The sequence below is a fragment of the Hypanus sabinus genome, chromosome 11 (assembly GCF_030144855.1).
Source record: "Hypanus sabinus isolate sHypSab1 chromosome 11, sHypSab1.hap1, whole genome shotgun sequence".
Classification (NCBI taxonomy): Eukaryota; Metazoa; Chordata; class Chondrichthyes; order Myliobatiformes; family Dasyatidae; genus Hypanus; species Hypanus sabinus.
Genome location: NC_082716.1, coordinates 22,186,712 through 22,290,406, shown reverse-complemented (window position 1 = coordinate 22,290,406; position 103,695 = coordinate 22,186,712). Strand labels below are relative to the sequence as shown.

General features: G+C 39.5%; 1 protein-coding gene across 3 annotated transcripts; it reads left to right on the top strand.

The window, feature by feature from the left end:
* The first annotated feature begins 23,630 nt into the window (after positions 1 to 23,630).
* On the top strand, positions 23,631 to 91,000 carry LOC132401762 (rho GTPase-activating protein 29-like). 3 transcript variants are annotated; one of them, XM_059983938.1, is made up of 24 exons: positions 23,631 to 23,826; positions 25,969 to 26,058; positions 26,282 to 26,630; positions 54,961 to 55,101; positions 58,716 to 58,809; positions 60,340 to 60,412; positions 61,406 to 61,466; positions 65,486 to 65,623; positions 68,457 to 68,521; positions 68,896 to 69,006; positions 69,698 to 69,778; positions 69,868 to 70,056; positions 70,749 to 70,886; positions 71,307 to 71,497; positions 72,194 to 72,366; positions 77,268 to 77,396; positions 80,208 to 80,306; positions 81,015 to 81,178; positions 83,371 to 83,559; positions 84,215 to 84,352; positions 84,450 to 84,679; positions 86,697 to 87,003; positions 88,469 to 88,577; positions 88,808 to 91,000. In XM_059983938.1, exons 3-24 carry the CDS (start codon positions 26,369 to 26,371, stop codon positions 89,683 to 89,685), a joined length of 3,960 nt encoding a protein of 1,319 aa, XP_059839921.1. In that variant the 5' UTR covers positions 23,631 to 23,826; positions 25,969 to 26,058; positions 26,282 to 26,368; the 3' UTR covers positions 89,686 to 91,000. The 3 variants fall into 3 exon arrangements, with proteins under 3 accessions (XP_059839921.1, XP_059839920.1, XP_059839919.1); XM_059983937.1 differs by lacking the exon at positions 25,969 to 26,058 and having other exon boundaries at positions 23,631 to 23,817; XM_059983936.1 differs by lacking the exon at positions 25,969 to 26,058.
* Positions 91,001 to 103,695: the final 12,695 nt, after the last annotated feature.

Sequence of the window (103,695 nt, the reverse complement as noted above, 5' to 3'; positions counted from 1 at the left end):
CCTGGAGAGCGGCCATGGGGGGGTGGGAGGGCAAAACACGCTTGAGGCCTTCAAACATCGACGGAGAGTAGGGAATTTGAATGTAACGATAATTGGATTTATATTTACTTTTGTATTAAAAATCACTTGATACAAAGTTCATGGGAAGAGGAAAGGTAAGAGAATTGGGGGCGGTGGTAGGCCATCTGGCGTTTTGTGGCTGCTCTGCTCTTCAGCGGGATCATATTTAATATTTTACCTCAGCTGTTTTCCTGCACTATTGCTTGATTCTCTTAATATCTAGAAATAACGGTTTTGAGTGAACTCGGTCGCTGAGTCTCCACAGTCCTTTGATCATTTGCAAAGATTCATCACTCACTGAGTGAAGAAATTTCTCCCGATTTCAGTTCCAAATGGTCTAAGCCTCAATCAGTTTCATGTCTTTTTTCCCAAATCAATTATTATCTTTGTGTCTCGACAGGTTTCTTCTGATTTTTTTTCCCCCTGAAGACACACAGAGATTTTTGGTCATTTCCTGATCCGCATTATAAATCACGGTGCCCTCTATCTGTAAATATCCTCACTAATGTTTTACTTTTTACATAGTTATGGACATTTTTCCAGTCCATTTTTATGTTTCTGGACAATATTATCATACACTAACTTGCCATTGTTTGATTATCAGTTTCAGAATCAATATCACTGGCATATGTCACGAAATTTGTTATTTTGAGGATGCCGCACGGTGCAATACATAAGCCTATAAATTACAATAAGGAATATATGTATATGTAAAAAGTAACAAGTAGAGCAAAAACAGAGGGCTAGTGTTCATGGGTTGGTTCATTGTTCACTCAGAAATCTGATGGCAGAACAGAAGAAGCTGTTCCTAAAGTGTGTGGCTTCAAGCTCCTGGACTTCACCTCTCATTGCAGCGATGGGAAGAGGGCATGTTCAGCGTGACGGGCTCCTTAATAATTGGTGCCGCCTTTTTGAGGCATCACCTTTTGAAAATATTCTTGATGGTGGGGAAGCAAGTGCCCGTGATGGAGCTGGCTGAGTTTGCAACCCTCTGCAGCTTTTTCCAATCCCATTGCAGTGGCCCCTCCACGCCAGAAGGTGATGCAAGCAGTTAGAATGCTCTCCACAGTACTGCATCTATAGATATCTGCTCAAGTCTTCGGTGACAGGGTTTCAGATTTCTGGATCATTGGAATCTCTTCTGGGGAAGGTATGAACTGCACAAAAAGGAGAGGTTACACCTGAACCCAAAAGGGACCAAATCCTTGCGAGCAGATTTACTAGAGCTGTTCAGGAGAGATTTAAACTAATTCGGCAGGCTGATAGGAACCAGCTTGATAGGGCCGAAGATTTGGAGCTTAACATCCAAGGATACACATTGTAACAAAAGAACAGGCAGGTAGGCAGATGGGGTGGAGTGGCTCTGCTGGTAAAAAAAAATTACATCAAGCCTTTAGAAAGAGGTGTCTTAAGATTCAAAGATATAGAATCCTGCAAGTCAGAAAAGACCATGATGGGAGTTTAAATATAGATGTTCAAATAGTAGCCAGGATGTAGGAAAAAAGTTACACAGGCGATAGGAAAGGCATGTAAAAAGATCAATGTTACAATAGTCATGGGGAATTTCAATATGCAGGTAGATTGGGAAAATCAGGTTGGTGCAGGATCCCAAGAGAGGTAATTTCTAAAATATACAAGATGGTTTTTCTTTTGGAGCATCTTGTGGTTGAGCCTACTAGGGGAGTGGCAATTGTGGATTAGGAATTGTGTAATTACCCAGGTTTGTTTGAAGAGCTTAAGGTAAAGAAACCCTTAGGAGACAGAGATCGTAATATAGTAGATTTCACCCTGAAGTTTGAGAGGGAGAAGATAAAGCCAGATGTATCAGTCTCACAGTGGAGTAATGGGAATTACTGAGGCACAAGAGAGGAGCTGGCCAAAGTTGATTGCAACGACGATGACAGAACAGCAATGGCTGGAGATTCTGGGGCAATGCGCAAGACATAGGATAGAGACGTCCCAAAGATGAAGAAGCATTTTAACAGGAGGAGGAGGCAATCATAGTTGACAAGGGAAGGTAAAGAATGCATTAAAGGAAAAGAGAGGGCAAAATTTGGTGAAAGTTATGGATTGGGAAGCTTTTAAAAACTAATGCAACTAAAAAACCATGGGGGGGGGAGATGAAATATGAAGGTAAGCTACCCAACAATATCAAAGAGGATACCAAAAGTTTTTTCAGGTATGTAAAGAGTAAAAGAGAAGCAAAAGTAGATATTGGACCACTGGAAAATTACACTGGTGAGGTAGTAATGGGGACAAAGAAATGGATGGACTGAATAAGTATTTTGCACTGTGTAACACACTAACAGTATGCTAGATGTTCGAAAGTGTCAGGGGCAGAAGTGAGTGCAGTTGCTATTACTAGGGAGAAAGTGCTTGGGAAGCTGAAAGGTCTGAAGGTAGATGTGTCACCTAGACCAGATAGATTACACCCCAAGGTTCTGAAAGAGGTTGCTGAAGAAACTGTGGAGGTATTAGTAATGATCTTTCAAGAATCACTAGGTTCTGGGATAGTTCTAGAGTACTGGAAAATTGCAAATGTTATTCCACTCTTTAAGAAGGGAGGGAAGCATAAGAATGGAAATTATAAATCAGTTAGCCTGACCTCAGTGTTCAGGAAGATGTTGGAATCAAGTATTAAGGATGAATGTTAGAGGCACATAATAAAGTAGGCCAAAATCAGCATGGTTTCCTTAAGGAAAAACTTTGCCTGACAAACCTTTTGGAATTATTTGAGGAAATAACAAGCAGGATAGACAAAGGAGAATCAGAGAATGTTGCGCTCTTGAATTTTCAGGTGCTGTACATGAGGCTGCTTAATAAGATAAAAGCCCATGGTACTAAAAGAAAGATACTTGCATGGATAGAAGATTGGCTGACTGGCAAGAGGGAAAGAGTGGGAATAAAGGGGGCCCTTTCTGGTTGGCTGCTGATGATTAGTGGTGTGGCGGAAGGCTTGGTTTTGGGATTGCTTCTTTTCACATTATATGTCAATGATTTGAGTGAAGAATTGATGGCTTTGTGGTTAGGACTGCGGATGATATAAAAATAGGTGGCGGGGAAGATGTTGAGGAAGAATGGAGTCTGCAGAAGTACTTAAATAGATTGGGAGAATAGGCAAAGAAGTGGCAGATAGAGTATAGTGTAGGAAAGTGTAAGGTCATGCACTTTGGTAGAAGGAATTAAGGTGAAGACTGCTTTCCAAATGGGGTGAACGTTCAAGATCTCAGTGGTGTTAATGGGCTTGGGAATCCTTCTGCAGGATTCCCTGAAGGTTAACTTGCAGGTTGAGTTGGTGGTGAAGAAGGGAAATGCAATTTTAGCATTCATTTCAAGAGGACTAGAATATAAGAGTAAGGATGTAATGCTGAGGATTAATAAAGAATTGTTCAGATTGCACTGGGAGTATTGTGAGCAGTTTTGAGCATCTTATCTAAGAAGAGATGTGCTGACATACAAGAGAGTCCAGAGGAGGTTCTCGAGCATTATTCTGCGAATGAAAGGGTTAATATATGTGTAGTGCTTGATGGCTCTCAGCCTGTAGTTGCTGGAGTTTAGAAAAATGATTGGGGATATCCTTGAATCCTGAATATTGAAAAGCCTAGGTAGAGTAGCTGTGGAAAAGATGTATTCTATATTGGGCGAGTTTAAGACCATTGGGCACAGCTTCAGAAGAGAGAGATTCCCAATTAGGACAAAGATAAGGAGAAATTTCTTTAGCCAGAGGGTGGCGAATCTGGGGAATTCATTTATTCATTACCACGGACGGCCATGGATACTAAGTTATTGAGTATATTTAAAGTGGAGGTTGACAAGTTCTTGATTAGTCAGGGTGTTAAAGGTTACGGGGAGAAGACACAAGAATGGAGTTGAGAGGGATAATAAACCAGCCATGATGGAATGGTGGAGCAGGCTCGATGGGCTGAATGGCCTAATTCTGCACCTGTGTCTTGTGTTCTTATGGTCATATCAAGTCTTCTCAAACTCCAAATGAAATGTAGCTGCTGTCATGCCTGTTTTGCAATTGCTATAAACGGTGGACCCAGTTGGCAATTTGGGCTGAGAGCCTTCATCAGGACCTGAGGCTGCCTAACCTGCTGAGTTCCTCCAGCATTTTGTGTGTGCTACTCTTATTATCACATCTCTGCCTCACTTTCTTTACCTTTATGCCTCTCCTTCCAAAATATCATATGTATCTTTGAACATTCATTTCTCTCTTTTGGTCACCCTGCAGCCTCATTTCCATATTGTTAAGTAGATTTTAATCATTTATTTCTGTTCATGCTTGTTATGATTCCTTTCATCTTTCTCTTCGAAATTCTTTATGCATTTTAGCTCTGCTGCTTTTCATTGATTCCTCTGCCTTTTTATTTCACTCAACACTTTTCTAGCTTCAATTTCCTGCTTTGTTCCTCTTTATCATGAAGGTTCCATTCCTCTCGAGGTCTGACCAATGTTTTATAAAGTTGGAGCATAATCTCCCTGCGCTTGTATTTAATGTCCTAGCTAACAGATGCCAGGAAGGCAAGTGCCTTCTTAAACATGGCATCTGCCTGTGTACCTCAGAGTCACGCTGTTCTGAGTACTCTCCGTGACTTTGCCATTCATGCTGTATGTCATCAAATCAAATGAAGTTTAATTATCATTCAAACCGTACATGGATACAGTCGAACGAGACAGTGTTCCTCTCAGGCCAAGGTGCATAATATACATTCAAAATAGTGAGGGAGGAACTCAGGGAAACATATGTATAGTCCAAGTCCCTGTTGGTCCAGCTCCTGGCAATCCAACCTGTCATTCCATTGGTCGAACACGGGAGAGCAGCTCCCAATGGAGTGCGGACGCCACACTACACCGCCTCCAGCGTCTTCGCACCTGGGCTGCAGCAGCTGACAAGCTTGAGGCTTGAGACCTAGTCCTCACTACAGCCGAGGCCACGCTGCTGCCTCATCGCCTGTCCCTCCACCGAACAAGGCAAACAGGTCTGCGGAACCTTACGCTCTCAATGTCCAACTTCCAAGACCGTCACTCATGGCTACACAGCACGCAGCTTTCACGCACCATCTCCAATGCCTCCAAGTAGTGGGCAGCAGCAAGGTCTGCACCCAGAACGTGCCTCGTTAGTCCCCCAAAGATACATCTCCTCATGCTTATCTGAATTAAACTCCATCTGCCATTTCCCAACCCATTTCACTTTTGATATAACCCAACAGTCTGAGACTACCCTCCAAATGCCAACAACTCCACCAACCTTGGTGTCATCGGCAAATTTACTGATAATGCCTCCAATATAATATTCAAAACCATTCACGTACATTGCAAAGAGGAAGGGTCCACGAACCGATCCTTGGGAAGTACCACCAGTTTGTGTCATCCAACCACCAAAAGAGCTCCTGTTCTATAGCATGGAGTTCAACCTGATGCTGCTGGAAACACTCATCTGATTATCACATATGGCAAACCTGAGACATTCCACTCAGCTGAAGTACCTTCCATCCAGGATATCGAGATTCCTTTCTCACTCTCCAGATGAGTAAACTTGGCTCTGTGCAAAGATCGCCTCAGGGAAAAATATGGTACTAGATGGCAGTACCAAGAAAACATGCTCATGCTCTCAAAATGCTGCAGGAACAGCAGTCTTCTTGTTACTACCATCGGAAAGGAGATATAGGAGCCTGAAGACTCTCACTCAATAGTTAAGGAACAGTTTCTTCCCTCCCGTCATCCGATTTCTGAACAGTCCATGAACCCATGAACACTACCTCGTTCATCATTTTCTCTGCAATTTTTATTCTTACAATTTACAGTAGTTTTGTCTTTTAAACATTGATACAACGCTCTCAAACCACTGCCAATTTTAAGTCCAGCTTTTGCTGCAGATCTGCTATCTCTGCTTTCACCTACCTCTTGTAATTTGTACACATTTCTCTCATTGTGGCTGCCTAGGTCTGCTCTGTAGCACCATTTCAGAAAGGGAACAATCTTTTTAAAAAGCTTGATGATGAATATGGCAATGAGTTTATCTGCAAACATTTGAAACACATAGACCTGTAATTTACTGTGAAAGTTAGGTCAATAGTCCTCTCCCATGTATGCAAAGTCCAGGAACTTTTTCATCAAATGCAAGCTTTGCACAGAGGGTTAAAGCTTGTCTAAGTGATATATGGACACATTGGTCTCATCTGATTTGTTCACAAGGCAGGTAACGCATGCTTCTCTCCTCTGAGTTGCCCTGCCTGTCCTTACCAGTTTACAATTTATGAAGGACAAATTAGACAATAAAAAATATTCAGTGTGAAGCTTGTAAAACATTTATAATTTGTTATGTTAAATTAGTTGTCAGAGGTCTTTTCTAGAGACTCAACCAATGTTTTAAATTTATTCCAAGTTTACTTGTCATTGAATGTATTAAAAACTTAGTAAGTCATTTTATTTTATTTATCTTTCTTCTTTCTCTCTTTTTCTGCTGAGCTAATCTTTCATGCTATTTAGTTCTCTTTCCACAATTGATGTGACATTTACTGTTTGTTTATTACGTGCCATGTTGTGGACGATCATGGTCTTTCCATGACCACGGCTGTTCTTGGCAAATTTGTCTACGGATATGATATGCCATTACCATTTCCTGGGCAGCATCTTTACAAGACAGGTGACCCCAGTCATTATCAGTACTCTTCGGAGATTGTCTGCCTGGTGTCAGTGGTCGGATTACCAGGGTTTGTGATATGCACCAGTTGCTCATATGACCATTCACCACCTGTGCCCATACTATCGTGTGACCCTGATTGGGGGGGAGCTAAGTAGGTGCAACACCTTGCCCAAGGGAGTCCTGCAAGTTAGCAGAGGAAAGGAACACCTTACACCTCCTTTGGTAGAGACATATCTCCAACCCGCCATCCGTTAAATATGCATTAAGTATACTCAGTCTAATTACCATAAGACCATTAGACATAGGATCAAATTAGGCCATTTGAGTCTGCTCTGCCATTCAATCATGACTGATTTTTTTTCCTCTCCTCAGCCCCAGTCCCCGTAACCTTTGATAGCATGTCCAATCAAGAACCTATGAAGCTCTGCCTTAAATACACCCAACGACCTGGCCTCCACAGCTGCCTCTGGAAATAAATTCCACAAGTTCTCCACCCTCTGGCTAAAGAAATGTTTCTGCATCTCTGTTTTAAATAGATGACCCCCTGTCTTGCGGCTGTGCCCTCTTGTCCTAGACTCCCCCACCATGGGAGACATCCTTTTCATATCTACTCTGTCTAGGCCTTTCAACATTCAAAAGGTTTCAATGAGATTCCCCCCACCCCCCCATCCTTCAAAATTCCAGTGATTTATAGACCCAGAGCTATCAAACGTTCCTCATATAATAACCCTTTCATTCACAGAATCATCCTTGTGAACCTCCTCTGAATGCTCTCTTAGATGAGAAGCCAAAACTGTTCACAGTACACAAGGTGAGGCCTCACCAGTGCCTTATAAATCCTCAGCATCATTTCCCTGTTCTTGTATTCTAGACCTCTTGAAATGAATGCTAACATTGCATTTGCCTTCCTCACCACCGACTCTACCTGCAAGTTAACCTTTAGTCCCTTTGCATCTCAGAATTTTGGATTTTCTCCCCATTTAGAAAATAGTCTACACATTTATTCCTACTACCAAAGTGCATGACCATGCATTTTCCAACATTGTATTTCATTTTCACTTTTTTGCCCATTCTCCTAATCTAAGTCTTTCTGCAGCCTCCCTGTTTCCTCAACACTACCAGCCCCTCCACCAATCTTCGTATCATGTGCAAAGTTGGCAACAAAGCCATCTATTCCATCATCTAGTCATTGATATACTCCATAAAAAGAAGTGGTTCCAACACCGGCCCCCGCAGAACACCACAAGTCATTGGCAGCCAACCAGAAAAGGATCCTTTTATTCCCACTTGCTGCCTCCTACCAATCAACCAATGCTTTAACCATGTTAGTAACTTCCCTGTAATATTATGGGCTCTTAACTTGGTAAGCAGCCTCACATGTGGCACCTTGTCAAAGGCCTTCTGAAAGTCCAAACTACAACATCCACTGCATCCCTTTTATCTATCCTACGTGCAATCTCCTCAAAGGATTACAACAGGTTTGTCAGGCAAGATTTTCCCTTAAGGAAATCATGTTGACTTTGTTCTATCTTGTCTTGGGTCACCAAGTACTCCATAACCCAGGGGTGGGCAAACTTTTTGACTTGTGGGCCACAAAGGGTTCTAAAATTTGACAGGGGGGCCGGACCAGGAGCAGATGAACGGAGTGTTTTGGTAATACACCTCATAAGAGAAAATAAAATATCATGGGATATGTAGAAAACATGTGCTTTAATTTCAATTGAAAATGAACAAATGCATTACAACAAAATATCTGTCTTTGAAGTCCCATGGTATTTAGCTATTTATTGAAATGACTTTTAAAACACTGAAAATTAAATGAATAAAATACAGCTTTTTTTAATAGTAACAGTTATTATTTTAAAGCACTGAAGATATTATCATCATCACTCTCCTCCTGACTGTCTTTATTTCAAAAACGGTAGGAGATGCAGGTCTACTTGTCCTGCTCCTTCTTATTCAATTGTCCCCTGTGCCAAAACTCAACAACGACCAGCACAAAGACAGAACAATGACAGCGTGCCAGTATGCGGAGCGCATTATTTGATCTGGAGCGCATTTTTTTATTTTGAGAACGTACGTGCACCTGCGCACTACTCATGTCCATCACTTAACAGAAATGACATGTAACATGTAAGGCTTATTGAAAAAATATTTTCAAATGCATTTTTTACATAACACAACGAAGAAACTTATTTTTAATTTCAGTGGGAACAGTGTTGTTGGTCTCCCTTTTTAGCCAGCGCATCAAAGTCTGGATTTAGTTTTATTGTGGCGATTCTCAGGATGGATCTGAGGTGTTGGTCAGTTAACTTGGATCTGTGGCTGGCTTTTTTGATGTTCATAACGCTGAACGCCCGTTCACACAAATAGGTCGAGCCGAACAAAGAGTAAAGCGCAAATGTGGAGTAATACGCTGCATCTCAACAAAGGTGAATGTGTATAGAGTGCGTCATCTATTGGGAAAACGCCAGAATTGCAGGGAAAAAACGTTAAGGTTTATTAATATAATTTCATCAAGTTCTGCGGGCTGGATTAAAAAGCTTAACGGGCCGCATGTGGCCCGCAGGCCGTAGTTTGCCCATGCCTGCCATAACCTCATCCTTACTAATTGACTCCAACATCTTCCCAACCACTGAGGTCAGGCTAACAGGTCTATAATTACCTCTCTGCTGCCTTCTTCCTTTATTTAAAGAGTGGAGTGCATTTACAATTTTCTAGTCCTCTGGAACCATGCCAGAGTCCAATGATTTTTAAAAGATTGCTATTAATGCTTCCACAACCTCTATCGCTACTTCTTTCAGAATGCTAGGGTGCACTTCATCTGGTGCGGGTGACTTATGTGCCCTTAGGTCTTTCAGCTTTTTGAGCACCTTCTCCCTTGTAATAGTAACTGCACTCACTTCTCTTCCCTCAAACCTTTCAACATCTGGCACACTGCTGCCGTCTTCCACAGTGAAGACTGATGCAATATACTCATTTAATTCATCCGCCATCTCCTTGTGCTCCATTATTATTCCACCAGCTTCATTTTCTAGCAGTTCTATATCCACTCTCATCTCTTGTTTATTTTTTACATACCTGAAAAAGCTTTTACTATCCACTTTGATGTTTTTTGCTAGTTTGCTTTCATATTTCATCTTTTCCCTCCTAATGGTTCTTTTAATACTCTCTGTAGGTTTTTAATATTGTAAGCTGAACAATCTCGGTTCTTTCACATAATTGATTAAGGAGAACCCTAATGCTGTGCTTTGTACTCCCATATCTCACTTTTAGTCCTCTTGCAGATGCTTAAACAAGTATCTTGGCTAATTCTCTAGAGCAGCGGTTCCCAACGCTTTTTTTTGCCAGTGAACCCTACCATTTACCGAGGCTTCTGTGGACCCCATATAGGGAATCCCTGCTCTAGTACAAAACTAAGGGATGTTGCAGTGTTTTAGGTGCTATTGATGAGCCGGTAAATTAAGGATGTTTCTCTTCTGTTGTTTTGAAAGACTCCATGGCACCACTTCAGTGAAGAACAGTGCAAACTACTGATTAGATTTATTTATAAGGTTAAGATTAGCTTCATTTGTCTCCTGTACAATGAAACATCAAAACACACAGTGAAATGTGTTGTTTTACATCAGCAGCCAATGCAGGTCGAGGATTGTGCTGGGGGCAGCCTGCAAATGTTGCTACACTTCCGGCGCCAGCATAGCTTGCCCACAGTTCACTAACCCTAACAGCATCGCTCGCGCAAATGTCCAAATGCCAGCTCACTTGAGCATCTGAAGTGTTATCACCATTTTCTTCTCCACGGAGGTTGCCTGACACATTTAGAATTTCTGCATTTTCTGTGAACAATTTCAGATAAACAACATCTGCAGCATTTTGGTTCTGTATAATCAAAGTATTTCTTTACATTGGAATATTTACTAAACATTGCTTCATGTGCCTAAGAAATGCAAATGCTTTTGTATCAATCTAAATGGATTAAGTCAACATTTTATGGCGTTGTGTATTTGCTGATTAATTAAAGGTAGCCTTATCAATATCAGGTATTTGTCACTCAAAAACACAAAGTGACCCAATTAACTATAGTTATAATTATTTTATCAACAACTTCCCTGGGCTTTGTAGATATACAACTTGTAGATTTGCAAAACAATATTGTAGATATCCATTTTATATCTAGGATTTTGTAGATAAACAGATGACTACATTGATGTTATGACTTTCCTTTTTGAACATGTGCATAGTTCATAGTTTTGTTGTGATTTTTTAAATAAGAATAAACTTGGAGGTTGGAATGAATGTTTTCCATTGTTTCACATGGAATAATCTTCCTTTGTTTACGATGTACATACAGGACTGCATTTGTAATTTTCGCATATGAGATGTGGAAAAGTGTTAAAGTGCCTGTTAAAAGCAGCATCTTTGTAAGATTTATCTTGCTAACATCAACTTGCAATGCTGCAGTTTGCAAAATGGCACTATATTTACAGTATATAGTCTGTGAAATTAATTTTTAGATATTCCTTTGAAAGGTTGGTCTTTGGAATGTTGGGTGAGTTGTGTGAAATTCCTGTTTATTCCACAGTGTCAACTAATACAATGGAAAGAGAAAAAAATGACAGTTCAAGTTCATTGACTATGACCCCAGCTTGGAGTCGTGCCAGACTCGCCACACTGCAGCTGTGCATTCCCATTCCCCCTGTAGCCTGAGCCCACACTTCCGTAGCTGGTAGGTGCTGCAAAGATCCAATCAACTACCATTTCTCATAAACTTAACTGTATACAATCTAAAGGACAGTAATTGTGGTTAAACTACAGTAAATAGCAAAACTAAGAATTATTTTTTACAATTATATTGAAGTATAATCTGCCAAATTCAGTTTGCTTCTGAATACTGTAAGATAGCCCTAATTATTCAAAACACAATGCTATATCTGCTTAATAGACCTAAATATTTATTGAGACCTGTACAGTACCTCTATATAACCACTATGCTTTAGCACTTGTTTAGCACTGACAGCTTTTCATCTGTAGTTTCTACGAAGATTGATAAAGCATTCAGAATCTTACAGTAATTGATCTTCCATGAAACTATATATTTTTTATTTATTGGGATACAGTGATCTTTCACAAATTGGTACTTAAGTTATTTGGCCTTATTTAAGAAAACTGTTCATGATGCAGTGATTGGGGAAATAAAGACTGAATATTTGGTGAAGGAAGTACATTGAGGTAGCCTGAATCAAATAATTATCCAAAGGACAAATGAATTAGAGCCAAATGATAAGCTGGCACTGTACACCTCATTAGTTAGTGCTTTCATGGAGAGTAGGAGAATAAGGAGAGAGATTTTTTAAAACTATATCAATGAAACGTCGACATTGCTGCTCCTTATAGATGCTGCCTGGCCTGCTGTGTTCCACCAGCATTTTGTATGTGTAGTTCAATGAGTGTTGATGTTGGTTTAATTGGATTATTAACTACAGCATTAAAATGAATGCTCACTGAGCCTAGACCTGAATCCAGATGGAAATGCTGTGCCCATCTGCCTGGCCTATATTTTAACCAAGCACAAGAGTTTAAGCTTTTTGGACAAAATAAATCCAGCTGAGTGAATAACACATGAAAGTCCAACTCTGAATGATAAATACATCTGTTGTTTAAAAAAGTCTGATGGTTCATCAACTCTCTTGAATGCAAAGATCCCAACGTGGAACACAGTATCTAAAACATTAAATTACATGCCTAAATATCAAATGCCTAATACTGACTCTTAATTCCCAGGAGCATTACTGCAAATTTTACAAACTCCTATGTTTTATGTAAAACATCTTTGGAAACACAACTTTATTACAGTTTATAGAACATAATCTCCACGCACACACACACATTCAATATTACAACGAGAACTCCCAATAAATAGCTCACATTTTTATGAGGTGAATTGATAAGAATGTGAAACAATTTTGTAATTATGAGTAATTCTTTTGAAAGCACAAGGACAAAATAATGTTTCAGAATGTTAACTTCATTAACAGAAACAAGCAATAAAGCATATAAGGCAGATGAGTTGAAAGCACAGATGTACATATATGGAAGTATTTCATTTTAACTTTAAAGAGCAACAAAAATGACAGCTTAACATTCCTGGTTACAAGGCTATCAGACAAAATAGATACGGAGATATTATTGAAAGTGACAATACTGGTTTAAGAAACAATCAGAGCTGTGAGAAAGGAAATGTTAGAAGGATTATTGAAATAGACTGTAAGGGGTTGGCTTAAAGAACAAAATTACTGCAAAGTAAAATCAAAGAAAATCCAAAGGTGTGTATGTAAAGAGCATGAGGATAACAAAGATAACCTTGTGAGTCTAAAATCAGCAGTAGGGAACTGGATGGGAAAGATTCTGAGGGGACGGATTAATCTGCACTTGGGGAGCCAAGCATTTATCAAGAATAGGGGAGAACCTATCAGTGTATTTTAACTGAAACCTTTTCAGAGGTAACTAATTGTTCCATTGAAGCTACTGCACTTATATAAAGCTTTTGATGAAGTCTCACACAGAAAAATAGTCCACAGGGGATCTAGGGTAATTTCACGTATTGGATTCAAGATTGTCCAGGTTAATTCCTGGGCTGTCCAGACTGTCTTATGCAGAGAGGTTAGGGAGACTGGGCTTGTACACGCTGGAATTAAGGAGATTGAAAGGGAATGTGATTGCAACATATAAGATTATTAATGGATTGGACAAGATAGAGGCAGGAAATATGTTCCAGATGCTGGGAGAGTCCAGTACCAGAGGGCATGGTTTGAGAATAAGGGGTAGGTCATTTAGGACAGAGTTAAGGAAAAACTTCTTCTCCCAGAGAGTTGTGGGAGTGTGGAATGCACTGCCTCAGAAGGCAATGGAGGCCAATTCTCTGAATGCTTTCAAGAAGGAGCTAGATAGGTATCTTATGGATAGGGGAATCAAGGGATATCGGGACAAGGCAGGAACCGGGTATTGATAGTAGATGATCAGCCATGATTTTGGAATGGCGGTGCAGGCTCGAAGGGCCGAATGGTCTACTTCTGCACCTATTGTCTATTATCTATTGATAGCCCGAAGGTAATGGTGGAGTTTTAGTGAGTGGAAGCTCATGACCAGTGGTGTACCACATGAAATAGTGCTGTGATCCTTACTGTTTGCAATATACCTTACTAATTTGGAAGTGAATATAGGAGGTATCATTAAGTTTGCATCAGACTCTAAAATTAGTGATCTTTTTGATAGTGAGAGAGGGTAGACTTTAGCTATACAATGATATTAATGTTAACAAATTTGCAGAGCAATAACATGGAATTTAACCCTAAAAACAAAATGTGACAGAGGACAAATTAGGCTCAGATAGACACACTAAATAGTAGAACTCCAGGAAGTACTGAAGATCAAAGAGACATTTGTGTACATGTTCAAGATTTCCTGAAGATGGCAATGCAGATATATAGAAAGGCAAGCAGAATAGTTGGCTTAATTAGCTGGGGCATAGAATACAAGAGCAGGGAGATTATGGTACAACTATGTAAAACATTAAGTCACATCTAGAGTATTGTGTGTAGTTCTGGTTGTCACATTACATGGAGGATGTGATTGCATAATAGGGTGTGCTGAGGAGATGTACTGGGATGAAAAGAGACTGGATAAACTGGGTTTATTTTCCTTGGAGCGAAGAACACTGAGGGAGATCTGATTGAGGTATGCACAACTATGAGGAGCATGGATGGACCTGATAGCAAAGAACTTTTCCCTTTCGCTAAAGTGAGCATAACCAGAAGCTTAGGATTAAGGTCAACAACAGAAGATTTCAAAAGGATTTGAGGGAAACAATGTGGAAAGTAGTTGAAATCTGACACATTCGAACTATGGGCTGCGTGCTGAAAAATGGGATGTCTAGACTTTTGACATCCACCAGGGACCCAGTTACCTGAAGAGTTGTATGACTCTATGTCATGCTGCAGCCCTTAAGTTCAAAATGGAATTTCAATTTCTTTAACCAGCCTTTTTGATTATCTCACAAATGGCTAGTTGTGAAAATCAAGGAACTGCAGAAATCCGAAATAAAAACAGAAATGACTGGTACACTCTGCCAGTCAGGAAAGAAAAACAGCCAACATTTTCAGGTCCAAGTGCTTTTGTCAGAACTGGAAAAGAGTTAGAAACAGATCAGTAGAATAAAGAAGCTGGTCACTTCTGTTGCGATGCCATTTATCTGCAATGTTTCCTCTCCACGGATGCTGCTTGCTCTAGGGTGGCTTTTCAGCACTTCCTTTAATTCCAGATTTCCAGCAACTCTTGTTCCAGCATTTTGTTTTGTTTTCTCTCTCTCTCTCTCTCTCTCTCTCTCTCTCCCTCCCTCCCTCCCTCCCTCCCTCAAGGCGTACTCCCTTTAAGTAGATCAGCTGCCATTATTAAGACCATCACCCTTTTTCAGCTGACATTAATTGGCATTGTCCATTTTTCCTTCCACCCAACAGAGAGACACCATTTTCTCTCTGCAATCCTGCACTCTGTCTGCAACTTAAAAAGGTTATTGATCTGAAGCAGCCACTCTTTTTCTTTCCCCAGCTGCAGTGTGGTATGCTGGGCATTTGCAGCACTTTCCCATTTTATTTTGGGCATCGATTGAGTTTGGCATGAGGATTAAAGTCACAGTTGCAAGCTATGTGTACTTTGGCCCACATGAAATATGGAACCAAAGTTCAAGGATCAAAGTAAATCAAAATGAGATTCCATGTAACAAAGAGAGCAAGGCATACACAAATGTTGCAATCACAAATTGTCGTATAAATTATTATTTTTTTTGTAGAACCATGCTGTATGCTTCCCAATTTATTGCACACTTAAGATAAGATATGACAAGACCATAAGGTATAGGAGCAGAATTAAGCCATTTGGACCATCGAGTCTGCTCCACAAATTCATCATGGCTGATACAATTTTCCTCTCAGCCCCAATCACCTGCCTTCTCCCCGTATCCTTCCACGTCCTGACCAATCAAGAATCTATCGACCTCTACCTTAAGTACACATAAAGACTTGGCCTCCACAGCTGCCTGTGGCAAAGAATTTCACAGATTTATGACTCTGGCTAAAGAAATACCTCCTCGTCCCCTTTCTAAACTGACACCTCTCTATTCTGAGGCTGCGCCCTCTGGTCTTAGACTCCCCACCATAGGAAACATCTTCTCCATGTACACTCTCTCAAGTCATTTCACCATTTGATAGGTTTCAATGAGGTCACCCTACATTCCTCTGAATTCTAGTGAATACAGGCTCAGAGCCATCAAATGCTTTTCATATGACAAGCCATTCAATCCTGGAACCATTTTCGTGAATCTTCTTTGAACCCTGTCCAGTTTCAGCACATCCTAAGATAAGGGACCCAATATTCCTAGTGAGCAAATTTTATAATTTGCTTTATAAAATTTCAACATTACATCCTTGCTTTTATATTCTGGTCCTCTTGAAATGAATGTCAACATTGCATTTGCCTTCCTCACCACAGACTCAACCTGCAAATTAATCTTTAGGGAATCCTGTACAAGGACTCCCAAATCCAATTGTACCTCAGTTGTATTTTCTCTGCATTTAGAAAATAGTCAAGAAGTGCATGACAATACATTTCTTCAGACTCTATTCCATCTGCCATTTTTTGCCCATTGTCCTAATCTGTCTATGTCCTTCTGTAGCCTCTCTATATCCTCAAAATTACCTGCCCCTCTACCTATCTTCATATCATCTGCAAACCTTTCAATAAAGCCATCAATCACATCATCCAAATCATTGACATATAACATAAGAAGAATCGGTCCCAACACAGACCCCTGTGGAACACCACTAGTCACCTGCCACCAGCCAAAAAAGGCTCCCTTTACTCCCACACTTTGCCTCCAGCCAATCATCCACTGCTTTATCTATGCTAGGATCTTTCCTGTAATACCGTGGGCTTGTAGCTTGTTAACCAGCCTCATGTTTGGCACCTTGTCAAAGTCCTTCTGTAAATCCAAGTGTACAATATCAACCAATTCTCCTTTGTCTAACCTGCTTGTTATTTCTTCAAAGAATTCCAACCGATTTGTCAGACAGGATTTTCCCTTGAGGAAACCATGGCCTATTTTATCATGTACCTTCAAGTATCCGAAACCTCATCCTTAATAATTGACTCCAACTTCTTCCCAGTCATTGAGATAAGACTAACTGGTCTACAGTTTTGTTTCTTCTGCCTCTCTCCCTTCTTGAAGTGGAGTGACATTTGCAATTTTCCAGTCTTCCAGAACCATTCCAGATCTAGTGATTCCTGAAAGACATTACTAATGCCTCCACAATATCTTCAGCCACCTCTTTCAGAACTCCTGGATGTATTCCATCTGGCCCATGTGACTTATCTAACTTTAGATCTTTATGTTTCCCAATAACTTGTTCTCTAGTTATGATAACTTCACACACTTCATGCCCCTGACACCTGGAACTTCCATCGTACTGCTAGTACTTTCCACAGCGAAGACTGATACAAAATACTTATTCAGTTTGTCCGCCATTTTGCTGTTCTCCCCCTCCCCCCGCCAATACTACATCTCCAGCATCATGTTCCAGTGCTCCAATATCCACTATCACCTCTCTTTTACACTTCAGGTAACTAAAGAAACTTCTAGTATCCTCTTTAATATTATAGGCTAGCTTACTTTGGTGCTCCATCTTTACCTTTTTTTTAGTTGCCTTCTGCTGCTGTTCGAAAGCTTCCCAATCCTCTAACTTCCCACCAATTTTTGCTCTATTATATGCCCAGTCATTGGCTTTGACTTCTCTTGTTAGTCATGGTTGTTTCATCTTGCCTTTAGAATACTTCTTCCTCTTTGGGGTATATATATCCTAAGTTACACTACTGCCAACTCTTGTAGGGGTTCCCATACTGGGGACCACGGACCTCTTGCTGCACGGTATTGGTCCATGGCATAAAAAACATCAGGAGCCCCTATGTCACAGAGGATAGCTGTTCATTCTACTTGATCCTCAACAATATAAATTTGCTTATTTGTTTTATGGACAACACACACAAAAATGTTGTTTGAACTCAGCAGGTCAGGCAGCATGTATGCTTGAACATGTATGTTCAAAGGAAATGAAATGGCATCTGCAGTCTCTCTTATGTCTACTATTTACTTCATACTTTGGTTTGAGGGAAAAAGGAGCATGATATATAAAACTAAAATGAATACAAGCAGCCATTTACTGACATAGTTGGACATTTAAAATTTTATATTTCACTGGCAAGTATGAAATATTATAAAGTAATTCACCCAAGTCACAGGTATATAGATATTTTCTGTAAATTCAGAACATGTAATTTGGATCTTTGGAGGAAACTATTTTCAGATGATTTAAAAGTTTAGACAGAAAAACAGTGCAGATTAGGGGAGGTCTATAGAAAAATAAAATTTTTATATTTCCTGCATTAATATTTTAATGTCTTTTAAATATATTAGAATTGGCATAGGACATATAATCTACCATTCTCTGTGTAAAAAATGTCACCCCCCCCCCACATAGCTAAACTTGAAATATATCCTTTAGGTATTTGTCATTTCTACCCCAGGGAAAATAGAATATTAAACAAAGTACTGTAGATATATTGTTCCTTTAATAAAGCCAATACTTAAGAGAGAAAAAAAATAGAGTTGTCATTTCTTCATCTAGAAACACTGTTTGCTACATGGAAAACACCTTTTCTCCAAAATCAGACAGCTATACTTTGGCCAACAAATATGGTCCAATAAAAATCTGTTATACTAATTACGGTATTGATTGATTTGTCCTTGAATAAATTATACAGTAACATATGAAACAAATGAAACACATCAAAAATATGGAATGAATTCATGACAAATGCTTGTTTCTAGTGAATATTGTAGAACAGTTATACAGTGTGCAGACTTACAGTGCATTTGCACATAATTTTCACAATTTTTGTCCATGTGCATTGGTACCCTTCTTGCACATGGATATGTGACCTCACATTAATCACAGTCCTCAAGTTTGACTTACTAAGTTATAGATTAATACTTTCTTAGGTTGTTAGTTCTTTGTGATCAGTGTTGACTGGTTTTTAGTCCAGTTCTGTGGGCTCTAATGAAGGCTGTTGGAACCTGCAGACTTTGCTGTTGATGGGACAAAGGGGAACTTGATGGGAAGGGCTGGAAGGTGATTTGGGAGGTGAGATGCACTCCTGCCGTTTGCACTGGGCTTGCAATTGTCAAGGGAGCCCTGAATTTTCCTTCTCCATTTTGAATGGTGATAGGCTCAGGATTCTTGTTTGGCATCAAAGGTTACAGGGTGAAGTCACAATAATTGAGGGGGATAAGAAATCATTCATAATAGAGTGGCAGAGCAAGCTCGATGGGCTGACTGGCCTGATTCTGCTCCTGTGTCTTATAGTCTTATGGATTCTCTGTTGCAGAGAACGGGTGAACCTAAATGCAGGACACTGGCACGGAGATAGAGTTAGGATGCAAACAAGGGCGTGAGCGTGGCTGGAGCTGAACGGCAAGCAGGAGGATGAACGAAAAGGCAGGCAGCAGGAAAAACTTATCTTGACACGGAGCATTGCTGGAGCAAAACAGCAAACTGGATGATGAACGAAAAAGCATGCAGCAGGCAATACTTATCTTGACATGGAGAGACAGAGTTACATGGGCAAACCTCGGTACTGGAATAAAACTTAGAATACACAATCCTAAGTGGCCAGGAATGTGAATTACCACACAGGCTGAAACAACAATCTGGCAATGAGTGGATGCAAAGTCGGGGTATTCATGCTACAGATTTAGATGAGAATCAGGTGTGCGGAAATCAAGGAGCCCAGGAGAACACGAGGAAATGGGAATTAGGAGAATATGAGGAATTGGGACCATAACATTCTCAACAGTCAGTGAAGATGTCACAACTTTTTAAGGAACTTATGGGTCATCCTTGAACATTTTCCTCTGTCTACCTGGTAATGTCATGGCAGAGCTTGGAATAATGTGTGTCCTTTCTGGGAATCTGATGTTTGACATGTGAATGGTGCAATCTGCACATCTGAGCTGATTGACTTTTATTAGGGCATCAGGATTGATTACCAGTGAATCTGGATGATTTTGCAGATGCAGTAAATTATAATCAATAGTATATACTATTCTATTTAAGATTTGTATAGGCAGAATTGTGTTTGTTTACTATTACAGAAGCAGTGAATATCTTATGGTAACGGAGTTAAATTTAAGCACAATCTTATTGCAGAGTAATGGCCTATTTTCAATCAATCTGAAGTTCACATATTATGTTTTATTTTTACATTTCCTTTCTATTCCTCTAGGATTATGGCCACGTGTATGAAAACAATTACACCCTCTGACGAGGGATGGCGCTGCAGCACATCAACACCACGGAGAAGTTTCTATTACAAGTCCAGGCACAGAGACTTGAAATGGAAAAAAAATGTCACCTACGATGTTTCATGGAGTACAGTTATGTAGAAAACCTTAATGGCATCTTAGGAAGCACAGCTGTTTTCAACATGGAGATTTTGATACATTTAGAAACTACAAATGGGAAATAGTGTACTTAGCTGAAAGAATCAAATGTTCATGCACAGCAGGAATAGCACTTACAATCCATTATCATTTGTTTCCTATTACAATATCTATACATCCCATTCTAAAACATTCTTATAGGCTCAAGCATCATTCATCATTCACTAACTATGCCTCGGTTCTCTTCACAACAATGATTCTCCTGCTCTCTGTCCTCAATGCCTTGAAATTAATTTTGCACTCACTTCCCAGCTTTTCTAACCAATTCCTCATCTTTACTCTTCTTTGTAGCATTCTAGCAATTCTAGGCAATCTTCTCCATTGTCCTAAAACCTTCCATATTATGTACCATTTTCTGTCAGCTTTTTTTAATTCATGGCCTTGCCTCAATGGCATGTGTAAAGGGCTTTTGATGTATTGCTTTAAATTCTTATAACTATGAGTTAAATATTTTCTCATATATAGATTATCCAACTTTTCCCCATTCAAGTCTTATGTATTAAAATCTACTATGTCTATTTACCATCACTGACTCTTTTTACCAGGTTTGGAAGACTGGATATTCATATGATTTTTCATTATAAAAAGATAAAAATATTTAGAACAAAACACATTAATCAAATATTTTAATAAGTGATCACATATCAAGTTAAATTGCTGTTTCCCGAACTTATTTGGCTGAGTTTTTACATCACTTTGTCCAGTTAAGTCCATGGCACAGACCAATAGAATACTAGATTTCAATGTAAAGTATAAAATGAGTAATAATGGTAACTTTATATAAAAATATAAATAAGCTTGTATAGTTTTGAGTTCCATGTCCTATGAAGGCAATAGGGAGTTTAGCACAGAATTAATTGGATGCTAAATTTCAGTAGCAAGAGGGTGGTGAATGTGGAATTCGTTGCTACAGATGGCTGTGGAGGTCAAGTCATTGGGTATATATAAAGTGGAGTTTGATAGGTTTTTCATTAGTAAGGACATCAAAGGTTACATGGAGAAGGTAGGAGAATAGGATTGAGAGGGCTAATAGATCAGCTATGATTGAACAGTGGAGCAGAAAGGCCAAGTGGCCTAATTCTGCTTCTATGTCTTATGTTCTGTCTGACAGGGAAAAGAGCAAACACACTGACAATTTGGAACATGTCTAAAAAAATACTCGAAACTCAGTAAAGTATATTGTGTACATTGTACATTCAGTTATTTTTTGCTCATCAGGGTGAGCAAGGTTACTGCATGCAGTGGAAGTTTTCTAATTGAGCGTGTCAAATTCGGCATCATTCACTCTCAGTTCTGTGCAGTAGTGTTCACTGAAAGCCATGTCTCAGCCTCCAAGCACCACAGAGTGAGTAAGTATGTTGCCAGTTTCCATTTTCTACACCTACAGTCTGTGACTGTTATTGCAAAGTTGGTGGCATGAATGATTTCCTCTGCAGGGACTTGACGGACAGGACTGAGACACGAGAAACTTCAGATGCTGGAACTGAGATGGGATTGAAATGCAGTTTCCATAGTTTCTCTTCATCCCATCATTCTAGGTTGGATTCCAACCCTGTTCAAATATCTTGAACACCAGCTTTTAATTATCTATCCAGTTTTCCAGAATTGTTTCCTCTTTCTTGCTGAACAACATTCACATTTCAAGGCATATTGTCTGGTTCTGTGAATCTGCAGAGAACTGTAGGGAAAAGAAATATTTAAAATAGTTAGAAGACAACAACATCTGGTCAGTGGGAAAAAATGAATATTTCAATATTTATTGAAGGAACAAAAACATATTCCTAACTTTAATCATTTTTGAAATTTGCTCCCACAATTTATAACCTGCTCTTTGGATCTATTACAGATTACACCATATTCTCAATTATTGCAAATTTTTATCATGACTTTGACTGAGCCAAATTGTAGTTTTTGCTTTTTTTTCTAAATCGCACATTCACACATATTTGTTGTTTGAATATGGGAATATTGCCTCCAGAGTGAGTCCCCAATTACTTTATGTCGATGAATATATTTTAAAGTAACATGTAAATAAGCTCTTAATAAATGCTGTTAAAAGACTGAAAAAATCTTTAAGGACGTCGACTTTTTTCTTACTACTGGAACCAGAGACGTATCAAAAGGCCTTTAGTTTCATGTCGTCTTGCAGAACAGTATATTAGTGTTCTATAAACTCGGATACTTACCTCAGGTATGTGAATTGCAAACATGTTTATCTCAATTTGCGTTTCAGGATATTTGGAAGACTCGACTAAACCAATAAAAAAACTTAAGTTAATCTTTCATTTCAGAGACGTAGGTGAAAGGGAAAACAACTGTTGGTGATCTTGTTACAAGAAAAATTTTGGAATATTTTAATCACCAAGTATCAAAGGAAAAGCCCTTAATAATCCTTCCACACAAAAAATCTTCCTTTTATACTAAGATGTTCCACCTATTATAATTATTCTTCTCTTTCTGACCTCTAGGGGCAAATGCTTTCCTCAATGTCTGTGTTGGATATAATAAGAAATGTCTTGTGATTACTTCCAGCTTGGTTCTTACTATTGACCTCCTCTCCCCAATAGCGTGAGCTTGTGAGGCACAAGTCCATGCATAACCCAGTAAAAAAATATTACTGGGTTATTCTCACGGACGAGCAAATGTACAAATCAGTACATTTGAAGAGAAACTATGGAAACTACATTTGGGTCATTTCAATCCCATCTCGGTTCCAGCATCTGACGTTTCTTGTGTCTAAATTACTCTCAATACCAAGCCTTGGGAGTAAATGTGACAGAGGCGTATTTATCATTCGTGTTACTGCAAGCCCTGGATCACCGCAGTACTTCCGTGGAGCAACATGCTGGAGGAACTCGGGCAGCTTCTACGGAGAGAAATGAACAGCCGAATGCTTTCCCAAAGCTTTCATCAAGTCCCTCCAGTATTTTTGTGTGCGTTGCTCCAAATTTCCAGCATCTGCAAGTCTCTTGTGTCTCCAATACTTCCGTGAATGTTAGGATGTGTAAGTGTTAAATATCCATGCATGCAAGCAAGAAGGGCTGGCAGAAGATAAAACAGCACATTTATTTCCACTGAACTTCTTGGCCAGTGCAGTTTTCCTCTAAAGCTCGCATTTTGATTGGATTTCATCACTCGGACGTTGACGTACTCGAAAATTTTCCACTGGATTTAAAAAAAAATCTCGGCAGCCCACCCCTCAAATGCCAATGCAACCCGATCCCTCTGCCTTCACCTGTTAGGGCTGCACCAGATTTCAGCCCGGGGGGAGGAGGGAGCGGCGCTCGGCCAATCGGCTGCCGGAGTCGTGGTCACGCGGGGGCGAGGCGGGCGCTGGGCGAGCGGCGAAGGTAAGCGGCGGTGGCGGTGGCGGCGGCGGCTCCTCTCTCCCCTCCCCCGAGCAGCGACCAAGTGGCGAGACGTCAAGCGCTGCCGTGAGAGGATTCCGTCAAACAAAAGGGCGATGACAACCAAAACACTGGCGGGATCGAACCCCAGCTCGGTGAGGCGGGTGAGTGCTGGCGGGACGGGGGACGGCTCGGCTCGGCTCGGTTGTCCCGACCCCGGGAGGGGGTCGTCCTGTCCGCGCCGCGAACCGGGAGACTGGGATCCCGCCTGGAAGTGGCAGGAGCCCGGCGAGCGCTTCGGTCGCGGCGCGTTCGCCCGCCCCGCCGGTGTGAGGCAGAGAAAGTGACCGTTATTCGAGGCTCGTGGTGCGCGGAGCGGAGCGGAGCCCGGCGGGCGGCGTGTTCTCCTTCCGGTGGGCTCCGACCCTGCGACCCAGCAGCGGACCAACGCCTCCTTCCCCCGCCACCCCCAACTTCCCTTCCACAGCTCTCTACATCGGCGTCTACAACATTTCCGCCCCCACCACCACCACCTTCCTTCCACTCTACACCAGCGCTTTAACAGCCCGCTTCCCTAACTCTGTGCATCGGAGCGACTCTAACACCCCCCACCTCCCTTGCAAACTCTATATCGGCGCTTCCAACAATTACATCCCCCCCCCCCTTCGCAACTCTGCACCGGCGCCTTCAACAGCCCTCTTCCCCCACAACCCCATCTCCCTTGCAAACTATACACCTCCCCTCCCCACTTTCCTTCTACAGCTGCCGGTGTCTTCGACAACCCTCTTCCCCCACAACCCCATCTCCCTTGCAAACTATACACCTCCCCTCCCCACTTTCCTTCTACAGCTGCCGGTGTCTTCGACAACCCTCTTCCCCCACAACCCCATCTCCCTTGCAAACTATACACCTCCCCTCCCCACTTTTCTTCTACAGCTGCCGGTGTCTTCGACAACCCTCTTCCCCAACACTATGCATCTCTCTTGCAAACTATACACCTCCCCTCCCCACTTTCCTTCTACAGCTGCCGGTGTCTTCGACAACCCTCTTCCCCAACACTATGCATCTCTCTTGCAAATTCTGTACATCGACGCCTCCACAGTCGTCTTCCCCTGTCCTGTGCACCAATGCCTCCCAATACCCCCCCCCCCCCCCCCCCGTCTTCCTCAGTTCTGTGACTGTCACCAGCAGCCTCCCCAACTCTGCACCTGCGCCTCCAACACCGCACCCACACCTGTCTTCCCCAACTCGGTGCATGTGCAGCTCCAACACCAAATTCCCCACCTCCCTAAATCCGTGCTGGTGTTCCTCCCATTGCAGCAACTTTTCTCGGACCCCCCCCCCCCCAACCAAGGATCTGCACCATGATACTGAACTCTTAGACCTTTCTAGAGTGAGGTAGATCCCTTGCACACTTTATCTTTTAGGACAATTGTCCACTTCATCACTGTCAGCCCCTCTTATTTCTCTTGTCTCCACGTTTGATCTGAGAATCCAATGGAATTTTTGCTGCTTGAGCCACTGGTTATGTTTTTTCGTCAAATTATCCAGAAACTGTGTCAGCAACAATAGTCAGATGAACTGGGTGTAGATTATCTAATTAAGGAATGCAAGTATTCACTGCACAGCGTGTACTACCAGTAGAGTTTTTAACTAGGTGCTTTTTTTTTCAAAAAACCTGGTTGGTCTACACTTGCTCCTGCCATTTTGACCCAGTTTATTTTCTGTTGCATACTAGCAAAGAAAATTATTTGTATGGTTGTCACAAACATTTGATTTCTAAAGCAGCTTTTTCAGAAATTTCACTAGTATAATTGATCAGACTATTTTTATGAATAATAAATAATACAGGTTTAAACTTGTGATGCAGTACTGGTAAAATGTGCTCTGTAAAAGCTGAAGTTTACTCATCTATGTTCTCAGCACAAAACAGGAAAGTCTCTTGCAACAGATTATTATGTTGATGTGGGTTACCACTTCAGAAAGAAAGATTTGAGGGTTCTGCTGTTTCTATGAGATATTTTTTGCATCAGTTTAAATGAGTTTCACATGTTCTCTTTACATTGTTTTTATAATCTGATTTGATTTCTCCATTCCATGTTACAGAATTGTAGATAAGCCAATGGACCCTCATATTTGTATGTAAATATTTCAGTTAATAGTTTAATCTTAATTCTGGTGACTAGCAGTATTTTGTCTTTGGGGACAAAATGGGTAATAGGTGGGAATTTGGATCAATTGGGACTTTCAGCTTTGCTCCCTTTTGCAAAATGATCTAAAAGATTGTGCTGTTGAATATCTTTCAGGGCATCCTGAGAATGGCAGATAGTGTACTTGACAGGTGACTTGAATCATTAATTTGAGCAACAAGACTGTTGTACTGAAAGTCACTCAAGGTTTGTGAATAACATTGTAATGAAGCAAATTCATTATGTGTGAGAGAAAATAATTTCAACTCCTATTTAATAATTTTTAATTGTGTTTTTGCCATGTTTTGCAACTATATAACTACAAGGTATTGTTTGGATCATGTTGGGATTTAGTGAAACTAACTTCCCAATAAAATCCTTTGAGGTTATCTTCAGAACGTTACTAAATGTTTTTCTATTCTCTTCATAGGGTCTGTCATCCTAAACTTTTGCAAATGATCTTTTAGCCTGGACTTCAGATCATCCTGAGAAATTTGCAAGCATCGCAACAGCTGGGATGTTGCGACAGACTGTTGGAAGTAATAAACGTGGTTTAGGTCTCTCCCGTTTATCCAGTTCAAATCTCTTTGTGTTGCCCAGCTCAGGAAACTGGAGTATGGGCCGAAGTGTCAAGAGTGGTTCTGTCAGCAGCATCAGCTCTAACTCAGACTGTTATGACAATCCAGTTGTGGATCCAGAATACATAATGCAGTTGGTGAATGATGTCAGGAAGTTTGCAGATGTACTGGAGCATTTGAAAGAAGCCTTTCTTTCAGGAGGTAGGTTATTTATTTAATGTTCATCTGTGAATTTCCTGTGAATAAGCTTGCTTTAATGATTTGAAGCAAGCAGCATAGAAATAGTGACAACTTTGGAGGTAGCAACCCAGCTAAAGCCAAAATACTACTTAAGTTGTTACTTGTGTTCTTGTACAGTGAAAGCTTTCCCTAAAGCAAAATGTTCCTTTAGTCTTGTAGGTGCTTTGATCGTTCAACTTGTCACCATTCATAAAATTAACTCCTATTGTTGTTTGTTCAATCCCTGGATATGGGCTTTACTGAAAGAGTCACATTCCTAGATGCCTTGAGAAGGAGGGGCTTTGAACCACAGAAGACTTTTAAGTGGTGAAGGTGGCTCCCACTATGTTGTTGCCAAGAAATTTTGAGGTATTTTGTTCAGCAGTAGTTGAAGAATGCTGAATAAATGTTCAGATCTGAATGGTATGGGCTTTGGGAGCCAGAGCACCATTTGTGTATGTTTTAAAATGTAATGGATGTTTTGAATTTTGACTGTTTTGCCTGAATAATGCAATAGAATTTCCTGCAGTATATTTAAATTCCGTAATATGAGTGAAAAGAGCGGAAAAGAAAACAGGTGAACTGAATAACTTTTGTTTTTGGTGATTTTAAAGTTGAGATCCCATTCAGTTGGGTAATGGAAATCATTTCATAGTTGTGTGCGGAGGTTGTGCAATGGTTGAAATAGATCATCTTTCACATTTTGGGCAACCACTATCAATTCCTTCCTGTCCACCATGTTTGTTGTATAAAATTGATGTAGGCCTCCTCTCTTACCTAGTTCCAGGCCTCTGATCCTTGACAATGTCCTGTCCAATTCTCCTGTGGTCCCATATCCCACTGTACCCCTATCACCACTCCTGACTTTTCTCTTTCCCCTCTCTTCCTCACTTCTGATTTCAAGCTTCACTCCAGCTCCAACCCCTGCTTTCTCTTTACTATCCCTGCCCGCCTCTAATGCTGAACAGCCAATCCTCAGCAAATACTTCTCTTTTAGATCTTTGCGACCGTACCTCCTGCAAATTGGTGAAACCAAGAGTGAACTCAGCAACTGTTTTGGAGAGCACCTGTACCCTATCCATAATGGCCATCTTGACTTTCCAGTTGTTGATTTGTTGAAAGTTGTTCTAACATTTTCTCACACCCATACCAACCTGTTTGTCTTCTGCCAGAGTTCGAGGATAGATGTGAAGAACAACATCTTGTATTCATCTCAGGTAGCTTGCAGTTACCTGAAATTAGAGAATTTGCATCCCTCTTGTCTCCTTCCCCACACGCTCAATTATCCACCAAATTTTCTTCTCCCTTTGTGCACTTTTCCCAACCCTTCTGCTCATCTCATGCTATCGGCCCATCTTCCCTTCTCCATCTAATTCCACTGATTACCTACCATTCTGTACTCCACCCCACCTATATACTGGCCATCTTTCCTGGTGCAGTGCCTTGACCCTCTCAGTCCTGGTGCAGAGCCTTGACCTGAAATGTCAATTACACCCTTTGCTTCCTTAGATGTTGCTTGACCTGGGTTTTGTTCCAAGTATATGGGTTTGTTTGGTGTCGTGATTTTTAAAAGTAAAATTCCTATACTCATTAAAATAAGCAGGTAATAGTAATACCAAGCATCATAATTTTCCAATAAGGAATTGCAAAACATCAACTTTAAAGAAATATAAAATAATTTAGCACTCACATTTTCCCGTCTCCCCACCCCTTACTTTTACTGTTATTGCTTTCCTCTTTCTCATTTCTGGTGATCATTAACATGTTTAACAGTTTCTTTCCATAACTGCTGCTTGCAAGATTGTTTCCAACATACTCTGTTTTTATTTCTAATTGCCAGGATCTGCAGTTTTTTTGATTTCCAGAAATCCCCTAGTTTCCCAGTAAATATAACATAATAACTGAGATTGGATAGCCCTGGGGAGAGTTGATCTTGGTGTTCATTTATCGTGTCTACAAGAAAAGAATCTTTCTTTTTTGCTATTATATCACTCTTTCCAGCAAGCTTTCCAACCATGAACTAAACTACCTCTTCTGAATCATACAGAATGCCTTACGCATTTGTAGGTTCTTCCACTCTTCCCCAATACTGTTTCTTGACTGAATTTAAATATCTATATTTTTGCTTCTGCTCAACACTGGTTTAGTGTACAAAAGCAGGTATATATGTAATCTCAGCAGTGGGTGGTGAATTTATCTATATTTCAGCAGAGTAGGAATGCAAAATTTGCCCCTGGTTGTGTATTTAATGAATTTGTTCACCTAGTTCTCTTGGGAAATTAATGATACTATAAAATATTCAAAAGCCTGTGTGACTTAACATAGAATTGTTCTGCCGCAATGGTACCATTTGGCCCATCAGATGTATGTCACTTGTTTCAAAGCAATCTGTTCAGATATGTTCCTTGTTATTTTCCTATAACCCTTCAAACTGATTTCCCCCACTGCTTGCTTAACCAGTTCCCATTTGAATGTATTGAAGTTTGTAAGATTGGCAGTATTGGCACTACACTTAATCAGTAAGTTTTAGATCAGTATTGCTTCTTTGCATTCTTAAAGGTTTTTGCTTGCATTCTCCCTGCATTTTTCACTACTTTCCAAATCCTTGGATTACCAGTTAATGACAACTGCATTTTCCTTATCTAAACTTCACATGATCTTGTATAGCACCATCAAATGACCTTTCAGTTTATTTGCTTAAGTTAAACAATGATATTCAGTCTCTTGCGAGGGGGGACATAGAATCTGGGGATGTAGGGTCAGTATGGATAGAACTGAGAAATTCTGAGGCAGGTATTTCTGGGAATAATGCAGAAGGTGCAGGATTGGTTCATTCCAAAGAGGAAGAAAGATCCTAAGGGGAGTAAGGGGCGGTCATGGCTGACGATGGAAGTAAAGGGCAGTATAAAAATAACAGAGAAGAAGTATAACATAGCAAAGATGAGTGGGAAACCAGAGCACTGGGAAGCTTTTAAAGAGCAACAGAAGATAACAAGAAAGGCAATACACCAAGAAAAAATGAGGTACAAAGGTAAACCAGCCAAGAATATAAAGGAGGATATTAAAAGCTGCTTTAGGTATGTGATTGGCAAAAAAAAAAATAAGTTAAGGCCAAAATTGGGCCATTGAAGACCGAAACGGGTGAATTTATTATGGGGAACAAGGAAATGGCAGATGAGTTGAACAAGTACTTTGGATCTGTCTTCACTAGGGAAGACACAAACAATCTCCCAGATGTAATAGTAGCCAAAGGAACTAGGGTAAAGGATGAACTGAAGGAAATTTATATTAGGCAAGAAATGGTGTTGGATAGACTGTTGAGTCTGAAGGCTGATAAGTCCCCGGGACCTGATGGTCTGCATCCCAGGGTACTTAAAGAGGTGGCTCTAGAAATCGTGGACGCATTGGTAATCATTTTCCAATGTTCTATAGATTCAGGAACAGTTCCTGCTGATTGGAAGGTGGTTAATGTTGTCCCACTTTTCAAGAAAGGATGGAGAGAGAAAACAGGGAATTACAGACCAGTTAGCCTGACGTCAGTGGTGGGAAAGATGCTGGAGTCAATTATAAAAGAGGAAATTACGACACATTTGGACAGCAGTAGAAGGATCAGTCCGAGTCAGCATGGATTTATGAAGGAAAAATCATGCTTGACTAATCTTCTGGAGTTTTTTGAGGATGTAACTATGAAAATGGACAAGGGAGAGCCAGTGGATGTAGTGTACCTGGACTTCCAGAAAGCTTTTGATAAAGTCCCACATAGGAGATTAGTGGGCAAAATTAGGGCACATGATACTGGGGGCAGAGTACTGACATGGATTGAAAATTGGCTGGCTGACAGGAAACAAAGAGTAGTGATTAACGGGTCCCTTTCGGAATGGCAGGCTGTGACCAGTGGTTTGCAAGGTTCGGTGCTGGGACCGCAGCTGTTTACAATATACATTAATGATTTAGATGAAGGGATTAAAAGTAACATTAGCAAATTTGCTGATGACACAAAGCTGGGTGGCAATGTGAAATGTCAGAAGGATGTTATGAGAATGCAGGGTGACTTGGACAGGTTGGGTGAGTGGGCCAGTGTATGGCAGATGCAGTTTAATGTGGATAAATGTGAGGTTATCCACTTTGGTGGCAAGAACAGAAAGGCAGATTACTATCGAAATGGAGTCAAGTTAGGAAAAGGGGAAGTACAACGAGATCTAGGTGTTCTTGTACATCAGTCAATGAAAGCAAGCATGCAGGTACAGCAGGCAGTGAAGAAAGCTAATGGCATGCTGGCTTTTGTAACAAGAGGAATTGAGTACAGGAGTAAAGAGGTCCTTCTGCAGCTGTACAGGGCCCTGGTGAGACCCCACCTGGAGTATTGTGTGCAGTTTTGGTCTCCAAATTTGAGGAAGGACATTCTTGCTATTGAAGGAGTGCAGCGTCGGTTCACAAGGTTAATTCCCAGAATGGCAAGACTGTCATATGTTGAAAGATTGGAGCGACTGGGCTTGTATACATTGGAATTTAGAAGGATGAGAGGGGATCTGATTGAAACCTATAAGATTATTAAGGGATTGGACACACTGGAGGCAGGAAGCATGTTCCCGCTGATGGGTGACTCCAGAACTAGAGGCCACAGTTTAAGAATAAGGGGTAGGCCATTTAGAACAGAGATGTGGAAAAAAATTTTCACCCAGAGAGTGGTGGATATGTGGAATGCTCTGCCCCAGAAGGCAGTGGAGGCCAAGTCTCTGGATGCATTCAAAGAGAGCTAGATAGAGCTCTTATAGATAACGAGTCAAGGGATATGGGGAGAGGGCAGGAACGGGGTACTGATTGTGTATGATCAGCCATGATCACACTGAATGGCGGTGCTGGCTAGAAGGGCCGAATGGCCTACCCCCTCACCTACTGTCTATTGAAACAATTCTGGTTTCTTCAGCTTCAGTTTTTATCTAGAATATCTCAAATCTGGTACTAAATCTCGTAAATCTATTTTTATTACCCTCTATAAGGCATTCATGTAATTCTGAAAGTCAAAGCAGGACACATAAAATACTGATGGAACTCAGCAAATCAGGCAGCATTCATGGAAATGAATAAGCAGTCAACATTTCGGGCCAAAACCTTCCATCAGGACTGGAAAGGAAGTTGGGGAAGAAGCCAGAATAAGAGGGTGGGGGGGGGGGGGGGGGTAGGACAAGTTAGAAGATGATGGGTGAAGCTGGGGGGAGGGGCAGTGGTGAAGTAATTAAGTGAGGAAATAATTCTGGAGCCTTATGAATGCTGAAAAAGAAAGGAGTGTAGATTCTTGACAGATTATAAGAAAACGACAGATCAAAAATGAGTGGATTGTAGATAAAATTAAGGATTATGGATTTTATTATAACATTTGCTGAACTAATTCTAAGCAAAGTATGAAATATAAACCTCTCCCTAGGTAACTGTTGCATTCATTCAAAACATAATCTATTTATTTTCCTTTTGATCTCTGATCCTGTGCATTTCCTGGTTTAAAAATATATTCTGCTTTCTTAAGTTACTGGCGCAGAACACAAAGATGATTACACCTCTTCCCATGTAGGATTCATAATAAATGTGTGTTACAAATGTCACAATGCAACAGTAGTGCAGTTAAGAATTATTGCCTTGCTGCTGCAGCCCTGAAGTTTTGGGGGGGGGGGGGGACTCGGGTGTGTGTGCTCTTTTTGTTTCTGCTTGAGTTTTCTGTAGTTGTTCTGGTTATCTTCTACATTCCAAAGATATGCCTGTGTAAGTAATCCCTACTGTGTAGCATGTGGTAGAATATATTGAGATTGGTATAGTATTAGTGTATATGTTTGCTTGATGTGAACTTCAATAGGCTACAGTTGTGTAATTCTTATGAACACTCTTATTAGGAGTCCTTCATTATGGTCTCTGTCATTTCAGAATTGTTTCAACAATGGTGTTATCTGTAAAATTGCATCCCTCTGTAGAGCAGATCAGCTAAATCTTTGTATTCCTGTTTACTCTCCATGGTACACAATTGGAATTCCAAAGAAGTGTTTTAATTGCTTCGTTACTGATTCACTTCCTGCCTGCTGTGTTGTTGCTTCACTGTCATCTGGGTGTTTTCAGCATATCTTTGGTAATATTAATTACTTTTTATATTCAATGTTGAAATGTCTTAAATATGCGGAGGTAAAGCTTTAATTGCCTTAGTTTTCTGGTGTTCTCATTTGTAAACTCCTTTCAGAGAATTAACCACGTTGGCAGGTTCTCCACAGCAACACAGAAGTTCAGATAATACAATATATATCATTTATATTGCTGTATACCATTCAGCCCATTGAATCTTTGCTGCATCCTAGAGCAATCACATTTAGCCGTTTTCCCCTTGCTTCCCTATGACCTTCCTGATTCTGACCATCTGTGTACACTGTATAACAGTGATTAATTAATCTACCATTGCATCTTTGGAACTTGGGGGAAGCTATAGCGTCCTGGGAAAACCTATGTGGTCACAGTGAGAATGTGTGCAAATTTAAATCTTTTGGCAGATGATTATTCCTCAAGTAGTATCACTATTATGAGCCTATGACAGCTCGGGGTGTTTGAGTGTTAAATTTTGGTGCTGTCTACAAGGAGTTTGCACATTCTCTCTGTGAACCTTGTGAGTTTCCTCCAGGTGCTCTGGTCTCCTCCCAGAATCCAAAGATAGGTTAATTGATCATTGTAAATTGTTTTGTGATTAAGCCAGAGTTAAATAGGTTGGCAACAAGGCGGTGCTGTACTGTATCTCAAAATAAATAAAGCAGCATTTTGACATTTTGTATCACTTTGTAAGATCTTATTGTGCTACTGGCTTTACCTATGCTGATGTAATTGTACTGTGGAGAGCATTCTAACTGGTTACATCACCATCTGGTATGGGGGAGAGGGGAGAGACGCTGCACAGGATCGAAATAAGGTGCCTAAAGTTGTAAACTCAGTCAGCTTCATCATGTGCGCTAATCTCCCCAGCATCTTCAAGGAGTGATACTGCAAAAAGACAGAGTCTGTCATTAAGGAATCCCATCACCCAGGACATACCCTTTTCTCATTGATACCATCAGGGAGGAGGTACAGGAGCATGAAGGCACACATTCAATGATTCAGAAGTAGCTTCTCCTCTGCCATCAGATTTTTGAATAGACATTGTACCCATGAATACCACCCCACTGCTTTTTTTTCCCTCTTTTTGAACTACATGTTTAACACATATATACATATTCTGTAATTTATCGTATTATTTATGCAGTGTACTGCTGTAATATAACAACAAATTTCATGACATATGCCAGGGGTAATAATTCTGATTCACAGTATTTAGTTTTGTGGTGTTTTGGAATACCTAGATCTGTCATTTGTATAGTTTAATTTATAACTTCATTTAATAAGCATTTGTTACTAATTTGTAGATTGTAGTTGGGAACTTTTAACAATATTATTGCATTGTTCTTCCACTATGCCTTTCCAGGATTTTGATGTGGAGAAAATGAGGTATCTGCATTATAATACTAATCCAACAATATCAGTCAGGCCTCCACAGCAGTTTGCTGGATCATCCAAGCAGTTTGTGTCTTAATGCTTTGTTTCCCTCTTGGCTATTCCTACATCTCAGATAAATTGTTTGAGAAAGGGCCCTAGCTATGATCTATTAATTTACATATTGCACAGAAGTATTTTTGTTTAACAGTTTAAGGTTAATTTTGCTTTATGTGGAAGAACTTTGAAATTTATAGTATTTGTCACATTTTTCATGTTCATCACCAGTAATGTTGCACTTGATAGTGCCAAAATGTTTTTAAAACATTTTTAATATTTTAGATAATTTTACTATATTCAATATTATAGGAGCATAAACATAATTTGGCCAATTTGTTTTTGAACTATTTAACTCTAAATGGGCAATCAGGTGACATTGCTCACGTAATTTGGTTTGAACTGTCATTTTTTTGGCTAAATGAAAGATATACCTGCGAAATGGATATTGCTACCAAAAAAATCTTTTAAATAATGCAATTTATTCCAATTTGGTGTTAAACAAATCCCTTAAAAATTAAGCTTTATGGCCTGATCAAGTGCAGAAAGTTGAAATATGAAGTCTAACTTCAGTGATGTTTTTTGAATGTTTACACTCCATTCTCTTTTCCCAAATGTGGACCCAAAACCTGTATTTTGCTTTGTCTTGCTGTAATCCCACCTCATTTTTTCTAGTTTCTCACAAAATAGACAGGGCTTTGCATTGTGGCAGGACTATATCACCTCAACCAACCACAATCCAATTTTTAGTCACTTGTCCATGCCTGGCTTTCAGCTCCTCCTCTCTCCCTTCATAAACCTCAGGTCTTATATCTTCATAAATTATAGGAAGAAGAATAGACCAGTGCATTATCTGGCAGAGCTATGAAGAATGACTCAGACAGCAAAACAAACATAGACTCAGTGAACTGAATGGCTTCTTTTGTAAACAATTAAATATTCTATACATCTTGCTTTCATGATTTTTATGATTGTACAGTCTGAAAAATATAGGCCCTTCTTAAGTTTTCATGGGGAACTGAACTTTGAAGAGTGTCCAACAATTGAATTATCTCCCTGTTTTAATTTTTTTGATATGTTAGTTCTCAATGAACAATTTTGTGTCTTGAATGTGTAGGCATTGGGGCACATCTTTTACCTAATCTACTCCCACTGAAGCAGTTTGGCTGCTTCAACCCAGAGAAGTAATGGTGATTATACATAATTTTTTTCAAATCAGAGTCTGAAGCCATGGATGAGAACTTAGAGATGGGGCATTCCAATGGACTTACTTTTCTTGAACTGGATAGTAAATATCACATGTTTTGGAAGGTGCTTCTGAAGCTGTGATGAGTTGCTGCTGAATACTTTACAGATGGCTCATGCCACAGACGCGGTGCACCAGAAGAAAATGAATGCTTAAAACAAAGAAGGGATGTCATCTATCAATTCTGGAACTGCACTCATCAGGCAGATGGAATTTTCTATCAAAATTTTAGTTTTTTTATTTTTACAACTTTAGAATTAATTTGGCCAATCAGTTTCTGGCTGGTTTTATCCAATAGTATTCTGCAGAGGTGTGCTGCTGAATTTTACAGGCATTGTTTGTACACCTATGCCTCTTGGAGATATTCACACTACAGATATATCAAACAAAATCTGTTATCAGCTATCAGCTATAAAAAAGCTATCAGCCATAGCTTGAAAGCTGCTTGTAGGCTTAGACTGTCGTTTTCTGAGGAATTACAGGTAGAACGATTATCCAGGTTATGATGGTAATTGAAGCAGCTGAAGATGGTTTGAACTAGAACATTTTTCTGTAACAATATTACAGATTTTTTCATTAAGCTGTGATCGACATCCAAGAAGTAAGAACCGCAACTGTCTTTTCGTGCTGCACTTGGTGGATGATTTTCCCTTTGATTCGATTGGCTTCAATTTTGCCAAAGCTCCTTGGTGCAAAATTTGGTTAAATGGTGTCTTAACTTTTTCATTCTTCACCCTGGTATATAAATTTTTTTGATTATTTTTACCTCATAAGGCATATCAACAGATTTAGGCCATTCTCCCCATTGTTTCTGCTCTGCCATTCGATCAGGCTGATTTATTTCTCTTCCCCACCTCATTTTCCAGTCTTCTCCCTGTAACCTTATTATCAGCCTCTGCTTTAAATATGCGCAATGACTTGGCCTCCACAACTGCCTGTAGGAATTAGTTAATCAACCACTAGCTAAAGAAATTCCTTATCTCTGCTCTAGAGGAAATTCCTTTTTATTCTGGGGCTCTTATCTCTAATCTTTACAATATTTGGTAGGTTTCATTCAGATCCCTCCATTTTCTGACACCAGTAAGTACAGGGCCAGAGCCATCAAACATTTCTCACATGTTAACATTCTCAACTCAGAATCAATCTTGTAAACATCTGGATCCTCCAGCACATCGATACTTAAGTATGGGACGTCCTTGTTGCAAAAGGTTTAAGTGGGGCAGAATTTGTTGGGTGTGTCTAGAAAGGATTCTTGATGCAGTATATGGACAAGCTAACTAAAAGAAAGGCCATTCTAGATCTAGTACAAGACAGTGAACGTAGTCAGGTGATGGACCTCTCTGGATGAGCATTTCTGAGCTCCCTAACCTTTAGCACAGCCATGGACAAAGATAGGAGCAGACAATATGGAGAAGTATCTAATTGGGGGAGGGCTAATTTCAAAGTTATTAGTCAGGAAATTGGGAGAGTAAATTTTGTGTAAATATTTTCAGGGAAATGCATAGCAGAAATGTGGTGGGTGGTTAGGGACCACTTGCTTGAGGTTCTGTGTAGATTTATCCCTTGATACAAGAAAAGGATAATACAATAAAGGAGCCACAGTTGATGATAAAGGTGGAACATTTAGTTAAGAGGAAGAAGGGAGTGTACTTAAGTTTTACAAAGCAAAAATCAAGCAAGCCTCTTGAGAATTGTAAGGTATCCATGAAAGAGTCACAAAAGAGACTGCATTGTCTATCCTCATTATTTCCTTAAGGTATTCCAGCAGATTTGTCGGGCATGATTTCGCCTAAAAGCTGATTTAGGCCTATTTTAACATGTGCTTCCAAATATCCTGAAACCTCATCCATAATAATGGACTTTAAAATCTTACCAACTACTGAAGACATGCTAATTATAATTAGCCCATGATCTCTTGTTTTTTTTTTTGCCTCCCTCCCTTATAAGGAGGGAAAGAGATATTGTTTATTTTCCCAGTTCTCTGGAACCATTATGACTCCAGTGATTAAATAATCATGATTCTTAAATGATCATTACTGATGCTTCCACAGTCTCTGCAGCTACCAATTTCAGAACACAAGTCCATTTGCTCAGGTAAATTTCAGTTTCCCCAGCACCCTCTTAGTAATAAGAACTCCCTCCTTCCCTCCCACCCCACTCCCCCACTGCTCTTAAATTTCTGGCATGTTGATCTCAACCACGGAGAAAACTGATGTAAAGTAGTCATTTCAGTTCATCTGTCATTCTCCATTACTACCTGACCAGCATCATTTTACAGCACTGCCATGTCCAGTCTTTCACTTTATATACAGTGGATTCTGGTTAGCTGTGCCATTGGTTAATCAGGGTAGCCGCTTATCTGAAAGAACAGAAACTATTTGAGAAAATAGCCAGGTTTCACTTCATTTATTTGGGATACTGCCACTTAATTGGGGCAGGAGACTTGCTGAACAGTTTCTAACTTCCGTCAGTCACCTGCACTTGTGTGGCTGTTAGACAGTACATGTTCGGAATGTGCAGTTTTTAAATGGCATCAGTTGCACAGGTTTGTATTCAAAAAGCAGTGATTTTTGTCACTGACAAAAAATAGACAGCAGACAATTCAGAACTGTTTTGCTCACTACGTATTCAAACATTCTAGGTTGCAGATACCAGAAATCACCGGGAGTGAAAATGAAACTATTTCACTACTTCATCTGGTTAGGAACTATGAAGAATTTGAAAGTGACAGTCATCTTCAATGTCACAATGAAAATGAAGATTTGGAGGATACAGTTTTCAAAAGCATTACATGAAGGCAGTCCATTATCTGCACTAGGCACCTGCACTGACTTTGTTCACTTAAAGTCTGTGGAAAAAAAACACTGCAGCATACACTGGATGAATTCCTCCGATAACTATTAAGAACTAATTCAGTTTTATGGTACTGTAATAGTGTTGGTAGTAGAAACATACAAAGCCTACAGCACAATTCAGGCCCCTCAGCCCACAAAGCTGAACATTGTACCGTCTATTTTTCTAAGTTCCATGTACCTATCCAGGAGTCTCTTAAAAGACCCTGTCATTTCCGCCTCCACCAACCCCGCCGGTAGCCCATTCCACGCACTCACCACTCTTTTAAAAAGTTTTTTTAAAAACTTACCCCTGACATCTCTATACCTGCAAGCACCTTAGGAATATGCCCTCTCGTGCTAGCCATTTCAGCCCTGGGGAAAAGCCTCTGACAATCCACACAATCAGTGCCTCTCATTGTCTTGCACACCTCTATCAGGTCACTTCTCATCCTCCGTCGCTCCATGGAATAAAGACTGAGTTCACTCATTCTGTTCTCATAAGGCATGCTCCTCAATGCAGGCAACATCCTTGTAAATCTCCTCTGCACCCTTTCTATGTTTTCCACGTCCTTCCTATAGTGAGCGATCAGAATTGAGCACAGTACTCCAAGTGGGGTCTGACCAGGGTCCTAAATAGCTGCAACATTACCTCTCGGCTCTTAAACTCAATCCTACTATTGATAAAGGCCAATGCACCATACACCTTCTTAACCACAGAGTCAAACTGCGTAGCAGTTTGAGTGTCCTATGGACTTGGACCCCAAGATCCCTCTGATCCTCTGCATTGCCAAGAGTCTTAACATTAATGCTATATTCTGCCATCATATTTGACCTACCAAAATGAACCACTTCACATTTATTTGGGTTGAACTCCATCTGTCATTTCTCAGCCCAGTTTTGTACCCTATCAGTGTTCCACTGTAACCTCTGACAGCCCTCCAAACTCTCCACAACAACCCCAACCTTTGTGTCATCAGCAAATTTACTAACCTATCCCTTCATTTCCTCATCCAGGTCATTTATAAAAATCACGAAGAGTAAGGGTCTCAGAACAGATCCCTGAGGCACACCACTGGTCACCAACCTCCATGCAGAATATGACCCATCTGCAACCACCCTTTGCCTTCTGTGGGCAAATCAGTTCTGGATCCACAAAGCAATGTCTCCTTGGATCCCATGCCCCCTTCCTTTCTCAATAAGCCTTGCATGGGGTACCTTATCAAATACCTTGCTGAAATCCATATACACTACATCTATGGCTCTACCTTCATCAATGTGTTTAGTCACATCCTCAAAAAATCCAATCAGGCTCATAAGGCGTGACCTGCCTTTGACAAAGCCATGCTGACTATTCCTAATCATATTATGCCTCTCCAAATATTCATAAATCCTGCCTCTCAGGATCTTCTCCATCAATTTCAACCACTGAAGTAAGATACCCTGTCTATAATTTCCTGGGCTATCTCTACTCCCTTTCTTGAATAAAGGAACAACATCCACAACCCTCCAATCCTCCAGAACCTCTCCTCATTGATGATGCAAAGATCATTGCCAGAGGCTCAGCAATCTCCTCCCTCACTTCCCGCAGTAGCCTGGGATACATCCTGTCTGATCCCGGTGACTTATCCAACTTGATGCTTCCCAAAAGCTCCAGCACATCTTCTTAATGTCTATATGCTCAAGCTTTTCAGTCCACTACAAGTCATCTGTATAATTGCCAAGATCCTTTTCCATAGGGATCTAATTTATTCTCTATTTCATTTAAATACATAATTTATTACTCTGTTACATCGTAGTTCACCTTTTTAATACCTTTTTAACTATTTCTATGGAAATTCGGCTGATTGGGACAGCTGCTTAATTAGGCTGAAATGTACTGGTCCTGATGTGTCCCAATTAACCGGTCGGTATCCATTATTTTGGAAAGGAATTATGGTATCTTCTTGTATCATTCCCCAGTGCACCTTGACATTTCACCTTTTCTCCCCTTGTTGCTTTTTTAATTGTCTTCTGTTGGTTTTTTTAAACTTTCCCAATTCTCTTAATTTCCTACTACCTTTTGCAACATTGTATGCCTTTTCCTTTGCTTTTATGCTGTCTTTAAGTTCCCTTGTCATCCACCTTACCTCATCCTCATGCTCCCTTTAGAATGTGTTGTTGCCTTTGATGAAATAATCCTGCATTTTCTGAATTACTTCCTGAAGCTCCTGTTGTTAGTACTCTACCATCATCCCTGCTAGAGTCACTTTCCAACCAATTTGGTCATCTCCTTTTCTCATGCCTCTGTAGTTTCCTTCACTCAACTGTAAAACCAATGCAATGGATTTTTTCTTCCTTCCAAATTGCTGGGTAAATTCTATCATATTGCAATCACTGCCTCCTAAGGGTTCCTTTACCACTCTAATCAAATCCGTTTAATTGTATGAAACCGAATGTAGAATTGCCATTTCCTGAATCTACTGTTCAGAGGCTGCATATAACTCCCATCAGGGTCTTTTTACCCATGCTGTTTCTTAACTCTATTCACAAGGATTCTGCAACTTTCTAAGGATTTGATTTTGTATTTTTAACTAACAGAACCACCCCACCACCTCTGCCATGTACTTTTTGATAGGATGTTTAGCTGTGGTCATTTAGCCATGCCTAATGCCCACATCGTACTTGCTAATTTCACTGTTTGCATTCAAATATAACAGCTTTCATCCTGTAGTCATCACCCCTCTTCTCAAGTTTGTTTCCATGTTGTCTGAAGTTAATTATTTTTTTCTAAACTTTGTCTTTTTTTTTAAATTCTGGATACTTCAGTAACCTCTCTTGCACTACTACTTCATTTTACTCTATCCATATGTTTACTGTCTGTTGAGCCAATAGCCTCCACTGTATCCGGTGCTCCCGATGTGGCCATTTATACATTGGGGAGACCCACCGCAGACTGGGAGACCGTTTCGCTGAACACCGGCACTCGGTCCTCCAGCAGTGGCAGGATCTCCCTGTGGCCACACACTTCAATTCCATAGACCATATGTCTGTCCATGGCCTCCTCTACTGTCAAGATGAGGCCGCACGCAGGTCGATGGAGCAATACCTTATCTCCCGCCTAGGTAGCCTCCTTCCTGCTGGCATGAACATCCAACTCGCTGACCTCTGTTGATACCCCTGCCCCCCACCCTTACCCGCATCCCTATCTATTATTTTAGTCTAGTTCTCTTTCTCTCTCTTTTCCCCCTCACTATAATCTCTCCCCCCAGCCCTACCTTTCTTTCTCTTTTATTTCCCATAATTCTCCACCTTCCCCCTAGCCCATTTCCCTCCAGCCTATCACTTCCCAGCTCTCTACTTTATCCCTCCCCCCACTTCTTATCCCCCCTCGACCATCCCATTTTACTTCACTCCTGATGAAGGGTTTCGGCCCAAAACGTCATCCCTACCTCCTCCCACAGATGCTGTCTGGCCTGCTGAGTTCTGCCAGCATTTCGTGTTTTTTTAGCCTCCACAATTTAGTTTACTAAAGCCGTATCAGGAGCTGATACATTTATAAATGTAAAGCTGTATATTTAGTCTCTTCACCACTGGCAGATTATGGATTCTGTTTCTACCAGTCATAGAATACATGACCAATAGACTGTTCAGTTGCAGCTCTTAGATCTGCAACCTCTGCCCCTGAATTCAGCCGCTGCATTGGAATCTTTGATTCCTTCCCCCGCTGCACTGTGATTGCCTTCACTAGAAGGACAGCAGCATTTCAAGCATTTCACCTGAATTTTTTCAGAGGGGTGGGAAATAAATGCAGATCTTGCATTTATGTCCAGATCCTAAATCGAAGTTGACTTTTTTTCTCCTGAACAGAAAATATAGGTAATTTTCCAAATTGTTACGGTTAAAACTATAGAAATCCAGCTTATTCTGGAACTTTTCAGCATGAGAGTCAGAATGTGATTGGGTTTCAGTTTGTATCAGATGTTCTCAGCCTTTTGTTGCTATCATGTGGTTAAGAAAATAGGCTAAAGAATGGTTTCTGTGATTAAAAGGACCCACTAGTGGAAGAGACAGTTTTGAATGCCTTTGCCTTGAAGATCACATAGGTTTCACCATTAGAGTTGGGGATATTCTTTAAGTGTGCAGTGTGCCTCCTATCCTGTCCTTGACAAACTCTCATATGCTTGAACAAACAAGTAAGCAAAATAACTATGCTGCAAAAGTACTTTATTGGCTGTAATCTTCTTTGTTAGATACTGTTGTTGTGAAAGGCACTAAATCAGTGCAGATCTTTTTCTTCTTTCTCTAACTGCCAGGTGCAGGGAAGAGTGTCACTAATGTCATTTGTTGTGCTATAGATGTTTCCAATCTTATAATTGACCTACAAAATATCAGTGAAATTGGTTACATATAATATACATCTCACTGTCAGTCAACACAAGTGCTTCTCAAAGATGCATCTCAAAGAGTAGAGCTCACTGCTCTACTCTCTGCATCCATGACTGTGGCTAGGACAGCTCCAATGCTATCTATAAATTTGCTGACAACAGAATTGGCAGAATTTCAGATGATGACTAGAGGAGCGAGATATAAGCAAGTTTAAGAACTATTTAAGAACTTTTTAAAAGCTATTAATACTTTTTGGGAGGGTGATTTTAGATGCATATCATATTTATACTGAGTTAAATACTGTATGTAATTAGTTTTGCTACAATAAGTGTATGGGACACTGGAAAAATGTTGAATTTCCCCTTGGGGATGAATAAAGTATCTATCTATCTAAGTTGATTGGTGTCAGAGCAGCAACCTTGCACTCATAAGACCAAAGAACTGATTGTGGACTTCATTCAGAAAGGTTAAGATGAAGGAACACACACCAGTCCTCGTAGAGGGATCAGTAGTGGAAAGAGTGAGCTGTTTCAAGTTTCTCAATGTCAGTACATCTGAGGATCCATCCTGGGCCCAGCATATCAATGCAGCTATAAAGAAGGCATGACAGTAGCTACATTTCATTTGGGTATGAGGAGATTTGTTATGTTACTAGAGACACTGTAAAGATGTACAGTGGAGAGCACTTTAACTGACTGCGTCACTGTCTGGTATGAAGGAAGGGGCACCACAGCACAGAATCAAAATAAGTTGCAGAGACTTGTAAATCTGTCTCCATCAGGGGCACCGACCTCCATAGTGTCCAGGACATTTCAATGAGCGATGTCTCAAAAAGGCAGCATCCATCATTAAGGATCCCCATCACCCAGGATGTGCCCTCTTCTCATTGCTACCATCAGGGAAGAGGTACAGGATCCTGGACAAACATTCAAAAGATTCAGGAACAGCTTCTTCTGCTCTGCCATCAGATTTCTGAATGGACAGTGAACCCATGAACACTATCTCACTACTTTTTTTTTGCACTATTGAACTATTTTGTATTTACTGTAATTCACTTTATTTTCTCCTATGTATTGCATTGTTCTGCTGCCACAAAGACAAATTTCACAACATGTGCTGCTGTTATTAAAACTGATTCTGATGTATTGCGTACTACAGATATATTGCATATTGGATGGATGGCATCCATTAGTCTCGCGAGACCATGGATCAGCGCCTGGAAAGTCTTGCTTCAGCCTTTCCAGGGCACAGGCCTGGGCAAGGTTGTATGGGAGACTGGCAGTTGCTCAAGCAGCAAGTTTCCCCTCTCCATGCCACCGATGTTGTCCAAGGGAAAGGCAAGGGCTGATGCAGCTTGGTACCAGTGACGTCGCAGGAGTTACCAGGGCAAGGTTGAAGACAACGTCGGACTACCTTAGGGATTCCAGCTCCGGATTTGTCCTCGGTTTACTCCCGAAGCCTTTCCTGTAAGTGGGTATGACTGCAAGGCAGCGGAGGTTTGAAATCAGAGTTTTCCCTCTCTTAGATGGACTGCCTTCCCAGGCTGACGAGCTCCATCTACCCGAAGCAGTGGTTTAAGGTGCCAGGACCCGCCTTCGCCCATTCTTCTATCAGTAGAGACATTTCCACCGGGCTTAGAGGCTAAGCCACAGCAGAAGGCCAGGAGGTGGACTTGGTTGTCAGAGGCTATTTGAGGTGCACGCCATGAGGAGCACTTTTAGGTTGTGGGAACTTGTCCCCACTACTGTGTTTTCACTCCTTGGAACTATTGCGTATTACAGATCAGTTTATTATAACAGTGTATTGATGTAAAACAATGATAAATTGTGAAATCATAAGCCCTCTTATCATGCTAGGGAACCATTCAGTAGTCTTATAGATCAAAGCTGTCCTTGAGCCTGATGCAATGTGCTTTCAGGCTTTTACATCTTCTGCCTGATGAGAAGTGGGGAAGATGAGAAAATATTTTGGATGGATTAGCTCTTTGATACTGGTTGCTTTTCAAGGCAATAAGAAGTATAAACTGATTCTGTGGAGGGGAGGCTGGGTTTCCTGATATGCTAAGCTGTGTCTGCAACCCTCTGCAGTTTCTTGTGGTCATGAGTAAAGTAGGTGCCTTACCAACCTTTGATGCATCCAAATAAGGTACTTTCTATGGTGATTTAATAAAGATTGGTGAGGGTTGAAGGGGAACATACAAAATGTCTTTAGCCTCCTGAGGAGGTAGAGTTCTGCTGAGACTTTATTGGTTGTAGTGTGAATGCGGTTAGACCAAGGAAGGCTATTGTGATGTTGTCCTAGGAACTTGAAACTCTAAACTCTTTTGGTATCAGCACCTTTGTAAACAGGAGCCTGTTCACTGCCTCCCTCTGTGAAGTCATTGACTAGCTCTTTTGATTTGCTGATGTTGAGGGAAAGGTTCTGTCATGATACTATATACTCTATCTACTTCCTATATTCTAACTCCTTGTTATTTGAGTTATGGTATCATCTGCAAATGTGTGGGTCGAGGTTCCCAACCTTAGGGTCCGTGGTATTGGTCCATGGGATAAAAAAGGTTGATCTGGCCACACGGTTGTGAGTGGAAAGGGAATAGAGTAGGGGGCTGAGGATACAGCCTTGTAGTGCACCAGTAATGGGGATAATTGTGGTGGAAGTTTTGCTGCTATCCTTAGTGATTGCAGTCTGTTGTTTAGAAAGTCAGAGATCCATTTGCTTGGGGAAGTGTTGAGTCCCATTTTAAGAGTTTGAAATGAGATTGCTTAGATTTATAGTATTGAAAGTGGAGCAGTGGTCAATAAGATAGTCAATAAGTGAAGGCAAATGGGCAAGTATCATAAGAAATAGGAGCAGAATTAGGCTATTCCACCCATCGCGTCTGCTCTGCTATTCCATCAAGGCTGATCCAGGATCCCATTCAACTCCATACACATGCTGTCTCGCCATAACCTTTGATGCCCTGACCAATCAGGAAATTATCAACTTCCGCCTCAGATATACTCATGGACTTGGCCTCCATCGCAGTTTGTGGCGGAGCATTCCACAGATGCACTACGCTGTAGCTAAAAAGAAATTCTCCTTGCATCCATTCTAAAAGGTTGCCCCTCATTTTTGAGGCTGTGCCCTCTAATTCTGGATACCCCCACCATAGTAAACATCCTCTCCACATTCACCCTATCTAGACCTTTCAACATTTGATAGGTTTCAATGAGATCCCCTTGCATTCTTCTAAATTCCAGTGAGTACTGGCCCAAAGCTGCCAAACACTCCTCGTATATTAATCCCTTCATTCCCAGAATCATCTGAATGCTTTCCAGTGCCAACACATCCTTTCTGAGATATGGGGCCCAAAACTGTTGACAGTACTCCCAAGTGCAGCCTGACCAGTGCCCTATAAAGGTTCAGCAGTATCTTAATTTTATATTCTATTCCCGTTGAACTATAATGCCAACACTGCATTTGCCTCCTTTACAACAGGCTCGACCTGTACATTAACCTTTTGGGAGTCTAGCACAAGGACTCCCAAGTCCTTCTGCACTTCTGACATTTAAACCTTCTCCCATTTAGATAAAAGTCTGTACTATTGTTCCTTTTACCAAAATGCATTATCATACATTTCTGAACAGTGTATTTCCATCTGCCACTTTTTTGCCCATTCTTCCAATTTGTCTAAGTCCTGCTGCAAATGCATTGCTTCCTCAGCACTACCTACCCTTACACCTATCTTGGTATCATCTGCAAGCTTTGCCACAAAGCCATCAATTCCATTACCCAAATTATTGACAAACAATGTGAAAAGTAGTGGTCATAATACTGACCCCTGCAGAACACCACTAGTCACTGGCAGCTAGCCCGAAAAGGCCCCTTTTATTCCCACTCATTGCCTCTGAGAATCCAAATGAATGTTATCTACTGCCTCTCCTTTGTCCACCCTGCTAGTTAATTCCTTGAAGAACTCTAACAAATTTGTCAGGCAAGACTTTCCTTTACAGAAACCATGCTGACTTTGACTTATCATTAATCTCCAAGTACCCTAAAACCTAATTCCAATACTTTCCTAACCACTGAGGTTGGGCTAACGGCTATAATTTCTTTTATCTTTGTCCCTTTTTAAATTGTGGAGTGACACTTTCAATTTTCCAGTCCTCCGGGACCATGCCAAAATCAAGTGATTCTTGAAAGATCATGACCAATATATCCATCATCTCTTCAGCAACCTCTTTCAGGACTCTGAGATGTAGTCTGTCTGGTCCAGGTGTCTTATCCATCTTAAGACCTTTGAGTTTTTTTCCTTTAAGACTTTTTCCTTTGCAATAGCAATGGCATTCACTCCTCCCTGACACTCATGGACCTTTGGCACACTGCTAGTGTTTTCCACACTGAAGACAGCTGCGAAGTACCCATTAAGTTCATCTGCCATTTCTTTGTCTCCCCCCCCCCCCCCATTACTTCCTCACCAGCATCATTTTCCAGTGGTCCAATATCAGCTCTCATCTCCCTTGTACTCTTTTTATATAACTGAAAAAACTTTTGGTATCCTGCTTTATATTATTGGCTTTTGTTGGATTTTAAAAGCTTCCCAATCATCCAACTTCCCACTCACTTTTGCTATGTTATGTGCCCTTTCCTTGGCTTTTATGCAGTCCATAATGTCCCTTGTTAGCCATGGTTGCCTACTGTTACCATTTGATAACGACTTCTTCTGTGGGGAGTATCTATCCTGCACCTTGTGAACTATTTCCAGAAACTTCAGCCATCTCTGCTCTGCCATCATCCCCCGCCAGTATCCTTCAATCTACCTGGGCAAGCTCCTCTCTTATGCCTCTATAATTCCCTTTATTCTATCGCGATATTGATGCATGTGACTCATGCTTGTCCCCCTCAGGTTGCATTCAGTCATACTATATTATGATCACTGTCTCCTAAGGGTTCCTTTACATTAAGCTCTGTAATTAGATCTGGATTATTACGCAACACCCAATCTAAAATGGCCTTTCTCCGAGTAGGCTCATGCACGATGCTCTAAAAAGCCATCTCATAGGCATTCAACAAATTCCCTCTTTTGCGACCCAACACCAACCTGATTTTCTCAATCCCTTTGCATGTTGAAATCCCATTACAATTGTGTCATTACCCTATAACATGCCTTTTCCAGTTTCCTTTGCAAACTCAACCCCACATCTTCGCTACCATTTGGAGGCTTATATTTGATTCCCATAATGTTTTTTTTTTCACTCTTGCAATTTCTTAACTCCACCCACGAAGATTCAGCATTCTCTGACACTATTTCACCTCTTTCTAAAGATGTAATTCCATCTCTTACCAACAGAACCACACCACCACCTACGCCTTCCTGCTTGTCTTTTCAATACAAGATATATTCTTTGATGTTAAGCTCCCAACTTATGGCCTTCTTTCAGCCAAGACTCAGTGATGCCCACAACATCAAACTGACCAGTCTCTAATTGCGCCACATATTCGTCCACCCTATTCTGAATGCTATGCATATTTAAATACAGCACCTTCAGCCCTACATTCTTTGCCCTTTTGAATTTTGCCTTTGTGGCACAATTTATCTCTTTACTCTGTCTGCATTTGTACCCAATCATTGGCTTGTCCTTGCCTGTATTCATGTTACATCTATCATCTACTTGAAAACCTGCTGGCTCATCCTCAGTTCTATTATGTTGGTTCCCATTCCCCTACCATATTAGTTTAAACTATTCCCAACAGCTTGACTAAACCTGCCCACAAGATTATTGATCCTCCTCATATTCAAGTGCAACCATTCTTCTTTTTATAGGACCTGCCTGGCCCAGAAGAGGTCCCAACTATGCAGAAATCTAAATCCCTGCCCCCTGCTCCAATTCTTAAGCCATACATTTATCTGCCACCTCACTCTATTCCATCTTCACTGTCATGTAGCACAGGCAGCAACAACAGGCATGTATCAGTCAAGAGGCATGTAAAAGATGAGGATAATTCAAAGTATTATATGAGTTGTGTCGCATACCAAACAAATCCATCTTAGAAACTACCTTTGTGCCCGTCTACTAATTGAAAAATCTCAATGAACGGAAATAGTTGCAGGATTGGGGGTTGCAATTTAAAATGCGGGTACTATGCAGAGGTGAATTTCTGGAGTTCTGATGAATGGTCAGGAGGTTGGGTCATTAATAATTTATAGAGAGGGCGGAGATAAAATTTTGAACGAGCATGGAATTGAGCACTATGTGCAATTGTTGCAGAAGAGATGTGAATTGGGACAAATGAGCCATGATCATATTGAATGGCAGGGCAGACTTGAGAGGCTAAGTGCCTATTATTTTCTTGTGTCCTTTCTATTACTTATTAAAACAAACCATATAATGACTTCTATCCCATCCATTTGCCCTGTCAGATCACTTTCATGTATTGTAAGGAATGTGTACACAATCATTGTTTTTTGGTTGTTGTAGTTTAGTTATACATTATTATGTAGTCTGAAAACCGTTTAACACCACTAACATGACTGTCTTTAAATTGGCGTATCATCTAGTTAAACATCTAGTTAAATGTAGAAAAGCAATTAAGTTCTTCAATCAGTGGTGTTGAAGTTTTTAAAGTTAAATAGTCTGTGTCTAATTCTGGCAAATTTATAATCTGAATAATTCCGTGAGAGCTCTGTTTATGTATTCTCTCATGAGCAAAACTAAGATTTCTAAAATTTCTAATATTTCTAAAATTCCAAATTTAGATTTTTAATTATACTTGCCAATACTACTGCTGATTCTTGTGTATTCCTTTTGGAAAGAAGCTGCTTGTTAACTGGTAAGCCACAGATGATTGACTTTTATCTGTTTGCCTTCCACTGGAGATTGATTTGGATGCTACTGTGGTATGGCATATGACTCAATATGCTGCTATTTCACTATTGTAGGGATTACTACAGAATATCACAAATTGAATTATTATGATAAGGTAACATGAGTTTGAAGAAACAACTATCTGTGGATCGCTTTCATTCTGGAACTCAGAATACATTGACTGTTGAGGAATGGTGCTTTGAGCCCCGAGCAATAGGATAGAATAACATCTTGGCACACATCAAAATGATTGTTGTAATAAAATTGACTGCACCTTAAACCACACACTTGTCTATTCAGTGAACTTTTGTTTCCCATAGCAAGCTCAAATATAATCCAGATTTTTGCTGTTGCTTCTGTGCAGCAGTTGCTCTTTTTTTTCCCTCCACCTCATTTGTTCTTGCATTAAATTAAAATTAATTGTATAGGAAATCTTCATTACATGGCACAGCAACCAGGCATAACCTACATTTATGAGAAGTATTCCAAGAAGCCTCAAATCATAATATAAAATGAATACCCCGGGAGATGTCAGGGGTAAGTGTTTTACTCAGAGTGTTGAGTGAGTGGAATGGGCTGCAGGCAACAGTGGTGGAGGCGATTACGATAGGGTCTTTTAAGAGACTTTTAGATAGGTACATGGAGCTTAGTAAAATAGAGGGCTATAGGTAAGCATAGTAATTTCTACGGTAGGGACATGTTCAGCACAGCTTTGTGGGCCGAAGAGCCTGTATTGTGTTGTAGGTTTTCTATGTTTCTATATATGTACCAAGCAAAAATTGATATGTAAAGAGATAACTCAGCACTTGGTCAGAGTAGGACTTAATAACCCTAAAAAGAGCAGTGATGAGGTGGAAGAGATTTAATTGAGGATGATGGCTCAGCTTTCAGTAGTGAGGCAAAAGGAGCAGATTGAGCTTGTGTTGAAGAAAGCTAATTTGAAGGGATGTGGAAAATATTTCTAGGATTGATGGGTGTTAAAGAAGAGGAGTAATAGGTCATGAGTTAATTTAACCAAATGTAGACTACATTTTCAAAGGGAATAGAAGAATGAGTGAGCATAATTGATGCAAGAAATAATTTAGCCATCTGAGATTTTGATGTGATTAAGATTACAGATAAAGTTCGAAGACACATGAGTAATGTATTAGAATCACTGAGTCTAGAGATGGTGTTGGAGTCCAGCAGAAATCTGTGCTTCAAGATGGCACCAGAGAGCAGCACAACTGATGGTGTCGTCCTGCAGACAGTTCAAGAAACTACCTCTTGTACTTGTACTTCTACTTTCAAATATGATTCTACTACTAAGATGCGTGTGATTGGAACCTGTGATTTATATTTTGGAGGTGTGTTTTAGGGCCAGTTGAGTGATCTAACACTTCACTGTCTCCAAGGGAGTTCAGTGAAGTTGGGAGTGGAGGGTTCAGCCTGCAGGCCTGAACAAAGGGTGCAGTCCCTCGATCAACTCCTTTGCTTCTCTTAGATTGAGATGTTGAGCAAAGACAAGAATGGAATGCAGGCGGTTGTTCAACGCTGTCTGCCTGCTTTTGACCGACCTTCCTTGCCCTCTCACTAGCTGCTGTTGGAGGCTTGGGTTCCATGTTGCAAGGATTGATCGGCAAGTTTCATGGCTGTGGACTTGTTTTGGGGTGGGGGGGAGGAGAGGGAGGTGCTTTCAGGTTTATGTTGCTTGAGATTCTGGATTCAGGTTCCTTTTTTTTTGGCTATTCATGAGTGGTTTGATTTCGAGCAGGTGGGGCTCACCTAGGAGAAGAAAAACGCTGATTTTTAAACCTTCACCCATGAAAAAGGCTTCTGGAATAAATACCAAGGAAGAAATCTGGAGCCAGGGTCCCTAAGGCAGTTTAATGTTGTTTACATCTTCACACTGGCAACCTCTGCAATGACACTAGTGCCAAGCTGTATCGGCACTTGCTTTTCCCTTGGACTACATCAGTGATGTAGAGAGGGGGAACCTGCTGCATGGGCAACAGCCGGTTCTTCAAATCTTCCCACTCAGGCTTACACCCTGGAAAGGACACCGTACACCCTTTGCGCAAACCAGTGATCCCCGGGACCGTTGGCTGCCTACTGCTGATCAGGATGATTGACTCAGACAGGATCACTTCATTGAAGACTTTTTCTGCAGCCTGTAGTCAGCTAGGGGCTCAGAACTGGACTAAACTGAATACCACTGGATTCCTGGTTTGATATATTGTGTGTTGTACACTCACTTTTTGCCATTCGTGCAATTAGTTCTTTTTTGACCACTTTGGGGGTTTGATTTTTCTTTGAACAGGTTCCAGGGTGTTTCTTTGTTTCATGGCTGCCTGCAGGAGGGCACATCTCAGAACTATATTTTGAATATATATTTTGATCACAAATGTACTTTAAATTTTTGAATCTTTGAAATTTCGATAGAGTCTATGTTAGGTAAGGACCACAAACATTGATTTTATGTAGATGAAACTTTTGAATTTTGAGATGGAGGACATGCAGGTTTCAAACTTAAATTAGTTAAATGGATCACAGATTGTAACTAACTTCGAAGTAGAACTTGTCTAGAAATTAAAATGGATATTATAAGATAACGCAGATGCAAGAAATCTTGAGTGACACATACAATGATAGAGGAACTCAGCAAGTCAGTTAGCAGGTAGGGAGGAGAATAAACAGTTAATATTTTTGGTCAAGGCCCTTCATCAGGATTGGAAATGAATGGGAGGGGAGAGTGAATGGAGTGCAGGATGGCAGGTGATAGGTGAGATGAGGTGGGAGGGAAGATGGGTTGGTAGTGATGTGGGGATGAAGTAAGAAGCTGGGAGAAGATGTGTAGAAGAGAAATGGACTGAAGAAAAGGGCATTTAATAGGAGAGGACAAGGTACCAAGGGAGAATGGGAAAGAGGGGAACTGGAAGGAGCTAATGGGCAGGTGTGGAGAAGAGAAGTGAGAGAGTAAACAGTATGAGGAATAGAAGAAAGGAGGAGGGAGGGGGAAATTATCAGAAGTTAGGGAAATCAGTGTTCATGCCATCAGGTTGGAATTTGCTGTGATGTGTTTCTCCTGCAACCTGTGTTTGGCCTCCTCTGTCCCTGGCCTCCTCTACTGCCATATGTCAAAATGGGAGGTCAAATTTAAATGTGTATCTACTGGTAGATCCTGCCTTAGGGGTGGGCAGAGCAAAGATGCTCAACAAAGTGGTCCCTTAATCAGCTTTGGGTCTCACTAATATAGAGGAGGCTATACTGGGAGCACTGGATACACCTTCACACAAGCTTTATTTCCATGATGTTCCTGCATGTTTAATCATCTTAATTAAAGATAAAATTTGGATCAGAAGATTGGTTTATAATGAGTTACTTACAAAGTCATAACTGCTAGAAGTGGTGTACGATGTGTAAATTAATTTATCATTCCTTTGTCCCTTCCCACCCTGTCTCCACTTACTAGACATCATTACAAAAAATGAGTTTTTACATCATAAAATGTTTTATTTAAAAACAATTGGCACCAGCAGCCTCTGGTAAGGACTTTAAGTTTAGCACCAAGAGATCTCCTAATGTGCTAACTGCAGTTCTCAAACTGCTTGACCTCTGAACTTGATGCACCCAAGGTCAAAGCACATAAGATCTGAACCAGCTACTACGAGGTCCAATTACACTATTACCTACCAACTACTCCCATTTTTTCCTATTTTCCATAGTTTTCCCATGTTTATTCCCTTCCCACAGGCTTGCAGAAATGGTATGCAGCTGCAAACCTAACAGGCAGCTGCGATTTGTGAAATTTAGAGTTTTTCATTATTGTCCTTAAATGGATTAAACCACAGAACAGCAATCTTTTCTTTCAGTAGACATTTGCCAAATTTTTAACTTCTGGTTGGAACTAATGCAGTATGCAGTACAATTTAATGCACATCTTTGCCTTTGCTGAAGTTCATTTTTTTTTTAGTTAAACCGGTGACATGAGACAGTGCTGAAGGGTGCATATGTATATGGGGTGGTATGTCATTAATCATTTGAAAGTGACAGAGTATATTGAGAACATTGTTACTTGTGCATTTGAGATTCCCTTTTTTGTAAACAAAAAAAAAGTTGCATCTTCATTCAATATGCTGGAGGAACTCAACAGGTCTGACAGCATCTATGGAAAAGAGTACAGTTGATGTTTTGGGGCTAAGATCCTTCATCAGGACTGGGAAAAAATGATGAGTTAGAGTAAGAAAGTGGGGTGAGGGGAGAAGAACCAGAAGGTGATAGGTGAAACTTGGATGGGGAGGAGTGAAGTAAAGAGCTGGGATGTTGACTGGTGAAGGAGATACAGGGCTGGAAAATGAGGAATGTGATAGAGGACAGAAGGCCATGGAAGAAAGAAAAAGTGGGTGGGGGAGCACCAGAGGGAGGTGATAGAGAGGTAAAGAGATAAGGTCAGAGAGAGAAATGGGACTGGTGAAGGGGCAGAGGCAGGGCAATATCAGAAGTTTGAGAAGTGTATGTTCATGCCATCTGGTTGGAGGCTACCCAGACAGAATCTGGGTAGAGGAGGCCGTTGATTGCCATACGGGAATGGGAAGTGGAATTAAATGGGTTGCCACTGGGAGATGCTGCTTTTTCTGGCAGATACTCGGTGAAATGGTCTCCCAATCTATCTCTGGTCTCACCAATATACAGGAGGCCACACCGGGAGCATTGGATACAGTAGATGACCCCAACACTCACAGGTGAAGTGTCACCTTACCTGGAAGGGCTGTTTGGAGTCCTGAATGGTAGTGAGGAAGGAGGTGTAGGGGTAGGTGTAGCACTTGTTCCACTGCAAGGATAAGTGCCAGGAGGGAGATTTAGTGGGGAGGGACAAATGGACAAGGGAATTGCGTAGGGAGCAATACTTGTGGAAAGCAGCAAGTGAGCCACCCATTTTAATTCCACTTCCCATTCCGGTACGTCAGTCCGTGGTCTCCTCTACAGTCGAGATGAGCCTTGTATCTCTTTCACCAATCAACTTTCTAGCTCTACTTTATACCCACCCAGTTGCACCTGTCATTTTGTTTCTTCATCTTCTTTCCCCTCCCCCCCTCCCACCAACCTCTAACTTTGACTCCTCATCTTTTTTTCTCCAGTCCTGATGAAGGGTCTCAGCCCGAAACATTGACTTACTCTTTTCCATGGATGCTGCCTGGCCCACTGAGTTCCTGTAGCATTTTGTGTGTGTTGCTTAGATTTCCAGCATCTGCAGATTTTCTGTAGTTTGTATCTTCATTCTTTGCCCAAGGGATCCCTCACTTCTAATCTAGGTGTATGTCCATAAATGTAGTTATTTTATCCAGTTATTATTTTACATATGTTTGATTTTTGTTTGTTAACTTCAGTGCATTTCAGTTTTGAGTTAATTTGTAAAATCATTGGTAATGAACTTTGAGTGCTGCCAGTAAATGATTAAACATTATTTGGGTATATCTTTGCTTTTTTTCCAGAAAATAAAAGTTTACGTCAGATGGCTCATGAACGTCTAGGAGAGCTGTTACGGGTTTTAAAGTCGGTGATCAGCAAACATCAGTCATTAAATTCAGTGGATATTCTAAGTGCGACAGGGACAGTGATTTCTAAAGTAAAAGGTAAGAGCAAACAATTCAATTGCATAACGATATGTAAATTTATTTAGAGAACTATTTAATGTGACTGAGCTGTATTAAAATAGAAATATTTAAGTATATTGTATGCAAACTTTATTTCAAAATTTGTAGATTTCATATTGCTTGATTTCTTGTGTGCTGGTTTATCTTCTCCCACTTCTCTAAGTAGAAAAAGGTGCTGCAATAATTAGGCACATGAATTTGATACCTATTATTAAACTAAAAATTGTGCTCTTGCATTTTCATTATGAATCTTAGTGTTCATATTTGTTAATTTTGCACTAGATTGAAGGAAAGCTGAAATTTTAACTTCAAATTCAAAAAACAGTTGATGGAAAGAAAAAGTTTTTGCAAGTAAGGAAAGTATTCCTCAAACTAGCACCACCTGGTGGATTTGAATCTACATCATGACATGTGGAATGATACAGTGGATTCCAGTTAATTGGACTATTGGTTATTTGGGGCAACTCTTAAAGAACCAAAACAAATCGAGAAAATAGCCAGGATTCCTTTCGTTTATTTGGGACACTATGCCATTCAAACGGGGCAAGAGACTTGCCAGACAGGTTTAAATAGCTTCAGTCGCACCCACTTGTGTGGCTGTTAAACGCTATGCTGTGCGTAGAGTGAACAGTTTTTTTACTATTGTCAGCTGTATGTATGTGTTCAAAAAGCAGTGACCTTTGTCACTGATAATTGGCAGGAAAATTCAGAACCATTTTGCTCACTGGTGTCAATCAAGCATTGAGGTTTGGAGAAGCTAGAAACAGCTGGGAGTGAAAATGAAAGGATTTTACTACTTCCAAGTTAGGAACTACAAGGAATTTAAAGTTTTCAACAATTGAATTGAGTGTTACCTTTGATCCCCACCAGACACTCAGCTGTGTCTCTGTTTGTATATGACAGTGGCCACACCCATACACCACTTCAACAGGTGGGCTAAACCAGGTGAGAGTAGCTGACAGGTCCCTTACTGCGATAAGTTAAGAATGTGCCTGTCCTAGCATGTGAAGACAAGTGGACTTGGAGGATGAGACCTACAGTGAGGTGCAGTGGCCAGGAAAGTGGTTTAGCAATAGTATGTGGAGAGCAAAGAGCATGATGAGGCACAGAAGAAATTGTGGTCACGCCCTGTAACCAGGGAAGACCCTAGTTTTGACATCTACTTGGACCTTTGGACCTGGACTTCCAAACTTGAGAGAGTGGAACACCCCCAGTAAAGTGGCTCTTTACTTTTTAAAAAAGAATCTACTGCACAGGTTTCCTGTCTTTGACACATTCAATGGACAACAACCAATATTGATCATTTTAAGTTGTTCCGTAACTTTATTATGCCTTAACCACTTTTGATCTTTGACCCCCCCCCATCTTACACAATTTAATCCTGAATCATCTTACTACATTTTGCAAGTATATCACTACTCTTAGAACTGATAATAGCAATCAAGTTGTCATCAACAGGTAGAGCCACAGGAGATGGGCAGGGTCTTAAATAAATATTTTATCATCTATTTACTGTGGCAATGTTCATGAAAGCTAAGAAATTTAAGGAAGAGAACAGTGTCTTGGAACATTATAAAAGAGATGCTGGCATAACCATATCAATGTGGTGAAACTTGGACTCATTGGTATCTATTTTGAGTCAGGCAGCACAGAAAGAAGCCTCTCAGCCCATTATATCCATTCTACCCATTATAGCCTTGTCTATAGTAATCTCATTAACCAGAACTTATCCACAATCTTCTATTTCTTGGCAATTAAATGTCTTAAATGTTGTGAAAGTACCTGCCTCCATCATCCACTCAGGCAGTATGTTCCAGATTCCAGTTGCCCTCTAGGATAGACTCAAAACTTCTATCTTGAATGCCAGTGTGCTACAATATTTTGCTATGGTGGAAATGTCATTCTATACTCTTGTTTGGTTTAAAACTTGCTCATTATCTTCCTCCTGATTAAAGAGCCATTTTATTGATCTGAAGTAAAGTTTAAGGGATTTGATCAGTTTTTTGCATCCTGTTCATTTCTCTATATTCTTACTATATATTTTGAGTTAAACATACTTAATGAATTTTATATAGATAATAGCAGACAAGCCTGTTAGTCAATTCGATCAATTACTCTGCTTTTCTGACAAAGCTTTCCAGATAAAGTATCTTTATTGTAACAAAGTTGAAAAATCTCTGAAATTGCATTTTCATGTTTAGCACATTCAAATCTTTTGCAGTTAAGGAGCACTTGGTAGAAGACGTTATGCATTGTATGTCATCAGAAATCACATTTTATTTTAAAAGCCTTTCTCATTTATTTTATTTAGTCTTATATTACTGTGATCCTTTGGTATGCTTTTCACACCAGAAAACAGTAAAACAGGACACAAGCTGAGAAGGGGGTATACTTGGGGAAAGGTGTTCTTGCAATTAACTTTAATGTTCTATAAATATATTTTGTAACCACACCCACTTTTTATTATAAAGTTTGCTATAGATAGTCCACTACTCGGGAAGTTACAGAAAGATTTGGAAAGAGTTGCTGGAACTTTTTAAATCTTAGCTTTGTAAGTTATCTAGTTGTAATGATGTGGTAAAATATCTACCTCAAATTGTCATTGTCTTTAAAATTCTTGATGGAGTTATTGTTCAAACTTACTACTTGTTTATGTCTTGAATGTGAACAAAATCTGCAGGAAGTTTATTTCCTTAAAACTTGATGAGATCAAAAGACTAAAAGCAAAATCTTTTAACAGGAGCTTTCCTGCAACAGGAAAAAATGTCTTCCATTTACATATTTTACACAGAAAAGCTAGTGGTAGCATTAGTGAAGTGCTAAATTAGGATATTGATAAAGACTTGTGTAATTCTTCAGGGCAACTTAATTGTATAAATTTACTGCAAAGTTTGAATATATAAGCTGCATTTTGGAGTGTGAATTGGCAATGAAGACGAGTACTCAAATAATTTGTGCGGTATACTTAGGGTTTTATTCCAAACCAGAGCTTACACTTTGTGGGGGGAAGCAGAGAGGGGAAGGAACTGAAATGTTGGATTATAGTTGCCAACTCCTGGGGGAGTGCGGAGGTCCTTGCAGAGAAATTTTATGCAGATTTATTGAACCAGAAGAAACTTTTTTTTATTATTCACACAGTATTGCTTTTTCAAAATGATTTGTTGCAAGAAGATTGTACTACAGCTTCAAAAGAAGTTAATTAAAGAGTACTTTGTTATGGCTTACTCACAATATGTTCACCCTGTTAGTGTGCTTAACGGCACAGGAAACTGATGTCTTGCAAGATTTCAGTCTTACGAGATTTGGAACAGAAGTTCCAAAAGGGTCTAAGAATTTTGTTTATTCTTGAATGATTCGGTGCATTTTGCTTGTGAACTTTGTAATAGCTGTGTCGGTAGGTTCCATTCAGCAGTTACATCTGTTGTTGTATGCTATTTAAGGTATTTATTATAATTATATTAAATCAGCTTGGCATATACATACTACTGAAAATCCTTGTGCTTGTTGAATTGGTTTACATTAATTGAGATGCATATGATTTACTTCATAATGTGGAGTTGAATACCTTGTACTGAAGTGTTATTTCCTCTTAGGTGCAAATTACAATGAAGTAGATGAAGAGAAAAGAGAGCATTTCAGTGAAATATTTGTTTCTATTGACGCATTGGCATTCACTTTTGGTAATGTGTAAGTAATAACAACTTCTAATCTTCTATTGCTATTATGGGGATTTTACCGGAATATTAATAAAAATGAATTTGTAGTTTAAGAATGCCTTAAAAGATGATTCAATTAAAATAATTTGTTTATTCATTTAACTATTAAATTTTAGCTGTTTTTTTTCCCTACTCCTTCCTATCCCTCAGATCCACCCACACCACTTTTCCAGTTTCCGATTTTTTTTCTGGAACATGGCTATACTGCATTAATGTCCTTCCCGTAGTTTTTGCTTGTGAGTTTACACACTGAAAGTCAGCAGTGTTTTCAGCAATAGTAGTCAAGCTCAAACCTGTTGTTGACTACATCTGATATTTGATTACTTTAATGCTAGTAATTGTTTAGCAGCCAGGGAAATGAACCTTGACTTTCTTTCCCACCCCCCCCCCCCCCCCAGTTTTGTGTCTCACTATTTGTAGTGATCAGTTGCTTTTAAAGTTGAAATCTAAAACTAAAGGACTAAAGATTGAAAAGCGAACCACAGCCTTAATGGACTGAGGCTGAATACTTCTATCTGTAATACCATTATGGCAATTGCACCCAAATTTAATGTGCATCTTCAAGTTTGTTTGGGTTTAGAAACTGAAACTTAATACCTGATGAAATCTTTGCTTCAGTTTGAAGGTTGTGTGTGTTTTAGACTAATACCATTTTGTTTTCAAAAATGCACAAGTTGAACAAATACAATTACCACAGATTGCTTGTGTGATAGTAAAGCAAACTTAAAGTAAAGCATAATAGCTCTTTAATTGTAAAGAAACTTTTTCTGAGAGAATGTTCTCTTCCATTTTGATTCCATGTGCCTTGTGTAACTAGGTAATCAAACTATTTCTTAATAATGACCTGTTTATATCCACGAATGTAAAAATCATTGGGCATTCTGTAACTTCTACTATGGTTAAACCAGGCAGGCCCTTGGCAGTAAACTTTTTAAAATAAGTTTCTATTTATTAAAACAACTGTACATTTATGAATATATTTACTTTCTAATGTAGTGTTTAGATTGCTATTACTGTCTCTTAGTTTCTTCCATGTTGGAGCTTTGTTTATTACTTAATATCCTAACTTCATTTTAAAGCATGAAATGGAATCTGATGATGTATCTTCCAGTGAAATAATTGTTATGATTATTGCATCACAGTATTACATTGTTCAGAATGTTCTTGTGACAATCACTAGAGTGACATTCTAGAATTAGATTCATGCTGAATCTTCAATATAAGTAGATGTGATAGAAAATTTGCTTCATTTTTCCCACAACACCTGCATTGAACCTTTTTATCTTTAATTTATACCTGTGAATATGGGGTACCTCAAATTGGTGAGGAGTAATGTGGCTGAAATTATAAAACAGGAAGTTACTGCATGAACTTGAAATTTAGAATCTCAACTATATTTCTCATGTCAAGAATTTTCAAGGTGGAAAGTAAGTAAAGGGAAATGCAAGTCAACCTGATGAAAATGTAACTAATTTTAAATCACCAAACATTTGGCTTACAGCATTTCAGACTTTCTTATGGGAGACGTGGACTGTAGTTCATCTGTGGGACTCCCAATCAGTGGAAGAAGCCGCGTAAGTCCATAGAAAAGTTTGTTAGTAATGCAGATAAATATATTTATAATATTACAGGCTCCTTCAGAACATAAGGAGTCTTCTGGATAACAGTACAGCTTTTTAAAAGTAATCAACCTAATTTTGTCATCCTTTCCATGCAGCACAGTCATTGATAGCCTCTGCATATACACAAATTTTTTCCCCAAACGTACCTTCTACCTTAAATATATGTATTTCCATTTCCACCCTATCACAGATCTTCCTGTTTTCTCCACCTCTTCCTATCCTCTGTAACGAGACTTTTTTCATTTCCAGCTTTTCTCAGTTCTGTTCCAAATCATCACCTTAAAATATCATTCCAGTTTACCTTGTCACTAAAGATGCCTAACATGCTGAGTATATTTTATTTCACACTATATTTTTAGAATTCTCATCTTGCTCTTTTACCTCCGTAAACCAGTTACATATCATTAGAAAGAGTTTGGCTTTTTTCTACTCTATCAAAGCCCTTTGTTTATTATGCCGTTTCTTAAAACTCCTTTTAATCTTCTAAGGAAAATAGCTCCAGCTTCTATATGCAGCACACCAGTATTGATTGGAACATGCTTAGTGTGGTGATCAGGAACCATTTGCAAATGTTTGTTGCACTGTTCATTCACATACTGATTTGCTTGCTATGAATGCTTTTAGGAGTCTATATATCATGCATATTAGATTTGTTGAATGTAGAATTGATACGTGGGCATTTAAAAAGGTGGGTGCATGCTCTTGTTTATATAACACTAGTTTATAAATCAAAATTAGATTTGATGTTGTTGGTTTAGTTTTCTTGAAAAATGCTTCAAGTATATGTTCCACCCTTTTGCTGAACAGAAATGACTTAAAAGAAAGCAAGTTCCAGCAACCTCTTGCTGATTGTTGCTTTCAGTGATGTGGAATTTTGTGATTCAGTAAATATTATTATTTTACTGGCTCTGTGCAATTAATGATTTTTAATTTCTTTTCATTAAGTCCTATGAAAACCTGTCAATGGGATCAGGAGGATCTATTCACGAAAAGAATGACCTGCAAGGTATACTTAAGTTTTTGATATTTTAATGACCTGAGAAATGTCATTGACTGCCAAATTTCTCACTGTACATCAGTTAATACATGTAGCAAAGTGCTTATTCCAAACAGATTTTACACAACTATCTAAGGAGTGTCTTTTTATTTTATTTCCTGCTTTTTTCCAGATATATCAGAAATGTTGACATTTTAGTGATTCTTGGATAAACTTATCAATGCTGTTCTTAGTGCCTTAGCTAGATTCCATAACATTTTCCCTCTTTTTTTCCTTCCTGCAACCTGTACAGGATCTGGTTTAATGAAGATGAGCTTTGTACTGCAGTATCTGTGGTTAGGGAATTGCTGCGTTCATTTCTTGCAACTGTTCTGTGTTCTAAATTACTTACGATGCAAGACTCCACTGCCTGCTTGAGCATTGTCAGAATCAGAACCGGGTTTAATATCACTGGCATATGTTTTGAAATTTGGTACTTTGCAGCAGTAGTACATTGCAATACATAATAAAACTAAATTACAATAAGTGTGTGTATGTAAAATAGATATTTTAACTTTTTCTTTTTAAAATTCAATTAAGTAGTACAGCAAAGAGGGGAAAATACTCAGGTAGTGTTCATGGATCTAATGCTGTTTATCTTATTCTGAGCAAAGGATGTGATTAACCCTTATCAAAGGTATATGTGATCTGCTAATATTTTTTTAAGTTCCACAAGTTCAATCTTCTAATGAGATTTCCCACTGCATTGTTGCTGGGTTTCCTTTTATAGTAGCAGGAGACACAGAAAGGACGAGTACAGGCACTGAGCTGCTCAGTTCCTCCAGCTTTTTCTATATGTTACATATACAGATACTCCTAGGTTGCAGAAGAATTCTGCTCCTGACAACAGTCTGTGAACCGATTCTTGTCTTAAGTTGGAAAATAACAGTTTCTCAGTAAAAGTGAGTGACAACAATAACATTCATTTGCAGCCATTTGTCACAAATATAGTCATACATTTTTAATCAAGCAGCAATTGAAACACTTGGAGATTTGTCCATACAGACATAGTATTAATTATCCAATGTTATTTTTACATTTTGAAGACTACTGGAACATGGATGTTTGTCATACAGTTGACAGGTTTTCTTTCCACTGAGACTTTGTGAAAATTCTCCCATAGAACTCTAAATATCGTGTGGATAGTTTGAGGCTTTTTCCCAGGGCTGAACTGGTTGCCACAAGAGGACAAAGGTTTAAGGTGCTGGGGAGTAGGTTCAGAGGAGATGTCAGGAGTAAGTTTTTTACTCAGAGTGGTGAGTGCGTAGAATTGGTTGCCGGCAACGGTGGTGGAGTCTTTTAAGGGGGTGTCTTTTAAGAGGCCCTTTGGATAGGTACATGGAGCTTAGAAAAATAGAGGGCTATAGCCTAGTAACTTCTAAGTTAGGGACATGTTCGGCACAACTTTGTGGGCCAAAGGGCCTGTATTGTGCTGTAGGTTTTCTATCTTTCTATATGTACAAAGTTGCATTTCTGTGAAGTGTCCTGGTACATAGGGAGCCCTTATACTGAGTGCAGGCAATATGCTACTATCAATAAGTGAATGTTGGTGCAGGGTATGTGGTTGTGGGGGTAGCACACTCCCAGGATTGCAAAGACTCAAGAAGAACAGTATTCTTGGGAGGCAAGTTTCTTGTCCAAAAGAATCTCAATGGACCGCCAAGGATATGGCCAGGTTCTGCTAGCAAATGATTGTCAGAGAGGTATCAGTAGCACATACAATCCATGATTTGCTGCTGTTTGGCATATCCAGCAATGGTGCCTGGCTCGTGGGGGGGTGGGGAGGGGTGGAATGGATGAACTTTTCTGTCCTTGGTATGAGGCCTGGGTGACCAGCAGTGAAATGTATCAGCAGTAACATGGTATGATCTTGGGGCTTGAAAGCGGAGTGCAATGTTGACTGTAATGTTAATTGTGACTATTCACTACCAGCATATATGCAATGCTGGATTTACAGTGGCAAGAGATTACCTACTCAGTGAGGACTGTCTTGGCTTAGAGATTTTGCCATGAGTGAAAGTCCCTACACTGAAAAATGTCTTGGATGAAGAGCTCTTTGGAGTTTCTTCCACATGGTTCCTGTGCTTGTCAGTAATATCTTTGACATCTATGGCCTATTCCCATTCTATCCAACAAAAAGTTTTGTGCAGGTATTTCCATAATAGGTCAGGTTTAGGTGAAGAAAACTGAAGATTCTATGTATGAATGAAGTGTAAAGCTGCAAGTTCAATTGTCATTCAAGCATACACATGAATACCTCCAACCAAAACTGCGTTCCTATAGGAACACTGCAAAACAAAATACCAACAGTCACACACAGCATACAGCACATTTAGCACATAATAATGACAGCAATTCACTGGTTAGATCTGCAGTACTTGATGTTATTATCCAGTGGTCTCTTGAAATCATAAAAAAAAAGAATGGATGATAGTTACAGTTAAGCTAAATAATGAATAATAATTTCAACTTTTGTATGACTTGGGTAGTTTCAAAAATTATATTGATATTTCCATGATAGTTGCTGTAATAATTCTCTATGTGGTCTGAATGTTTACCTCATTTTTCACTTCTTGAAAAAAAGACAAAGGAAAATTTCAAGGATGTTATTTACTTGAATTTAAAAAGAAAAACCTCTCATTTATAAAGAATTAATAGTAAAAAATAACCAAGGCTGCCTCAAAATTTACTGATTTCTTCCTACAATAGCTTAAAGTTGTCACTTTAACAGATCAAGACCTGAAGTATCAATTAATGATATTTTCTATTTTTGTTTAGCCTGTAGACTGCATCAGGTTTGTGGTTGAGATATGTGAAATAATTTGAAAATTATCTCCAGATCACTGTAGAATATACCACAAGTAATGTTAAGTAGTGCAGGGTCTAAAATGTAAACTGCATATTTTAACATTAGAGTTTGGTTTAAATACTAAATGCCTTTTTTGATTCAGTGTTAGTATACTTTCATGTGTAAGTTGAAGCACCACTCCCAAGACTTTGGCATGTTTTCAGTTATTGCTGTAGTACACATATACAGCTGGTGGTTTTGCTTTTACTTAGAACATTAAATGGGCATCCAGGAAGTGTCTTTGAATAGATATTTTAAAAAATCTTTTAAATATCTTATAAGTGTTTGAAGAAAAATAGAGGAGCCCGCTTGGTTTATCTCTCAGCCAATGCCATCAAATTAACCAATTAGTTTATTTGAATGATCTTACAGCATGCAAATTTAATGCATCTTTTCCCCATATTATATCAGCAGCTTACAGTTCATAAAGTACTTTGTTGGCTGTGAAATGTTTTGAGAAATTTGTGTTGTGAAAGACACCGTAAGTTATGTTTTCTTTTTAAGATGGATACTAAATACTTAAATGCACCACTGGTGGCAAGGTATGCTGAATGTTGCCTCCCCCATACCACCACCAGGTGTCAGCCATTATGCAACTGTTTTTACACTTTTCTAAATATTAACTGAGCTAAAAATAAGACTGGGTAGATTTACTTGGTTAAGTAAGTAGGTTTGAATGCCAAATCATAAGATCATTTTATTTTAAACACATTAAAAATCAGTCTATTTTACTACAGGATAATGGAATGAAAAAGTTCAAATATTTTGCAGTTGATGACATGCTAAGAGAATGCTGTTTAAAATACATAACTGTGTTGCAGTCATTAATGAAATGCAGAATTTGTGTACAATTACCTAGTAAATTTATCTCTCGTATTTTCAAATTGAACAGTCATTAACTGTAAATAAACTTATTAGACTTGCTATTGATTTGGAAAGCGACAACTTGCCTACAAGCTTTTGTTTGTTCTGACTCCATAGTCTCCATCACTGTAGAACTACAATGTAACTTGGCATCAGTTTGCATTAAGCTACATTACAAGGTTACAACTTCTCAGTGCAGCTTTATTGGTTTCAGTTTGTTGTTTGAATTTAATTTATGTTTCATTTGTACTCTTGTGTTTTCATTTCCTGTTTTCAGGGGCTCTCCGAGCGGAGGAAGTTGATAACATGCTACTTAAACATGATAGTGGGATAGAGTCAGCTTTAATATATGCAAAAAATTGGTCAAAATATACTAAAGATATTCTGGCCTGGTTGGAAAAGCGGCTCAATCTAGGTGAGTGCTTCAGGCAGTTGTTTTAATAGCCAAAGTAGCTTTAATGAGTTGGCTGAAAGGTGCTGCAGTATCCACGTTCTAATGCTGTTTGCAATTTTCTTTGTGTAAGTAAATAAGATTTTGTCTAACTTGTGCCAGCTTACTTATGTTGCCATTTTAAGAAATTTTGTTTTGTATCTTATTAGTGACTAGTTGTATTAACTTCTCCATTGAATGTAAAATATTACTTGAACTTCTGCAGAATGATTCATATGTTTAATTAATCTTGCCCAAGGGTGACCTGAAGGCTAGCAGGGGAAAGGAGCACCTTGCGCCTCCTTTGGTAGAATTGTATTTCCACCCCACCAACCAAATTGCAGACTAGGCCTATATTTATTGCCTATCCCAAACTGTGAAGTTTGTTGCTATTTTAACTGGTGACTAGAGGGGGATGAGTGGCATTACTCGACATGGAAAATGTCACAGCATTGCTCAGTCAGAATAAACTGGAGAGCTCGACTAGTAAGGCTTTATGGATAGAAACTGAGGAATAAGGAAGGTATGGCCATGTTAATGTGGTTTTATTAGAGACCATTCAACAGTCTGCAGGATTTAGAGGAACAAATTTGTAGAGAGATTGCAGGAAACAAGGTTGTGATAGGTGATTTTAACTTTAAATATATTGACTGGACCCTTGTAAAAGGGCTGGATGGGAGTGAGTTTGTCGAATGTGTTCAGGAAAGTTATTAATCAGCATTTAGAAATCTTAACAAAAGAATGCGATACTGGGTTTCCTGTTGGGGAACGAGACAGGGCAGGTGATAGAATTTTGTGTAGGGGAACACTTTGCCTGATCATAATGCCATTAGTTTCAAGGAATTATGAAAAAGGATAGGTCTGATCCTTGAGTTGAGGGTCTAAATTGGAGAAGAGCCAATTTTGATGGTATCAGAAAGTACTGGCAAGTGTGGATTGGGACAGGGTATTTTCTGTTAAAGGTGTACTTGGTAAGTATGAGGCCTTCAAAAGTGAAATTTTGAGAGTACAGAGTTTGTAAGTTCTTCTCAGAATAAAAGGTGGATATCAGGTTTATGAAACCTTGCTTTTCAAGAGATTGAGGCCCTGGTCAAGAAAAAGGAGGTGGTGTATGGCAAGTATAGGCAGGCAGGAACAAATGAGGTACTTGAGTAGAAGAAATGCCAGAGAAAGCTTAAAGGAAATCAGATGTAAAAAAAGACATGAGGTTGCTCTAGCAGAAAAGGTGAAGGAGAATCTTAAGGGGCTTTTACAGATGTTAAGAACAAAAGGATAGCAACGGACAAAACTGGTCCTCTTGAAGATTAGAGTGGTAAGAAATAAGGGAGATTTTAAATGGATTTTTTTTTTGCATCTGTATTTTCTTGGAAGACAGGCAGTGTCTATGGATTTGAGGCAATGCTGTAGTGAAGTCATCAAGGATTCAATATACATTTATATCAAAGTATATATGCAATATCAACTCACAGACCTCCATTGATACCCCTGACCCCCCCTTACCCCATCCCTATCTATAATTTTAGTCTGGTTCTCTTACTCGCTCTTTCCCCCCCCCCCCCTCACTATAATCTCTCTCCAGCCCTACCTTTCTTTCTCTTATTTCCCATAATTCTCCACCTTCCCCCAGCCCATTTCCCTCCAGCCCTTCATCCCTCCCCCCTTCCCCCCACTTCTTATCCCCCCTCGACCATCCCATGTTACTTCACTCCTGATGAAGGGTTTTGGCCCGAAACGTCATCCCTACCTTCTCCCATAGATGCTGTCTGGCCTGCTGAGTTCTGCCAGCATTTTGTGTTTTTATTTATTTCCAGCATCTGCAGATTCACTCATGTTACTTTACTCTGGGGGTGGTGAGAGTGCGGAATGAGCTGCCAGTGCAAGTGGGGAATGTAGAGTCCATTTCAACATTTAAGACCAATTTGGGTAGGTACATGGATGAGAGGAGTATGGTGGGCTATGGCCCGGGTGTAAGTTGATGAGAGCAGGCAGTTTAATTGTTTGGCACAGACTAGATGAACTGAAGGGCTTGTTTGTGCTGTAGTGTTCTAGGAATCTAGATTTAAACTTACGGTACAGTTCAGCAACTATACACAAATTCATCTTATTAAGAGGTATCCTAGAAGGTTGACATTCATCTCTTTTGGGACTTTGTGATACACTGATGTCCTTCTTTCCCTTGACCAACTTTCTGATTGTTTGATCAATCCCTTTAATCTCATGGGTTTAAAGATGCACAGAATAGAATTTCAGATTTCTTTGAGAGTCCATGCATCTTTCTTTACCAAAGAAGTCAATTCTTAAGTAATAATAATTTGATTTTTTAAAACATCTGCTCCCTTTCACGCTTTTCCAAGAACCTATTATGTTTTTCAAGTGCTGGTTAATTTTGTCCTTGATTGCTCTCTGAAAGTTTCGCCCACTGTAAATGTTAGGTTGATAGGCCCACATTTATCAGGTTGACTGTAGCTGATTTTGTTAAACATTATCCTCTGGTATTGCTTCCACATTTGAGTATTGGTAATTCTGGTAAAATTTTCAATAATTTCACTCATTTCCCTCTGCAACTTAGTTTGCATCCACATCAACTTAAAGTAATTTCCTTTTAATGCTGCCAGCCTTCTCATCAACTTCTCTACTACCACTTGTATGGTGAAAACAGGAGCAAAGAAATAGTTTTATTGCCACAGATATATACACTCTGCTTTGATGAAATCTCCATTTTAATTCTTAACTCAGCAACCCCTACACCTGCTACCCTTATTTCATTATCCTTTTTCCCATCTATTATAATTTCTAACTATTTTTTAAACTTCTGCAGATATGGAATATGCAAGAAATTTTTCAAAGATGGCAGAGTCAGCTAAGACATTTATTGGTCAACAGGTAAATATGTTTGTTATTAAAGGAATGCATTATTGCAAGTAACTACAAAGTAGACTGTTTTAGGAAATCAACATCTTTTTTGCTTTTCCTGATACATGCTGACAAGAATGGGGTGGGGCATATATTCAGGACAAGTTAAGTTATAGTACATATACAAAAAAAATCGGATTTGTTGAGCAAATGAGTCGACACATGAGAAATTTTAAGTGTAGGCAGTCGAGGTGCTTGCCTCAAGATATAAATCGATTTACACATTAAACTTACCACATTTATATTCATTGATTGGGAAAGCAGCTCTTAAGAAAGAAAGAAAGAAAGATAATCCAATATGTAGAAGATCTGTGTTCTTATTTTAGTTTTTTTTTCCCGAACAGGTACACATGCCATTTCATTCAGTGTATATGTCTGCTTTTGAATATGATATGGAGTACTCTCAGGCTGTTCTTCAAACTGGAGCAGGTCTCCAGTTAAATAAATTTATTCAGGTGAGTTATTTGCCATCCTACCGAAGGGTCTCAGCTGAAACTTTTTTTTCCATACATGCTGCCTGGCCTGCTGTGTGTGTTGCTCGAGTTATTTGCAAGATATATTTCTCTTTTTTTAAACACAGATCATTGTATAGATCACATCACTTTAACAAATTCAAAAGTTAACCTACAAAAGACACTTGTTTTTCATGGCAACAGTTGCCTCACTAAATCACAAGTTCTAGTCTATAGACGGCAATAATTGAATTTGTGACTGAGTTCATTTTCCACAAAGTGAATAATTTTTTGGTTGTTCCTTGGCTTATCAAAACATTGCCCATATTTTGTGCTACTAGGGATGTGTGATTCTCATTTGCTTCAGATATTCCTTCCTCTAATTTTTAATTACCCATGCGCTATTCCTGAGGTAGATAGGAGAGAACTCTGTGATGCATGTTTCTGGAACTGATCACTATTTAAGTTCTCCTTGTTCAGCATTTCTATGTAATTTAAGTTATGCACAATATATAGACGAATTAGATTTGCAAGATTATCTTCTTGTGCAGATTTATACATGGATTTATTGCGATAACTTATTTGAAATTGCAATTTGACTTGTTTAGTTTCATTTGAATCCATGATAAAAGTTAATTTTAGTAGCAAGCGAGGTAATGGTATAAAATGACATTTTGATTTAAATATTTTACAGCCACTTCTGCTGCGAAGAAATGAGCTTGATAAGCAGCGTAAAGAAATTAAAGAACAGTGGCAAAGGGAACAAAGAAAAATGGTACCATTCTGTATACTTTTTAAAATTTTTGGACTTGCTCATTATATGCGCTTTTTAATATAAAATATAATCTTTCATATATTTCACAGCATGAAGCAGAAACAACCTACAGGAAGGCAAATCTTTTGTACATTCAGCGCCAGGAAGAATATGAAAAGGCAAAATCTTCTACAATTCGAGCTGAGGAAGAACATGTAACTTCAAGTAGTGGACTGACTGGAAACCACAGCAAGCATCTTGAGAGAAAACGGAAACTGGAAGAAGATGCTTTACAAAAAGTATTTTATTTACGTAATTTAAGTGTGTGTGTGTGTATATATGTATATACACACACACACACACACACACACACACACACACACACACACATACCCCACCCACCCCCCCACCCCCCCACGCAACATGGTAGCATAGCAGTTAGCTCAGGCATTGAACTTGAGAGTGTGGAAAGTGTGGGTTTCCTCTGGGTGTTCTGGTTTCCTCCCACAGTCCAAAAATGTACTGCTTAGTAGGTTAATTGGTCATTGTAAATTGTCCCATGGTAGGTTATGGTTAAGCGGGTTTGTTGGGCAGTGTGGCTTGAAGGGCTTATTCTGCGCTGTATTTCTAAATAAAATAAAACTATTATCACTTTTTAATAAAAAAATGAATTGATTTTTCCCTCTATTCTTGTAGTTGCCATTTTGATCATTGGTTTCTGTGACTTAAATTGCAGTCATTGCTTGAATGTAATTGCATACATAAAATATTTTCTTGGAAGTGAAAATTGCTATTTGGTTGATAATAATGGGTTGTGTCAATATTTTCTGAATTCAGTCTGTTTATTATTATTGCCTTTCTGTCTTCCAAATTTCCTCATTTGAAAGCAATGTAGTACCACAACTTAAGTTGCCTGTGGGGTGATTTGAGTCTTGTTTGTTTGAGATTTGGGATAATTACTGAAATTAAACTTAAAAATTCTTTTTTGTAGGCAGAAGAAGCTGAAGAGAATTTCAAAGCCTCTATATCAGATGCCAATGAAAAAAGAAGCAATATGGAAAGCATTAAGAGTGATATACTGACACAATTACGTGAGCTTGTCTACCAGTGTGATCTCACCTTAAAATCAGTAAGATTGTTTTCTGCAAATCATGCTTCCGTTGCTAAATCATATATGAAGTTGTTTCAGCTTAAAGAACTTGAATTGGGCATAGTGGTATGGAGAGTTTGGTTACCCTAGAGCAGGGGTGCTCAACCTGGGGTCCATGAACCCCTTGCTTAATGGTATTGGTCCATAGCATAAAAAGGTTGGGAACCCCTGCCCTAGAGTATTGGTTATAAGACCATAAGATATAGGATCAGAATTAGACCATTCGACCCGTTGAGTCTGCTTTGCCATTCAGTCATGGCTATGATGTTTAACATTCTTTTCCCCACAGAATTAATGAGCATTGAACATAAATATCATTTTTAATTTAATATATGAAGTTAACTTGCCAAGCAATTTTTTTTCCCTAACATGCATTCCATTGATCTTAAATTTTTTCAGGTGACAGTCAACTTGTTTCAGATGCAGCATGCTCAAGTGGTCTCCCTTCCTGTTAATTACCAATCTCTTTGTGAGAATACCAAGTTATATGAGCCAGGACAACAGTATTCAGAGTTTGTTAAAAGTTTACCAAAAGAGGAAGTTTCAGTGGAATCGTGCCTTATGCCATTTCCAGTTTTGTCCAGTGGAGGGTATGTATTTGAGTGGTGTTGGCCTTGAATTATTTTGCTTTGTGTCCCTACCTAAAAGGATGCAGGTAAGGTACAATAAGGTAGTGTGAATACTTTGTACATGAATATTCTATTTATTGAATTTTGCTGTAACAAGTGACATTCACAGCCATCGCAGAAGAATAGACTAATGATTGATGCATTTTGCCTGCACTTTGTCACAGCTTTTCTTACTTTATCAAAATTATTTTCTTGGTGGGGGGCATACACAAGGTCTTTACAAGCATAATGTAGACTAATGCTTGTGGATTATCTCCCCACCACTAAATTCCTATTAACGGGGAGATATAGCTATTTTCCAAGAACTTTGTCCTTTTCTCTTGTCCATCCCATCTAACATAATAAAGCTCCATTATCTCACTATTCGGGAACCTCAGTATTTCAGCTTCCAGCTCACTTGGTAACATTTGTATTTCTTTCTGGAGCCCTGGCTTGCCATGCTCCCTTGAAATTTGCTAGGTTCAATGAAGTGATATGTGTAATTTTTCTTTAAATTGAATTTTTTAAGTAATTTAAGTAAAGTAATTAATATCATAATTGTCCAGAAAATCTGCTAGTCCAGCAGCACCAAAGTGCCAATCATGCTGAAATAATTGAATTTGTATTGTTAATTTAATATAAATTCTAGTAAAACAATTTCCTCCTTCCCCCCTACAGGCTTCCAATTACTAAAAAAACGACAAATAGTCCACATTCATCACAAGGAAATTTGTCACAGACCTCTGGTACCTCAGGTGATATTCCACTTCAGTCGCCTGATGTGGAAAGTTCTTTTCATGTTAAGTCCAATAACTTGGAAGAGAAGCAGTTGAATAGCATTGATCTTCAAGGTATTTACAAGGAATTTTCTTTCTCACAGGCTCTGTGTTCAACATCTTAAAAGGTTGTTATTTAATTACAGTGCATTAGATCTTGCAGATTCTTAGAAGCTCTGATGAATAGATTTTTACAATAATTGCTTTATCCAGTTTTAATGATGTTGTATGATTTCCACATTTCATGCTAAATTGAACACTTGAACATGTAGTAAATAGCTTAATGAACTTTCTGCAAGTACACATTATCAAATTAAATATTGGGTATATTTATCTGGGCTATTATTACTTAAAGAAGTCACAAGGTGTAGAAGACTTTTTTTTAAAAAACCTGAAATTTAAGAGGAGTTTGATATCCAAAAGTTCTGAGGCTGTGAATCATATGTTGCTATTGTGGGTCATTATCAATTATTTAAATCATTTCATCCGTGCTCTCCAAAAGATGAAATGATTTGAAAATTTACCACAGAAATAACAGTTTCTAAGAAAAGTTTTATCATTTTGTATCTTCCACCGGTGCAGCCCTACCCTTGTTTTTATTTATGTTTCTGCATTTTATATATGAAACCATATTTGCACTTTAGTTAGCGAATTAACTGGCAAAGTGGTGCTGCTCTAGCAGCCCAGGTTTGAGCCTGATCTTTGGTACTCTACCATACTCAGTGATTCAGAACAGCTGCTTGCCCTCTGCCATCAAAATTTTGAACAGTCCTTAAATCCATCAACACTGTCTCATTAATCTTTTTGTAATTTGTACATTTTTTCCTTTGCACTGTATGGCTAGGCACAACTTTATATTTCATGTTATATCTCATTCTGATTTTCCCCGTGATTGTTTAGGCTTTGAAAAGCAAGGGAGTTGTTTGGCATATGCAAGACTGTGGTTTACAGGAAATTAAGTTGGGGGGGGAATGATATTGAGCACAGACTTCTTGAGCCAAATGGCCACTTCTTATGAGGCGAGAGTAGATATTAGACCACTGGAAAATGATGCTGGAGAGGTAGTAATGGGGGACAACAAAATAGTGGAAGAACTGAATAAGTATTTTGTGTCTGTCGTCATTGTGAAATCCAGGTGTCAGGGGTCATGAAGTTACCATAACTGAGAGAAGGAAACTGAAAGATCTGAAAGTAGATGAGTCATCTGGACCAGATGATATAGATTCTAAAAGACATGGCTGAAGAGATGGTGGAGGCATTAAGTGATCTTTAAGAAATCACTAGATTCTGGAATGGTTCTGGAACACTGAAAAATTGCAAATATCACTCCACTGTTCAAGAAGGGAGAGAGGCAGAAGAAAGAAAACTATAGGCTAGTTAGTGTGACCTCTGTGGTTGGGAAGATGTTGGGAGTCAATTAAGGATGAGGCCTCAGGGTACTTGGAGGAGGCACATGATGAAATCAACCATTGTCAGCATGGTTTTTTCAAGAGAAAATCTTGCCTGACAAATCTGTTGGATTTCTTTGAAGAAATAGCAAGCAGGATAGACAATGGAGAATTAGTTGATGTTGTGTACTTGGATATTCAGAAGGCCTTTGACAAGGTGCCACACAATGAGCCCATGGTATAATCCAAATAGAACATACAGAGTAAATGGTAGGGCATTGAGGAATGCAGAGGAACAGAGAGATCTAGGAATAACTGTGCATAGTTCCCTGAAAGTGGAGTCTCATGTAGATAGGGTGGTGAAGAGGGCTTTTGGAACGCTGGCCTTTATAAATCAAAGCATTGAGTACAGAAGTTGGGATGTAATGCTAAAGTTGTACAAGGCATTGGTAAGGCCAAATTTGGAATATTGTGTGCAGTTCTGGTCACCGAATTATAGGAAAGATATCAATAAATTAGAGAGAGTGCAGAGACGATTTACTAGGATGTTACCTGGGTTTCAGCAATTAAGTTACAGAGAAAGGTTGAACAAGTTAGGTCTCTATTCATTGGAGCGTAGAAGGTTGAGGGGGGATTTGATCGAGGTATTTAAAATTTTGAGAGGGATAGATAGAGTTGACGTGAACAGGCTGTTTCCATTGAGAGTAGGGGAGATTCAAACTAGAGGACATGATTTGAGAGTTAGGGGGCAGAAGTTTAAGGGAAACACGAGGGGGTATTTCTTTACTCAAAGAGTGATAGCTGTGTGGAATGAGCTTCCTGTAGAAGTAGTAGAGGCCAGTTCAGTTGTGTCATTTAAGGTAAAATTGGATAGGTATATGGACAGGAAAGGAGTGGAGGGTTATGGGCTGAGTGCGGGTAGGTGGGACTAGGTGAGATTAAGGGTTCGGCACGGACTAGGAGGGCCAAGATGGCCTGTTTCCGTGCTGTGATTGTTATATGGTTATATGGTATTACAGGAAAGATTCTAGCATGGATAAAGCAGTGGCTGATTTGCAGGAGGCAAAGAGTGGGAATAAAGGGAGTCTTTTCTGGTTGGCTGCTGGTGAACTAAACATGTTCCACAGGTCAGTTTGGGACAGATTATTTTTACATTATATATCAATGATTTGTATGATGGAATTGATGGCTTTGTTGCAAAGTTTGCAGATGATACAAAGATGGGGGGGGTCGTATTTTTGAAGAAGTAGAGGGGCTACAGAAGGACTTAGAATGGGCAAAGAAATGGCAGATGGAATACAATGTTGGGAAGTGTATGGTCATGCACCTTAGCAGAAGAAATGAAAGGGTTGACTATTTTCTAAGTGGAGAGAATTTTTTTTTAAATGAAGCACAAAAGGACTTGGAAGTGCTTGTGCAGGATTCTATAAAGCAGCCTTTTGTCAACCTTTTTGCCCTGGAGGAATCCTTGAAATAATTTTCAGGTCTCTGAGAACTCCTGTGTAAAAATTATATCTACAGCTCATATACGTTAGTATGATCAGTAAGTTGTAGATATAATAATCTAAAAATAATTTTCAATGCTCTTTTGAGTAGAGAATGGATTTTTACCCAACCTTTTTGGAAAAAAAATGCAGTAAAGCTTACTTTTCTTGAAATTAATCTTTTTCAGTTTCATAAATTTTAAAAACTCATAAGACAAACATAATAAATTTCTGTTAAATAACTGGCTTAAGCCAAAATGGGATTTAATTTTTCTTAAGATAGGCTTGGTAGATTTGATTTAAATAAAGGTTGTACATTGATTTTAATTAAAAGTTGTACTGTTTGGTTTGAGATTCCAACAACCATTTAAAATAATCAGCACTTTTATGTATCATAGGTCTGTGGTTTTTAGTTGTCTTAATCGATTTTGCTGGAGCCATTGTTACATTTATATGTTGTTTGCGACAGACTAAGCACAATGGAATAGGGCTAAATAAAACATAAAAAAGAAATGGCATAATAAATACTAAATGAGAAAACTGCAAAAAATACCAACACTTCACAATACAATTCACTTCTAACCTACACAATCCACTTTTTGCAATGTTTACAACAACAGCAAAGCGGCAAGTCAGCATCTGAGTCACAGAGCATAAAAATCTCTTCTTTAAAATTAATATTTCCTTCCAATTTTCTACTACATCAGTAGAGTTTGCCCATTCCTTTAGATCATTTGGCGGCGTGTGGGAGAATTAGAGCGTTCAGGAAGGAGAGACTTGAGTAACAGCCCAAGTTGGGCAAGTCCATTCAATGCACAGAAAATGCACTTCACACTACATCAGCCTACTGTCCTCCCCTCCATACAATACAGCACTCACAAATTATAAATGTAAATGGCCTCCCCTATCCCACGTCAGAAACTGAGAATAAACACAGTCCTACTGCGCACTGCTCTACTAGGCTGAGAGACTGCTAAGAGATTGTGAACAGGGCTGCTCAGTCACTGCCCACTGCTGCAAGCACTAGCATCACAAGTTTAAAAGACTGTTTAATTTTTTCAGTCACTATCTCTGATGGAACCTTTGTGTTCCACAGACCCTGTTGACAAGCACTGTCCCAAAGTATAATTTGCAGGTTGAGTCTGCGGTGAGGAAACCAAATGCAATGTCAGCATTCATTTCAAGAGGGCTAGAATATAAAAGCAAGGATAGAATGTTTAAACTTTACTAAAGCACTGGTGAGGCCTCAATTTGAGTACTGTGAGCAGTTTTGGGCCCCATATCTTGGGATGTGCTGAACTTGGAGAGGGTTCAAAGGAGATTCACAAAAATGAATCCTGGAATGAATGGTTTGACTTATGAAGCGTGTTTGTTGGCTCTGGGCCTGTTTTCACTAGAATTCAGAAGAATGAGATGTGACCTCATTGAACCCTATCAAATGGTGAAAGGCCTTGATAGAGTGAACATAGAGAGGATGTTTCCTATGATGAGGAGAATCTAGGGCCAGACGACACAGCCTCAGAATAGAGAGACATCCTTTTAGAACAGAGATGAGGAATTTCTTTAGCCAGAGAGTAGTGAATTTGAAATTCTTTGCTAGGCAACTGTGGAGGCCAAGTCTTTATGTATACTTAAGGCAGAGCATTGTAGATTCTTTATTGGTCAGGACAAGAAGAGATACGGGGAGAAGGCAGGAGATTGGGTGCTGAGTGGAAAATTAGACCAGCCATGATTAAATTGTGGAGCTGACCCAATGGGCCAAATAGCCTTATTCTGCTCTTATATTTGATGGTATTATGGTCTGTGTTGAAATTAATAAAGTTGTTTATGTAGAGAGTCGATATGGATCTTGCAGGCTAAATGGGCAACCTTGAGCTATAATTTTAATTCAGTACTTCATCATTCTATGATTTTGTCCTGTTGAATGGGCAGGTTGTCAACAATAGATAAATGTTTCTGTAAATCTTTTTTCAGTTTTGTTAGTATGGATTTTTTGTCTTTTTCCGTGCTGCATAGTTTTGCAAGATGATCTATTGGGCTAATAGTTTGAGGTAGAGTTGACATTTTTATAGTCTAAACTGTATTTCTGGTTTCCCTTTTGCAGCAGTCCAAAGTCATGGGGCATTTAGAGCTTGGCCCTTAGGACAGCAGGGCAGTGGTATGTGTAGTGATTCAGAAAGTGGAGGAGGAAGCAGCGAGTCACAGTCTGTGGATTCCCCTTCTACTAGCCCAGGTATGGAAATTAAACCTTTAGTAACTATTCCCGAATTCCGAGTGATCATCACTTTCTGAATCAACTCATCTTACAGTTTGGTTGCCCTTCACACAGTCTGATTTGTTCCACACTCATTTCTGTTTCAGTTAATCAGTTTAGTTCATTCAAATCATTATGTCATTGATCATTAGCATCCTGTTTGTTATCTTTACTTAACCGTGCACTGAGCTACACATTACCTACAAAATAATTAAGTTTTTATTTGAAAAATGGTCTATTGTATATTACTTTACAAAATACAATTTCTCTTATATAATTGTTTGGAAAATGAATGTTAAGAAATCTAAAATTTGCTCTTTTCTACTGATACACTCACTAAAACAAAATTTCTATAAAAAAAAATCTTGGATGCCTAAATTATTTACACAGTACTGTGCGTATGTATATTATTACGTATCCCGTAACTGGATAACTTACCAGCAAAGATAGAGAGGTCTGTTGAAGTCTGGTGTCACTATTTTCAAACGTTTTTATTTATAAAGGGACACAAAAGTAAGGTTAATACATACATTCAGATAGTGCACATCGTCAACATTCAATCTAAAGCGCGGGTATAGTAATAATCATCATTAAGAAGTGAGCTCTGCTGGTGTCTAGGGGTTAATAGATTGTCCGTTGGAAATATAAAAGTCACTCTGAAAGTCTGCAGGCCTCAGCCCTTTGAAAATCGCTGGGTTTTGCGTGGGGCGACCGAGAGAGAGATTGGGGGAGAAGAGAAAGAACTTGCCGAGTCTTGATGAATCTTCCGTGAAATCGGGGGAGCGTTGGTTCCCTCTCCCCGATGTTAGTTAAAAGTGGTTTTCTGTGATTCCAGCCACAAATTCCAATCCCGGAATCTAACGCACGTGGCTTTCTTCAGAATGGCTTCCCGCTGCTGCGGGATCACTCTCTCGTGTCTTCTGGGTGCGTCTAAGGGGCTGTCCCCCTGAGACTCTCCTTTATACTTCCTCACGGGGTCGCAGGTGTCAATCAGGTTGGGATGATGCAATCTCTCTCTCAACCAGCCCACCTTGCCCGAGGGCTTTTCACGTGGTCTCCATGAGACAATAGTCGCTGGCATCTTGTCCTGTATCCCGGGTGGGACCTGCAATTTGGCACGTTTCTCTCTCTCTCTCACTTCCTGGGTCTACTGACCCCCCCCCCCCCCCCCCCCCCAACGGGTGCTCTTGCATTTCTCACAAAGGAGGGGGCTGAGATCATAACAATATAAATAAAATTAAGTAAGTAATACAAAAAGAGAGGGGAAAATATTAAGCAAGTTGTTCACGGGTTCATTGTCCATTCAGAAATCTGATGGTGGAGGGAAATGAGCTGTTCCTGAAACATTGTGTCTCTTCAGGTTTCTGTTCCTCCTTGATGGTGTCGATGAGAAGGGTGCATATCCAAGGGGATGGGGGTCCTTAATGGATGCTACATTTTTCAGGCATTGCCTTTTGAAGGTGTTCAGAATGCTGGGAGTCTAGTGCCCATGAGCAAGCTGGCAGAGTTTACAACTTGCTGCAGCTTTTTCCAATCCATGCAGTGGCCCCATAAACAGTGATGCAGCCAGTTAGAATGCTCTCTGCAGTACAATTGTAGAAATTTGCAAATGTGTTTGGTGAAGTACCAATTCTCCCCAAACTCATGAAATATTGCTGCAGTCATACTTTCTTTGTAATTGCATCAATATTTTGAGCCCAGGGTAGACCTTAGAGGTGTTAACATCCAGGAACTTGAAACTGCTCACCCCTTCCACTTCTGATCCCTCAATGAGGACTGATGTGTGTTCCCTTGACTTGCCCTTTGGTGGTTTTATGTCAGTAGTTATTGGTAGAAAAGGTGAAACACTATTAATATTGTAACTGCAAACATGGATCATTTTTGTGCATATTGGTCTCTAAGGAATTTGAAGGAATGATTCCTCAATATTCAGTTACTGTGCATTGTGTAAATGAGGCTGAGTAAAAAGTAGAAGAAACATGGATTTAAGCCCCATTTATGCATGATTATTTGACCCATCCTGGGCAAAAGGGATACTGGCCTTGGTACCAGTGTCTTTTAGGTTGAGGAGATTTATGAAACTGACTTTGTCTTTGTATTAAGCCCATGATTACTGTCCTGGAGTTTTGTGAGAATGAGTAGTATGTATTGGAGCTTAGAATATAAGGTGTTCTTATTGAAAGAAGATACTGCGATAAATTTTGGGAGATCAAATGCAATTAGTGAAATCAAATCACAAACGAGAAAATCTGCAGATGGTAAAAATCCAAGCAACATACACAAAATGCTGAAGGATCTCGGGCCAAGCGGCATCTATGAGAAAGAATAAAGTTGATGTTTCGTGCCAAGTCCCTTCATTTTGTATGTGTGTGTTGCTCAGATTTTCAGCAGATTTGCTCCAGTTCACAGTTGTTGCTTTAATCAATTACATTCTTATTATCTTTCCATTTGTCCCTTACAAGATCATTAAAATTCACAAGCCTCTTTCTCTTCGCTTGTTATTTAACTAATTTAAGGGAAAGATTCCTGATCCCTTTTTTTAACCTATCTTTAAATATTTTGGCTGCATGATCTAAAATGAAATTATCTAAGGTGTGGCAGGAAGAGTTTAGAATTTCTGTGATACTGTGGTATGGAAGTCAACATTCTCTAAGTGAGGAGATGAAAGTGAGTGGAACCTAAATTTATATTCAGTTAGCAATCTTGAAATCCAATCATAAGTCATTGTGTTAACATAAGTAGGTTTTGTTGCCATAATTGATGTTATGCATGTTACTTTGTTTGATGCAGGTGATTTTAAAAGAAGGCTGCCCCGAACACCTTCAACAGGCACCATGTCTTCGGCAGATGACTTGGATGAAAGAGAGCCACCATCTTTATCAGACAATGGTGTGTATTTAGTTCCCCTGTGCATTTTATTCGGGTGTGATTGAGGTTATCATTGCAAGTGATATTGTCTAGTTTACTATTACAAATCATATCACTGCAAAGTAAATTAATTTACTTTTAGTTATCTTGTTTCCAGTAGGCACCAGAGGAGATTGTGTGATAAGAATGTGCTCTCAACATATAATTTGTTTTAAAGAAGCCACTCTAGAAGTTTTCTATTGTGCGTTTTCCATTTTTCATAATTGGGCAGCTTCCAAGTACGGTAGCCAGGAAACGCAAAAAGAAGATTCTGGGAACTTGTATGAGATGAGGCTCTTGAACTTGATGTAGGAAAGTTAATTTAGGATGCAAAGCATTGTGTAAATTGTAGATTCCATGCAAGTACTGACATATTACTCACTGACACCTTCCCTCACTGCTGCTAAAACATTCCATACAACTATCTTTAATTTTCTTTTGAGGAGCTGCAATGTAAGCTGCCACCTGATCGATTCATTCTGTCCATGTGGCTCTTGTCAAATCATCTTTCATGAAATTTGAGATCCAATTTTTCCAGATTCATTGGTCAGGAGCATGCAGAGCAAGCATTATCTAAAAATAGATGTGCACAATTTTTTGAGTTTGATATTTGCTAGATGTGTGGCAGAAATCTGAGACTGATCTTTCAGAATAAGCTTAATTGTGCTGTACAACTTTCTTATAATGTAGGCCTAAGTGAGATTGTAGTGGAGATGGCAAGTTCTCCAGGGCCCTTCCGCAATACCGTAATGTCAAAGGCATCGCTAACACATAAACTGCGAAAACTGCGAGCTCCATCAAAGTGCAGAGAATGTGACAGCCTTGTGGTGTTTCATGGTGCTGAATGTGAGGAGGTAAAGTATCTAACTGGGTAGTTACTTGCCATATTAAATCTTATGTGCACAAAGTTCTATTTCTCATGAATTAATGAAAATTAACCAAGTTTTTGGGCATTACCTTTAATTCAGTTTACCTTTTAACGTAATTGTATCGGGAAAACATGCCGAATTACTGATTCCCAGTTGATCAGTCAATCAGATTTAAATATTTTTTAACAAAATGTGGAAAGCTACTTTTTTTTAACGCTCTCAGTGATAATAGTTTATAAAAAGTGGTTTGTCTCAGTGAGCGCTGCAGAGTGGAAATACAGTAATCTCTAGATGTCTGTATCTATTTGTGAATGTGAGCATTCCAGTTATTGTTGAATACTGAAATTTCATCACCAAATATAAAGGTATAATTGTACATAAATGTGAATTAAAATAGAAACAGACACTTACTGCAAAATGGGTAATTCCATTGGCTGCTTCTTGATTGAGAACATCTGATGTTAAATGTTTGCTGGTATTTGTCATTGCTAACAAGAAATGCAAGGAAGGAAACAGCTGATATAGGTCATTCAAGATTCTATGTAATTGGAAAAAATGTGGAGGACCTAGCCAACTGGACCTATTTGTTACTGATTGAATGTAGCTACAATAGAAATCCTGCTCAGTCTGAGAAGAGCCACAAGTTCAAACATTGATGCATGTGCTTGGCTGTGGAGCCAGTGGTATAAAGCTACCATCCACAGGATGAGAACTAAATACGACTTGTCAAAATTCCACCCAATTTCTTCATTGCCTGTACAGGCTAATGACGTGTAGGCCAATCTAGCTGACTGTCCTGTTCCAGAGAGGTGCTGTGAAGTTTTAGCAATGCATTGACTTGTTACTGGAAAATCCCTACTTCTGGATTGCTCTGAGCCTTCAGTGGGCTTGAGGTTTGTCACCTGTGAAAACACTGGTTATTTTTTTCGCCATTGTGTCAGCGAGGTAGTCTTAATGGTAGGAATCTCAGCAAGATTTGGCTCTACTACTAGGCAAAATGTGGAGTCCTACAATCAAGCTGAAAGACAGTTGTGAGCACTTTCGCTGCTCCATATTACACAGATGACATGTAGGCACAAGAACACCCAGGTTCAACCAGTGTAATTTAACACAAGCATAAGCAATTTTGAAGCATAATGTAAATCTTATAAACACAAGATTTTGCAGATGCGGGAAATCCAGAATAATACACACAAAATGCTGGAGGAACTCTGCAGGTCAAGCAGCATTTATGAAAATGAATAAATAGTCGATGTTTTGGGCCAAGACCCTTCACTGGGACTGGAAGGGAAGGGGGAAGGTGAGTGGAGGGGAAGGAGAACGAGTTAGAAGTTGATAGGTGAAGCAAGGGAGGAAGTAAGAAGCAGGAGATGATGGGTGGAAAAGGTAAAGGGCTGGAGAAGGAGGATTATGATAGAAGAAGGTGATTGGGCTATGGGAGAAAAGAAAGGAGGAGGGGAACCAGGAGGAGATGATAAATAGCTGAAGAGAAGTGAGAGGGGACCCAGAGTGGGGAATGGAGAAGAGGGAAGGAGAAATATTACTAGAAGTTAGCAAAATCAATGTTCATATAATCATGTTGGAGGCTACCCAGGCAGAATATGATGTGTTGCTTCTTCAACACGAGAGTGACCACATTGTGGAAGTAGAGGAGGTTATGGGCCAACATGTCAGAATGGGAATGAGAATTAGAATTAAAATGGTTGGCCACCTGCTTTTTGTGGGTGGAATGAAGGCACCTGACAAAGCAGTCCCCCAATCTACAACAGGTGCCAAAAGCAGTCCCCAAATCTGTGTTAGGTTAACAGTGGTTGACATAGATTGGGGGACTTCTTTGCTGAGCACCTTTGGATGGAACTTCTATCACTTACTAACTTGTATTCCTTCCCCTCCCTCCATCTTATTCTGGGTTCTTCCCCTTTTCCAGTTCTGGCGAAAAGTCTCGACCCAAAATGTTAATTGTTTATTCATTTCCATAGATGCTACCTGATCTGCCGAGTTCATGCAGTATTTTGTATATCTTTTATAGCTCCCTAATCATTTATACTACTTTAGCTGATTCTGCTGTTATCAGAATAAAGGAATAGAAATATGTTCTTTGTGTTTTAGTCCTATGATTTGTATTGAACTGAAATTAACATTGTGAGTTAATACTTGTACTTAATTTCACTTGGCAGTGTGGTTTGGCATGCCATAAAAAGTGTCTCGAGACTCTAGCTATACAATGTGGCCATAAGAAACTTCAGGGTCGATTGCATCTGTTTGGAGTGGATTTTATTCAAACTGCAAAAGATTGTTCTGATGGAATCCCTTTCATTATTAAAAAATGCACTTCAGAGATTGAAAACCGGGCTTTAAGCATAAAGGTAAGATTTGTCATGTGTTCTACAATGACAAACTTTTTCACTGATAATGATAGTATTATTGTATGTGGAAGTAATTCTGCAATAATTGATGTGCCACCAGGTTTAGCTCAGTATTACATTATGAAGAATGTGTCTTATTTAGAACAAGCTCATGATAGCAATAATCATTCAATCACACGTCTTTAAAATAATTTGTAGCACTTTAAGAATACCAATTACCTACATAAGTAAAACCAGAATTCCAGTTAAAATAATTTTTAAAAAGCATTCTTTTTGGTTTTTTGGGATATTGCTAACACTGGTAGTAAGGACATGTTTATTGCTTTGTCCTGTTAAAAGTGGTGAATCATCACACAATGAAGTATTATGTTACAAACACTTAACTATGTAATCTAGGTTTAGAGCTCTGTGATGTTCAATTCAAGTGGTTCTGCTAGTTAATGTACAAGTATTCAGCACACATTAAATCAGAAAAATTAAATTATCCACCTTAAAATTTAATTAAAACCTTAAAACTGCCTGAAGCTTTGGCCTCTAAATCTGCTCTGACAATTTTCGAGTAATGCATTGTCGTCTTTATCAATGTCCATATTCTATTTGCATAGTGTAAATTAGTTGTGAATGCTTATTTACTTAGTTTATTCTTTGTTCAAAGGGTATTTATCGAATAAATGGAGCCAAATCTAGAGTTGAAAAGTTGTGCCAAGCTTTTGAAAATGGAAAGGATTTAGTGGAACTCTCAGATTTGTATCCCCATGATATTAGTAATGTGTTAAAACTGTTTCTTCGTCAGGTAAGTCATATCTGTTATATGACTCTATATGTCAGTCATTTTTTTAAAAAATCAAGTTCTTATTGAAGTGACATCATTATTTTCTTTTGAACCATAGCTTCCAGAGCCGCTGATGTTGTTTCGCCTTTATAATGAATTTATTGGCTTGGCCAAGGAATGCCATAATGTGAGCACTGAAGATGACGAAAAACGAAAGGGTCTGCCAACACGCAAGTGGTCAGCAAGTGTAGGAAGAAAACAAATTCTTTCTAAAGTCAGAGATTTACTCGGGCAGTTGCCACAACCAAATTATAACACTGTGCGGTATCTCATAAACCACCTTCGCAGGTGTGTAAAAGTAAACTTATGGTCACTTCACATTTGAATATATCAAGATTTTTGAGCATTGCTGTTTATCCAAACCTCCATGTGTCACTTTTCCCCAACCAGCCAAAAGATGTTCGTTTTTGCCTCTGATTGAAAGAGTGCATCAACATACAGGTTTAATGGCTTGCTTCCACAGTCCTATGCTGCAAAGAGCTTTGTCATCAACAGCAAGAAGCTTTGTACAAGTGAACTGCACCTCTTGCTGAGAGAAACTAAGCATTTAGATACCGAACAGCTTGAGATCCAGAATGGTATTTGTCCTTCAGTACAAGTAAAAGTCCATGTTTGAATTAACTTTTGTCAGTTGTCTTCCTATTCACTCAACATTAATGCCTCAGTACTCTGCACAAAGGTAACTTAAACAGTGATATTGTTTATGACTGCAGAATGCCTTGATTTTTATGTGCACCCCTTTAGTTTTATGATGCATTTTACAGGTATCAGTAATATTTGAAAGTCCATGCAGAGAAAAAAAATTACAGTATCCCAGCTTCAAAAGTTGACATGGGTTTTTAATTTTATTATGTCTCTTAAAAGGAAATTTCATCCAACTGGTGGTTTTCTGAGCACTTTGAAGCATTCTCCTTCAAAAAGATGCTTTACAGAATAAAATCTGAAGAGCATTTGCCTTCTGCCATCGTAAATCTGAATCAGATTTTACGTCTTGACTGCATTGTATTCAGTGGCATTAATTTCATGCTTAAATTGCTCTGGTAACTTGACAATGTGGCATTGACGCTGTGTAACTATAAACAGCTTCAAGTTCCTCAGCATCCACATCACCAAGGACATCACGTGGTCTGTACACACCAGCTGTGTAGTGAAAAAGGCACAACGCCTCTTTTACCTCAGACGGTTGAGAAAGTTTGGGATGGGCCCCCAAATCTTGAGAACTTTCTACAAGGGCACAATTGAGAGCATCCTGACGGGCATCACTGCTTGGTATAGGAACTGTACTTCCCTCAATCACAGGACTCTGCAGAGAGTGGTGTGGACAGCCCAGCACATCTGTAGTTGTGAACTTCCCATGATTCAGGATGTTTACAAGGACAGGTGTGTAAAAAGGGCCTGTAGGATCATTGAGGACCCAAGTCACAATCTATTCCTGCTGCTACCATCCGGGAAGCAGTACCGCAGCATAAAAGCCAGGATCAACAGGCTCCGGTACAGCTTCTTCCACCAGGCCATCAGACTGATGAACTCCTGCTGATTTGAGTGTACTCTATATTACATTGACTGTTCTATTTATTATAAATTACTATGATTGCACATTTAGATGGAGACGTTGTTAAAGATTTTTACTCATGTATGTGAAGGATGTAAGGAGTAAAGTTAGTTCAATTCAATTTACCTTTTTTTTTTAAAGCTTTGTTTCCATTTATGTTTTGTGCATCATTTGTTGAACACAAGAAAATAGGACTAAGAGTAGGCCAACTAGCCCTCATACATGCCCCATCTATAAATATCATAGCTAATCTGCTTCAGGCCCCAACTCTTATGCCTGTTCCCCGTAGTCCTCAATGTCATGATCTTTAAAAACAAAATTATCTACCTGCTCTTTAAACACCTGCTGAGGTAGAGAATTCCAGAAATTCACTGCCTAAGACCTGTCATTTCCATTCTTTCAGTATAAGTTGAACTGTATCTTGCATTGTGATGTACTTTACAGTACCTTTATAGTAATTACAACCAATTTTCATAAAGCCAGTTCCCACTCATTTATGATGTTTAACCAGGGGATAAATATTAGCTTGTATACCAGGATAACAGACGTGTTTCTCCACTTTAGTGTGGTACCTTTGGCTGCCTAATAGTACAAACAAGCTGAATATTTCCGTTCTCTTGATAGAGTAACATTTTCGCAGTTCTTCATTATGATGCCACTTGTTACTTGAATGAACAACTTTCACAATTAGAAGCCAAAAGTGTTACTGACTAAAAACATTAACAGATTCACACATTTGCGTTTCCTCAACAGGGTAGCAGAAAAAGAAGAAGAAAATAAGATGTCACCTAGCAACCTTGGGATAATATTTGGACCTACTCTCATTCGACCAAAACAAACTGATGCTACTGCTTCATTATCTTCTCTCGTTGACTATCCGTATCAGGCTCAAATGGTGGAACTACTCATTAATTACTATGAAAAGATATTTGTTTTTCCACTGTCTCCATCATATTCACAAACTGGAAAGATCTTATTTGATGAGAAAGATAAGGTTATTCCTTTGTCACCTGAGGAGGGTATCACAAAAAACAAGGGTCATGCAAAAAATAACAAAGAGGTAAGTGTTGGCTTGACCGTTCTATAGAGTTTCTAGGAATTTAGATTTTTTTCCCCTCATTGGAATACTCCAGAAATGCATTTCCAACAAAAATCAAGACAAAATATCTCTTGCATTAGGATCAACAAAGATCCCAATTTAAAAATCAAAAAATTAATTTGTGGTAATACTCAGCAAGCCAAATGTATTTCTGAAAAGAGAAATAGGGTTAATATTTCCTTTTGAAGATTTTTTTTAAATACTGCTTTCAATCATTTGCAATTGTTTTTGGTTCTCAGTTTGGCTATTTTGGCACTCTTACATTTTTATATTTCTTATCCATAAAGTTCATGATTATTAGTCCTATAATAAAAATAATATATTCCAAGACTCTGTTTCTGAAGTGTATTCACAAACTTTAATCTTAGTTTAATTTATATAAAATCCATATATGGTATCAGGTGAGAAAATGAAATAGATTTCAGTTTGAATTGCTGAAAAAGAGAAAGGAAAAAGAAATGGAAAGAAAGCTTATGAAAACTTTAGGATTTTGAAAATTGAGAGGTTTTTTTTGCCGGTGGTGTATTGCTTTAATGTTATTTACTTAGGTAGCAAAAATGCTGGCTGTGTATGATGAATACATGTTGGGGGGAGAGGTGGATTAAATAGCATGAAACGTGACCATGGTGTGAAGTGGGTTCATTCTTAATTACATAAGACTTAGCTTGTAATCAAGTCACAAAACTTGATTCTCTTTGTTAGGTGTGAAGGAAATAGGAGCTCTTTTTTTCATTTACTTAAGACTTTTAACAAATATGGAAATAAAGTTCTGTAGCTTGTTGGGAATACTCCAGGCAATGATGATGATGCAGTGATTGAATTATTATGCTAGTAACTAATAGTCTAGAGATGTTAGTTCAAGTCCAGCTAACTAAGGAATTGTCGTTCAATTCATTGTCTGAAATTAGTTTCAGTAAAGATCACTAAACCACCAGAATTTTATTGGGTGGATGGGAAATAGCTATCTGATTTACTTAAATCATTCAGCTGGAATTTTTTGCTATACTTAACCAATCTTGCCTGTTTCAAAATGCTCCATTTAGTCACAACTCAGACATCTATACCTGCATGTGACAAGATTTCAATAATACAACTGTGATAATGTATCACAAATAGCATTCATAGTCTGTTAGTGACTCTTTCCAATTAAGAGATTGTCGCCTATCCTTGACATTCTGTGTAATAACATGGGGATTGCCAATGAGCAGAATCTCAATTAAACCAGCCAGCTCTTAGGACAGGTAGGGCTAGGAAGTGAATGATGGCCTTGCCATTGATGCTTACTTCTCAAAATGTAACTAAAAAGATATGCAGTTAAATGAAGTAAATATATTTCTGCCTTTTAATGCTAGCATAAGATTAATAAAATGTGTTCTTAATGTATGCCTACACATAAATATAACGGGGACATTTTTGATATTGGCAGGGCTTTGCATTTTCTGGACATGAAAAGGAATCATCACAAAAGGTATCTTCCAGTAAGACCATAAGCGAAGGAAAGGATCTAAAATGGAGCAGAAAGGTCAATGAATTAGGTTTGTATCTTGATGTGTATTTATAAAAGAAATCATGTTTTGGGAATATCAGGACTGAATGAAAGCATACGTTGTACAGGGGACCCAGTGTAGAGTAACAAGGAATAGTGCTTTGTTTCCGAATGAATGGATCATTAATAATCCATCTTTGAGAAATTGAAATTTTTCTTGGGATTAACAGTTTAAAACCAGTTGACAATACTAATGTATGAATTATACAATATTTTCAGGGCCAGATATCTCTATCAACCTGGAAAAATGTGAGACATTGAAACAATTACCAACTACACAAACTTCTGAAGAACACAAATCCAACAAGTCAGCAACTGAAAAGGCCAGTCAACAGCTTGTTAAAGTTAATATGCGGCCTCCTAGGCCAAAGCCAATTATTCCAAGACCTGCTAGCCTTCCTGTTCCTGAATTGCTTTCTTTGAATGACAGAAGTGTGAAAGGGTATAGCAAAACAAACAATGAAAGGAATACTATTATTGAAGAAGTTCCAGAGATGCAAACTCCATCTCGTTCACCTACATGTTGCAGACATTCATATTATGACACCCAGTCTCTGCATCGGACTTGGGACAAGCAGTATAAGTGTTACGGGATAACTCAAAAGACAGCCATGATTGTGGCAAATGTTGCTCCAGAAAACAAAACTGTTGACAATTCTCTCTCTCCACACTTTGCTCAAGGTTCTGGCAATAGCTTTACAAGTAGCTTGCTGCCCAATAAACCAAACACAGTGACTGTTAGACAGGTAAAGACCACAAAGATTGATGGAAACTCATTAGATCCTGCACCACCTTATGCATTTCGATCTCCACGAACCTTACAGCCTCCACCTGGCACTTTTTACAAACCACCCTCTAATGCACTCAAACATGCAGAAGGTTCTACGCTCAAACCTATTGTAGCATTAACTAATAACTCGGATTCTGTACAAGACAGCAATGGAACAATTAATCCTGAAGATAATGGATCTAAGGAATTGGAAAGTTCAGCAAGTGCAGCCAAAGAAACCCAAGCAGAACGCAAACTGGCATTTCAAAAACTGCGATCGAAACGACTTCCACCGGACTATGAATACAGAGAAGCCCATTTTGTTTAAATGACAATTAAATTAATTCTTAGTGTTATTCAGCCAAGTTACTTCATTAATTTTATTTTTCCATGTGAAAAGCCATAACATAATCTAAATGTAAAACTTTCAACAGTGGTGCATCCTTGAAGTGATCTTCAATTTTCCACATTGCTGTGTCATTGTCGAGTGTTGCTATGTTCATATTTCCAAAACTTCTCAAGCTTCCTAACAAAAGCTGTAGTTACTATTGATCTTTAAATGAGTTTTAAAATTGTATGGTAGCATACAATTTAACTGTATCTTTTCCCAGAAAAAGATGAGGTAGTTGCTAAGTGAGCAGCACGGCATAAATTTATTTTGTGGCAGTAGTGTTATGTTTATATTCAGTCAGGTTTCCAAAGTTTTGCAACATTTATATTCTCAACTGCCATTCTTAATTGTGCAATGAAAGTTTACTATGAGTCTTAAAAACTGCACAGGTGTGCCAGACCCCATGTTCTTTAATGTGCAAAACCTTCAAATATATTCCTATTAATTGTTAGCATTTGTAAGCCAAGTGATTTTCAAAATGCTTAAATTGTCATTTTATTTTATTGGTGTATGTAGTGTGGTTCATGACCAGGTCGTGTGCTCATTAGGGGTTCTGTCTTAAAATGTGAATTACTTTTGTAAATTGTGCATATGTTTATTTATATTATGTTCATCTTGTTGCATGTATGCTTTGTTTACATTACTTTGTACACAAGACACTAAGCTATGTTTCTTAAAGCAAATATATTAATACCTATATATAATGTAATGAATTACAAGAAATGCCTTAACCTTTGGGAAATTGCCTTATGTAATTTATTAAAATTTAGGTTTATGTGTATTTTATAAATTGAATTTATGTAAACTAATCAGACATCCATCTGCATAAGACCAATTATGATATATTTGTAATGCTTTTAGGTGGATTACATAAGCCTTAGGAAATTTGACTGAGGTATAAATGAGCAATATTTTTCATCACTGTTTTAAATGTTACTTCAAGAATGCCAGAGTTCTCTGTATTTACAACATTTTAATAAGAACTTTTACCAGTGATGCATTGGTCTTGGGTCTTCAGGTGGGAGACCTCCAATGAAAGGATGGGACATAATTGCTGGAATTTGAGATGATGTTAAATGTGCCTTGAGTTTACAGTTAAGATATTTTCTTTGAATAATGCTGGTAATGTTGCAGAAACAAGTTGTTATTGCATCCCTTCGTTCTGCTATGTTGCTTTATTGGAATTTCTGAACCATTATCTCATTGTATAGCATTCAATTGTAATAAATGTTCCTCTGTTTTTCTAAATTGATTATTGGTGGGAAAAAGTGATTAGAATTCCATATATTTAATCACTTTGACACAACCTTTATCAGCTTAACACAATCTTTATCCACTATATCTAATAGGAAAGTCAAGTTTTGAAGTGTGGAGAGTAGGGAGGAAGATGTAGTTATTTGGATGTTTGCATACACCAGTTGTTCTTGGTTTGGTATCATAAAGTGTTGATGAAAATTTTCAACAGTTCGGGTAGCATCTAGGTTGAAAACTAGTTGACATTTTGGGTCAAGACATTTCATCTGGACTGATGGAGTAGAGAGGAGGAGGAGTAGAGTGGCCAGTGGCAGGAGGCAAGTGGAAGGATTGACACAAGAGCTGAGAAAACAGTAAGTGGATCAAGATAAGGTGATGGAGAAGACTGGGGTTGGGGGTGTGTGTTGAACTGTGTAGATCAAGAGTAGATCCTGCTGTCTCTATTTTTCTAACTATTCTGTTCTTCCCACCTTGGCCTTGACATGTGTAAATTCTATATTATGAGGACATTAATGAGTGTGCAACCAACTCCTGTCAAAAATGCACAAAGCTAGCAGAATTTATCATTTTAATTTGTTATCAACAATATTTTGGAGTTCAAGTTCTTCCTAAACAGCAATGGCTCCAGAGCCCTAAAAATGGTTTTAAAGTATGTGCAGGTTAATTGCTGGCTTGTTTCTGTAGGCTGTGAAATTGTGTCAATGTGCCATTCTTTAAGTCTATACGGTGTGCTCTAGCAGACTGTGGACAGACTCGATTCCACCTCCACAAACTAGTTGGTCTCAGGATTTTCCTTCGGAATATAGCCTGAAAGAGAATGAGAAGAAGATGTACATAGCAGGATGGACTATTGATATTGGTGCTGAATGGTCTTTGGTGAGAAAGTAAAGCTTTCTTCATGGAAAGGGTTCTTAGATGGAGAATCTATCTACTCAGTAGGCACAAAAAAGAAATTTGGCTCTGAAAATCTGCTTTCAAAAGGTCCTCTGCAGTCAGAATGCAAAGGCTGTAAAATTATAGGCCAAGAATAATTAAGCATCTTTTCTCTTGACCGTGAGGTTATGTACACTTCTACATGACATTCACAACTTGAACTAACACCAAATACACTTCAATGTACTACAATCGAAAGGTGTTGAGATCCTTCTTGCATTTTCTGTGGTTTTGCATTACTAATACCTATAAGTAGTATTACACAAAACCTGTTCTAGGGATTCCTGTAGAGGCTGGCTGCAGTTTTGAATTGGGGGTGGGGAAGAAGTTTTGCCCCACTGGGCAACAGTCTTATGCCTTGCCTCTCCTGCTGACCATCAGAGATAACCAGTATAAGAATAAAACCTAAGAAAAAAATTGCAGACCCAATTGTACAAATCATGATTTTAGGTAATCCTTGCTGCCTTTCTTCCCTGTCATTCCTATGCATTCAGAAATGGGTCCATAGTAACTTTTCAGTCAATAAGGTCAAGGCAAATCTCATTACAAATTGATTTTGGTATTCCTGCCTATATCCTTCACCTCCTTGTTTATAAAGAATCTACCTCTGCCTTAATAATACTTGAAGACTGTTTATCCATTAAGGGAAGTGTTCCCACAACCTTAGACCTCCTGAGTGAGAAAATTATGCCTCATGTCTTAAACAGGCAATACCTTACTATTTCTTTTTAAATAGTGACCTCCAGTTCAAAATTCTTGCTTAAGAAAAAACATCCTCTCCACATCAAAGCTGTTGAGATTTGGGATTAGAAAATCAATAAAGTTTTCATGCAAGCTGATAGGGTTTATAAGAAAGTGTATGGTATGTTGACCTTCATTAGTCAGGGATTGACTTGAAGAGCTTTGAGGTAATGTTGCAGCTCTATAAAATCCTGGTTATACCACAGTTGGAGTATTGTGTTCAATGCTGGTAACCTCTTAAGAAGGATGTAGAAGCTTTAGTGAGGGTGCAGAGGAGATTTACCAGAATGCTGCCTGGACTAAAGAGCATGTCTTATGGGGATAGGTTGGGTGAACTATGACTTTTGGAATGGGAATAAGAAGTGACTTGCTGGAGGTGTACAAGATTATAAGAAGCATAGCTTGGGTGGAAAGAGCTATGATGCTACCTGTTCAATAGCAGGATTGCCTGCTACAATTACCTCTTTAAAGTTCTATCCAGGATTGGAGTTGCCTCCTGTGCACTGCTTAACTTTGCATGCAGACTTGCAAATACATTATTTGTACTTAAGCAGCATGTCGATTAGCTTGCCCATTTGCACAACTAATCCATGTTACTTTATCTTTCTTGACTTATGACTCAACTCCTTGCCCGATGCAACACTTGCAGCTCCAGCCTTGAAATGTGACTTGTAGTGCTAGCATCTAAACTCAAAATTCAAGGTAAATTTATTATGCAAATATACATATCACCATGTACTATCTTGAGGTTAATTTTCTTGTGGGAACTCTAAGAAGATAAAAAGAAACAATAGAATCGATGAAAAGCTGCACACAATAATGAGCAAACAATGTGCAAAAAAAACCAAATTGCAAATTAATAACCAATATATAAGGAGAACATGAGTTGTTGCACCCATAGATTGTGAAATTGGTTCAGTGTTTGGGTGGATGAAGTTATTACCTCTGGTTCAAGAGCCTTATGGTTGAGGTTCCTGAATCTGGGGCTCCTGTTCCTCCTTGCCGAAGGCAGCAGTAAGAAAAGAGCATAGCCTGGATAAAGACAAAATTTGCAGATGCAACACACAGAAAATGCAGGAGGAACTCAAGCAATCGATATGAATTGGATAAGAGTAAACAGTTGATGTTTTGGGCTGAGACCAATCAGCACTTCGGTCTTACTGACATTGAGTGCAAGGCAGATACTGTCACACCACTCAACCAGCTCACTCCTGTACACCCATGTGTCTCCATCTGAGATTCTACCAACAGTGGTTGTATTATCAGTAAATCTATACGTGGCACACAGTCATAAGCCCAAAAGATACAGGAGCAAAATTAGTCCATTTGACCCATTGAGTCTGCTCTGCCATTTCATCATGGCTGATCCAATTTTCCCCTCAGCCCCAATCTACTTTCTCTCTATAGCCCTTCATGCCCTGACCAAACAAGAATCTATCATCATCATCATGGCTTGACTTCACGAACAAAGATTTAGGAAGGGAGCTGCCCACATCTGCAGAATGGTTGTAGACGTGGGCGTGTCCTTTGGCCTGCGCAATGGTTTTTTTGGAGTGGAATGCAGTGTGCACGGTACTGGCCCCACCCTTTACACCCAGGGTTCATCTGCCATTGCCTAGCAAGCTGGGACGGTGACAGCGAGGTTCTCAGGTCGTAGGAGTTAAGTTGGAGTGTTCTCCTAGGTGGATGGCCTGACAAGAATAACGAGCTCCACCTGCCTGGGATTGGAGTCAGACTTGTCCTTCTCTTAGGCTGGCTGCCAACCAAGGCTCATGAGCCCAGCCTACCCATCCAGCTATACCGCCGGATACTTGGTCGCGCTATGACATAGCAAGCTCAGTGGAAATGGGGGGCACCGACAAGAAGGTGTTGCTACGGATGCTTTCGTGTCGGAGAGGCCATTTGCAGTGGCCTCCTGCCTAGCAAACCAGACAGTGACCATGCAGCAATCACTACACCAGGAAAGGAGCGGCAATGTATTGCGTGTGCACTTTCCCTGGGTGAGTGGGACGCCAAGCCCAGACCTCACCCGCCCCCCAAGAATCTATCAACCTCTGCCTTAAATGTACAATATCTGTAAAAAAATATTCACTCCACCTTGGAAGTTTTCATGTTTTATTGTTTTACAACATTGAATCACAGCGGATTTAATTTGGCTTTATTTGACACTGATCAACAGAAAAAGACTTTTCCATGTCAAAGTGAAAGCGGATTTCTATAAAGTGATCTAAATTAATTACAAATATAAACACACAAAATGATTGATTACAGCAGTGTGCACCTCCTTTAACATGTCACAGCAAATCATCACTGGTGCAGCTAAGTGGTTTTTAAAGTCACATAATTGGTTAAATGGAGATCACCTGTGTGCAATCAAGGTGTTTCAATTGATTGGTAAAAATACACCTGCATCTGAAAGGTTCAATTGCTGGTGAGTCAGTATCCTGGCAAAAACTACACCATGAAGACAAAAGAGCACTCCAAAAAGGTTATTGAAAAGCACAAGTCAGGAGATGGATGCAAGAAAATTTCCAAGTCTCTGAATATTCCTTGGAGTACAGTTAAGTCAATCATCAAGAAATGAAAAGAATATGGCAGCTGTAATCTGTCTAGAGCAGGTCGTCCTCAAAAACTGAGTTACCATGCAAGAAAGGCACTAGTGAGGGAGGCCACGAAGAGAAATATGACAACTCTGGAGGAGTTCCAAGATTCACTGGCTGAAATGGATGAGTGTGTAAACAACAAATGTTGCCCAAGTGTTTTTCCAGTCACATCTTTATGGGAGAGTGGCAAATAGAAAGCCACTGTTGAAAAAAGTTCACATGAAATCTTGGCTAGATTCTGCCAGGAGGCACATGGGAAACTCTGAAGTCAGCTGGAAGAAAGTTCTATGATCTGATGAAACCAAAATTGAGCTTTTTGGCTACCAAACTAAACACTATATTTGGTATAAGCCAAACACAGCACATCATCAAAAACACACCATCCCTACCATGAAGCATGGTAGTGGCTGCAACATACTGTGAGGAATCTTCATTGCAGCAAGCTTGTGAAGGTAGAGGGTAAAATGAATGCAACAAAATACAGGGAAATCCTGATCATTCACGATCCTCATGCAATCTGACCGAGCTTGAGCAGTTTTGTAAAAAGAATGGGGAATAATTGCTATGTCCAGATGAGCAAAGCTGACACAGAGACCTATCAACACAGACTCAAGGCTGTAATTGCTGCCAAAGCTACATCTACTAATTACTAACTTGAATGGGGTGAGTAATTATGCAATCAATTATTTTATGTTTAATAATTGTAATATATTTAGATGATTTGTAATTTGTTTTCACTTTGACATGAAAGGGTCTTTTCTGTTGATCATTCTCAAAAAAGCCAAGTTAGATCCATTGTGATTCAATGTTGTAAAACAATAAAACATGAAAACTTCCAAAGGGGTTGAATACTTTTTATAGGCACTGTATATAAAGATTTGGCTTCCACAGCAGCCTGGGGCAAAGAATTCCACAAATTCACCCCTCTCAGGCTAAAGAAGTTCCTCCTCATCTCCATTCTAAAAGGACACCCCTCTATACTGAGGCTATGTCCGCTGGTCTTAACCTTTCCAATCATTGGAAACCTCCTCTCCACATCCACTCTATCGAAGACTTCCTCCATTCAATGGGTTTCAATGAGATCACCTTTCTTTCTTCTAAATTCTAGGCCCAGAGTCATCAAATGCTCTCCATATGAAAAGCCATTCAATCCTGAAATCATTTTCATGAAGTTCCTTTGAACCCTCTCTGGTTTCAGCACATCCTTTCTAAGATAAGGGGCCCAAAACTGCTCACAATACTTCAAGTGAGGCCTCACCTGGGCTTTACAAAGACTCAGCTTTACAGTCTTGCTTTTATATTCTAGTCCTCTTGAAATTAATGCTAACATTGCATTTGCCTTCCTCAGTCATGGGTATAGAGAGAGTACAGCAGTGGGATAGGCACACATCGCTGAGGTGGAACAGTGCTGGTTGTCAGTGAGAAGGTATTATTACCAATTCACACAGATTGTGATCTTCCAGTTAGGAAATCACAGATCCAATTACAGAGGGTGGTATAAAGGCCCAAGTTCTGTAGTTTATCGATCAAGACTGTAGGAATGACAGCATTAAGCGCTGAGCTATAGACAGCAAACAGCATCCTGACATGGATGTTTGTATTGTCCAGGTTAAAGGGCACGTAAAGAGCTTTAGAGACTGCATCTGCCATAGATCTATAGTGTCAATAGATAGGCAAAATGCTGTGGGCCCAGATCCTTGCTGAGATGGGAGTTGGTTCATTTTGTTGTTGAGGCATCTTGTGTGGATAGCCTGGATAGTGGGGGTCCTCGATGATAGATGCTGCTTTCCTGCGACAGCATTCCTTATAGATGTGCTCAATGGTGGGGAGGTCTATAACCATGATGGAACGGGCTGCATCCATTACTTTTAGTTGTTTTTTTTTCATTCGTGCATTGTTATTTCCATACCAGTCCATATACTTTAATGCACATCTATAGAAGTTTTTCAAATTTTTTGATGACATGCTGAATCCTCACAAGCTTCTAGTAAAACAGAGACACTGCTCTCACACACAAAATGCTGGTGGAACAGCAGGCCAGGGAGCATCTATAGGAAGAAGTACAGTTGATGTTTTGGGCTGAGACCCTTCATCAGGACTAACAGAAAAAAGAGATAGAGATTTGAAAGTGGGAGCAGGAGGGGCAGACCTGAAATGGAGGAGAAGACAGGAGAGAGAGGGATGAAGCTAAGAGCTGGCAAGTTGATTGGCAAAAGGGATACAAAGCTGGAGAAGGGGGAGTATCATAGGACAGAAGGCCTTGGAAGAAAGAAAGGGGGAGGGGAGCACCCAAGGAAGATGGAAAATAGGCAAGGAGTTATTGTGAGAGGGAAAAGAAGAGGAGGAGGGGCATTAATGGAAGTTAGAGATATCAATGTTCGTGCCATCAGATTGGAGGCTACCCAGACGGAATATAAGGTGCTGTTGCTCCAACCTGAGTGGGGCTTCAGAGGCACTGCTCTGTTTTTTTATGATGGCAGTTACGTGCTGGACCCAGGATGAATCCTCTGAAAAGAAAGTGCCAAGGAATTCAAATATGCTGATGATCTTCACCTCTGATCCCCCGATGAGGACCGGCTCATGGACCTCCAGTTTCTTTCTCTTGAAGTCAATAATCAGCTGCTTGGTTTTGCTGACACTGAGTGAGAGGTTGAGCTGATGGTCTGCTTGAAATCACTTGATGATATTCTTACATTTTTGTTTGCGTTCTTCCCTCCCACCATGCAGCTTGCTTTGCTTACTGTCTGAAACACAAAGGGACTCAGGATTAGGGCTGTAAGGAGAGCTTGGAGAAAGTAAGAGAAAGCATGCTAATCCACAGTTTATCAAGTGAAGAGATTGTGGGATTAGATATGACAATAACATCATCCAATCATTTTAGCCTCACAATCCATCATCAGAGTTTGCTGTAAACACGGTGAACACATCCTCCTCCTGTTGCTTATGGGTATGCAGCCACACTGTTTCCCAGTGCTGAAATGCTAGTGATGGTGTTTTATTTAATCATTCACAAGACATGGGTGTTCCTAGCAGGGTCACCATTTAATATCCACCTCAGAATGACCTTGAACCAAGAGACTATAGGCATCATACATCTGTGAGTCACATATGTGTCATATAGGGTAAGGAGAGATGTTGTACTTCCACAATGCTGTCATGATTACCAGTACTGATATGATTTTTTAATATTTGATGAGATAAATTCTGGATTAACTCAAATTCACAAGCAATATATCAAGAAGCTCTAATAGCAGCAGCCCTGTCTGTGCCATCCTGGGTCAGTGTATAATATTGAGCGATAAGATAAAATGCCTGAAATTAGACCAGTAATATCTAACATACAAACATAGAAAATCTACGGCACAATACAGGCACTTCGGCACACGACGCTGTGCCGAACATATACTTACTTTAGAAATGGTTACCCGTAGCCTTCTATTTTTCTGAGCTCCATATACCTATCCAGGGGTCTCTTAAAAGACTATCGTATTCACCTCTACCACAGTTGCCGGCAGCGCTCCCACCACTCTCTGTATATTAAAGAAAAACACTTGCCCCTGAAATCTACTCTGTACCTACTTCCAAGCACCTTAAAACTGTGCCCTTTAATAATAGCCATTTCAGCCCTGGGGAAAAAGCTTCTGACTATCCACATGATCAATGGTTGGTGAAGCCAAAGCTGACTATTCCTAATCATATGATGCCTCTCCAAATGTTCATAAATCCTGCCTCTCAGGATCTTCTCCATCAAGTTACCAACCACTGAGGTAACGCTCAGTGGTCTATAATTTCCTGGGCTATCTCTACTCCCTTTCTTGAATAAGGGAACAACATCTGCAACCCTTGAATCCTCCGGAACCTCTCCCCTCCCCATTGATGATGCAAAGATCATTGCCGGATGTTCAGCAATCTTCTCCCATGCTTCCCACAGTAACTTGGTGTATATCTCATCTGGTCCCGGTGACTTATCCAACTTGATGCTTTCCAAAAGCTCCAGCACATCCTCTTTCTTAATATCTATATGCTCAAGCTTTTCAGTCCACTGGAAGTCATCCCCACAATCGTCAAGATCCTTTTCAGTAGTGAATACTGAAGCAAAGCATTCATTAAGTACCTCCGCTACTTCCTCCAGTTCCATACACATATCTAGAGTAGAATATTGTAAAATCTGCATCTTATGTTTATCAGTGCCTTCCAACTCTGCACTTTAACGTGACCCATAATTCTGTTCTTTATTACTTCAACTAAAAGATTAGCATGTTGACGTTATTGACTGTTGGAGGAACTCAGCAGATTGAGCAACAAGTATCAGGGGAACAGAGCTGTTAACATTTTGCGTCGGGACCCTCCTTAAAGCAACTCTAATTCCACTACAAAAATGAACATGAAGTCATTCTGGGTATTCTTGCAAGGCCTTTTTTTCCCCATTGAAATGTTAATACAGTACTTAGTAAAAGGCATTTCAAAGGGAGGTGGTTTAGATTTGCCTTTAAACAAGCATTGACAAACTTTTTGAACCCTCAAATTGTTTTCATAAAGCCTATAAATATTACTATTACAGTGAAAGTTTATTTTCCTGCTTGTTTACACCCTCCACTTATATGGAACCCTAGTAAGATAAACAACTCAAATTGCTTCACTGACATTGAACCACAAAATTTTGACTCGTGCCATATAAGTGAGAATTAGGGAAAGTGATCCAAAGCATTAAATAAAACTAAAAAAGCTGAGTGATGCAAAGACTTGGGGAGTCATTCCTAGAGTTCTGGGCCTTGGTAGACGAAGGCACAAGTACAAATGGTGGAATAAGTAACTAAACTCAACCCAGAGGAATGAATTAAAGGAGTGTACGCACCTTCAAGACAGCAGAACATCACAGAGAGCGAAAGGAAAAGTGTGGGAAATTTGAGGACAACAGTAATAATATTAAAATCAAGATATTTCAATACGCATGTAGATTGGGAAAATCAGTTTGGTGCTAGATCCCTTCAGAGGGAATTTGTAGAATGTCTACGAAATGGCATTTTAGAGCAGCTTGTGTTCAGCCACGAGGGGAAAAGCAATTCTGGATTGGGTATTGTGGAATGAACCAAATTTGATTAAGGAGCATGTAGTCAACTATCAGCTCCTCAGTCTTTCCAGACATTGAGGAATGATTATCATGGCACCCCTCTGCCAGGTTTTCAATCTCCCTCCTCTATGCGGTGTGGTAAGCCATGTATGTCTGTCTGGACATGCCCCTCTGCTGACTGCTCCTGTGGCTCCTCCCACAGATCCCTGGATAAAGGTGATTGGGGCACTGCTCCTCCCACAGTCTTCAACATGGTCGTGCTCCGTTTTCGCTGTTAATAAAAGCCTATCGTTATTTACTCTACTTCCAGTCTCCTAGAGTTATTGATAGAGCATCATGCGGACACATGATTACCTTTGATTTAGTCAACGATAGTGGTGTTGTCAACAAACTTAAAAATGGCACTGGAGCTGTGCTTAGTACAAAGTGAGTAGCAAGGGACTAAACATACAGCCTTATCATAGCCCATACTCTCTTCTTGCTGCTGCCATCAGGAAGAAGGTACAGTAGCCTCAAGATCCACCACCAGGTTTGAGAACAGTTATTACCCCTCAACCATCAGACTCTTAAACCAGTGGAGATAACTTCACTTGACAATCGATGAACTGTTCCCATAACCATTGGACTTATTTTTGAAGATTCTTCATCTCACATTCTTAACATTTATTGCCTATTCACTATTTTTTTTCTGTTGTATTTGCACAGTTTATTGAGCTCTGCACATTGGTGGTTTGTCCACCTTGTTGGCAGCAGTCTGTCATTGATTCTGTTGTGTTTCTTGGATTTATTGAGAATGCCCACAAGGAAAACGAATCTCAGTATTGTATATGGTGTAATCTACTTTGATAATAAATTTACCTTGAACTTTGTGGTGCACCTGTGCTGATGGTGATTGCTGTGGATACGTTGCCAATCCAAACTGGCTGGGGTCGGTAGGCAAGGAAATCGAGGACTCAATGGCTATTAGCTTTGAGGGGGTGACAGTATTGAATGCCGAGCTGTAGACAATAAAGAGCATCCTGATGTTTGCACCTTCGCTGTTCAGATGTTCCAGAGCTGAGTGAAACGCCAATGGAATGGCATCTGCTGTTGACCTTTTGTGACAATAGGCAAATTGGAGTGGATCCAAGTCAGTTTTCAGAGAGGAATTGAATGTTTCATCACTGGCCTCTCAAAGCACACTTCATCACAGTAGATATAAATGCTGTTGGATGATAGTAATTGAGGCAAGTAACTGTGTTCTTCTTAGGCACTGGTAGAATTGAAACCTGCTTGAAGCAGGGTGGTGCCTCGGACTGTTGAAGCAAGAGGATAAAGATATCATTGAACGCTCCAGCCATTTGATCAGAAACTCGAGATTCTGCAGATGCTGGAAATCCAGAGAAACACAGACAAAATGTTGTAGGAACTCAGCAGGTTGGGCAGCATCTATGGAAATGAACAAATAGTCGATGTTTCATGCCAAGACCTTTCATCAGGACTGGAAAGGAAGGGGGAAGGTGCCAGAATAATAGGTGGGGGGAGGGGAAGGAGTACAAACTAGAACGTGATAGGCGAAGCCAGGTGGGTGGGGGAGGGGATGAAGTAAGAAGCTGGGAGGCAATAGGTGGGAAAGGTAAAGGTTCAGAGAAATTGGAATCTGATAGGAGAGCAGAGTAGACCATGGGAGAAAGGGAACATGCACTTGCACTAGGGCAAGTGTTAAACAAGTGAGGAGAAGAGGTGGGGTGTGGGCAGAGTGGGGAAATGAAGAGGGATGGGGGAGATGGAAACAATTCTGGAAGCTGGCAAAATCAATGTTCATGCCATCAGGTTGGAGGCTGCCTGGACTGTATATGAGGTGTTGTTCCTCCAACCTGAGAGTGGCCTCATCAAGGCAAAAGAGGAGAGCATGGATCGACATGTCAGAATAGGAATGCGGACTGGAATTGAACTGGTTGCTTTTTTGCAGATGAGGTGAAGATGCTCGACAAAGTGGTCCCCCAGTCTATGTTGGGACTCACCAATGTAGAGGAGGCTGCTTTAGGAGCACCTGATGCAGTAGATGACCACAATAGATTTACAGGTGAAGTGTTGGCTCACCTGGAAGTACTGTTCGGGGTCCTTGACTGGAATTGAGGGCAGAAGTGAATGGGCAGGTGTAGGGATAAGTGCCAGGAGGGAGGTTAGTGGGGAGGGACAAATGGACTAGGGAAGGGAGCAATCCCTGCAGAAAGCCGAGCTCAGGTGTTTAGTATGTGGCCAGGTTCCCTGTCTGGACCGAATGCTTTCCAAGGGTTTACCCCCCCAACCCCCAAAAGAAATTCTCATGTCAGCCTCAGAAGCTGAAATCATAGTATCACTAGGGGCTCTAAGAGTTTGTGAAGATGCCTCCATGTTTTGATGGTCAAAACGAACATAAAAGGCATTAAGCTCAACCTTGCTCTTACCTGCAATATGTCACTTGGTTTCACTTTGTAGGAGGTCGTGCATTCAAGCCCTGCCACAGCTGTCGAGCGTCCTTCAATGACTCGAGTTGGGTGCAGAGTCGCCATTTCACATGTGAGATGGCTTCCCTGAGGTCGTGCTGGAGTTTATTTTGGTACCAGGCCTGAAAGACACTGACTTGGCCCTCAGTGGGTTGCAGGCCTCTTGGTTCATCCAGGCCTTCTGACTGAGGAAGACCGTGACTGATTTTGTGGAGACGCACTCATCTGCAATTATTTTCACAAAGTCCATGACAGCTGTGGCGTTTTCGTTCAGATCCTCTGAGTCCATGAACTAGTTTGAAGCAATCCTGTAGCCACTTCTCTGCCTCCTGTGACCATCTGTTTGTTGTCCTATATCTTTGCTATCCTTAAATCAACCATGATGGAATGGTAGAGCAGACTCGATGGGCTGAATGGCTTAATTCTTCTCCTGTCTTATGGTCTATGGTTTTGTATAACTGGAGGCCACGTTGCTCTTCAAATGCATGGGCAGCGAAATTTTGTGTCCACTGAGCTTACAGAGTAGTTAAAGACAGGCCAGACGAAAGTGCAGTGGGATAATCAGAGATGATAAACATAGGAGACTCGACCAAAGATGATGTGAGGTGAGCAGATTCCAGTAATATTGTGAAAGTGAAAATACAAGGTCCGTGTGATGACCCATAAATCTGCACGAGTTTCATTTAATCCAGAGCCTGGGCAGTTTAATTTTACTGATATGATGACAAATACCAAAAATTCTAAAATTGAAAGGTATTTTATGTGAACTGTAGCTAATTTTATTTGAATTTTTGGGCCACCTTACCAGTTCAATTATATTTTCTAATTCTAATTCTTCCAACTTCTTGAACCAAACCATGTTAAGGAGCCTGTAGTG

What these genes read in the sequence shown, in the direction of transcription:
- LOC132401762 (XM_059983937.1), top strand. Translation starts at nt 26,369, where the DNA reads ATGTTGCGACAGACTGTTGGAAGTAATAAACGTGGTTTAGGTCTCTCC. An exon ending in AGAAGCCTTTCTTTCAGGAG is followed by an intron (nt 26,631 to 54,960) that starts GTAGGTTATTTA and finishes CTTTTTTTCCAG; the next exon opens with AAAATAAAAGTTTACGTCAG. An exon ending in CCAGTTTTGTCCAGTGGAGG is followed by an intron (nt 71,498 to 72,193) that starts GTATGTATTTGA and finishes TCCCCCCTACAG; the next exon opens with GCTTCCAATTACTAAAAAAA.